A 144179-nucleotide genomic window follows, 5' to 3' on the forward strand; every position below is an offset into this window, starting at 1 on the left:
TTTACATGAAGAATTCTGTATATTTACAAAGTATAAAGCTACCGTACATGTTTTTGTATTTTTTTTATAACTTTTATTATTTCTTAAAAAAAGGACATTATGTCAAGAGTAATAAAATATACATATTGTTGATTAATAAAAAATATCTAACGTTCTATTTATTAAAAAAAAAAAAAAAAAAAATAAGTGTATAAAAAACCCCTCAGAAAGAATGTTTCTCCATTTATTCTCTATTAAAAAAAATGCATATTTTTTTGGTCGTGAAATAATTTAAGACTGAGTGGTATTTAAAAAGTAACAGGTTATAATTAATTAATCCACAACACAGTTGCTGTGCAGCCTATGGCATACTGGCAGTGCCCAGGATAGCTAGCTGTCAAAATTATTTATATATATTTTTCTTTTTCCTACAAATAATTTTGGGATTGTGACTTTTTTCATGGTATGCCTTGGTATCATACAGTGACACCTTATATAATTTTTTCTTTTATTTATGGGCATATTGCATTGGGGAAAAAAAATAAAAAATAAAAAAATAAAAATATTTTGGAAGAGGAACAACTCCACCTCCAGCGTCTAATGGTGCAGGCAGTTATCAGACTGTACTTAATGCATAAAAAATAAAAAACTAGCATATTCGTAAGGCAGTGTAAAAATTACACACAAATCATGATCTAGATATGTGCATATATATATATATGTATTTATACCACAGTATAAATAAAAAGTACAATTTATTTTGTATATTATTATTAATATCCGCGCTTGGCTCAAACGATTCTTTTACTGAGCCTTTATGTCGCATTTCCAAAAATAAAAAAAAAAGGTTAATCTCTTCTATGTATACCCAGTACACAAAAAAAATATATATATTTAAAAATATATATATATAGACATATATATGTGGCTACAGCCTAGCATTATACAATTTAAGTATTACAATCTTGGTAACACCAAAAGGTCTTCCCCCATTAACCACAGGGCATTGTACGCAGAAAAAAACCAAAATAAAATGCTTCAGCGTGAAAATTGGAAGCGATTCTTAAAATTTGATTAAAAGCCGGCCAAAATTGATCCCCACCCTCCCCCAACTTCCTTGTAATTTAATTCTCACATGAGAAATACTACTTACAAATTAGCAAGAGACGCACATAAAAAAGACGAATGTAAAACAGATGGAGAGTCAAAATAATTTGCAGCTTTTACGCCCAAGAAATTGTCAAAGTGTCATATAAAAATTAAAAAAATTATATATTTTTTTTTATAGTGACGAATCGTCACTGACCATTTAATCCCAATAGGAGGTGTAAAAGCTGCAAATTGGTGACTTTACTACAAAGAGATTACACTTCTTGCTAAATTCTGTACCGCTTCCTTCAGACTCAGTCCAAAAGGAGATATATTTATGAAAACTCAAGAGCGAGAGGAATTTAAAAATCTTGTCTATTAAAAGTCCATCTGAAGTCATAATTAACCCCTGAATGTGGAGCAGCACAGGGCAGTGACAATAGCTTTTCTAAAATAAAATAAAAAAGCAGGGAAAGTCCCCGTTAAAATGTAACATTTTTTTTCTTTGCACATAATACATTTTATATCTGCGGATAGAAAATAAAATTGCAGTCTTTTATCCTTTCAACAAAAAAAAGTTACTGTTATGAAAATGTCTTTACAAAAAATACAAATATATATATAATGGTCCCCTTGTAGAGAAGTTTTTTTGTTTTTTTTCTTCATGGTCCCGTCATAAAAACATTCTTACAGAATCATATGAAACTTCATATTATTTTTTTTCACTTGGTAGATTAAGAAAGAGCAAACTGGCAGGAGAGCCACCGTCTAAAGGTGGCAAGTCGAGATTGGAACGTGAAGAGTAGGCAAGAGGTGAAGGCAACTACAAAACACTTAGGAAGTCCTGCGCAGGTCAGGCAAAGACTTGCATATTGGTGGCTTGCTCGGGTAGGTGAGACGTCTGGCCTTGAGTACCACCAACTACCACCGGGCTTGGGGTGGCGTCAGACCACTCCGATACCGAGTGAGGCGATGGGCTGGACCACTGCTCTGGTGACTCTGGAGAGGGTGTCAGATAAGGGTGCTCACTTGGGATGTGTAGGTAGTGTTTAGGGGTTTCTTCTTGAGAAGGGGCGAAGGTCGGTTGAGACGAGACTGGCACAGTCGTTGGCGTCTGTATACTGCCTTCATTAGGAACACTTTGCTGCTTAAAGAAGTTTCCGTCACTGGGGGTGAGTGGCTGAACAGACCGGTCAGCTACATGAGGCATGCTCTGCTGCCTTAGATGAGTTGTGTTGGGCATCTGGCACTGCTCCATAGATATCTTCACTGGACTCTGCATGGCCATCTGGTTATGTAACATCAGAACCTGCTGAGCATGAAGCTGATTCAAGTTAGGAACAGACCCGGCAGGAGCCCCTGCCATTATGTTTCGTGCCTGATGGGGAGGATTCACAGGGCTTTGCCAAGTAAAAGGCAAGTTGCCTGGATTTAGCATGCCAAGGTTTATGCCATTGACAACACAGCTTGGTGCCCGCTGCAATGGTATTCTTCCTTGCAGAGCCAGCATTGCATTCCCTTGAGACTCTCCTATCTCATTTAATCGTGCCAGTGACACCGCAAAAGGCCCTTCCATAAGCCCATTCACAAGAGGAGTAGAAGGCACCGACATGGAGCCAAGGTGAAATGTGCCAGGGGCCTGCATTGCTGGGGATCCAGGATTGGCACTATAAGCACGGGGTGAATCGAGGGAATCTACTGGTGAGAGGGTGACTGAGCTCTCCAGCAAGCCTCCACTCCCAGGAGGGCAGTCGAGGGACAACTTTTTGTTTCTATTTTTTGCTTCCTTGGTATCTCCTCGGTTCAGACTGGCTCCGCCAGATTTGGCACCTGACCGGCGATTCTTTTTCCCTTGTTGTGTCGGCTTGATGTTGCCCATATAGCCATTGGGAGGGCACAGAAGTGGTGACATGGTGTGTCCTCCCATCGTTCCCTGCGACCCTCTGACTGTGTTGTGTTCCTCCAGGAGCTGAACAATGTCATGGTGCAGTCTCTCCTGTGCTATGTCGCGTGGCAGTCTGTCCATGTGGTCAGTAATTTCACGGTTGGCATAGTGGTCGAGGAGAACTTTTGCAGCTTCGTAACTTCCCTCTCTGGCAGCCAGGAATAATGGCGTTTCCTCCTGGAGGGTAAAGCATTTATTTAGAGGAGGGTAGAACACATACAAGCTTTGCCACCCCTTTCATTCTACTTACAAATTGATAGCCTATCCTATGAAAAGTACCCTTTAACTAGATTTAGATGCTCTTGTACCCTACACACTCACCTTGCTATCCTGCATGTCTTTATTGGCCCCATTCTTGAGCAGAGCCATGGCCGCTTCAATATTGTTGACAGCCGCTGCCCAGTGCAGAGCGGACTTGCCTGTTGAGATACACAATAATTATACTGCACTGAAGAAAAAAAAAAGAATACATAAATGGACAACAAAGTCAATACTGACCAAGTTCATCCACGGCATTGACGTCAGCGTGGCAGGCTATCAGCTCTTCCACCATACCCTCCACAGCCAGTCGGGCAGCCAAGATTAGTGCTGTGGAGCCATCGCCCATCCGAGCGTCCAGGTCTGTTGAGCGGTTCCTGATCAGGATCTGCAAAGAGGAGGAAAAGGATATATTGCTATTGGATTGGTAACAGCAGGAGTGCAGAAAACCAAGTGGCAACCTCTACGGAAGCTGTCAACACAAGTTGTCAACCAACTTTTCCTAACACCAGATATAGTTATAGATTTAGCCTTTCTTTTGGACTTGCCTGGAAAACTCCTTGCGCGTCGGCGGCCACTGCTGCATGCAGTGGGGTGCGGCCTGTATGATCTTGTGCGTTAGGATCTGCTCCGGCATCCAACAACCTCTTGGCAGCATCTGCTCGGGCATAACGAGCTGCAAGATGTAACGCAGTCTCTCCGGTCCGATCTGTCTGAGCCCCGAGAGATGCTCCTTGGCAGATGAGGTCAGCGATAGCGGAAACCTCCCCTTCCTCCTCCTCTTCTTGTGATTCAGGCTCCAGGCCACCTCCCAGGAAGGAAGCCAGCATAAGTGGGGTGAATCCATCTAGAACAAGACATGACTAACAGTCAGTATCCTACCATTAGAGCACAGGGCTTTGAGGGTTCACCTCCACCATGGTAACTGTAAAATTACTATGTTTTCTGCAAGGTGTATGGGTGTACTCAGGTCATTTAGCAATCAGCTATTTCTTGTTTGTGTGACCACCACATGTACTCATGTACCGGTCAAAGCTCTATCGTGTACTGCCTTGTAACCATACTGCAGAAGAAATTAATGCAGAATCAGTATGAAAAAAGAACCAAGAAATATATATGTCTTAAAGGGAATCTATCTCCTACATTTTTACTAATTAAAACCATATACTGACTTTTTGTTTTACCAATTGTATTCTTTCATTTTAACTTTTCTTATTCAGTTATCTATACATGACTACAGGGGAGGCCATCTTGCCTGAGCTACTAATACAGCAGCCCCATGGACCATAGGAAGTGGTAGTCTAGAGACTTTCATTGCCGTCTATGAGAAAGTTTTGTGGGCATGCTTTGTGACCTGTACCTAGGTCATTGTGCAGAGAGGGGGAGGAGGTGAGCTGCGGCCCATCACCTATAGTGAACGGTAGACAACGTGTCACCCGTCATTGTAATCCTGACTGTTAACGAGGGAGCTCTACAATAAGTGTCAGACTATTGGGAGACAAGATTTAGATTTTTCCGATATAGAAAATTGCAAGGGAACCCCCCTCCACACAAGTCTAAAATAGTCCACAGACGTTTCTTCAAAATATGTAACATTAAAACTTGATTACATTTTTTTTTTACATTTCCTAGAAATGGTGGAAATTGATTCACTTGAAGTCCAAATCATAAATCTGTGAACTATTACTAGGAAGTCTTATTCTGCATCCTCACCTGGCCCTCTAACATTGACATCCATGCCATCACTCTCATAGTCACCCTGAGGTGGCGTCAATGCTGTAGCTGGAGGGAGTCGAATATCTGCAGCTGCCAAGTGGTGCTGTGTCCAGGGACGGGGGTCAACAGGATCCTGGCGACATGGTGAAAGCTCCTCGGTCTTAGAGGGATAAAAATGACATCACACGGTCAAGGGAATGTTCAGCATAGGATCCAACACATAACAAAATCTGTACCTGGTATTTACTTACCTTGAGTCTCTTTGTCTCTGGGCAGTCTGTCTCTGTCCAGTCTTCAGATGGATCTTCCATAAGACGTTCTGCTTTGGCAATGTTTCTGGAAAGACAGAAAAAATAAAAATATGAGCATGGCATCATAAGTGACCTGGGACATAATCAACAAGAGGTCTTGGTCCATCCTTACTTGAGTCCAAGGGCATCTTGGCCAACAGGCTCCCTGCGGTCTCTGTCCTTCTTCAAGATGAATCCTTCAGGGAACCACAGAGTGCTATGGGCTCTCTTTCTGCGAGACACCAGGACACCTAACACAGCCACCACCAATACCAGCAGTCCAGCTACTGCTACTAGTGGCAGCAGATGGAAAGAAGAAGGTTCTTCTATCTTATCACCTGCGAAGAAATACATACATTTATATGATAAAGTCTATCTCTTGTCTCAATCCCCCACCCCTTTGGTTCCAGAACTTACTGTAAACAGATGTCACAGGGTAAGGAAAATTCAGCAAGTCTACTGCATTGAGTGCCGCCAAGTAGTCTGCCGCACCCTCTGCATCGGGGAAGCATTCAGATATCTTCTTGTTGTCCACTTGTTGCTTACAAAAGCGATTGTCAATTTCCAATGACACCTCAGACCTGAAAATACGAGATAACAAATGATTCTCGGATACTGGTCACGAGTTGTCCAGATCTGGGCAAGATCAGAAATGAATATCAGCATCACCCTTACCCAATGATATCATGATCCATCTCTCTCCGTGCGCGCCGTTCAGACGACTGGCTTTTTCGGTAGGGTTTAATCATGTACTGTCCATTTTTGTCCCGACGGAATCTCAGGCTGGTCCTCAAGATGGCACTGAGCCCCTGCAGGAACGCCTTGCTCTGCTTCATCAGCTGCTCAGGTGGAAGCAGGACCACTATGACCAGCACTCCATCCGCTAGTTGTTCTCCATCCTGGCCTCCGACACAGTCGAGGCCATCCCATCCACATTCCTCAGAGTTGCATCCTTGATCACAGCGGCCATTTCCATAATGGTCCATGCAGTACTTTGCGTAGACTGGGCTAAAAGCAAAAAATTCAAAATTAAAATAAAAAAAAATTTATGATACAAAAAATAAAGTCTTAAAGCGCACATTCTAAAAATTATTATGAGATTATGGGAATCTACACTAGTTGTACAGTTCCCATGGTCCTATATCCATCACACCAGAAGCCAAACCTCCACCATCTCACTGCTCCTCCAACTATAGCCTACCCCCAAATGGATATGGCTTACTTGCAGCTGCGTTCTCCTCCACCTCGACAGTCAAAGTTATCGTAGAGGCAGTCTGCTGTTGCACACTGGGGGTCACATTGCGAGTTGTTGAAATTGGCCCTGCAGTCTTGTCTAAGACAGTTCTTCCATGGGTCTTCCCTTTTGAAGATGCAGTCTCCACCATCGTACTGACACTCCTTGGAACTGCATTCCTTATCACAATGCCCATCGCCAATCTTATTGAGGCACTGAGGCGGGCTACATTCTGGAGCCTGGGGTGGCAAAGTGATTATAGGAGCTCTTGCTTCACACCTTGGTCCTAAAAACCCAGCTGGACAAATGCATGCGAAGTATGGAAATTTGGGCGAATACACGCATTGGGCATTGTTCTGACATGTAGAGGGGGAACAAGATGCTAGGCGGGGTGTCATCACAGTGGTGTTGAGACGACAATCGATGCCAGGTGGGCAAACACAGCGAGGGCCCTGGGGTGATGGGACACACGTGTAGCCAGAGGGACAGGTAAGGTCTCTGCAGGACTTCACTGGGTGCTCGCATGAAGGTCCAGAATAACCCTAATGGGGGCAAACAAAAAAAATAAAAAATGTTGATCAAACTTTAGCTTTAATAGGATAGGAGAGATTAAAAGGGGTGGTCTAGACTGGATAACCCAACAACCTATAGTAGAGGAGGAGAAGAGAGGAACGGCAATTTCAATGGATGCCCAGCTACCACTAGAGGGTGCTTAAAACTTGCTAATGCATTGAACTCAGACAAAGGCTCCCTCTAGTGGTTGCTGAAGGAAGCCAAACTCTCAGAAAACCCCTTTGAAGTGTATATCCGCCATTTATCATATTTTTAAGTCCAAAATTCTATACAGAGTAACTTAATGTGGCAAAGGATGCCTTTTTCTGAAAACAGAAAACCCTTTTAAGTTCCAGGGAGGACTTAGAAGACCAAAATAAGTATAAAAATTATATTATATATATATATATATATATATATATATATATATATATATATATATATATATATATATATATATATATATATATATATATATATATATACACACACACACACACAAAAATAAAAAACACAGGATGTTTTGCCGATTCAGTCATCCTACAATGGTCCAGATCAAGTTCTACAGCGATAATATATATGATAAATTATTGTAATATTGGTACATTGAACACATATAAAAAAGGTATAACAGGAAAATACTTACTGAGGGGCAGCGGCAAGTGTACCCAAGAGGAGTATTTACGGTCACACGACACACTCCGCCATTGTGACAAGGCCGGGACTCGCAAGTGTTCACCACGCTCTGGCATCGGCGACCTGAAAGAGGAGACATAAACGTTAGCTATCCTAATGGATACACCAATATGGCTGCTAGTAAGACACTAGTTTATACCTATGAACACACATGGCATCATAACCTTAGAATTCCTTTAAAAGGGTCGTCCAGCCTTTTTTAAGTGAACTAGCTGATCGGTGGGGGTCCGGCTCTCCGCACGTCTGCTGATCAGCTGTTCTGTGTGGCTCTGTCAACTTTACAGTGGACAGGGCCTGTCGCTGCAGTGCCGCTTCCATTTACTTACTGGGAACTGCGCTGCAGTGTCAAGCACTGTCCACTAAAATGTTGATGGGTGCAGTGTCGTTCCGGTGACGGACCTACACTGGAATAGCTGATCAGAGCCGGTGCTGGACCCTTGCCAATCAGCTAGTGATGGTCTATCCCGAGGATAGATCATCACATAAAAAAGGCTGGACGACGCCTTTAGGGTCCATTCAGACGTCTATAAGTGTTTTGAGGATCCGCATAACACGGATACTGGCAGTGTGCGTTCCGCATTTTGCGGACCGCACATGGCCGGCCCTATGATAGAGCATGTCCTACTCTTGACTAGGCATTTCTATCTTTTTGCGGGGCCGTGGAACGTTACTACGAATTCTGACAGCACAAGGTGTGCTGTCAGAATTTGTAGTTACGTAGTGACGCGTGAATGAGCCCTTAATCTGGCATCAAACCGGACATCAGATAGTTGGAGGGGGAATAAATTGCTATTCTACAAAGTTAAAAGTTGTTACAAGCGGTTCCTCAGTTACATCCTTCCCTAGATAACCGCCATAACCTCTCGCTTGGGTTTCACCACTCAGACAATTCTTACAAGACGCAAGATTTCCGGATCTCGTTCTCTTACCAGTATACCCGTTCTTGCACATGCACTGATAGTCATTGGCCATCTGGACGCAGTCACGGGTGTTATGGGCAACACAGGGTCCGGACAAGCACTCGTTGATGTCACCCTCGCATCTCTCGCCAGTGTAGCCCGGAGGACAATTGCAGCGGTAGCCACCAACTTTATCCACGCAAGTCCCGTTGTTCAGACACTTGGACTGTCCCGTATTTGTGAAGGGTGGAACAGTCGTCCTCATTGATCTCACAAAGCACTCCTGTAAAATTTGGTGAGATTGTGGGTTGTTAGGAGAGTAATCCAGAGCCTGGAAACCTATTCAGGTAGCAGCACATTATATATTGGGCCCCATGAAGATGCAGTGGAAATTTTACACCACTATTCAAAATAGGCAGCCCAATATCCCATAATGCATTCCTATGTTTAAAGGGGTTGTCCCACAAAAAATATTGTACATTTTTCAAACCAGCACCTTGATTTGAATTATTTTATAATTGCAGGTCAAGAAAATTTTGTATAGCCACCGAGTTATTCAATAAAATGTATCTGAACAGCGCCACCTGCTGTTTGCTCTTTTTCCAATTTCTCTGTCCTGCTCACTGAGATGGAAGCACATGCTCAGTGCCATCCTTTAACTGTCACCAGCTGCAGTAGAAAGGACACACTTCCTAAGCTGCCAGCTTGAAATAAATCTAGCAGAGCAAAGCATGTGGAGAACTCTGTATCCATGTGAGGTACAGGGCTGGTTCTAAGTGTGTTACAAAGAGACTGCCGTGTAGTATTTGATATTGGATTTTCATTTTATACATTAATCATGGGTTCAGAGGAAAGCTGGCCTTACCAAGTGTGCCGGGAGGGCAAGAGCAGATATAGCGTCCAATCAAGTCAATGCAGGACCCTCCATTTTGGCAGGGATGGGACTGGCACTCGTCAATGTCCATCTCGCAGTTCTTTCCTTCAAATCCAGCCGGACACTAAATAGGAAACGATGCCACGGTAAGTTATGGCGAGTCGCTGCCAGGAAAAGTTATACGCACACATGAACTCTACTCACCTCACACACATAGCCACCCAGGTAACTATGACAGGAGCCCCTATTCTGACAGGGGTCTGGGTCACACTGATTGATGGGGGTCTCACAGTAGCTGCCAGTGTAGCCCCCTCTGCAGTAACACTTGTGAGAATTGCCAGTAGTGATACAGGTTCCCCCAGAGTGACAGAGCTGATCTACGCGAACACCTAAGACACAAGTACGGAGAGAATTACACGCATGTACTGGATGTATGAACACCAACCATGACCACTGTCATCTCAGTCTTACCTTTCTTACTGGCTGCCACTTCACAAGAGACGCGGGGCACATCGCAGTAGATTCCTGCCCATCCTGGAGGGCAATCGCAGTGTAGAGAGGGGCCCTTCTGTGTACACCGACCTCCATTTTTGCAAGGATAACTCTGGCACAGATCCACCAGACTCTGGAACAAAGAAAATGGACTAAAAGGGTTAAAAACCAGAGCATTTAGTCCCAACAAGAATGACAAGTCTTCAGTTCTATGTCCTTGTCAATAGGGGGCAGTGTTACAGTGTTTCGTGTTGGTAGATTTAAGTGCACATCCAGGAGAGGGAAAATAAAATACGCTTCTCATCACTCCTACACCCTCATGCACAGTGCTTTGTGGAGCCTTCTCCTAAAGATCAGTTACTTGAGCTGCTGACCTCTCCTTCTAATCCACTAACAGGAAGCCACTGTCCCCATCTGCTATGTTCCACAGACACAATCAGGCTGTAACCCACACAAGATAATCATTTCCACAAGTTTGCTGGCTCACATTACACCATTACCGACCCTCACCTACTAATATACAATGCTTGACACTGTGCAGAGGCTGCTGCAATCACAGGACTTTAGTTTATCAATACAGAAAGTGAATTCCGTGTTTGGTTAAGATATTCACGTTATATTAGCCATCTCTTGAAATCTATTCTTTTTTACTCTCTATAGCCTGCACCTGACATAAGCAGAGAGGAAGCAAAACGTCTTTAGTAATTCGCACATCCTCCTACTCTGCCTCTTATTGAAATGGAGTGTGCAGCCTGCCCACAAGTGAAGCTAATAAGCGGCACGCAATGCCCATTTCTAATTCTAAACTGGGCCTTGTGCACACGACTGTGTCCATATTGCGGTACTCAAATCATGGATTTGAAAAATATGCATACCTTCATGGGCACTCTGTACTTTTTCTAAGGCCCATTGCTAGAAATGACTATTCTCGCCCGCAATACCGAAGAGAATAGGATATGATCTCTAATTTGCCGAACAGTGCACGGATGGTAAATACGTTCATGTGCATGACGCCGTAGACATGTGAATGGAAAAGCGTGTTGCAACAGGTTTTATAATGGATTACAGGGGGTATTGTTTCTGAACCAGTTTCTGAATACACCCCCCAACATGGACAACACCCAGGATGGCACCCGCACATACAGTGTATGCCTCACCTGACATTGTGTTCCCGTGTATCCATTAGGGCAGATACACCGATAGGACTCCACCTTGTCCACACACGTGGCTCCGTTCTGGCAGGGATGGGAGGCGCACTCGTTAACTTCATGCTGACAATGAGATCCGGTGAAGCCAGGGTGGCAGATACAAGTGTAGGTGTTGACGCCATCCACACAAGTACCGCCATTGAAGCATGAACTGTGGGCCGAAGACAGAATGGTAAATGAGGTGAACAACAGAAGAATCACAAGAATCACACTTCCAAATTTAGTCATTTAGTGCTCACTGATGAATTTTTATTTATTTTTGGCCACGGATCTGATCTTTTACATCCAAACTATAAACGGATACTCAAAAATAGACACAGAGAGGCAAGAAAAATTAGATGGACTAAGCCGTTTAATATTGTGTGTGTTAGGCTGGATCTTCTCTTGTCTGGCAATGACGCTCTGCCCCTTTTACCAAAATTAGACCCTATAAAAAAAATTGTTTGCCTCGCCTCAACAACACCTTTCCATATACCCTATTAATACAAGAATGGTGTCTCTCGCTGGGGTACTCGGCCCAGTCATGAATTTCACATAGTGTCATTCACCATGAATGGTCACCTGTAATACCTCAGCCAGCAAAATTAGCTGATCATCATGGTGGCTTATCAGAGGGATTGTCTAGGATGAGACACCCACTTAAAAACTGGTTGTACAGGATTAGAAAAACATGAATGCTTTGTTACAAGAACTGCGCCACACCTGTCTGTGGGTTGTGTGTAATTTAGTAGCTCAGTTTTCCTGAAGTGAATGGAGCTGAACTGCAATACCACACACAACCCACAGACAGGTACACAATTCTGTTAAAGTTATATTAGCGCGCTCTCTGTATTTTTCATTCTATATTTCTTGCACCACACATCAGCAGGGAGGAAGTAAAGGTCCACAGTAAATTTAAGTCTCCTGCTATTCTGCCCCTTATTGAAATAACTGGAGTGTGCAGTCTATCAGTGAATGAAGCTTAAAGGGGTTGTCCGCTTTTTTTTTTTTTGCATTGATGACCTATTCCCTGCTGATCAGCTGTTTAAAGAGCCCTCACAGCTGCTGCCTTCTCTTCACGGTTTACCTGCTAGCATTCGCAATGGCAGTGGTGAGCAGGTGTAATAACTACGCCGTCCCCATTAACGTTAATGGGATGGTTCCTTCCTGTTCAAGTGACTAGGACGACAGGAGTTGTGATTAGACCTGCTCACCGCAGCAATTGCGAAAGCAAGCAGGTAAACCGTGAAGAGAAGGCAGTAGTAGCTGCGGTCTCTTCAAACAGCTCACCAGCAGGGAATAGGTCATCAATGTAAAAATAAAAAAAAGCAGACAACCCCTTTAAGCTTCATTCACTGACAGGCTGCACACTCCAGTTATTTCAGGAGGGGCAGAATAGCAGGAGACTTGAATTTACTGTGGACCTTTACTTCCTCACTGCTCGGACGAGCATTGCTTTCTCTTCTAACAGCTGATTGGCAGGTGTTCGGGGTGTTGGACCCCCGCCAATGTGATATTGAGGACCTATCCTGAGATAAAAAGAGGCAAGAGAAAAGGGAAAACGTGCAGGGAACAAGTATCGGAAGGTATGTGCCTGTGAGACGAAGACATGACGAGAAACTACGAAATGCTGTAAAAGTAATGCTATAAAAGACTGGTGACCATTACCTATCTGTGCAGTCCTGTATATTGGTCTCGCAGAACGGGCCTGTGTACCCGGGCGCACAAATACACACATAGCTATTCACATAGTCCAAGCAGCTCGCTCCGTTACGACAGGGGTTACTAAGACATTCGTTAATTTCATTCATGCATCTTGATCCTGTGAATCCAGGCAGACAGGTGCAGGAGAAGGAGTTTATCCCGTCTCTGCAGGCGCCGCCATTAAGGCAGGGATCTAGGAGAAAGACGAAGACAATAGAAAGCTTAATGTCTGGCAGGGACTGAACGCTGAATGTCGAGCCCTTCTGTGGGATGCACGGGGGAGGGTGACGACTTACTGGGGGCGCAGTCATTAACGTCCGCCTCACAGTTGGCTCCGGTGTATCCTGGTCTACAGGCACAGTTGTACGATCCAGGGAGGTTGGTGCACTGGCCGCCATTTTGGCAAGGACTACGGCTACATTCGTTCACATCAGTGTCACATGAATCACCTGTAAGAGGGAAGATAGTGTGATGATTTTTTAATTTATTATTTTATATATGCATTTTAGTTTAACTATATATCTGATTTTTTTTTCAACTAATACAGTATAATGTTATAATTGTGCAGGATAACGAATAAGAAGCGATCATTTAACAGTTCTTTAAGGTGTTGTCCCACGAAAAAATACTTTTGTAATAGTCTGTAATTAAAGATTTTGTATAGCTAGTGAATAATTCAATAAAATCTTTTGGTATGGCGCCACCTTCTGTTTTCCCTTTTCCTTATTTATTTGGCCACCTCAGTAACCTGAAGTGGACGCACATGCTCAGTTCCATCCTTTAACTGTTAATAGTCATATCTTCTGTTGGGACCTCTGACAGTTACAGGAAGAGTGAGTGCTGCAGCAGAGAGGACACAACCCCCCCCCCCCCCCGAGCTATGACAGGGAGAGAGCGGCAGAGGAGGGGACACACCACTGAGCCGTGATAGGAAGAGAGCTGCAGCAGGAAGGACACCCCCTTGATCTGCCAGCTCGAAATAAATCTAATAGTGCAACTGGAGTAATGAATGGGGACAAGTCTGGATCCATGTGAGGTACAGGGCTGGCTTTAGTCATAAGACTGTCACATACTATATGAGATAGAGATAATATATTATATATATATATATATATATATATATATATATATAATGTTGTTTCACGTACTGCTCCATCCTTGTGGGCAATTGCAGGTGTAACTTTCATAGTCTGCGGTAGGCATGCAGACTCCACCATTACGACAAGGCTCATGGCTGCAGGGAGCAAGCAGGGTTTCACAGGTCTGACCTGTAAGGAAAAGAAAAGGTTAAAAAAAGAGAGTGGCAAAAAGTTTTGACAAATAGCAACTTTTTATTTTTATTATTTGACAAAAAAAAAAACCACTACTGCAGATCTTGAAGCCAAAGCCAGAAGTCAATCCAGCAGGACGGCAGAGCAGAAGTCCTTCCTTGCTTTATATTTTCCATTCCCCAATCCACTTCTGGCATTGGCTCAAAAAAACTGCAGTGACGTTTAAAAAAAAAAAAAAAAAAAAGTTAGTGTCTTCAGCTTATTTTCCGGAGACCCTGCTGGAACAGACTAATGGATTTACCAAACCGACATGTGAACCTGGCCTCGTAAGGCAAGATCTATTGTCTGATTGGGATTAACCCTCTAAGTCCCACCCATCCCAGCGCACACCTACCTGTGTATGGCAGCATGCACAAACAGCTGTATCCTGCAATGCCGTCCACACACGTCCCTCCGTTCAGACAAGGTGCCGGGGCGCACTCGTTGATATTTGTGTCACACAAGTTACCTGGAAAGGAAAGATCACCATAACTTACACGTCCTTCTAATCTGCACCGAAAGCTACGGTTCCAGCACGCGCAGCGACATTACCTATGAATCCGTCCCTGCAGCGGCAGACAGGCGCCCCCCTGTGGTCCACCATGCACGTGCCACCATTTTGGCAAAAATAGCCGGAACAGCTGTCGGTGCTTCGTCTGTCACATGATCTGCCATGCCAGCCTGGGTGGCATTCACAAGAGTACCTGCGATTGAAAAGGGCCAAAGACATTAGTTGATGTCCATTGTAGAGAGCACAAAAGGGTTAGGCCCCTTTCACACGGGCGAGTTTTCCGTGCGGGTGCGATGCGTGCGGTGAACGCATTGCACCCGCACTGAATCCTGACCCATTCATTTCTATGGGGCTGTGCACACGAGCGGTGATTTTCACGCATCACTTATGCGTTGCGTGAAAATCGCAGCATGCTCCTCTTTGTGCGTTTTTCACGTAATGCAGGCCCTATAGAAATGAATGGGGATTGCGTGAAAATCGCATGCATCCGCAAGCAAGTGCGGATGCGGTGCGATTTTCACGCATGGGTTCTAGGTGACAGTCTATTCACTGTATTATTTTCCCTTATAACATGGTTATAAGGGAAAATAATAGCATTCTGAATACAGAATGCTTAGTATAATAGTGCTGGAAGGGTTAAAAATAATAAAAAAGTTAACTCACCTTCTCCTCCTGTTAGCGTAGAGTCCCGGTCTGTTCTTTAGCTGTGGCTGAAGGACCTTTGATGACGTCAGATCACATGCTCCATCACCATGGTGATGGACCATGTGATTGGAGCATGTGATCTGACGTCACCTCAGGTCATTCAGTCCACAGCTAAAGAACAGACCGGGATCTACGCTAACAAGAGGAGAAGGTGAGTTAACTTTTTTTATTATTTTTAACCCTTCCAGCACTATTATACTATGCAGTCTGTATTCAGAATGCTATTATTTTCCCTTATAACCATGTTATAAGGGAAAATAATACAATCTTCAGAACATCAATCCCAAGCCCGAACTTCTGTGAAGAAGTTCGGGTCTGGGTACCAAACATGCGCGATTTTTCTCACGCGAGTGCAAAACGCATGACAATGTTTTGCACTCGCGCGGAAAAATCGCGCATTTTCCCGCAACGCACCCGCCTCTTATCCGGGCAAAAAACATGACGCCCGTGTGAAAGGGGCCTTAAAGGTTATACTGAACCACACCGATAGACTATGAAGGTAGTGGGAGAAGTAATTGCTGCCTATGCACTGTATTATGTAATGTTCAGAAACTTTCTAATATACGCTGGCCAGATCACCATTATCAAGAGCACTGCTTGCTGTCAGGGAATGAAAACCCTACAAGACCTAGTTCTGCTAACACACTGCTAAGAGTTTGTTACAACTGCATACAGTTTGGGGTGCAAAAAAAAAAAAATTTTTATTTTTTTTTCAATCTGCAGCCTGCCAACTGTTTGTGCGACTCTGCACCTTCTAGGATTTTCGGCATACATTTTGGCAATGTGAGCAGGTAGCCTAACCAGTTACCAGTGGGTGAGTTATGCATTTTAAAAAAAAATTGTGCATTTTTTTTTTTTTTTGCAAGGATTGTTCAGGACCATCCTTGCAGAGTTAATTGTGGTCCGTCCAGATGTATATAATCAATGGGCACAGTTGGTTAAGGATGTGGCACAGGAGTCAAATGAATGCCAAACCCATGTCCACAATGCTGGGGTCAATTGGCATATTCACCACACCAGGAGTTACAGAAACCTATTGGTGCCCTAACTCTTGGCATAATCCTTCATGGTTTTGGTAGACTGGTGCCATCCTATATAAAGCTTCCTCTCCTGAGAACTTCTCAGCACTTCTTCAGCCAGGACGACTGATCAGTGCTTATATTATAACCCTGGATGACTAATGCCCGACCTCCATTACAGCTGTAAGGTCACAGGACACCGTTCTTGGGAGTCACTATGTCACTTACCCGTCGCCGGACTTGCGGCATGTCCCGTGATTGCACCCGGGTATACAAAGCTGAGTGGGGTTGCACAGGGCATCGCGAAGCACACCATCGTCTAAGCAGGCGCATCGGAAGCCACTGTCAACAACCTGGCAGGTACCCCCGGCTTGGCAAGGGTTAGATGCACACGGGGACACCTTCACATTGCAGAGGGGACCTGGGAGACAAAAACAAATGGCACATCAATAATCAGGTGTGAAAATACACTGACCATAGGCGATAATAATCAATGTGCCAATCATGAGGGCATAGGGTACAGTGGCACACGGTTATACCGGCACTTGTGTCTATGGGCTGTGTCTGGTACTGCACACATTGAGGGGGAATTTATGAAGAGCGGTGTGTCATACCCCAGCTTTGGTCCTGTTTACGCAGGCATGGGATGTGCCCAATTTAGGTAATGAAATTTGGTGACTTTTGAGGTTCCATGCGCCAAGAGCTGGAGTACATTTTAGGCGTAATTTATGCCAGTTTCCGTTGCAATCTTCAAAAATCAGTCAGGGAGCCTATGTCCTGTCCCCTCACACTTTTGAGAAAAGAGGACCTGTGCAAACATTGGCAACTTTTTGGCACCTCTTCTTTGTCTCACTGGCTTCACTACCCCCATATCATTGAACGGGGCCGAGCTGCAATACCAGACACTGCCAAGAACAAGAGTGGCGCTGTTACTTAGGTCAGCCTCTTCGGTTTCTGGTAAAACTAGTATGGCAGAAATTCCAGCCTGCACAACAAGCTCCTCAAAAGACAAATCTGTCTACAAGGCAACCTTTCCCTTTCCCAATGTGCATTTCGTGGCTATGAGAAAGCTGGGGGAGGACCGGTATTGACGGCCATAGCGTTCGCCCAGCTTTTCCAAGAGCAGAATTTGCCTAGACACAAATTAAGAACTTGGACAACTCTCTGGAAGACGATGAGTCAATGACTTCCCATGTCCAACGACATTCCTCAGTGTCTTTGCACTACTGTACCCAGTCACCATCTCCGCTTCCTAAAATGTGCTCTTCCTCCCAAATACCATTGCCATCTGCTCCTCATTAGGACGTCCCGCTTTATTTACTGACCATTTATGGTCCCAAGTCAAGGCTATGGTCATGGGAGTAAAGAAAAAAAGATCCTCCTCAGCTCATCCAAAAATAGATGAGAAAACAAATCAATTTACTAAAGTCCAGAAAAAAAGGACGGAAGCTCTATCCATTACCCAAAAATAGCCCACGTGGGTCATAAGTGCCAGCTGTCTGCATGTGAACCATCCTTACTTGGGCACCTGGTAGCTACATAAAGACGACTCCCCACCCACCCCCAATAAAACCACAGGGGGGGGGGGGGGGGGGGTCGTCAGACATTACAGTCCAGACAATGACTGTAATTAGTCGTGAGGGGCATGCTGCGCGAGAACAGGCTACAGAAAGGACCACACAGAGGAGGCCTGGTTCTTATTAATATACAGGGACACCCCCACCAAGCTGTTTGAAGAAGCCACGGTGCAATGGTGATCGCTCCTCACCGCTTACCAACCACAGCGCCATATGTTATATAGTGGCTGTGCTTGGTATGGCAGCCCAGGCCCATTTAAGTCAATGGGCCGAGCTGCAAATAGGTTACGTGATGTCACTGGCTGATTGGAGCGACACGGCCTCTTCATACAGCTGATCGGAGGGGGGTGTTGGGAGGTGATGAGATTTTAAGGATCTATCCTGAGAATGGGCCATAAATACTGAATCTTACACAGGTTGACGCTTGGCTGGAAAAGTGACTTCTTAAACACCTACTACTACCGGAGGATGCGTTTAAAGGGCATCTGTCAGCAGATTTGTACCTATGACGCTGGCTGACCTGTTACATGTGCGCTTGGCAGCTGAAGGCCTCTGTGTTGGTCCCATGTTCATATGTGCCCGCATTGCTGAGAAAAATGAGGTTTAACAATATTCAAATGAGCCTCTAGGAGCAACGGGGGCGTTACCATTACACTTAGAGGCTCTGATCTCACTGCAATTGCCACATCGTCTGCACTTTAATTGACAGAGCCGGGCAGTATAAACGTGGTCACACCTGGCCCTGACTTTTCCTAAAGTCAATGAAAGTGCAGGAGGACGCAGCAGTTGCAGAGAGAGCATAGCCTCTAGGTGTAATGGCCCCGTTGCTCCTACAAGATCATTTGCATATAGTAAAACAGCATTTTTCTCAGCAATGAGGACACATGAACATGGATCCAACACAGATGACTATAGCTGCCAAAGTCACATGTAACAGGTCAGCCGGTGTCATAGGTACAAAACTGCTGACAGATGCCCTTTAAACGTATCCTCCGGTAGTAATAGGCGTTTAAGAAGTCACAAACCTAACATTATACCTACACCAGCTCCATAGCGTGGACGTGTAAGTACAATCCAGCAATCGAGCCTCCATACCGAGGCAGCAGAAATCCCTGCTGCATGAATGCGCCTGTAGACGACTTTGTCGCCATCTGTTTCCAGCTGGACAGAGATGACCGGGTTCCACCTCTACAAAGGTCTTATTGTATTCCAGAGGCCGTAAAATCACATTAGATTGCGCTGAACATTCCTTACATTTTTCTGCCAAGTCTATTCCTAGGGATCTACAACACCGGCTGACCAGATACAGGCCCCAGAATAACCACAAAACAAACACATCTCTGACCGGTGAGGCAGAGAGATCCGAGAACCAGACCTGAACATAGTAATCGGGGCGTGGTGGTGGTCTGACCGGAGGCTGGACACAATTATTTGGTTGGTACTATATACTTAGTATTATACTGCATCGCTTATTTTTTTACATGTTTTTTACATCCATACCATTAGGCTGTGTGTATAAGGCTACTTTCACACTTGCGTTCGGGGCTCCGCTTGTGAGTTCCGTTTAAAGGCTCTGACAAGCGGCCCCGAACGGATCCGTCCAGCCCTAATGCATTCTGAGTGGATGCGGATCCGCTCAGAATGCATCAGTCTGGCAGCGTTTGTCCTCCGCTCCGCTCAGCAGGCGGACACCTGAACGCTGCTTGCAGCGTTCGGATGTCCGCCTGGCCGTGCGGAGGCAAACGGATCCGTCCAGACTTACAATGTAAGGCTACTTTCACACTTGCGTTCGGAGCGGATCCGTCTGGTGTCTGCACAGACGGATCCGCACCTATAATGCAAACGCTTAGATCCGTTCAGAACGGATCCGTTTGCATTACCATGAACAAAAAAAACAAAATTTTTTTGTTGTTCATGATAGTGCAAACGGATCCGTTTTGACTTTACATTGAAAGTCAATGGGGGACGGATCAGTTTGAAAATTGAGCCATATTGTGTCAACTTCAAACGGATCCGTCCCCATTGACTTACATTGTAAGTCTGGACGGATCAGTTTGCCTCCGCACGGCCAGGCGGACACACGAACGCTGCAAGCAGCGTTCAGGTGTCCGCCTGCTGAGCGGAGCAGAGGACAGACTGTGCCAGACTGATGCAGTCTGAGCAGATCCGCATCCACTCAGAATGCATTAGGGCTGGACGGATCCGTTCGGAGACGCTTGTGAGAGCCTTCAAACGGAACTCACAAGCGGAGCCCCGAACGCAAGTGTGAAAGTAGCCTTAGTCAATGGGGACGGATCCGTTTGAAGTTGACACAGTATGGCTAAATTTTCAAACGGATCCGTCCCCCATTGACTTTAAATGTAAAGTCAAAACATATCCGTTTGCACCATCATGAACAACAACAAAAAAAAAAAAAAAAAATTATTTTTTATTTTTTTGTTCATGGTAATGCAAACGGATCCGTTCTGAACGGATCTAAGCGTTTGCATTATAGGTGCGGATCCGTCTGTGCAGACACCAGACGGATACGCTCCGAACGCAAGTGTGAAAGTAGCCTAATACTGATTTATGTACTCCTGAATCTGCACTTTATAGTACCTAATACTTTTTGCACTTTATTGTGTTTATCCTGCCGTGTGGTCACCACCACTGTGTTGGTGTTTTTACCCTTTTTTTTTTTATATATTTGTGTATGCCAATCATGTCTAATATATGTTTAATAAAATTTGATACTATAATCATGATGGACGTCTGATTAACTTGTTATTTATTATTGAACCACATATACTTCTATTGGTGTTCTATTCTATGGTGTATATGGGTTGAATATAGGTGGGGATATAGGTTTGGCGTTTAGAAAACATGGGTGCTTTCTTCCAAACGCAGCCCCTCGCCTGTACAGGGCTCCGCCTCATTCACTTCGATGGAGTTGAGCTGCAATACCAGACACAACCTACAGTCCGGTGCGACGCTGTTTTTTGAACAAAGTAGAGTATTTATGATCTTGGACAACAAGGGGTGTATAAGGCCTGGAAAAACTGGGTGACGGCCCCACAGGAGCTGTAATGGCAGCTATCACAGAAATATTTTTTTTTAATGATGGGGCTCCCAAGAGGATTAAACGAGTTTTCCAAGATGTCTTAACTGATGACCTATCCTCTGGATAGCTCATCAGTATCTGATCAGACCAGGACCCCAAAGGCAATGGTGCTTGGCCTTCTCGCAGCTAACCAAGCACAGCGCCATACATTGTATAGTGGCTCTGCTTGGTATTGCAGCTCAGACCCATTCACCTGAATGGAGCCGAGCTGCACCTAGGCCGATGAACGTGGTTTCACATGGCCTACGCAAAGCTGGAGAAGGCTGTGGGGCTCACAGGAGTTCTGAGGAGTTCTCAAAGAACTGCATGTTGGACCTCTACCAATCAGAAAATGCTTCATGTCAACAGACCCTTTTAACAAGTAGGGATTGTCCATAGCAAAGAACCCCTTTAAGGTTTGTTTTTTAGCACCTTTTGTATGTGGCACATTGAAATGGGCTGAACTGGAACACCGGACAAAAAGTAGACCGCCTTTTTCTACTCCCGTACAACCTCTTTAAACTCGTCCTCCCCCCTAAACACAACTTCTTACCTGTAAATCCTGGTTTGCACACACAGTCATATCCGTTGATGCCATCTTTGCATTCACCATACTCGCAGGGGTTGCTAGCACACTCATCGTAATTGTATTCGCAGTTAACACCTACAATGCAAGACAAGAGATTGTTTACATGGTGAACTCGTCTTGGCCGACTCCCTGTTGTGACCTGGATAATGTCTTGCCTCATAGTTACTCCAGTATATAATAATGTCTTTTTATAGGAGCCTCTTGTGTCTAAGGATGTCAAACCCTTTAATGACCAGGCCAGCGTCTGTTTAGCTTTTTGTAGATTTTTTAACTTTGGCTAGCAGTGTATTCCATCATGCTCACCTACACTGGACAGTCACATGTGCTGCTTCAGCCAATGACTGCTTCAGCAGTGAAGTGTCCCCAAGTGAAGTGTCCCCAGCCTGTCCTTGCTAGGCCCCACCCTGCCAGCCTGTCCTTGCTAGGCCCCACCCTGCCAGCCTGTCCTTGCTAGGCCCCACCCTGCCAGCCTGTCCTTGCTAGGCCCCACCCTGCCAGCCTGTCCTTGCTAGGCCCCACCCTGCCAGCCTGTCCTTGCTAGGCCCCACCCTGCCAGCCTGTCCTTGCTAGGCCCCACCCTGCCAGCCTGTCCTTGCTAGTGATTCAACTGAAGGTAAAGTCCCCTTTGATCATGCTGCAGTCACAGTCCATGGAGGGGGTTAAACGACCAGGATTAACAGTTCCTCCAATCCTAATCAAAGATACTGATGGGCTGAAAATGGATAATATGCACCCACAAAATACTTGTCACTAGTGGTTTTGGTTAACCCAATAAGCTCTCACCTGAGGTTCCTGGCTGACAGTAACACAAGTACTTATTGACCAGGTCAATGCATTTTCCTCCATGTAGACAAGGGTTACTGTGGCATTCATTGATCTGGTTTTCGCAGCGATAGCCGGTGTACCCAGGATCACATGTGCAGGTGAAGCTGGCAATGCCATCGCGGCACTTTCCATGGTGACATGGGTCAGGAGAGCACTCATTGATGTTACGTTCACAGAGGGGACCTTCAAAGCCTGAAACAGGAAATGATCCAAGTGAAAATGGCATCACAGAGAAATGAGGGGAACAGGCAAGGGGTGGAAGGAAGCAGAGACAAGCAGCATATGCCAATATGGTGGAGCCAACAGCAGAAGATGACTCAAAAGGAGTCAAAAACTGAGCAATGCCATGTTAAAAGCCATACCCAAGCACTGCCACTGGAGAAGCACAAGATGAAAAAGCATGAAGCACAGCAACTCGGGTCCAGCTAGTCCAAAGGGATTGGAAAAGCGATTAGAGCAGGGAGATGAGAAAAGATGGAAATATAGGGACAGGCAGAGACTTACCTCCCTGAATATATAAAGAGACATCCAGAGAGCGTGAGAGAGAACAGGATACTGCATCAGAGACAGACCCCAGGAGTAAGATTACCCTCAGTCAGTTAACCTGGACCGAAGAACTCACCCTCCGCACAACGACATTCATAACCATTGGGTCTATCCACACATTTGGCTCCATTCTTGCAGGGCGTACTGGCGCACTCGTCAATGTCAATCTGACACATGGTGCCTGTGAAACCTGATAGGACAATGCCACCATTACTCCAACGGGTACAAGTTTTTATAAAAGTAAATTCAGATTTTTCTTTCAACTAATCCTCTCCTGGGAGCCTAATAAGTATGCAATGAGAGGTCGTCACAAGCATAGTCACTGTGGCTCTGTTGATTTTGGTGCTCTCCCAACTTCCATAGGACATCTGTTTTGGTTGCAGAGAAAACATTTTGGAACGCAGCATGTGGTTCATTTGTTCATATATGGAAATGCAGAAAAATGGACTGAAACCAATAGATCCTATTCATCCACTTCAACACGTATTTCTTAGATCTTTTACTAGAAGCAGAAAACTATTGCCGAAAACATATGGCCAGGATTTTATGACTGTAGAGCTCAGAGGAGAGATCCACCAAGTTAGGGAGTGGTGGGTCTCATCTACTTTTCTCGCCCTATAAATACATGGGCCTATGTAGACACAAATCTACCATCTTCCACCATCAAGTTACTCTGGATCAGAAGGAGAATAATTTCTGATATGCCAATTAAAGGGGTATTAATACCAGAAGAAGTGATGGTATATGAGTGGACTGTGCCATCCCTTCTTGATCACAGTGGTCCAACTGTTCTCCTGACACACTGTGAAGGGAAATGCAACCTACATGGTAATGTTTTGGTGGATGGTAACAGAAACGTGTTGAATAACTGCCAAGCAGCTTAACCCTTTGCGTTTTGTATCGCCAGGGGATTCGCAGGATGGACCATCACCAAACATGAAGTGATGGCTTTACTTCGCAAAATGCCTTCACTTCCCAAGATTAAATTAAGGGGTCTATTTAACCACTTGCCAACCACTGCACGACTTTATACATACAGAGTGTGTAAACTATATTTACACACATTTATTTTTCCCTTTTTCTTTCATAAAGAAAATAAAAATATAGGTACAGGTATACATAGGTAAAAAAAAAAAAAAAAGCTTAAAATGTCTAAAGTTCCTCAAGTTAGAGGGTCAATATAAAAAAAAAAAATAATCATTTTGAAGGAGTTTCTAATGTTTTGGCTCTGTACAACATCTGTTATGGCATTTTGTTGATTTCAAACCAGCAATAGAAGTCTTTAAAGTCTTGGGGTGGGCCCAGCCAGTAGGTAAATTGCACATATAGCATTCATTTTCACAGTTCAAACATTTGGTAATGTTTTTAGAAATGTTTTTTTCTTGAAATCTTTTATAACAAAAGAAAAATGTATAAGAAAACAAAAAATATACATCTTTTTCATAATTTTCAGTTTTTCCTTCAATATTTAAAAAAAATAAATAAATAAATATATATATATATATATATATATATATATATATATATATATATATCTGTCAACTAATGGCACAAAAGAAAGGTCTAATGTCTCCTGTGAAAAAAATATCAAATACATATAGGTTGGCTTATAAATTAGTTATTTGTAGTTAAACAGGCCCATTGATAAAACTGAAAAAAAAAAAAAAAAAAAAAAAAAAAAAGTGTCCTGGTAAGAAAGGCGAGTAAACGCTCCAGCAATAAAAAGTTTAAGCTATCCTCTACTACAAGTATAGGTTCATCAAAGATCAACCTCAACACTAAAAGGGTTGTCCCAATATTTAAACTTGTCTGATTAGTGGAGTCCAACAGCTTGGAACCCCTCGGATCATGAGATCGGGGGTGTCTACCTGTATGAATGAAGTGAAGGCTGCACATGTGCTTTCACTCCATTCATCTTTAAGGAACTATCGGCAATAGCCACTTATCTCTCCATGGACGGAGCAGCAGCATGCATGCCTGACCACCACTCCATTCTTATAGCAGGAAAGGAGGGGGACACGTGACTCCCCATTCTTTTGATTGGTGGCGTTCCCAACAGTTAGAGCGCCAACGATCAGATGCAATGCTTTGCGACAACCCGTTTAAGCAGCGATATCCAATGTCAGTGTGTACTATACAGACATGACATATAATGCCCACTTATGAATAATACTTACCAGCCGGACAGCTACACGTAAACCCATTCACCACATCTTTACAGACTCCTCCATTGACACAAGGGCTGCTATCACACTCATTGATGTTGAGCTCACAGAATGTACCAGTAAATCCTGACGAGGACAAGATAAAGATTTACACATCCAATAAAACCACAGGGGTAATAAGCAGCATGCCCTGTACAGAAATGTGGTTAGCAATGCCACTGGGCATCTCACCAGCCATGCAGATGCAAGTGAACTCTCCGATTCGGTCCAAGCAGGTGGCGTCGTTCTGGCAGGGGGTGGACAAACACTCATTGACGTCCGTTTCGCAACGAGGTCCAGTGTAACCACGACCGCACTGGCACTGGAAGGATCCCTGAGTGTTAACACAGCGCCCAAAGTGTTCACAGGGGTTGGCACCTAGAGGAAGACACGGATGCTTCAATAATCCCAACAACCTCAATCCCACTGGTTCATCCCCACCACACCCAAGATGCCTTCCCATGGCCAAAATCAAGTCAATTGCCCATTACCTATTGAGCATTCATCCACATCCTGGTCACAGGCTCCCCCTGTAAAACCAGGAGGGCATGTACAGATGGCGCGTCCGTTCACTGGGTTAGTGTCACACATGGCGTCCTTATGGCATGGGTTACTGACACACGCGTCCTCCAAATGACATAGGAGCCCTGGAAAAATCAAGAACAACAAGAAATCCATCAATGGGTTGATCAATGAGGTTTACAAACCTAGATTTGACCCCATCATGGTACAGGTCACTGACTAAAGTGGACTACACCGGTATGAGCGTCCATAATCACAGCACTAACGACCAGTTACTTAATGACTTAGCATGTGCCCCTATCAGCCAATAATGCAGTTCAAGGGTCATCATAGATAGGACGTTACAATCTTCTTACATGGAGAGGATCTGTGCTCTGCACTTACCAGTCTTGCCCATGGGGCATTCACAGTAGAAGGAAGCCACTCGATCATGGCAGGTGGCTCCATGGAAGCAGACGGCAGTGGCACAGTCATCGATGTTCTCGCTGCAGCTTTCTCCTGTCCAGCCATTGACACAAACGCAGGTGTGCCCACCCTGGGTGTTAAAACAGGTGCCTCCATTGTGGCAGGCATTAGGCTGGAGCTGGCACTCATCCACGTCTTCCGTACAGAACTGACCTGTCATGAAAATGTCACAAAAGATATTCAATACAACCATCATACACGATTCTTCACATGGGAGATACTCGCTCTAATACAATTGTGCTTTGGTTTCTTTCCATTTTCAAGATCTTTGCTGGCTGCCAGTGAATGGAAATATTTATAGTTTACCTCCAGCGGCAAACAACGCTGGCACCTGGTCAATATCAGGGAACATAGATAGCAGATGGCTGGTCCGCAGCTGCTGCAAGGAAAATGTGCGGCCAGTCCAAGTGAAACGACAGCATTTTTTAAGGGAAACTACCCATTTAATAGGTACCGCCAACGATGCCAGCTGCATCTCCAACCGCAGAGTGGCACCATCAGGCAACGAGACCGAACACTCTCCTGTCCGCATCTCCCACCACCACCTTTAAATTAGTGTCAGCAGATATGGTCGTCATCATTGATGGTACACAAGGGACACAAGTCAATATTCATAGAATTTTTTATTTTTTGAATTTTTTCACTTCGACATTACCACTGCAAATGAAATATAAAATATTGTCCTTCTGTAGCAGTCAGCAAAGAGATAAACCTCCTACACAGATAGGTATTCCATTGTAAGTTTACTGCTGCTGTAAAGGAAGAAGGTTATCTCGAGGGTAATCCTCGTGATAACTGTAGGTGTAGAACAGAGCCTGGGAAAAGCCTAGAAAAAGGTGCCCACAGAAGAGCAATGCCTTGATAAATGTGATGTTCTAATGGAATCACTACGGGGGGGGGCTCTCTCTGGCCGCAGTGATGGTCTGACAGAGTTAAGTGAGAATATCTGCTGTGCTAAAAGTCCAAACAAAGGACAGGAAGTTAAAGAGCCAGGACAGGAAGTGGAGATAGGTAATCCTATAATAGGATTTAAGGATTGGGTGCTTCTCTTTTGGGATACTATACAGTTGTAATTAGAAAGTGGACATGATGAGGGTCCAGAGAGTATTTACTTCAAAGGCATGTCACCCTCAGGCAACGTTAGGAAAGCCTATGCTTAACCTTTCATTAAGTCTGCATTAAGAATATAAAGAAAGACTCCTCCCTAACTCCAGTTTAAATCCTATCCAGGTGAGAAATAGAACTTTGTTGATCCTGCTCTTCTTGGTTCATGAAGACAATACTAGAACTGCAGTGAAGACTGACAATCCAGCAGTAAGACGGAAGACATTTTTGCATTTGTAAGCAGAGAGTTGGGTGACAACCCAAGTATTTTTGATTTTTTTTGGGGGGAGGGGGCTAGGGATGGTTAAAATGCTAACTAAGGCTACATGCACGACTGTATTTTCAGACTGTGTTTGATCCGCATCTGCAGATCACACGAGGAAACCAACTTTTCTATTGGGCCGCAAAAAATGCAAAAAGCAGACGGATATCATTGCGGCTGTGCTGCAAATGATAGAACATGTCCTTTTGTGGTCTGTTTTGAATGAGAAGAAAAAAAAAAAAAAAGGGGGCATTGTTACAATGGTGCCCACGAAAATGCAGGATGCACATGGACCGCTTCCATTTTTCATGGATTCGCCATTTGTGGACTGCAAGATGGATACAGTCGTGTGAATGTAGCATTACCAAGACGTTGAGCATGTTGACACTCACCTGTCCACTCTGGAGGACACTGGCAGTTATAGGTGTTCACGCCATCCACACACGTGCCGCCATTCATACACCTGTGATCAGGGCAGTCATCAACATTTATCTCGCAGTTCGGACCTTCGAAACCTGCAGGATGGAGAACGACAACGGTGAAGCCTAACGCTGGCCAATGTTCAATGCCCGTGCACAGATCCTGAACCATCTTCTTACCTGGTAGGCAGACACACTGGTACGTGAGGTCACCAGTCGGTCGGCAGGTGCCTCCATTTTGGCATTGTGATGGTGAACATGGAACGTAGGGTACTTCACATAACTGACCGGTAAAGGTGTTCGGGCAGCGGCAGCGGAAGGAACCAGCAGTGTTCATACACTGGCCTCCATTTTGACAAAGACCAGGAGTTCGGCATTCATCAATATCCACTCGGCAGCTTCGTCCTTGGTATCCTGGGGGGCACGTACAGTTGTATCGCCCATTCCAGTTGGTACAACGAGCCCCGTTCTCACATGGGTTGGAAGCACAGGCGTCAATAAGAGAGCAATCCTGCCCTGTGAAGAGCAAAAACATTAAGATTAAAGATGGACCAATGAATGGATTCCCACCAAGAGAAGTCCCAAGTGTTAAGACTCACCTCTGAAACCCTTGGGGCAGCTACACTCATACTGTACAGTTACTCCTTTGATTGAGCTCTGGCAGACGCCACCATTAACACAAGGAGTTGGCACACATGGATCTTTAAACTGGCAATACTCCCCAATCCAACCAGACAGACATCTAGAAAAAAAGAAGATCAAAAATAAGTGAACCCTACTAAAGCAGACTTGGCACAGATACCCCGTGCCAACCTTCCTAAAATGTCCACATTAGACAAGTAATGATAATGACATGATCCATAACCGCAATGTCTCTTTACTGCTCTGGGCGGGCCACGATTTGCAACAGTTTACTTTACCGCAGGCCACAGCTGGCTTTGGAGACGCCCATACAACAAAACTCTAATGGCAGCATGACATCTGAGGTGACGCTTTGACCCACATGAGAAAAGCAGGGATCAGTGACCAGAGGAGCAACCTGGTAAAAGTTTAGTTTGTAGAAGAATTTCTATGCTCAAAGCAAACAAAGTAAGCAAACAGGGAAATACACAGGGGAAAAAAAAATTAAAAATTAAAAAGACAAAAAAAATTGCGGGAAAGTTTATAAAATGCATAAATGAAAAAACGTGTGAAAAAAGACAGATCTGAGTAAACCGGAAAGAAGGAGATTGAGGGGGGGGGGGGGGGGGGGATTCAAGAACCAGACGTGTAACAGCTGGAAGACATTAGAGCACATACTGTAACCCTTTCCAGGTTCGGCTACTTTCACACTTGCAGCAGTGATTTGGCAAGCAGTTCTGTCGCCCGAACTGCCTGCCGGATCAGGCAATCTGCATGCAAATAGACAGCATTTGTAGACGGATCCGGGTGCGGATCAGTCTCACAAATGCATTGCAAGAAAAGAACCGCCTCTCCGTTTGTTAAGCACATGTGGAGACCGAAAGGACGGATCCGGCATTTTTAATGCTGGATGCGGCACTAATACATTTCAATGTAAATTAATGCCGGATCCGGCAACTGATCCGGAATTTTGGACTGAGAGAATACCGCAGCATGCTGCGGTATTTCCTCCGTTCAAAACGCCGTTCAGTGACTGAACTGAAGACATCCTGAACGGATTACTCTCCATTCAGAATGCATGTGGATATGCCTGATCAGTTCTTTTCCGGTATAGAGCCCCTGTGAAGGAACTCTATGCGGGAAAAGAAAAACGCTAGTGTGAAAGTACCCTTAGAAGATGGATGATCCTTTATAGACAAAGCCTAGGAGAAGCATTATCATGTACAAGCGGCAGTGTGTCAACAAGATTAAGGCTGGCAGGAAAATTTTGGGATTATTGAAAACTTAATACTTCCCTATGGAAGAGCTAGTCATGTGACAGTCGAAAAAAGTTCCGACCTTCTTGAAAATGAAGGCTGAGGTTGTGCGCAGCTCATGAGTGACCAAAAGTCTCCATGGAGCCGGAGTTTTTTTTTTTCTTATCACTACTTATAGTCTTCAAATTTTTGCCAAATTTATTAAGACTTAAAAAGGTGACGTTCACTCTTGGGGACCTTTACTACAGACCCTCAGGCTGGACCCAAGGTGGTAATCATACTTAACCAATTTCCGATACTGGATTCTGGCACTACATTTGACACTGGATCACCCATAAAGCATGTCACGTGATGCATGGGTGTCACATGACTGCTGCGGCTAGTTACTTGCTGAAGCGGTTACGTGACCCCGGCATCAAACTTTAGGTTGACGCAAGGAGACCCAGCAAAGGATCCAGAACCTGGCGTCAGGGATCAGGTAAGTATGATGATAACCGCTGGTCCGGCCATACTGGGGCGTCTGTAGAAAAGGCCCTAAGGGGTGGAGAACTGCTTTATGACTGGATATTAGGCAAATCTTGACGCAAACCTAATGTAGATTTCATTTTCTGACTTTCAGATAGTCCTAAATGCACCAAATGTATTCATGTTTTAATGAATTTGAAGGAAATCCACTCCAACTATCTCTTTTTTATTTTATTTTTTTAGGTATAAAGGTCTCCACACACACTATTGTTGACCAAATCTACTGAGAATGATTGGTTCAGCTAACAGGGTATAGGGCTCCCCCAATAGATGATGTCAGGGGAGAAAAGGATGGGGCAAAATGATTATTTTTGCCTGATCATTTTCTTCTTCCAGAAGATAAACCGCCGCCAAAAGTGTCTGACATCAGGTTTCTTCTATTTACCTCTTGTTAACACACTACTGAATAGGTATGGGCACTTTAAGAATCTCAGTGATCGTCTGTAATCTTTGGGGAACCCTGGCAATAAGTGTTCAATTTTCCTGCAGCGCCACCACAGGGCAATGAAAGCATTACATAGCCTAATTATTGTAGGACAGGACAAGTCCTCCAGAGCAAGAGAGGCTCTTTATACCCAAATATGGAACCCCTCTATTAACCTAGAATTCCCTAATTGTTCATGAAAAAGGCTTTGTTAAACTGGACATCCCCCCTTTAAGTACGACATAAGGGCAAGAAAACGGGCAAGAAGAAGTTAACGAATAAAAGACATAATTCAGAAAGAATGCGCTGCAGCCCTCTTATAGCAGAAGAGATGTCTAATTTAAAACTGGAGAAACTGGGTAGAAGAAAGCCAAGAAAATCTGCTGCCAAAACCTCAAAAAAATAAAAAATATAAGAACTCCCAGAATGCACTGCAAGCCTGAATCTACCGAGCCTGGATTTCTTCGCTTCGGGCCAGGGCTGGCAATAAGATCGAAAAAGCTACAGACTGGCAAGGACAGGTGGATATATTAATCCAGATGAAAACCAGATGTCCCAGCTCCGTACCAATTTCCCACGATCCCCCTGCTCGCCCCCCTTCGTGAGACAGCTGGACCTGAACGTAATTGTACAAGAGGGGGATAAATATTTTAGTTTCACCCCGCTCTCTGCTCTTCCTTCTTTCCAGGAGACTATACACATCCGGAAAGAAGAAAAAAAATAAAATAAAAATCTCAATAAATCATAGGATGTCTCAGCTGCCTCGAGACGCTTATGTCAATGCCTAGGGCCAAGCGTGCTAGCTCTACAGCTTAGTGTGGGATGCTGAAACATGACTCGACCAGGACTCCAAAAAACGTCCAAGAAAAAGTCATAGAAAAGCTGAAGGAACGGGACGGCGTCTTGGACTATGCGGGGCACAGGGTCAGTCTTTCCATGGGAGGCCCTGCCGGCCTTACGGGACATAGGTGTCCCAACTCATCTGGCAGAGAAGATGGGTTCATCAGCGCTGGCATGCGTACAGCACTCCACCCCACGCTCTCCCGCACCCCTCAGCGACTAACCAGACCCGTTCGGCAAGTTCTGCCTGATGCTCGTTTCCCACGATAGGCTGTTTTTTTTTTTTTTTTTTCAGGCCGTCTCATGTGGGTCTTTAAACTGTGAGATTTGTGTGTGAGCATTTGCAAACATTGACAGTCTTTTAAGATCACAGGGTCCTTGGCGAACGTAGTCACACAGACAAAAGGAACGTAACTCCTCAACATACAGATAGACATGAATGGGCCCCGCTCCCACGCTCTTTCCCATGTAGTGCGTGGAAAAATCAACAATTGGTCAGATACAAAAAAATTATAATAATAAAAAATAATAAGTAAAAATCTGTCACAAAAATCCAATAACGCCAAGTAATTAACTCTTAAAGGGGCTGTCCGGCCACAAACATTACTCGAAACGGTACCTATGACACTGGCTGACCTGTTACATGTGCACTTGGCAGCTGAAGGCATCGCTGTTGGTCCCATCTTCATATGTGCCCGCATTGCTGGGATAAATTAATATATGCAAATGAGCCTCTAGGAGCAATGAGGGCGTTGCCGTTACACCTAGAGGCTGAGTAACTGTTGTGCCTTCTCCGCTTTGATTGACAAGTATGATGTTTTACTGCCTGGCCAAGCACTCATACAACAGGTCAGCCAGTTGTATAGGTCCCTTTTATAAATGCTTCCCTTCCTGATCCTATCCCGATGCTTCTGTAGTCTCCCTCTCGACACGGATCGGTCACAGCACAGCCAGCCAATCACTAGCTTCAGTGATGACCAGCTACAACCAGTGACTGGCTGCAGCGGTCACCTATCAGGAGAGGACCAAGAAGCATGGGAACAAAAGCAGCAGTAAGGTAAAAATAACTTTTTTTTTTTTTTTTTTTTTTAAAAAGGCTGACAACCTCTTAAGTGGACCCACATTTTTTTTTTTTTCCAGGGTCATTTATGCCCCTTCGGCTGTAGGTAGGGGGAGGTTTATGATATTAGAAAAACATGGCTGCTTTCTTTTGGAAACAGCTCCTCTCTTGTCCATGGGCTGTGTGTGGTATTACACCCAAGGCTGCAATATTGGACACAGCCCTCTGACACGAGAGTTGCCGTTCGGTCCAGTGAGGCAGAGGTCGGAAATTATCAATCGGTTATTAATGTCAAACACCATATGGGCAAACAAAGCATACCCCGGAGGAAAGTCAAGTCACGTGAAGCCAGGAAGCAGCCATCTTACTCTACATTTCATCTGGAGGCTGATAATCCAGCAATTCTGAAACGGGACTGCCCTACAATCCAGAATATATGGAAACGCCAGACTATCAGAACCTCAGGATTCCGCAAAAAAGGTCAGCGGAAGGCTGATTCACTGCAGAGAAGAAGTGGTGAAGAACACATGCCAGACATTGCTTCACGCAGCTTGTGTTACAGAGGTGGAGTCCTATTGTCAGCTCCTGGCTGAATACAGGGCACACGGAGCGCGCTCTCACCGCTGCACATTCAAGCGACCATGGCCGCCACTTTAGTGTCCATACACTATCACTTACTGGACTACGGATGTAGAAGTCCAGTATGGGAATACAAGTGGGAGGCCTGGACGCTGGCATATTGCAGGTGTTAGAGCGTCAGCTCCTATGGTTTCACACAGCTGTATACCCTGGATCTACACAGCTTCTTTCCACCTTTGTTCAGCACACCTGTCGGGCACTCCCTGGTACTTAGCTTTCCTCCCCGCGTGCACACACCCTGAGAATACAACCTGTTCTACTCCTTCTGCAGAGGTCTAGCCTGCGGTGAGCGAGACCCATCACTTCTTCACAGTAAAACAATCGTCATTTGTGCCAGCAACCGAGACTGCCGATACCTTACTCACCGCCTGTAGACATCACATCCATAATACGGGCCGCACACAATGGTATTCTAAATTTACACACCGCATAGCGCTATTATCACGTGTACACACACCGTATACCGCAATGTATACAGGATATACCGCATCCTACTAATACCACCTACACAGTATACAGCCCCTACCATTCTCATGTACATGTGTGCACACAATATACCGCCATCCTCCTAACACCAGCAACACATAATATATAAACTACTTACCTCTACCAGACTTCTCATATATACGTTGATATAGCAAGTACATACAATATACCACTATACTCCTTATGCTAGCAATATATATATATATATATATATATATATATATATATATATATATATATACACACACACACACTACATATATACACACACACACACTATACTTCTGGCACCCCCTCATACTGGTATACATCACGAAAAGATTATATATACAAACACACACACACACACACACACACACACACACACACATATATAGTGACACAGTGAGGGATTGTGTCTGGCAAGGTAGGTATTTTCCTCCCAGCAGGTCTTTTCCCCGGACCGGAGTTTGAGTGCCGGTCTGGGTTTTGGCAGCACCTGGCTGTCCTTAAATAGGCAGCTGGGCTCAGCAGAGATGTCTCTGTGTTTGGGATCTGAAGCTTTGTGCCGTGCTGGAGGCCTGAGAGCTAATACACATACCACCACCCTCCTCATACATAGCATATACACATAGGATACCACCACCAACCTGCTCATATACTGCTATACAACACATACACGCCATATACCGCCATATTTCTCACATACAGCTACACATCATATACAAAGTACACCACCAGCAACACACTAATGTGTATTCCACCCAAATAGTATACAGTACCACCAACATGCTTCTCATGTAATGCTTGTATGGAGTATACTGCCAACATCCTCCTCAAACATGGCTATAGCAGCAGGGAAAAGAGCAAAGTTGAAATCGCGAAGGGGATGAAATCAGTAGGTTTTTTAAAATTTATTATGGCCCATTTTAAAATACATTTTCTCCCAGAAAACCTCTTTTTGGTCCACATCCGAGCGGCAGTTTTGGCGGCTCGGATGCGGACCCATTCACTTCAATGGGGCCGCAAAAGACGCGGACAGCACCACGTGTGCTGTGCGCATCCGTTGCTCCATCCCGTAGTCCACAAAAAAAAAAAAATATTAAAAACTATGCAATTCTTGTCCGCGTTTTGCGGACAAGAATAGGCAGTTATATTAATGGCTGTCCGTGCTGTTCCGCAAATTGCCGAACTCACACGGACGCCATCTGTGGTTTGCAGACCGCAAAGCACACAACGGTCGTGTGCATAAGGTCTTAAAGAGGAGCCGCCGCCATTCCCGATAACTGCTTGCTTTACCCATGTAATAACTATTCTAGAGCGTCTGTTCTTATGGCTATGTTGTGCCATTCCTCTATTATCCCTGCTAGAAGTTTATGAATGACCTGGTAGCAATTTGCCATGAAGGTCCAGATGGTTGTTACCAGTTTGGAGGGGGGGTCCCTGCATAGTCTGCCACTGACAACATTGATTGGATAGCTTTAGACTATGAAGGAACATGCCCCCAACAAGTAACACCCAGAAGGGCATTCACTGCACACTGCTGGCAATGAAATCATAAACCTCTAGTAGGAATAATAGAGTGACAACACAACCTAAAGAGTAGATGCTACTGAGTTGTTATGCAAGTAGTTAATAAAGCACTCTTAGTTTGACAATTTGATAGTATATTCACAGTACTCGGAACCCAAGAAATCAGCACGGAATAATTTGTACAGTTTGAAGCACCCCTTATCGCTCCCATGGTGGGATACAAAAAAAAAAAAAAAAAACACAAAAAAAAAAACACATGCAAAAGGACCTTTATGGTATATAGGATTTACAAAATAGTCGTAAAATGTTAGTACTTACACACAGGAGGCTTCTCCATTAGAATACATTGTACATTTAGCGCCATTGAGACACGGTCTGTAGGTATCAAGACACTGGAAACCTACGGATAACAATATAAAATTAATTTATGATAAATCGTCAAAATTAGGTTTAGCACAAATCAGAAAATGTATCAAGTTTAAAAAAATAAATAAAAAATTTAACAGTAGTTAAAACATTTTTTATTTAGGTTTATATAAGTATTGTATTATTCTGTATAGTATTTTGATGAAAAATGATACATTCAAATAAAAAACTAAAAACAAAAAAATTATTTTTTTAGAAAAAATAAATAAAATGTATTAGTGAGGAATGTTTCATTTGAATAAAATGTGGACGCTGGAGTCTTGGGTCAATTGTTCTGATCGCTGCCTTTTAATGAGGCAATGTGAACTGACAATTGACGGAAACCAATTGGGTACGATAAAAACTGGTTGTCAGACAGGCTCTAATGTGGTGATCACCGTGAGAGGTATTCAGCCATTAGCCTTTATAAAAAAAATTGTTCTGATCCAATAAAAAAATAAATAAAAAAAAATATAATAATAATAATAATAATAATAATAATAATAATAATAATAATAATAATAATAATATATATATATATATATATAATATATATATTTTATGATGCATGTATGCAATATTTCACCATTATTATACCTATAGAAAAGATCCAAAATTCTAAGCAGAATAATCCCTTTATATTTCTATAATGGTTGAAGCGACATTTTGTTATATAGACTTTCATATCTTTTGCATAGCCATAGCACTGACTGCTGACTGTCTGCCTCCACCTCTAGGAGATGCTGAAGAGCTTACTGTAAAAACTCAATGGCAAGCTCCCTCAAGTGGTGGCTGAGCGCAGTCAGGATCTTACCATTTAAAGGGAGTGTTTGACTAGGAAACGGACTGACTGACTGTTTTGTAGGGCTAGCTTAGCTAAATGTCATGATACTTTTCACTTAGTGATCCGTTCGTTCTGGAGAAAACTTTTAATCCAAGTGGAAATGAGGAGTTAAGTGCACCAAAGGCGGAGCCAAGACACCGTGCTGCCTAACTCCTCTTGCTTTCTCTGCCAGCCCCTTCCTCTTGACCGACAGGACTAGGTTCCTGCATAGTCATCTCGCCTGGCCCTATCAATCCACAGGGAGAGGGAGGTGCAGGCAGAGAAAGCAGGAGAAGCAAGGGTGCACAGAGGGGTTTGGAACCACCCTCGGTGCACTTAACTGCTGATTTGAATATGGACAAAAAAAAATTAAAAAAATTATATCTATATATAAATAATGGTGTTAAACAAAAAAGGAGGAAAAAAAAAAAATCACTTTAAGAAGAAATATTCATCCTTGCTTGGATTGAGAAACTTCTGTTGACCACGACAGCAAAGACAGGTTCCCATATTTGAACTTCTGCCTAAACGCCAAATAAAAGTTCATGCATCTATAGAGATTTGAGTCACTATGACCCAGTCTGTCCAATGTCAGAAGGCATGGTAGACAGCCTTCATGTCCACAGATGACATCACACCTGGGAATCTAATCTGGAGAAAATCCATAAATGAAGCGTGTAAACCAAGAGCATCCAAAAAGCACCTTTATCTGTCCAAAAATCTCACATGCGGACTAAAGTTCTCGTTTCACAGCTGAGATGCTGCCCTCTATGAGATGTGCCTGATTGACCATATCCATAATGGGGTTCTATCAAGACCTCTAGGTGACCGCAGCCAATCATTTTATGCTGATGACTAACATCCCCAAAATAAGCCAGAAAAAAATCAAATAAAAAAAAAGTGGCAGTAGGAAAAAAACTAAATAATAAAAACATTAAAAAACCACTACATAAAGTAGCATATAACTTCCAATAGATATCAGACAATGTACCTCCCCAATGTGACCTGCAGATTTTTTGCCTAACCACATAAGATGTAGAGTGGAAACCACTTCCCACTCTAATTAATAATCACCAATATATTTTAAATTAGTTGTCAACCCTAATAAAACTGCAGTAATTCGTGCTGGGACAGGGTTAATGGGACAATACAGTAATAATGTCTGTTTTATTTTCGGGTGGGGAACCGTGGGAATGTTACACCTCCTCGGATTATTTACGGGGATACAAAAATTACGGGTGGGGTTTCGTTTTGTGGTTTGCGTTAACCTGAAATCCTAGACACATACCTACTATTGAGACGGGACAAAGGCTGCGTCAAGCCTATTGTGATCTTATTAGACAGGGGTGGTGTTACTCCATCCGTAGTTTTTTTTTTCTGACATGGGGTTGTGCTTTTAGGACAGGCCTCTAGCACAAGCAAAACAAAAATCTTACAACACGGGACATCCAACACTACCGCCTGCCTAGTGGTAGAACAACCCGCCAGTAATACAAACCCATCAGCACAATAAAACTTTGTGCCACACGACACGGAGGCAAAGTAAATAACTTTCCCACAACATGTTGTAACATTAGGTGTAGATTTTTATGGTATGGTTTTACATTTTGAAAAAAAACGCATGTGTAAAAATCATCCTAAAATTCACAAAACATGCAAAAAATTAATAAAGTAAAAACTAGGGTGTGGTAGGTCGTGAAGCTGTAAAAACAGTAAGCAAGGAAACAAGATAAAAGCAAGAGGTATAGGTGCAAACATGTTTCTGTGCATTGATGTGTGGCAAGAAGCTGTGGAGATAAATATAAGGTAGACAGGTTTTCAAAGTGGTTCTCATGCATCCAAGAATGTTTGTGGGCAGATTTTGTTTTGTTAAAAAGGGACCTTGGAGAATCTCCTCGTTTAGAGGTGTCCACCGGACCATGAGTAGATCATAAAGTGTTCTACTGTTAGTTAACCACTATACAGCTCTTATTATAATTTGGGTTGGATCCTCCAGAGAAAGAGAAGGTCTTTGTAATCTAGGAGGGTCCTACTCCCTTAAATGAAAAGTCCATGGATTGGAGTTGTTTTTCTACCACAGATAAGAAGGCCAAGAAATCTGTAATGTTCCTCAAACCATTTCTGAACAGCTTTTGCAGTGTGGTCAGGTACCATCTCACTGAAAAGGCCACCGACCTTAGGGAATACTGCTGCCATGAAGAGGGGCACTTGTCTGTACAATGGTTATGTTGGTGGTACATATCACATTAACATCAATGGCAGCAGAACATTGTCCAGTGCATCACACTGCCTTCGCTGGATTGTCTTCCTACCATAGTGCATCCTGGAGCCACCACTTCCCGAAGTAAGTGAAGCAAGTGATCAGCCAACTGTCCACAAGATATCATCATATCAGGCCACCTTCTAGGTAGTGGACAGAGCAGCTACGCAGACCCTCACACTAAAAGCTCTGATGCCCTGTGTGATACAACTTTTGACCATAGACATCAGATCAGCAACTTGTGCTACAGACTACAGTAGCTCTTCTAAGGGTTTAGGAGAGCTTCAAGCATCATCGAGCTTTGGCGTTTGTCAAAGTCACTTGGGTTCTGCCCATTTTTCCTGCTTCCAACACATTAAATTTCAAGAACTGTTCACTTGCTGCCAGATAAGGATGTAACACCTGTGAGGCCTGTGGTTCTACGTTTGGTTCTGGCTTAAGTCTAAAAGTTTGTGACTTTTTACATATATTTTACATAGAAACATTCTTCAAAAACTACAGATGACCATCTCCAGCTCCTTGGTAAGTCCAAGACTGTATAGTCATTGTGGTCCGTCATTCTCATTTAAAGAGTCTGTCACCAATGTTTCATGTTTTACACTGCTTATATTGCCTTCTTGCACACACATGGTAATAACGGTACCTTTCTTGTTTTGGTCCAATTCTGTAAAGCTGCAGAATCGAGGTTGTAATGGTATGCAAATGAGGGCTCGTAGGTGCCCAGGGGCGTTGCTCTTGCTGTAAGTGCCCAGGCCCCTAGGCGTTTTGCGCACCCAACTCCTCCCCAGTGTATCGTCTGGTCAGCCCTTTCATGATAGTGTGTGTGTGCGTGCGCAAGAACGTAATATAAGCAGTGTAAAACATGAAAAGTTGGTGACAGACTACCTTTAAAAAAAATGTATAAAAAAAAAATGTATATTTGAAGTTACTCTTTACAGGGACATAAAAGTATATGAAGAAAAAATATAAAGGATGTAAATGTTGGAACACAAAGAACAGAAGGAGGAGGAGGGGAGGAGGGGAGAATCTGAAAACCAGTCTGGTGACTGAGAATACAAAGACACAACTGATCATAGGGGCAAAAGGGACTCAGGCGGAGGATGAAGGACAGAATGCAAAAGTGCAGGTGGAGGAAAGAGCAGGGAGGGGAATGAAATCAAAAAGTCAACATCAAGGGAAAAACTGAAATTGGAGTAGACAACACAATGAAGAAAGGAATGACAAGATAAAAGAGAAAACTGGGAAAATGTTGACCGACTCTCCTTAGAACTATAAATTATATTTTTTAATTTAGGTTTCATATTGGGCACAAAAAAAAAAAAAATTCCCCTGTTGACCCGTTTTGGGGGGACAAGGTGACCAAAAAAAATAAAAAAAAAATAAACTGCAGTTTTATTTTTTTCTGCTACGGTGTTTCACATAGGATATTTATGGTTTATATATTTTATATGTAAAATTGGGGCTTAGGGGCTAGAACCTGGGATTTTTTGATCCCTTGTCTTTCACATGATCGGATGCCGTGCGGGTAACTCGCTGCAAGAAAGAGAGCTAAGCCCCGTTGCGGACAGCAGAGGCACGGAGCATTAACATGATTAATAATGCTCCGTGTCTCTGCACCACCAATTTTTTTTGTCATAGAGGTCGGGTGATGTGATTCTGCCGCCGCGACCCGACTCCTGTATTAAATGTTAATTATCATTGGTGGTGCAGTGGCCACAGGCCCTCCCCTTCTTCACCCCTCTCTCCATATTCTCTGATACTAGGCTGCACTAGTAAAAGGCAAATCCCGTAATCGAATAGATACCGCTACAAAAGTATTGATTGGGTATCGATATTTCGATACCCGGTAAAACCCTAGTCTGGTACACCGCTTCTCTCAATTCAATAAAAAGCAAAAGTGCCTGCATGGCCACTTCGGGACCAAGGATGGAATCATCTCATTCTTTGAGGATCTAGTTGTCCAAGGGTGCCCAGACACACTAATACTAGCCAAACATCTAGTGTGTATGGGGCTCACCAGACTTCCATGACTGCAGATGTCAAGATAAAGAAGGATCTGGCATGGACTTCAGTACAGCCTGGCATCAACTTGTCTCCCTCTACCACTGAAGAAAACATGCGCATTCGGCACATTGAACCAAGATATTTAGGGCTCATGCACACAAATGTATTTTCTTTCCGTGTCATTACGGACAAGGATAGTACTGTTCTATTGGGGGCCAGCTGTTCTGTTTCCGCGAAATACAGAATGCACACGGACAGTTAGGAATAGATCTCAATCATCTTAAATATATGGTGACCTTAAGGCGGGCCATGCATATGAGACGAGTACCAAAGACATTAGATGTCATCTCTGCCCCAATGGCCAAAATGACGTAGCCAGCGGACAAATTGGTAAATCTCCATAAATATATATATTAAAAAAACACAATAACAAGCAATCAAAAAGTTAGGGCTCATTCACACGACAATTTTGCGGGACAGGTACGGACCCATTCACTACAATGGGGCCGCAAAAGATGCGGATGGCACACTGTGTGCTGGTCGCATCCGTAGTTCCGTTCCGCGGATATACGTACATATCAGCAGCGATCTGCTTCCAGATGTCCAATCTTCTAGACTTTTACAAGCCAACAACTCTACTGGGATTTCCACCCTCAACGAGTAACCTTCACACCACTTGAACTTCTCTTAGTCTCAATTTTTTTTTTCCTCTCCTGGATCACGTTACATCCCCCCCCCCATGAAATACACCCTCAGCGCCTCAGAATAATTGTTTTTTAACCGTGAAAGCGATAAAGATGAATGTACAGCATCGAGAAGAGCAGTGGAGGGTGGCGTCTGGAGAGAATGGGAGACGGCGAGCATGCAAAAAAGGAATAAAAAACAAAACACCAAGACGAAAGCTCAAAAAGAAGAGAAAGAAGTAAATGAGGAAAAAAATAAAAAAAAAATAAAAATAGTTAAAATAGGGAAACCTAAAATAAAAACACATTTTGGTATAATTGCATTTCTTCCTGGAATATGACTTCAATTATTATAGATGTTACTATACTATATTTAATCCCTCCGTACACCAGGCAGCCATTTTAGAGGGTGCGACAATTATGCCCTGAAACTCTGAGATGGCCTCAGGAAAAATAAAAAAGAAGAAAAAAAAAAAAAAAAAAAAAAAGCTGAGTTTAGCAGCTTTCTTTGTCTTCTGTTGTAATGGTGCCAGAGCAGAAGGAAAAGAAAAAAAAAAACCTCAACGCCCTCAGTACTTTTTTTTTGTATGTTTCAGTTTCAATTCTGCACCAACTTAAAAAAATCCAAAAAACACAAGATGGTAAAAAATGAAAGTCCCCACTGCCCCCCTTCCCCTTTTCAAGAAGCCCTGTGGTTTCAAGCAACTGTGGTTCCCCCTTCCGATATGATTTTGTGGGTTTCGGGCCAGCCATGTAAGCCATACAAAAAGTTTCTCTTTTACAGAAATAACCACGTAAAAACTTCTTGCACTTCTAGGCTTTTTCCATAAAGAAATTCCCAATTCCACTACGCACGGGGATGGAAAAAAAAATAAAAAATAAAAAATCACACCCTACACCAGTCATGGTCTAAGATTCATTAGTTCAGAAGATTATACTAGTCTCAGCTATAGGATTTAGCCTTAACAGGGTTTTTTTTTTTCTCAACCTTTGCCGCCTCACGTTGTAGATGCAGCTTGCCGCAAAGCTCCTATTCCATCTTGAAGATTTTTTGTGCCCCCTCCTCTCTCTCCCACATCTCTTTCAATAGGTTCTTTTCTTTCCCCCTATACCCATGGTCCTCATTAAAATGCCAGAAGGGGAGAAAAGAAAAAAAAAAAAGTCATATATAAAAACCATCCACTACGCCATGAGAAATCCGAGTCCCGCTCTCCCCTCCTCCTGCTTTCCCAGACAGGCTTTTATAGGGGAGGGAAACATTCCCATAGAAGACGGACGTGTGTATTGTTCCCTATCAGACTATAGAGGGGGGTTGGAATTAATAAGGGAATACAGCTCGGAATTATTTAACTCCATGTCTGCCAGACATATCCCATCAGGAATTTAAAGGAATGTGTTACTGGGAGGGGGAAGTCAAGGCAAATCTAATTTGAGAAGATTTTTTTTTTCCCCTCTGTCATGTTAAATAGAAAGAAAAAAAAAAAAAAAAAAAGGATTTTTCCATGAAGATTTTTCATTTAAAAACTTTACAATAATTTTTTCTTTTTGATACTTCACAATACATTTGATAGTTGATCAGTGACTGATTTCGGATTTGCTTTGGAAACATGATCCCAGTTGTTAGTCGGGCAACGTGAACCATAAGCTTGACTCCACTTCCCCACCCCCCCTACATTTGTGAAGCATTTCTCGCCCTGATGGTCACAAAACTACGCCGTGCCAAACTTGCGGTCAACAATATGGGTAAGTCGATATATATTCCTGTAGAGGGAACTAGCACCAAAAGTGGCCTATAAGATAACAGAAGGTCAAAAACAGTAAGGAAAAGGCTAAAATGGGGAAAACTTTTGGCAAGGAATGCGATAAAAGTACACATCTGTGAGTGAAAGACACACCATTCTGGATGAGATGATAGATTAATAGGGATAATAAAGGAGCAAAAAAGGTCACCAGGGTGCAGAGGTAAGGTGAGGAGTGGCACTGAAAGAAAGGGCTGAGGTGTAAGAGGTCGGAGACAGGATGGAATTTAATTATTGCTCATTAACACAACAATAGGGACAGAGTGACCGAAGGGTAATGACAAACATTTGTAGAACAGAACAGGATAGATAAGATAGAGGTCGATAAAAGAAACAATTTCCCAATTAAGACCGGCCATACACATACCATAGGTCTTGGTTGAAGGCTCATTTGGCTGACAGCCACCACTCCTGATCCTCCCATACACATGCCTGCTTGGCCAACTACCCATTGGTTCTCAGTAGGAAGAGGAGAAAGAAGCCACTGCTGGACACCACTTATCTTCCCCAAGAACAAAAAGATCGGGAAGCTAAAATCCAACTAGTCCGATGGTTATATCCCCCGCATTAGATGGTCCCACTGAAATTGGCAGGTTCGGGTGACCCATCTGAGGGTATGGCCAAAATACAAAAGAGCCAACGTCGGAAAAAATTGAAAGCAACCACTTCGCTTAAAAAGGGGTTGCCCATCTTTTAAATTCCCCCACCTAGCAGGACCTGTCACAGGAAACATACTTACCTCCCCTCAATGCTCGGTTCTGGATCGGGGCGTCCACCACTGTCTTAACTGTGCTTCAGTCCCTGCAAGTAAACGTCCGGCATTGACGGGGGTCACATGAGCAGTAAGCCACTTTGTTGATGTATCCCCCAAGTGGCACATGATCGCAGTGAGTGTAGGGGAGCAGGTTGGGATTATTTTAAAAAGAACTTGGAAGGTGCACAACCCATGTAAGTCAATGGAACAAAAAAATAAAAATTGACCATAATAAAAAGAATAATAATAATATTTGTAAACATTGACTTAAACATACACATAAGATACTGAGCACTACATCTGGTGTGTATGTGCTAGGAAACTAGCAGACATCAAACATATCAATAGGGCTCCATTGACCGACAAAGGACATAAAAAAGTATTCCTTTGGCTTCCATTGGGCTGCTATTGGTCAATACACCTCTTTTCTTCTGTACAGTAGACCACCCCCACCAAAGGAAAAAAAAAAAAAAAAAAAAAAAACAAACAAACCCACAATAGTGAGGTATACGTTTTTAACAGGGGACAATGTAGGAGACTATGACTACACAAAGTCATATTTTGAAGACTGCTGTCAGCAGAGCAACTCCAATTCCCAAAAAGTTGGGATGCCATGTAAAATGAAAATAAAAGTAGAACGCAAGAATTTGAAAATCTCATAGACCCATATTTTATCATTTCCTGATTTATTTATTTTTTTACTTGATGGCAGAAACATCTCAAAAAAGTTGGGACAGGGCCATGTCTATTATTGCATAGCATACCCTCTTAAAACCAGTCTGCAAATGTCTAGTAAGTGAGGAGATCAATTGCTGGCTGTTTTTGGAGAGAAATGTCCCATTCTTGTCTGATGTAGGATTCTAGCTGCTCAACAGTCCTGCCGGATTTTTCATTTCATGATGCGCCAAATGTTTTATATTGGTAAAGGGTCTGGAGTGCAGGTGGCAGTTCAGCACCCGGACGCTTCTTCTGCAAAGCCCTGCTGTTTTGGTGGATGCAGCATGTGGTTTCACCTTGTCTTGCTGAAATATGCAAGGCCTTCCCTGAAATAGGTATTGTCTGGAAGGGAGCATTTGTGTAAGCTGCCTACGCCATAGGCACTAATGCAACCCCATACCACCAGAGAGGCAGGCTTTTGAACTGTGTGCGGATAACAAGCTGGATGGTCCCTCTCCTCTTGAGTCAGCAGACCCGGCGTCGATGGTTTCCAAAAAGAATTTCTAATTTTGATTCATCGGACCACAGAACAGTTTTCCATTTCGTCTCAGTCCATCTTAAATGAGGTTTGGCCCAGAGAACACTGCAACGTTTCTGGATCGTGTTGTCATACGGCTTCTTTACATGATCTAGCTTTAGCTTGCTTTTGTGGATTGCATGGCAAACTGTCCAGAGAATTATTTCTGGAAGTGTTCCTGAAGCAATGCAGTGATTTATAGCACAGAATCATGCCCGTTTTTAATTTTATGCCACCGTTTTTAATTTTATGTCAGCCTAGTCTCTTGGGCACATGAATTTCTCCGGATTCTCTGAAGCTTTCGATGGTACTATGTACTGCACCTGGTGGTATATTCAAAGTCTTCACAATTTTACGTTGAGGAACATTTTTCTGAAATTGATTGACAATTTTGTTTTTTTGTCATATTGCTGAACTTCTGCAGATCTTGGCTTCTGAGAGACTCTGCCCCTCTAATATGCTCTTTTTATACCCAGTGATTGCTCCTCCAGTTTTTTATTAGTACCACTTAGGCTACTTTCACACTCGCGTTTTAGGTGGATCCGTCATGGATCTGCAAAAACTGATCCGTTACAATAATACAACCGCATGCATCCGTCATGAACGGATCCGTTTGTATCATCTGTAACATAGTCGAGACGGATCCGTCATGAACTCCATTGAAAGTCGATGGGAGACCGATCCGTTTTCTATTGTGCCGGATTGCATCAGAGAAAACGGATTTGTTCCCATTGACTTACATTGTGTGTCAGAACAGATCCATTTGCCTCAGTTTTGTTAGACGGACACCAAAACGCTGTAGGCAGCGTTTTGGTGTCCACCTCCAGAGCGAAATGGAGACTGAACAGATGCAAACCGATTCATTCTGAGCGGATCATTTTCCATTCAGAATGCGTTAGGGCAAAACTGATCTGCTTTGGACCGCTTGTGAGAGCCCATGACGAATCTCACAAATGGAAAGCCTAAACGCCAGTGTGAAAGTAGCCTTACTTTTTCAGCCTTTTGTTGCCCTATCCTAACCTTTTGAGATGCGTTGCTGCCATCCAGTTCTAAATGAGTTTAGTTTTTTCATGAACTGGTAAAGTGTCTCACTTTCTGCATCCGATATGTGTTCTGTAGTCTATTGTGAATAAAATCTTGGTCTATGAGATTTGCAAGTCATTGAATTCTGGTTTTACTAACATTTATCATTTTAAACAGAGTCCCTAATTTTGGGGAATCGGGGTTGTGTAAGGCTACTTTCACACTGGCAGCAGCAGGGTCCGGCAGGCTGTTCTGGCGGGGGAACAGCCTGCCGGATACATGCTAAAGCTTGCCCACTGGCGGCAAAAGTGGGCTAGTGTTAACACTGATCCGGCCCCTGCTGCCGCCAGTGTGAAAGTAGCCCAAGTCGTAAGATCAATCAATGACCATATTTTATGTTGGTCTTTGAAATCTCCCGTTCTTCTGGAGGATGCGCTGAATTTATGAAAAGGAACAGGCCTGCACTTGTCACATATTAGGGGTAGGACTACATGGCAACACTGGTCGCTGCCAGGATTGCAGGATTTTGATGGATTTTTTTGCGAATTCAGGGGACCACGCTATGACCCCCATTAGTTTCTATGAGATCACCGGTACAACAAATGCCCCTGCGATCCTGACTACGGCCAATGTCGCCGTACCCTTTAGGTGCATCACCAGTCCATCAGTACACCTGAATGAAAACAGGTGCGAATAATGAAATGTGTCAGGCCACTGGCCCAATCCCTTTTCAGAAAGTGGAAAGGATGGTGCAGAAACGCCATAAAAAGTGACGAAGGGAGATGATAAATCTCCCAAAGAAGAGGACATCTACTAAAGCTTTTATGCCACTCTCGTGGCATTAAAAAAAAAAAAAACTGGCAGAAGATGCATCTAATTTATGGAGAGGTCTGCGCCTCATGATAAATTAGGCACATCCTTCGACAGCACAGGGGATATCAAAAACCAGTGTGAAACACCGGTCTTTGATAAATGACCCCCAATGTGCAGTGTGCACAGAGACGTACGCTATTCATGGCTGACAAGTTTGATCATACATATTCATATTATGCCCCATTCTAAATTCTGCATGTTAGGCGTAAAAAGTACTTGCCGAGTACAGTCACATGTAGGTGACAGATGGCAGGAAGTCGGCATCAGAATAACCACAATCTGCCAATTTTTATTTCTTAAAGAAGCGGTCTAGGTTTAACTCCTACAACAACTGTCTCTATGGAAAAGTGTCACCGCAGTATAGATGATCTTTTTTCATGCCATCGGATGGACTTGGTAAAATACAACAGCAGTAAAAAAAAAGGAACAATAAAATAGTTAAGTGTGAACAAACCCCTAACAGAACAATACGACTATCTGGCAGTGCACATTGGACTATTACAGATACTTTTTATTACCCTCCCTTCACAACCCTCACTGTCAAATACCCTTTAGGCCCGATGTACACAGCACTGCACAGCCGCCACGTGCTGCTATACAGGTTCTGTCATGTGCCATATAGCCAGAGAATTTCATCCCTAGTATCAATGCTTCACAAAATGGAGCCATAATACGACCAAATGCATGAGGCCTCAACTGAAATGTATGTTTTTGTTCATTCACGTTAACAAATTTATGATTTAATAAAACACAGGGCTGTGACCGCTCTAATAAGCTTCTACCAGCGACGAGTCAGCGGTTGAGTCATGGCTCTGCCGAGACACAAACGGAGAAGCTTGGAGTAGATACCAAAAAGCAGACCTGTCACCTACACAAGATGAGACAATCCTACCAACCATTTTAGTGGGTTCCTCCTCCACAATGATTACAAAAATCTGATTAATATGGCACAATGGGATAAAGAAAAGCGTGGTATGCAGAGAGATCCGCCACAATGCACCTTTTCCTTATTTAGCCAACCTGAGATGGACTGGCTGATAGGGATGTGTTGCTTGACAAGCCTGTACAAATAGTAGGTGTTGTTGGGTTACACAGGACTGGCACTATGGAGACATCAGAGAAGGACAGAGTAGAGAGGCAGTAGTCATGCCCATATTATCGCCAGCTCAGCTTGCAGTATTAGGCTACATGCACACGACCGTTATTTTGGTCCGCATCCGAGCAGCAGTTTTTGCGGCTTGGATGCGGACCCACTCACATCAATGGGGCCGCAAAAGATGCGACAGTATGCTGTCCGCATCCGTTTTTCCTTTCCGTGGTCCGCAAAAAATAAAAAAAACAACCTGTCCTATTCTTGTCCGTTTTTGCGGACAAGAATAGACAGTTATATCAATGGCTGTCCATGCAGTTCTGCAAATTTGTCCAATTCTTTTTTTTTTTTGGACAAATTGGAAAACCAAAGTTGGCCTCCGTGATTTTGGGATAAGTTGTCCAGAAAAAAGAAAAATTCTGGTAGGCAGACCTGGTCCTATGTACCACAGTGATTTAAACTCACTACCAATACATTTTAACTCTCATTCTTTCACATACTGTACAGAGTAGAGAGGCAGTAGTCATGCCCATAGTATTGCCAGCTCAGTTTGCAGTATTAATCAGATTTTTCTAAAATGAGGTGAAACTTGGTATTACTCACGCCTATATCCAGTCCTATGTACCACAGTGATTTATACTCACTACCAATACATTTTTATCTCCCACTCCTTAACATACTGGGTCAGCTTGCAACATGGCTGCCCAACAGGAGTGTAGCTGACAAACATTCTTTAAAAGTGAACCACCCAGATTAACTCATGGAGATGAATCATCTGCAAAGATGCTCTTATACATAACACTAATGGTGATAGAATCTTAAAAGAACAAAGCACGGTGATAATCCAGGGCAATTTCTGGGGAAACATCTGTGGCCGTTACCATACTCTCCATATGAAAGGTACACATTTTGCATTCTTGTAGTGTGCATGGCTTCACAAAAAATAGGCCTGTGTCTCTAACTCAATGCGAATTGTTCTTTTCTGCTCAGCTGTAAAACACCAGTCTGGCATCACCCTCGCCCCCGGACCCGCCCTCCATCTCCAGGCTCCCTGACTGACTAAGAGGACCGTAGCTGCACGGACCACAGAGACTAGCCTTCCACGCAATGCAATAAATTAATAAGTACAATTTCATGTAATCAACTGCATGCATGGCAATTACACAAGGACACACTGTAACAGGAAGGCAGCTGTTACTCAATTTACAGAAGGTCCTCCCCCTCTTGGTGACAATCGCTGTCATGTACTGATGGGGAGCGTTTACAATTAAATATGATGACTGGATTTCCTGAAACGCCGGCTCAGAGCTATTAGCACTTACGGACGGCCTATTTCCTCTAAAGGCAGCAAGCAGGGTGGCTAGGTATATATATAGGAAGTGGTGATAAAAAGCAGAGGCCCCAGTCAACTCACATGTCTGATCTAGGATGAGATTTTTAGCTAAAGGACATAAGTTATGTGATCTACAGTAAAATCTCTGAGACGACCACCCAATTTTTTTTTTTAAAAGGATATAGATCCCCTAGACAGCTGTGGCAATGTACTAACAATAAGTATATACTGAAATCCCAAAAAAACATAACCTGATGGGTTACAAAGAAGGTGATGGCAGAAGGACAATGTACATAGGGAACTGAAAAAAAAAAAACAAGACAAGAGAACCTGGTCTAGATCAGGGGTCTTCTCAAGGAAGTGATCTTGTGGAGGTATCCTTGGACATGGAGTTCCCATATACTTGCTTACCACGATGAAGCATAAACCAACAAGTATTATTTTCCTGAACGTCCCCTAATAAACCATAAAATGTAAAATCTCTCCAACAGGTCATCTCATCGAGAAGACCACATCTAATCCTAAAGGGATTTTCCAACATTTGACAACTGATGACCTATCTTATCTGATTGGTGCAGGTCCAACAGCCAGGACACGCACTGATCAGCAATTTGAGAAGGCAGAGGTGCTCGCAGTAGCACTGTGGCCTTCTCTCCGATTTGCCTAGGCCTAGTGACGAAACGTTCATCTGTCACATGGCCTAGGCGCAGCTCAGTCCCATTGAAGTGAATGGGGATGAGCTACAGCACCAAGCACAGCTGCTATACAGCGCATGATGCTGTGCTTGGTGAGCATGGAGAAGGAAGCAGTGAACGTGTCGTCACTCGGCCTAGGGAAAGCGGAGTGTGCCGCTCCCTTCTCAAACAGCTGATCGGTGGTGTCCTGGGTGTTAGACCCCCCCCCCCCCCCCCCGATCAGATACTGGTAAAATCCCTTTTAACTGGGTTCTTCTTTGATGCATCTTGGAGATCAAGACTATCTTTTACTGCAATGTTCCTCGGTCCTCAATATAGCTAGAAGGGGGAAACGGATCAGGACACGAATGAGGGTATCTGTACATACCTACACATCTTTTTACTATATTTTACAGGACTTCCAGGGCTTTCCCAGTATTGCTGAGAACGGCACTGCCTTAGGGACAGGGTCACTGACTGCTAAGTGTTCTCAACCCTTGTGTCAATGAACTTTACTGGATGACTGTAGACATATTAACCACATTTGGTAGTGGACATCCATATGTACAACATCATTGGTACTCAGACCTTTCCTATTTAACTTAATGGATAATTCATCAAGATTGTATTCAATTTAATTACTGCAAAGGGGGACATAAACACCAGATTGGTCAGCCAAATCCCAATAAACACAAAGGTGGTCATTTACGAACCGATATGAGCCACTTTTGTGACGGTTATCTGGCCAGATTCTGTTTAACGCCATGCTGTTCTTTCCCGCTCACGCCAGATCTAAAAAAAAGGGGCATGGCATTGGGCGGAAAGGGGACGTGTCGGGAGACCAGTCTCATTCATTGCAACTCAGCTTTATCAAAGTTTCAACACACTTTTTTGACTCTGTAGAGCAAGACACTATTACTGTTACAAAAAGAAATCCACCTGTGACCATCTGGTTGTCTCCATGTCCAAGGACAACTAGAGCAGCCGTACTTTGTAAAGACCCCACCAAACAACTTCTTATATCTCAGTTTCCTAAACTCCCGTGATTGAGACACAGGAGGAGAGAGATGTTGGTAGTCAATACTAAACTTTTAGATGTTTAGTGAAGTTGGTCGGTAGAAAAAACAAAAACAAAAAAAAAAAAAACAGGAGAAATAGGTCTCCAAGAAGAAGTCAGTCAATTAATACGTTTATTCATGCATGTTATTGGTGTTTTTAGAATGACTAGCGGGAAGTAAGATTGAGTCGCCCCCTAGCCAAGGCCAAGAAGAGTAGTCATGGCAACTAATGCTTAACGGAGCGCTCAGTGAACAAAACGAAAACGTGGGGCGCCCATGCTCCATCAGATGAGCTGGCACCGGGCAACAATATGGATCCTTGCCAAGATGGTCGAATACATTACTTTTATTCTTTGAAATGAAAGGTTGGGGGGGGGGGGGGGGGATGTTGCACAAAACAACCTTTCCTCTGGCACATTCTGATCAATGACTAAGGCGACAGCCCATAGGGCGCTTTTCTGGGGGCCCCGCCATTAGCCTACAGAAATTAGTAGCCGGAACATTGAGAGCAATCCTCTCAGTAAAGAAGCCAGCTGCTCCTTGGCATGAAAGATCTGCTTTACTAAAAATTCTGCTCATGAAACACTGAAAATGCCAACAAAGGCAGGGGGAAGGTACCAGTAGGGCTAGTAAATGTGGCCTTAAAGCGGTATTGCTAAAAAGAGATGGCATACTGTCCAACCTTTGGCACCCCAGCAACTGGCCACCCACTGTGCAAGGGAACTGCAGATCAGCTCCAAAGGATGGTGCCAGTTGCAGTTTCCGACACAGCGTTGTGGCCAGGAGAAGACTTGTTCAGACAAAAAAAATATATATAATAATGAAGGGGCTGCGGGGCTGATTTAGATATCAGTATTGATGGGGATCCTATGTGATGGTGTATCATAGCACCATTGGTAATATGCCACCAATGTCTGCTTGGCAAGGGTCTGACTGCTGAAACCCCCAAGGATTCTACTTCATCTTTGGTTGGTTCCTCATAGCTTACTCCAGGTGATCACATGGTCAGCAGTTGACAACGGATCAACAATGCTAATTCTAACCAGAAGACAACATGGTGCAGACATCTACCACCATTGTTCTTACATTCTGGTGGGGTAACAATGGTCTAACCCCTGCCCCATGCCACTAATGTCTATCCCCTTTAAGTTGGCTTCTATTCAGCCATTTCAAGTTGCATGATAACACATTAGGTCAACACTTCAGCTCCCAAAGGTAGTCGACAGTACTGTAAAAGCAAGCCCGTCTAGATATTTAGGAACGTATAATCGGGTTAGGCTTTACGGTTTAATTCATCATTCAGGAGTCTGGAAAATCTAGGTGCCTGGCTCTGTGGAAAAAATTTGTTGCAATTTTATAGGATACTGGTTGTTATTAAACTTTAATAGAAGCCTAAACTCTTTTAAAATTTGTTTAAAGTCTAAAAATTAACAAAGAATTTCCAGAAACACGTTCAATGTCCAAATCCTTATTAGATATTAAACCACCACAGCATGCGAAATCCAGCAGCAGCTTTATTAGCTCGGGTTAATTTAAGGTAGTTCCTTTTTTTTTTATGTCCCTGTCATATACCCGTCAGTCAGGAAATGGCATAACAAATGTATAAAAAAATAAAAAATAAAAAAAAAAATATTACCCCTTTATTGTATTTACCAACCAAAAGGGGAAGTACCATTGCTCAACAGTTTTTTCCCTAAGCACTATTACCAATATCAGTATATGCATGGTTATTTTTAGAAACCTAACTCAACTTTATATAGATCAAATATTCTGGATTATTGGACAGCGGGAGAAAATCTGACCAGAAAGACAATCAGGGTAACCAGAACTTCAATACTGAGGCACAAAAAGCTCGGAGAAGAATACCAGGGTCCTACAGCAGACCATTAGTATTCTGTGCCAGTCAACACGAAAGTAGGGTAGCATCTGGCAGCTGCCATTGTGTCGCTACGAGGCATAAAACAGTGCGTAAACTTGAAATTCACAAGTGATCGGACATAGGATAGATGGGGGAATTTACGTTTCGAAAGTTTTCATCAGAACACTAATCAGGAAAGGGATAAACAGTCACGTAGACTTTTCTAGTGCCATGGACATATTGTTAAAGGGTTTGTCCACCCAGGGCAAACCCTGTCCGTAACCTCTATCAGGGCATATGGACACCGCAGAAAGTGTTCAAGCAAGGAGCAGTCTACTAAAAGCCAAAGCAGAGAGTCAGAGCAAAGAGTATCTCTCGTGGACTAGGCGTAACCATGTAAAACCACATTACAGTGGTCAAGTTTGCTCATACTAGCCAAACCAAAGAACTCCATCTGTAGACAGCTGTTTTGGTGTTCTCGCCCCCTCATCAGTACACAACAGGGTCCTGGTTGGTTGGACGAGAGGTACAGGTTCTTATTTAAGAGACATAGGTAGCTAATTTGCACACTTTTTTCCCCCATGGAGAACTGACTGAAAAATAGGTTTTCAGATAGCTGTATCTCTTTAAAGGGATAGACATCATAAATGTCAGATAGATGCAGTTTCCACCTATGGAACCCACATCTATTTCTAGAAAGATATATTTCAATAGTATAATGGTGGTCAAGCTCTTTAAAACAATTTTTTATTTTTTTTATAGTTAACGTTGATCTTTACATCTATGGTCACAAATGGAGATCTCTTATGACTGTAAGGGTGGGCTCCAAAGAGACAATCACAACTACCATAACCTAAATGCTCCTCTCTGGGATACAAAGTCGCTGGCGATCATATGACTAACAAAGTATGCAACACAACTGGTTGCAAGCCCACAGCCTTGAGGTTGGGAAAACCCTTGTATATTGCTGCAACCCATATCCCCAAAGAGCTTTGCAGGATTTAAAAACATGGCCGTTTTTTTTTTTCCAGGATCAGCGCCATGCCAGGTCATGGATTGTGTCAGGTATAGCAGCTCAGCTCCACTGTAGGGAATGGGACTAAGCTACAATATCACACACACACAACCCGTGGACAAGTTTGACGCAAGTTTTTTTTAATCCTGGGGCTCTGACACCAAAATGGTTATAGTGCCTCCTCCAAAAATGGTACACTCAATTACCGGTAGTGGTGGAGACTTCAACAAATACTAGCAGAGGACTCAGTCATTATGCATCTTCTATTTGTATGGTCCTATGAAGCACGTGAACGCTATAAATTAATTTACATGTGGTTTGCAAAATATTGCAAGTCACTAACATAAAAAAACAAAAAACTACATGTTAAAAAAAAAGGAGAACGTTTTACACCATCAAGAAAATTCCCTTTTTTTTCCCCTCATCCTGTTTCAAGGTTCTTCGTCTTTTACAGCAAAGCCTGCCCATAAAGATAAAACAACGCTAGTACTACTTCACTCTAGTTCCAACATAGAACAAAAGGATAGGCAAACACAACTGTTTAACACCATTCCATTGTAAAATATTATATACAATACTGCAGTAATGCTGTAAAGCAATTATATGAAAACGTTTTCTTCTGCATTTACCACTAAAGGCAAATCAAGAAGAGATAGTAGTGAATGGCCGGACTCTATGAGAAGGTTCCACAGCTAGGGCTCATCTATGTGCCAGATTATTTCAAAATCTGAGATTTCTGCCACGTATTTAGAGCTTGTCCTGCCACTGCTTCGCCATATTCAATAAGGCTAATTCGCTGCAGGTTCCGCGTGGATCCCACAAAAGTGATGTGGCATTTTTCCCACAAAAATGGAATCTTGAATCCACAAGGAAAAATCCAGACATAAGTTCACGAGAGATGAAATAACAAAAGGTTTGACGCAGATTTTGAATTTTCTCCACGTGAACTTGCCCTTAGCGCTAAACTATTGTGTTATATGTCAGCTGGGTGGAGCAGTTTCCAGGGGACCAGCAGTAAAATTCTAAAAGTCATGATAAGAGATGAGCAAAATCGATTCTAAACATTTGGATTCGGCTCAAATTTTCACAAAATTTCTGATCCTACCCAATTAAAATTTTGTCTCAATTCTGGAGAATCAAGGAGAGGAGATACAGACCCCTTCTGATATTGAAAAAAGGTGTTGTCCAACCTCACAAAACGTTTTCAAAACCACATATGATGACATAAGAGAACAATAGTAGTAGTATTTTACCAATCCCATGCCAATGCTTCCCCAATCAACCACCAGTCTTTGTTCTTTCCGCTTCCATGATGACGTGTCGACTCAACATGTGACCACTAGTGGCCAATCAATGGCCGCAGCAGTGATTGGCTTCAGAGGTCACATGTGTCGACAGTATCTCTGCATCAAGTACAACAGAGATCGGTGGGTACCGTCCAACTGGCACGGATGATATACATGTATTGTCCATTTAAAAGAGCCAGAAGAACTTAGTTGAGTTTAATATGGCTCATCTGAAAAAGAGTGGTAAAGCTACACCGAGACTGCTGCTGTCAAAGAGAATACGAGTCCTATGCAATGTTGTGGACTTCTAGTGTAGCCTTAGTGGAAGCCATGTGTGGACAGTTAAGACCTTTAATATAAGTTATAATTTTGCTGGTGTGTTGTACACTAGGACCTCGGCTACTGTACTAGTGTAAGATGAGACATTCCATACAGGAGGTGCAGCTCTGGAGAACTTTTTGACATTAGATTAGGAAGAGGTCACTCTTGGAATGTAGGCTAGATACCGAAGCATATCAGCCTTTAGGTCAGATGTAAGAGAGGGGTGAAATAATAAGAGGATCTGCATGCCATGGAGGGAGAATACGTGAAATAATCCTTTTATTACAGGATTTGGCCAGGCTTTGAAAAACATGGCCACTTTCTTCCCAAAACAGCCCTTTGGGTTAAGTCTCGCATTTCAGTTTAATGCGCTTCAGAGGGGTTGAGCTGCAAAACCAGACACATTCTGTTGACAAGAGTGGCACTCTTTTTGGAAGCAGACCTGTTCTGGTAATCCTGGACAGTGCCTGTCCCCAAGCATGCCAATCTATTTTCTTACCAATTAGAATAAAGTTATTATAATCTAGCAGCGTGTAACTGGAGGCCATGCCAATCACTTCCTATCCAGGCAGTGCAATAATACAATGGAAATTTTTTTTCTTGTGAAAGAAAAATGAAATAAAAAATCTTGCAATCTGAAATGTCTAAATGGAAATGATTTGTGGCTTTGATTATGTAAAGTAGAATAGATTATGTTTGACTGATTTCTATGATAACGTTATACTGACTACCAGGGAAAATCTACTATCTAGGTTCTCAAATGCTGGTTCATGTACCCAAAGAGGTACACCATATTTCAGATGGTTCTCACACTTTTCTTAAGCTGCTCATTTAAGAGGAGACATGGTGTATGATAAGGTCATGGGGGTACTTTAATGTAAATTTGAGTAAGAGATGAGGGTACACTGGCTAAGAACCTTTGAGGAACATTGGTCTATTTTATTCACAGCTCTTGAAAAAGCCAACCGTAAAACACACATTGGGGTTTCCTTCTACAGGTTCCATGCTAGGAACTGTAATATTCTTTGTCTACTATTAGGTCTTTAATAGTTTGGTTTTCGATTATATGAAGCTCTGATGTTTTCATAGTATATTTAATGTTCAGAATGATGCCCCTTCGAGAACTGTACTCATTGGTTTGGAGGCATATTTAATAGGCTACGGGCCAACTGTAGTCACGAGATACTTATGCACATTGCAAGCCAAGAACGGCAACACAAAGCACTCACAGGCCCATATTGTGTGCCAACACTGACAAATCAAGACCGTCTCGTATTTATAGGTTGCACACTAGTATTTTCTTCTTCTGGGTGGTCAAACAGAAATGTGACTGCCTTAACACCTTAAATTAGATTAGAGATTTTATTACTGATTGCTTACCCTCAGGATAGGTTATCAATATCTGATTGATGGGAGTCTGGCTCCAGGTACCCCTACCTATCCGCTGCATGAAGAGGCTGTGGCACTCTGTGAGCGCTTAGGCCTCTCCCTTGGCCATGTGAGGACAGGCCATCAATATGAAAATGAAAAAAAAACTTGAAATCAAGTCACTGATGTACTCCTATGGAACTGAACATTGCTTGTCCATTGTTAGCCAACCCTAGCCCAATTACTAATCTCTTCAGATCTTATCAGTAGTAGAGAAGAGTTTCCATAAAGAAAAAGGAAGCATGGTTGAATAGTTAAGCAAACGATCGTTTAGGAAGCAATAGTTGTGCCAATGCTGCCATACATATTTTGGTCCATACATGTTCAACAACACCAATCGAAGGAGGAAAGGTCATTCTAGGAACAGATCTATTGGCTAAAAATTTCAAACACAGCCAACTTCTTCCAAACCGTGCCTTTCTTATTGGGTGGCAAAAACGTTACTGCATTGTTAAACTCTATCGATGAACGATTGTAATGGCTGAAAATCTGACATTTTCATCAACTTTAGTCTAATGTGTATGGGAATCTTTAGTGAACGTGTCGACTCAGACTTATGTTAAGGTCTAGTTCATTCAACTCTTTTTTATCCAGATGAGCACCTCCAAAACCTAATATCATAGGGGACAGAGTATAATTTTTTGTCAGGTCCAAGGAGCAAATCACTGGGTGCTCAGATTAAAAGGTTGAAGGCCACATTACCACATACATAATATGGCCGAATCCCAAAGAGCGTAAAAGAGTGTAGTAAAATGCCCATAGTATTGCCAACTTCATACAATTCACAATCAGGTTAGCGGGCTATCAAAAGCACACAGTATATGGGCATCTGCAGAACCGAGAAAGATTTCTACAGAGTAGAAGATCAAACAGGCTTTTTTTTCCAGGATTACAAATGACCATTTCAGCCTTGTCTGCCTATGCAAACCCATGAGTGATAAGTCTAATGTATGCCGTCATTTAAGTAAACAGACAAATACGAGATAAGAACCTCTGGGAAAAGGAAAACGCAGGCGAAAGAGAGTCACAAGGAGTATCTGCTCCGTGATTTATCAGTCCCTTAATATACTTATGAAAATCACTAATGGCTGCACAAACAGCGACCTGGGAGCAACACACAGAGGACTGTGCAAAAGCTGAAATCGGCATAGGAATCAATGGTCTAATTGTTTGATCCTGGTCAATTAAGAATTAAAGTCTGTGGAATGTTAAAAGAGTCAACCACGAAGGAAATGACGGAAAAGTATAATTTTGCATTTCACACATCAACAAGCAGAAACTGTCTCATGCAGAAGGACAAGTGGATGATTGATAAAACCCAAGGCAACTTGAAACGGTGGTGTCTCCCATCAAGACCAGGTTACACCGAGGATTGTTAAAGCTGCAAGCTAAAGGCCCACTTATATGGGGCAATAATTGCTCGAAAGAGCATTCACAATCTTTGACCAGTGTAAACATGTCCAGCGAACAAACAAACTATGACCTGGTATTGATCACATATTTTATGAGGACATATCACCTTGTGAAGTCAGCATATCCCCCTGTGTAAATCAATCGTGGCCCTCAGGACTGTTGCACCCTAAAAAGATGAGCTAACACTTGGACATTTTTGCTATTAAGAACCTGGCCCTTATTTTTTCTCCAAGACAAGGAGGAATCAGATCAATATGAGGTGGGAAAATAAGGGTTGGGGGAAGATGTTCCTTGGTTGAAGAAACATCTACCTTCGAGATGCCAACTGACTAAGTCCATGACCTTCTTGAGCTCCTATATAAAAATCATCTAATGTTTGCCTCAATTTTTTTTCAAAGAGAGGATGACCAATTGAAACGAGAAGTGAGAATCTAGGAGGGATGGACAAATATCAAGCTATGGGTCTCAAGACAAAAACAAAGTCGAAAAGGAGAAGTCCAATCAAGCCCAGTGTCGGTGGATTTCTTAAGATAAGCACACATATGAGAACGGCTGAAGAGTGCAAGAATAAAACAGCAACAGCCTAAGAGTATAATGATGGAGGGAGTTTGGGAAAGCAAAAAGAGACCGAGAGGGTACGGAATAATGAGGAACCCAAAGAAGAGACAAGAAAGACACAGAGTCAGAATAAAGGGGGAGGAGAAAAAGGGAAAGTGTGAGAAGAGAGAGAATAGACAAGAGGAGGCCAGTGAGGGTGAGACAAGAGGGGACCTGGGGGGGTGCATATTGATAGATGCAGACAGTGGTAGAAGGAAGGGGGGGGGGGGGTAATGAAGATAAGAAGACAGTCTCAGTATTAGAGGGTAACTTTAAGAGGTCAAAGGGCAAGAAGACAGACAGCTGGCCGCAGGCAACAAAATGGTTAAAGGCAGCAAAAGAAGACTGGCTGGTGGAATGGGGGAGGGAGATGGAGATGGAAACGGCACTAAGGAGAGGGAAAAAGTAGACAGATTGATGTGAAGCATTAAGTGCCTGGTGACAATACAAAGTAGGTGTAGATAAGGATGGAGGGGTGATCTGTTCAAGACAGACCCAATGATGAGACCAAGGCACCAGATAACTAATCGACCCTTGTCTAAGTATGGTGGAAACTTCTTAGAACGTTCTAAAGTTCACTATAAGGATCAGGAACCTACACATTTTTTTTACATTGCCAATGGTCAAGAAAACAACTAGGACCAGCCTAAGACTTAAAGTTGGCACAGGAGAAAAGGGCCACGACAACGGCATAAGAGAGCAGCTGGGTAGTGAGGAAAGTGGGGGTACGGTAAAAAAATAAAAACGCCAAGGGAGGGTGGTGGTGGGGGGAACCAGAGAGGAAAATTCTACAAAGAAAAATGGGGTCAGAGAGGAGGCAAAGACACAGAAGATAGACAGGCGGGCAGACAAGGAGCAGCTGAGAGAGAACAAATAGGTGAGAGATGTGGAGGAGAAAGGGGGGAGAAGAGAGCGGCAGGAGGTAGCAGACAGATTTGTGGGGGCAGTTTGGGAAGCGTCTACCCCCCTCCCCCTTATCCCAATTGTTATCACACAAGAAAAGTCCCTTCTCTCCCTGACTACGCTCTGCCCTCCTCCCCCACTCCTTCCCTCTGCCCTGAGGGAGAAAGAGAGGAGGGAGAGAGAGGGCGAGAGAAGGGGGATGGGTGGGAAAATTTGGAAACTGGGATTGAAGAGGGAAAGGGAAAAAAAAAAAAAAAAAAAAAAAGTCAGTACCGACTGTGGAGCAGCCTCATGTACAGAGCACAAAGGATCACACACATCCAGCTGCATCCAACCTGGGACTGAAGTCCAAAAATAAAAAATACTTGGAAAAACAGGAACCAAATTTTCCGCCTGTGAACGTAAAGACTTTAATCTGCGGATTGCAGCCCTTTATCCTAAAAACTGCCCCCATTAGGGATTCTCAACCACAGCCTTACACATCAGCGATGTAGCAGAGCTGACATAGGACTGCAGCTAAACGACAGGGTTGGCAAACGATATCGCTTCAGCTCTGCTACATCTGTACATGGACTGGCAGAATCGTCCAGAATTCCTCTACATCGAGGCTGAGACGTGGCCACTGATGGGTGAACGATTCCAGACCCCCACCCCCCCCCCCAAAAAAAAAAAAACACAACTAAAAACTGAAAACCACAGACACCTGGCGCCAAAGAAGAGCTGCCCACGAAATACACCATCTAGCCAGCCAGCCGGTCTATGCCCAACGCAACTTTTTGGGTACCAGAGTGGATAACCTATAGGATCAAAACCCCAAAATTCAATAAATTAACAAATAAAACACCAAAAAGAGTCACATAAAAAATTAAAAAACAACAAACTTTATGAAGAATTCGGACGGGCAGGAAGAAGCGGCAAGTACCACCCCCAAAGGGTTAAAATTGAAGCCATGATAAAAAAAAAAAGTTAATAAATACAATATATATATATATATATATATATATATATATATATATATAAAAAATTACAAGATCCATCAATGGGATCACAGGAGGGGGGGGGGGGGATCAGCGGCATCTCCTCCCCAGCTGTTGGGCAACTACAACTCCCAGCATGTCCTGACAGCCAAAGTGCACACTGGGAGTTGTAGTTTCACAACTGAGAGCCAAAGGTTGTCGACGGCTCCTTCAAGTCAATATTTTACGCCTTCAAGGGCGTCCGTCCGTAGGATCCGGCACGAGATGGCGGAGACTGGGACGGATCAGCCCTGGGAGACAGGGTCCTGCCAAATCTCTGCGCCCTGTCATGTGTGGGAAACGTAAAAAACCCATCATACTCTGGGGAAGGGGGGGGGACACACCCCACTGGGTGCAAAACTTTTTTTTTTTGGGGAGGGGGGCACCTCTTGCACTTTTCAGGGATCTAATCCACACAACTGATGTCAATTTAGAAAATTTGCAAAAAAATGTTTTAAAGAGTTTCAAAAGTTTTTGCAGCACAGCAGTGACGTCTATGACACAAATGACAACTACTACTACCTCCATCATTGCACGTCATACTCCTCACTGCCGCACAGCACAATGAGCCGGTAAGCCCGGCATACCTACACATGACGGGGCTGACTACGTGGATGCTGCCGCACACTTCCCCACCCCCCACAACACGCAGGACGCTGCACTCACCATAGACGTCTCCGCCTCGGCTCAGCAACACCGCAGTGACCCACACGAATCCGTAAATCCCCGGCCGCCCCATGCTGCAATCCTCCCCCGGGGAGCCCTCCAAACCGGGAGCTCTTCTATCGTCCGGTGACTGAGCCACACTAATGTGTGGGAGTGCTAGAGTCAGCCGAGCGCAGACACAACCACGCCCCGCACCGAACTCGACACCAATCAGCGAACGGTAAGGGAAGACGTTTACCCAATCACCACGTTGGAGGCCGTTTAGGCCACGCCCCTTTGGCTTTCTTTCACAGCGGAGGAGGCTCCGCCTTCATTGTTTATAACCTTTCTATCATTTTACGCATATTTTCCCAGTAACTACAGTCCGGGAGGGGGCGGGGTTACGAATCAGTGTTTAGCCACGCCCCCTTCTGGATTGGATGGCCCAATGAAAGCGTAGATGCTACTTCGGAATGCGTTCGAGAAGCGGGAGGGGATAGCGTCTCCTAGCAACGCGGGAGGAGGGAGCTGAGATTCCAGCACAGCACCAAGTGGGGTGGCTAGTCTGTGCTATGGATCAGTCTGGGCTCCATTGTCCGCTGCTGCGCTGGCCTCTGCTGGGACAGAAGGCTTTCCCGCCATGACTAATGTCAGCAGGAGCTTTGTTTCAGTGTAGTGCAGCCGCAGGGTTCTAGTCTGATGTGGAGGTGTCAGTGCGGGTTAAATCCTAATCTCCCCCAGATTCCATTCTGATATTGATCTGCTGGCCATCTATGCCATCACCATTATCACTAAATCCAAGCTGCGAGGTAAGAGATTACACAAAGCTTAACCACTTAGGGAGTTACTGGCCTTAAAGGGATTGTCTTTCTTTTTTGCCTCCCGTCAGCAGTAATTGTGGAAAAATACCATACGCACCTGCTCCTCGCCGCTCCGTTCTGGCTCCCTGACTCCATACACTGGACTTCTGGTCTCCAAAGTTCACCATGTGTCCCCCAAATGGTGCATGACCCATCAGTGACATGCCGCTTGGAGGACGCGTCACCAATGAGATCCGCCATTGGCTGCAGTGGTGCATGTGACCCTGTCCTGGACATACGGGGATCGGAAGACCAGTGAAGAGAGCCAACGGAGCGGCGGGAAGAGGTTTCCACAGGTACAGCTGGCTGAGGTGCAAATGTTAACTAGACAACCCGTTTAAAGGGGATTTTCTCCCAGTGTGTTATTAGGTTGATTCCCAAGCGAAAGGTCACTGGTTCGAATCGAAGACCAGCCATGAAGAAGTTTTCCCAAGAAAAGAAAAACTGCATCATTCAGCTCATCGATAGCCAAACTGCATCATGTGAGCGCCAGGACAGTTGGAAGAATACAAAATAAAGTCCATCCATCCATTCCAAAGCCAAGAGGTGGACGTCCAGGCAAAATAACGGAGTCAACAAGTTGGCTCATCACAGTTCTGGCGACAAACATGGCAGGTAGAGGTGGCTCGTATGCTTCATAATAGTGAGATCACAGACATCCATGCAAGCACCGTGCAACGCGCATTACACAAGTCTGAAATGGTGGCCCGAAAAAAAGGTGAAGAAGCTTCAACTTCAATATAGTCATAAGAAGCATCGGCTCGAGTTTGCAAAAAAGTACGAACAGTGGAAGGTAGAAAACTGGAAAAGGGTCATTTGGAGCGATGAGGTGGAAGTCAAAGAACTGGGCTCTGATGGGTGAAAATGGGTCTGGAAGAAACAAGGGAAAAGAGGGCTTATGGATCAAGAAATTGAAGGAACTGTCAAGTTTGGTGGAGGAAGCCTGATGATATGGGGTTGTTTCACAGCCAAAGGTGTTGGATACTTGACAAGGATCGATGGTGAAGTATCCTACAAGACAAGTTCCTTCGTACACTCAAGTATGATGGGTATGAAAAGGACGACTTTGTATAAGGAGGGTAGAAGAGGAAGCAGCTAGGCCTGGATACCAGGAATGGGAAGCAGGTCACCTCCTAATGCCACCCTAATCCTGGCCCTGACTACTAACCGTATGAGCAGACCCAGATGGTAGGTGGGCTCATACTCCGGAACCTCGGACCCTGAATCGCCCTGATGATCCCTAAAAAAACAGGTAAGGAGCTAAAGACGACCTGTTCCTCCACAACACGGACGAACAGGAGTCTCCAGGGGCCTAGCAGCAGGGAAAATAAAAGGCAGAAAACAGCAACTATATAGGCAGGTAAGAGCCCACAACAACAAGCACTCACCTGCCGAGGCAACAGGGACTGGAACCCAATCACCTACCAGGACACAGCACAAAGACAACAAACACGGAGTCCAGTGAACCAGAAACTGCCTGGACCCCCATGCGGACAGGATGCATGGCGGCCCCTGGTAGAGCTGCTAACTGACTGGTAGTTCCCCCTCAGGGGAACCCATGGACCCCCTTCCGGAGGAGAGAGACAAACAGAGGAAATGTCGAGCAAGCATGCTGGACGAGAGACATCAGACAGCCCAGACATGGTACACAAAACTAGACATACAACTCTCCTAGAACATAACCCATACCAAACAAGGGAAAGAAAATGACATTGATGTCAAACTAGGTGAACCTCTCACTCAGCAGATGGTATAATGCTGGAAAAAAGCAGAGCTCCAGCACACACCATGGCCCCTTTCACACGGGTGAGTATTCAACGCGGGTGCAATGCGTGAGGTGAACGCACTGCACCTGCACTGAATCCTCACCCATTCATTTCAATGGGGCTGTATACATGAGCAATGTTTTGCACGCATCACTTGTGCGTTGCGTGAAAATCGCAGCATGTTTTATATTCCGCGTTTTTCACGCAACACAGGCCCCATAGAAATTAATGGGGCTGCTTGAAAATCGCATAGCCTCCACAAGCAAGTGCGGATGCGATGCGATTTTCACGGATGGTTGATGAGTGACCCGGGACCCTATTTACTTTATTTTTTTCCATTATAACATGGTTATAATGGAAAATAATAGCAATCTTTAAAACAGAATGCTAAGTATAATGTCAATTGAGTGTTAAAAAATAATAAAAAACAAAACTCACCTCATGCACTTGATCGCATAGCCGGGATCTTCTTCTTTGTTCTTCTGAAGGACCTGCTAAAGGACCTTCGCTGACGTCATTGCGCTCACCACGTAGTGACATCAGCGCAGGTCCTGCTGAATGAAGATAGAAGGACCTTCTATCTTCATTCAGCAGGACCTGCGCTCACCACATGGTGAGTGCAATGACGTCGGCGAAGGTCCTTTAGCAGGTCCTTCAAGAAGAACAAAGAAAAGGATCCTGGCTATGCGATCAAGTGCATGAGGTGAGTTATGTTTTTATTATTTTTTAACACTCAATTGACATTATACTTAGCATTCTGTTTTAAAGAATGCTATTATTTTCCATTATAACCATGTTATAATGGAAAATAATAAAATCTACAGAACACCAAACCCAAACTTCAAGTTCGGGTCTGGGTACCACATTCAGTTTTTTCTCACGCGCGTGCAAAACGCTTTGCACTCGCGTGGAAAAAACTGAACAACGGAACGCAATCGCAGTCAAAACTGGAACGCACATGCATCACATCCGGCCCTCACCCACGACGCCCGTGTGAAGGGGGCCCAAGGCTGGAGGACAACTGAAAACAAGCCACAGGCAATATACAACTAGTGGCCACACCCAGCCAGGTAATTAACCCCTCCAGCACCAGACAGAGAGGAACCAAGGCATGAGGGGCAGAGCACATACATGCTGAATAACAACACGTTGCCCCTGGCAACCAGCATGCACGGCAAGATGTCACGGCGCACAACACCGAGGCCGTGACACTTTGTGTTCCAGCAGGACAACGACCCGAAGCATACGTCGAGATTGGAAAATAAATGGTTCAATGACAATGAAGTAGAGGTGCTGGATTGGCCCCCACAGACCTCAATCAAACACTTGTGGGTAGAGTTGAAGAAAAAGCCATATTCGTACCCAAGTGAGTCGACCAGTATTCACCAACATTGGGAACGTGTAGAAGAGACCTGGGAACAGATTTCAGTCAAGACATGCTTGAATCTGATTGAGAGCATGCCCAGAAGGATTCAGGCGGTGTGCCAAAGGTGGATTTACAAAATAATAAAAATTTAAGTTTAGAATTTTAGGAAAACAACAGTAACAATGCAGTTACATGACAAGAATCTGCAGAACTAATCATATGCTGAATAGTTGCAAGCCCAATTTATGTATGAGATAGCCAAGATGATTGTCTATAAAATGATGGTAGCCTAACATTCAAAGCTGTAATGGATGGTGAGATATGGAGCCTGAAACTCAAAAGTTCAAAACATTTTTACCCTTTTGCTCGTCAGTGTAATTTACACATTTGGACAAAACATTCCCGGTGAAGAGGGTCCGGACAAGAGATAGGTGACATAGGTTCCTGCCTAGGGTGGCATTAAGCTTGGACTGCGATGCACAGTCTAATCAGAATAAAAATACACTGTACATACATTTCAGGCATGGGGTATATTTTAAAATGTTCAGCACCAAGCAAGCATGAATGAAGAGGCGTTTTTTACTTATTGAAGTGTATGGCCAACTGTACATGGGTCCTCCATTACCACCACTTCTCCCATTCTTCTGTATGGCAATGCTATGCTCATTATTCTCCACATCCCACTATTCTTTGCTTCTTAGGTCATGGCTTTCCTCCATGCATCCTGGCCTAATCCAACTATTCTGCATTTCCTACTCTTACATTAGTTGCCTTTAGATGTCCTTACCCAGTATCACTGCACCTCCTGTCCTCCTTCTCCATTCGCTATATCACTGTACCTCCTATACTCCTTCATTCACCATTATCACTGTTCCTCCTGTCCTCCTCTAGAATCACTGCACCTCCTGTCCTTCTCCAGTATCCCTGTCGTCCTCCTCCATTCTCCAGTATCATTGCACCTCCTGTTCTCCACCTCCATTCTCCAGTATCACTGCACCTCCTGTTCTCCACCTCTATTCTCCAGTATCACTGCACCTTCTGTACTCCGCCTCCATTCTCCAGTATCACTGCATCTTCTGTCCTCCTCTTCCATTCTCCAGCATTAATGCTCCTCCTCTCCTCCTCCTCCATTTTACAGTATCACTGCACCTCCTGTCCTCCTCCTTCATTCTCCAGCATTACTGCCCCTCCTATCCTCCTCTTCCATTCTCCAGATCACAGCACTTTCTATCATCATTCTCCATTCTCCAGTATCACTGAACCCCCTGTCCTTTACCATTCTTCAGCATCACCGCACCTCCAGTCCTCCTCCTCCTCCATTCTCAAGTATCACTACTCCTCCTGTCCTCCTTCTCCATTCTCCAGTATCACTGCACCCCCTGTCCTTCTCCATTCTTCAGTATCACCGCACCTCCAGTCCTCCTCCTCCATTCTTTAGTATCACTACTCCTCCTGTCCTCCTTCTCCTTTCTCCAGTATCACTGCACCTCCTGTCCTCCTCCTCCAGTGTCCATTATCACTGCACCTCCTGTCCTCCTCCTCCAGTATCACTGCACCTGATGTCCTCCTCCTCCATTCTCCAGTATCACTGTCCTCCTCTCCATTCTCCAGCATTACTGCCCCTCCTATCCTCCTCCTCCATCCTCCAGTATCACTGTACCTCCTGTCCTCCTCCATCCTCCAGTATCACTGTACCTCCTGTCCTCCTCCATCCTCCAGTATCACTGCACCTCCAGTCCTCCATTCTCCAGTATCACTGCACCGCCTGTCCTCCTTCTCCATTCTCCTGAATTACTGTGCCACCTGTCCTCATTCTCCAGTTTCACTGCACCTACTGTCCTCATTCTCCAGTATCACTGCACCTTCTGTCCTCCTCCTCCAGTATAACTTCTCCTCCTGTCCTCCTCCAGTTTCACTGCGACTCCTGTCCTCTGCCTCCATTTTCTAGTATCACTGCATCTCCTGTCCTATGCCTCAATTCTCCAATATCACTGCATCTTCTGCCCTCCTTCTCCATTCTCCAGTATCACTGCACCTTCTGTCCTCCTCCTCCATTCTCCAAGATCACTGCACCTCCTGTCGTCCTCCATTCTCCAGTATCACTGCACCTCCTGTCCTCTATTCGCCAGTATCACTCCACCTCCTATCCTCTGTCTCCATTCTCCAGTATCCCTGCCCCTCCTGTCGTCCTCCTCCATTCTCCAGTATCACTGCACCTCCTGTCCTCCTCCTCCATTCTCCAGCATTACTGCCCCTCCTATCCTCCTCTTCCATTCTCCAGATCACAGCACTTTCTATTATCCTTCTCCATTCTCCAGTATCACTGCACCCCCTGTCCTTCTCCATTCTTCAGTATCACCGCACCTCCAGTCCTCCTACTCCATTCTCCAGTATCACTGTACATCCTGTCCTCCTCCATTCTCAAGTATCACTACTCCTCCTGTACTCCTTCTCCATTCTCCAATATCACTGCTCCTCCTGCCCTACTTCTTCATTCTCTAGTATCACTGCACCTCCTGTCCTCCTCCTCCTGTGTCCATTATCACTGCACCTCCTGTCCTCCTCCTCCAGTCTCCAGTATCACTGCACCTCCTGTCCTCCTCCTCCATTTTCCAGGTTCACTGCATCTTCTGTCCTCTTCCATTCTCCTGCATGACTGCACTTCATGTCCTCCTCCTCCATTCTTCAGCATTACTGCTCCTCCTATACTACGTTTACTGCACCTCCTGTCCTCCTCCTACATTCTCCAGCATTACTGCCCCTCCTATCCTCCTCCTTCATCCTCCAGTATCACTGCACCTCCAGTCCTCCATCCTCCAGTATCACTGCACTTCCAGTCCTCCATCCTCCAGTATCAATGCTTCTCACGATATCTTCTGTCCTCCTCCTCCATTCTCCAGTATCACTACACCTCCTATGCTACTCCTGTCCTCCTCCTACATTCTCCAACATTACTGCCCCTCCTATCCTCCTCCTCCATCCTCCAGTATCACTGCACCTCCAGTCCTCCATCCTCCAGTATCACTGCACTTCCAGTCCTCCATCCTCCAGTATCAATGCTTATCACGACACCTTCTGTCCTCCTCCTCCATTCTCCAGTATCGCTACACCTCCTATGTTACTCTTCCATTCTCCAGTATTATTGTACCTCCTGTCCTTCTCTAGTATTACTGCACCTCCTGTCCTGCTCCTCCATTCTCCAGTATCACTGCTCCCCCTGTCCTCCTCCTCCATTCTCCAGTATCACTGCTCCTCCTGTCCTCCTTCTCCATTCTCCAGTGACTCGATCATAGGTTTATGGGATCGGCGGTAGTCGGACCCTGGAGAGTTCTGGATATTATTTAGGCGTCTGCTCTCAGAAGAAGAGCACCTAGTAACAGATTCTTCTTAGAGCAGAAACGCTCATGGAAGCCAAAAGACAACGGGCTGTTGTTAAGCAGTTAATTATCCAGTATCCCTGCTCTATGTCCATGTTCACACGTTGCAGATATGTTGTGCTGATTCTGCATTTTCCAGTAAAATGCCTGTGGATGGAGTTTTTTCAAGCCCCAACTGCATACAGTGGAAACAGTCCACATGACAATCTGAACATTCGTTTCAAATTTTACACATAGCGAGAAACAAAAAATCACCAAAAAGTTTGTACATATGGTGTACATACATAAAAGTGAGTCACTGTACTGATAAAGGCAGTTGGACGCCCTTCTTAAAAAGTGTGAATGGATTTGACTGTTATCGGCAGGAAGCCCCTTCTAATAACAGTACTACATCTGTCCACAGGTGGTGTGTCGTATTGCAGCTATGCTCCAACAGATGATCGGACCAGAGTCGGGCACCGTCTGCCAATATGATGTTGACAAGCTATCCTAAAGATAGGTCGAGGGTGTTTTAAGCGCCACTGAGCTTTCAGCAAACTTTGCATTAACTAATAGTACAGTTTGTACTACTCTGTGCATGCTGAATATCTGGTTTGCAGTTCTCTCAGACATGGTGGGTGGAGACTAGCTGCCATCCACTACACACACAGAAAGTAGAGGAGAATCTCCTTCCTAATTTTCTCTTACTCACTCACAAGCAGCCCCAGGATAATAAAGGACATTATAAAGAAGTACTGATCTGTAGTTTTGTGAGTAAAGCACTTGAGCTGAGCTAGAAGCAGCAGAAAAAAGTTCCAGCACTATTGAAGATTCTGTTGCTTTGTCTTTATTTTCAGTAACAAAGTACATCATGTGGACACCATCTCACACCCCCGCACATTGACGCGTTTCAAACTATACCATTCTTAGTCGTAACTGTGTGCACTGCCTGACCCTCGGGTTTAAATTTAAACTTTTTTCTGCTGTTTATATCTTGAGAACTTACCTGGTTCGTTCCGTGCACAGAGGATAAGGGATACATGGTGAGCTGGACATTTTGTTTATTTTATTTTATCACATATAATTTGAAGAGAGTACAAATACAGCATTTGCAAAGAGTACAGTTCTGAAAATACAGCATTTAGAAAGAGTACAATTCTTCATGATATCAATCATGTACTCCATGTAGAAGTGCTATTGTCACAATATTTTAACAGAATTATATAACATTAAATGCAAATACAGAAAAAAATGAAAATTAGAGCAACATAATACATTTCTAGTACAAATAAACTCCCCCCCCCCTCCCCCCAACCCTAACCATACGGAGAGACCACCGTACCACCCCCTCACGGATGACAAGAGACAGAATGTTATGATAGGCCTTTCGAAAGGGTAATTCTGCAAACGAGTGCCTATATCGGAAAACGCAATGTGCTATGTCAGCTGCCCCGTCAGGAACAATTGCCCCCTCAGACGATCCCTCATTAGAGCCACAGTGTCACTGCCAGATATCTGAGAAGCTCTGACAGACGTTCTTCAGAACCTCCTGCTTGAGGTTCTTTTGTTTTGTTTTGTCATCTCCTTTCCCTCTTTCAGCTGTCATCTAGTTGCACTGATTGCATCCCTTTAAATCCCATCCCATACTGCATCACTTTGCGGTTTATACAACTTCCTGGAGTGTGCCCATGCTGGATGCTGCAACTGATGCTTCTACAGATAAATCTGTTCCTTTGTTTGTGTTTTCCTGTTGGCTTGATCCTAGGTGACCCTGACTCCCTCCGTATTAAGTGTAGGGAGCCAATGGTCGTGTCCCCTCACTATTATAGGGTGTTCAGGTGTCATACAGTCGAGGCACGAGGGCATGGAATTATCTATCATAGAGATCTTTGCATGGGCTGAGAAGTCAGGGAGAGCTCTAGGGCTTTTACAGGGCTCACCTTTATGTTCCTTAGTTTGGGATCAAGTCAGTCGGATCTTAATTTGTTGCCTTCTAGTTTTCTGCAACACCATCTGTGACACACAGATGCCATACTGGGAACTACAAACCAACCCTGCCATATTGACATAAATTTACCTGGGCATCTCCTCTTCATGTACACCCCTTTTTCAAATCGTAAAACTGTATTTAATCTATTTATATACTCCTGCTTAGTAGGAGCCTTCTCCTGTATCTAGTGTTTGGCAATTAACACTCTAGCCTGGAAAAGCATTCTTTGTATACTCAGAGATTTCTTATCATCCACTCCCTGTGAGTCTAAAATGCCCAGTACACAGAGTTTGGGATCTCTAGGTATCTGTATTTGAGATGCCCTTGTTATGATCTTTATCACCTCCTCCCAAAACTCCCCCAATTTCATGCAGTCCCAGAACATGTGTATTAATGATGCCTCTGTTCCTCCACAGCAGGCACAGGTTGAATCTAAGCGCCATCCTATCTTAAATAGGAATTGGGGGGTTCTATATACTCTGTGAATCAGATATAACTGAGACAATCTTTGGGATTTACTAAGCGTTAGACTAGGGGTCAGGGCCAGAACATCGTCCCACTGCTCCTGGAAGATCTCACCAATGTCTTGCTCCCACTTTCTCTTAACAGGCAGAGGTCCGATGTAGTACATTTCTGAAATAGATGTTTATATACAGTCATGGCCGTAAATGTTGGCACCACTCAAATGTTTCAAGAAAATGAAGTATTTGTCACAGAAAAGCATTGCAGTAACATGTTTTGCTATACACATGTTTATTCCCTTTGTGTGTATTGGAAGAAAACCAAAAAAGGGAGAAAAAAAAAGCTAATTGGACATAATGTCACGCCAAACTCCAAAAATGGGCTGGACAAAATTATTGGCACCCTTAACTTAATATTTGGTTGCACACCCTTTGGAAAATATAACTGAAATCAGTCGCTTCCTATAACCATCAATAAGCTTCTGACACCTCTCACCCGGAATTTTGGACAACTCTTCCTTAGCAAACAGCTCCAGGTCTCTCTTATTGGAAGGGCCTTTTCCCAACAGCAATTTTAAGATCTCTCCATAGGTGTTCAATGGGATTTAGATCTGGACTCATTGCTGGCCACTTCAGAACTCTCCAGCGCTTTCTGACACTAGGCTCTACAGTGCGACCCAAAATCCATTGGTAATCCTCAGATTTCATGATGCCTTGCACACATTCAAGGCACCCAGTGCCAGAAGGAGCAAAACAACCCCAAAACATCAATGAACCGCCACCATATTCCACTGTAGGTACTAGGCCTCATTCCGTTTTCGGTAAACAGTAGAATGATGTGCTTTACCAAAAAGCTCTATCTTGGTCTCATCTGTCCACAAGACGTTTTCCCAGAAGGATTTTGGCTTACTCAAGTTCACTTTTGCAAAATGTGAGGCTCCTTTCACACTAGCATTCGCTGGTCCGCTCGTGAGCTCCGTTTGAAGGAGCTCACGAGCGGACCCGAACGCCTCCGTCCAGCCCTGATGCAGTCTGAATGGAGCGGATCCACTCAGACTGCATCAGTCTGGCGGCGTTCAGCCTCCGCTCCGCTCGCCTCCGCACGGACAGGCGGACAGCTGAACGCTGCTTGCAGCGTTCGGGTGTCCGCCTGGCCGTGCGGAGGCGAGCGGATCCGTTCAGACTTACAATGTAAGTCAATGGGAACGGATCCGCTTGAAGATGTCACCCTGTGGCTCAATCTTCAAGCGGATCCGTCCCCCATTGACTTTACATTGAAAGTCTGGACGGATCCGTACGAGGCTATTTTCACACTTATAGCTGTTATATGCTAAAATAATGCAGACGGATCCGTTCTGAACGGAGCCTCCGTCTGCATTATTATGATCGGATCCGTTCAGAACGGATCCGATCGAACGCTAGTGTGAAAGTAGCCTAATCTTGCTTTTTTATGTCTCTGTGTCAGCAGTGGGGTCCTCCTGCGTCTCCTGCCATAGCGTTTCATTTCATTTAAATGTCGACGGATAGTTCGCGCTAACACTGATGCTACCTGAGCCTGCAGGACTGCTTGAATATCTTTAGAACTTGTTTGGGGCTGCTTATCCACCATCCGGACTATCCTACGTTGACACCTTTCATCAATTTTCCTCTTCCGTCCACACCCAGGGTGATTAGCTACAGTGCCACTGGTAGCAAACTTCTTGATAATGTTGTGCACTGTAAACAAAGGCAAATCTAGATCTCTGGAGATGGACTTGTAACCTTTAGATTGTTGATATTTTTCCACAATTTTGGTTCTCAAGTCCTCAGACAGTTCTCTTCTCCTCTTTCTGTTGTCCATGCTTAGTGTAGTGCACACAGACACACAATGCAAAGACTAAGTGAACCAGAATTGTGGAAGCATATCAACAATCTCAATGTTACAAGTCCATCTCCAGATATCTAGATTTGCCTTTGTCCACAGTGCACAACATTATCAAGAAGTTTGCTACCCATGGCACTGTAGCTAATCTCCCTGGGCCTGGACGGAATAGAAATATTGATGAAAGGTGTCAACGCACGATAGTCCAGATGGTGGATAAACAAGTTCCAAAGATATTCAAGCTGTCCTGCAGGCTCAGGTAGCATCAGTGTCAGCGCGAACTATCCGTCGACATTTAAATGAAATGAAACGCTATGGCAGGAGACCCAGGAGGACCCCACTGCTGACACAGAGACATAAAAAAGCAAGACTACATTTTGCAAAAATGAACTTTAGTAAGCCAAAATCCTTCTGGGAAAACTTCTTGTGGACAGATGAGACCAAGATAGAGCTTTTTGGTAAAACACATCATTCTACTGTTTACCGAAAACGGAATGAGGCCTACAAAGAAAAGAACACAGTACCTACAGTGAAATATGGTGGAGGTTCATTGATGTTTTGGGGTTGTTTTGCTGCCTCTGGCACTGGGTGCCTTGAATGTGTGCAAGGCATCATGAAATCTAAAGGTTTACCAATGGATTTTGGGTCGCACTGTAGAGCCTAGTGTCAGAAAGCTGGGTTTGCGTCCGAGATCTTGGGTCTTCCAGCAGGACAATGACCCTAAACATACGTCAAAAAGCATCCAGAAATGGATGGCAACAAAGCGCTGGAGAGTTCTGAAGTGGCCAGCAATGAGTCCGGATCTAAATCCCATTGAACACCTATGGAGAGATCTTAAAATTGCTGTTGGGAAAAGGCCCTTCCAATAAGAGAGACCTGGAGCAGTTTGCTAACGAAGAGTAGTCCAAAATTCCGGGTGAGAGTTGTCAGAAGCTTATTGATGGTTATAGGAAGCGACTGATTTCAGTTATTTTTTCCAAAGGGTGTGCAACCAAATATTAAGTTAAGGGTGCCAATAATTTTGTCCAGCCCATTTTTTGGAGTTTGGCGTGACATTATGTCCAATTAGCTTTTTTTCCTCCCTTTTTTTGTTTTGTTCCAATACACACAAAGGGAATGAACATGTGTATAGCAAAACATGTGTAACTGCAATACTTTTCTGTGATAAATACTTCATTTTCTTGAAAAAATGTCAGGGGTGCCAACATTTACAGCCATGACTGTAGCAGTGATATCAGACCCCTAGCGGTGCTACCACCTAATAGCTGTTTCACAATTGAGGGGGAGGCGGACAGTTGCAAGCCACCCTTAAATTCCTCCTGAAAAGCATGTCTTAACTGCAGATATAGGAAGAACGTGGTTCTAAGTAGTCCAAATTCCTCCTGTAGCTGCGTGAAGGATTTCATCACCCCTTATGATTGTACTTGATATTAAAAAAAATACCTTTGTCTTCCCATGGGGAAAAGCCCTTCAATTTAAACGTTTCTAGAAGTTGAGGGTTACACCATAACGGTGTGTAATCGTTAAACCTCACCAGGCCTATTAATTCTTTAAATTTCGACCAGACCTTTGTGTTTAATGTAATTGTAGGGCAGTTCCCAGCGTAAGACTGCGGTCTTCCCAGTTCCACTAATGTAATAGGTGTTTTCTGTTTCATGACTATGGAGGAATTCTGGCAGAGGGGTCTAGCTCTACATGTCGTCCCCATCCTCTAAAGTGTTGTAACTGTGCAGCCATGAAGTATAGCCATGGATTTGGGATTCAAAGGCCACCATCCTCTTTGCCTTTCTGAAGCGTTTCCATTCGGATTCTAGGTTGTTGTTTTTTCCAGATCAAGGAATGAAAGATACTTTGTATCTTGTAAAATATACGCTGGGGAATCCATATAGGGGAAATATGTATCACATAGAGAAATTGGGGCATCAGTATAATTTTGATTAAGTTGCTACGGCCAATGACAGAGAGAGGCAATTTGCACCTGGTATTCGTTTTCTCAATGAATCTAGAAATCAGGGGGTCTACATTCCTTTTGACATATTCTGATGACCTTGGTGTTATCATAACTCCTAAATATTTAAAGCTACTGGTCATCTGTAATTGGGTATTGGTAAGATTGAACTGTGGCGAGGGAGGATCAAGTGGGAGAATCACAGATTTGTCCCAATTTATCGTTAAGCCTGAATATTTCCCAAACTCAGTGATATCTTTCATAATAGGAGTAATGGAGCGTTGCAGATCACCCACATAAAGGAGCATCATCTGCATATATAGAGACTCTCTCTTCTTAGGATCCCAGTGGGAAACCTTTCAATTCAGGGGAGGTACACAAAAGGCAGGTCAGAGGCTCTATAGCTACCGCGAACAGCAGAGGGGACAAGGGGCAGCCCTACCTCATACCCCTATGTAATGGAAATTGGGCAGAGAGTATGCCATTTGCTTTAATTTTTGCTACCGGTGAGTTGTACAGTAATTTGACCCAGGACATAAAACATGATCCAAATCCCATAACCTCCATTATTGTCCATAAATACTCCCATTCCACGCTGTCAAAAGCTTTGGCAGTGTCTAGGGATATTACAGCCCTACAACCATCAGTGTCCATCGATCGCTAAAGATTTAGAAATAATTTTTGGAGGAGGATTAAAGTGCTTCTCTCTGGCATAAACCCTGATTCATCTACGTGTATAAGGGACAGGATGACCTTATTGAGTCTGTTGGCCAAGACCTTCGCTAAAACCTTCACATTAGTGGACATTTTGTTTATTAACTTGTGCTGAGCTGTAACATTCCTATGAAACTGTGCAGTCTCTCTTTGTCTGTGCCTGTCCCCTCAGCTCCTGCTCACTCATCCCTCCTTCCCTCTCCATAGAGTTGCATTGGCATGCATAATGTGATCCTACTGCAGAGATGATCTGTCATGGATAGAAAAAAGGCAGTTTCCAAAGGGTAAAGCAATTAGCGGTGGATGGGGAGGAATAACTTGTAAACAGCTGATGATAGGAGAACTAGACAGTTGTCACTGATAAAACATATTACAAACTTTATTGTGGTCGACTGTTCTATTAACTTGCAAATTTGTGTGAAAAGTTAGAGGTAATTTACATCCCAGAAAACCCAAACTGAATCTCAAAACAAATAAAATCAGCATGAAACACAAGACCAAGGTAAGAAGCAGAAGCCAGACTGGAATGTAGTTCACATAGCAAAATACATGAGGTACCAAAAATGTCCTGCATAACATGGAATGGACTTGACTGTGGTTGGAAACAATCACATTTGCCTCCCTAGTGTTGTACAACCAAAACAGATAGGTCACCAGTAATTAAAGTAATAAAACAACAGCCACAAACCTTCTAGAGTAGTCAAGAAACGCCAAGGTGGTGCCTACGTGCTTGGCCTGAAGTGTAGTTAGAGAGTCGAATCAAATGAATCATAAAACCAGGATGCAAGAACCTGGCATATGAGAACCTAAGCAAGAACTCGGCATAAAGCAGCAAGTGGTAACCAGAACCGGCACGGTGATGAGCAAACAAATGTCAAGAGACAAATACTGTTGCTCAGAGCATAGCTTGAGGGCACCCGCAGAATTCACTCAACTTTCCTGTGGAAAATTCAGCTGGTGCTAACCATGCCAGTTGAGAGGTAAGTGTGGTTATTAAAGATATACAGTGGATATAAAAAGTCTACACACCCCTGTTAAAATGTCAGGTTTCCGTGATGTACACAAAACGAGACAAAGATAAATAATTTCAGAACTTTTTCCACCTTTAATGTGACCTATAAACTGTACAACTCAATTCAACAACAAACTGAAATCTTTTAGGTGGAGGGAAGAAAACAAAAAAAAACTAAAATAATGTGGTTGCATAAGTGTGCACACCCTTATAACTGGAGATGTAGCTGTGTTCAGAATTAAGCAATCACATTCAAAATCCTGTTAAATAGGAGTCAGCATACACCGGCCATCATGTAAAGTGCCTCTGATTAATCCCAAATAAAGTTCAGCTGCTCTAGTTGGTCTTTCCTGAAATCTTCTGTGTAGACTTTTTATATCCACTGTACTTAGAACAGTGGTTGCCAACTTGTGGCTCCCCAAATGTTTCAAAACCAGAACTCCCAGCATGCCCTGATAGCGGTAGACCATCATTGTTCTTGGAATGGAACAGCAAAAGTGCCCCCTAGATAATAGCAAATTACAAGGCTCTAGGAACAAATGTGGTTGTTTTTTGATTATCAATCATGATGACATGGGTCAAATAAACTGGACTGGAGAATTTCTTTCTCAGGCCTTTGGAGTATAGAATTCTTGTTTGCACACAGACACTCCTAGGGCGTGTTCACACGGCAGATTTTTCCATGGAATCGCAACAGAGATCCAAGGCTGTTGCATAATCAGTAACATGGATTCCCACTGGAAACAATGGGGAGCTGATTTTGCATGGTTTGCAGTGTGGAATGTGTGTTAAAACCCACATGAAATTTCCACCTTGTGAGCATACCCTTATGGGTCAAGTGAAGGAAAGGCTTGGTTTAGAAATACAGTTTCAAGCACCCTATTATGGGATACTGACCCATGTCTATCAGCCACAGTGCAGATCCCTTATAAAGAATGTATCTGTAAAATCTGTAGAACTCAATACATTGATTTTAATGGAAACTGTGTAATGCCTTATTTTTCCTATGGTGCTGCTGCAGGGAAATTGGACATTTAGTGCCAGATTTCCCCACAGATTATGACCAGTTTATTGTAGGTCAGCCCTTCTGACAATAACTAGACAACCCATGCATAATGAAGGTCAGTTTGTTCCCAAAGTTAAAGGGGTTGTCCATGATTTTGATACGGATGGCCTATCCTCAGGATAGCCCAGGCCAACAATATATGAATGCCGGGGGCCTTATCAGTTGTTTAGTTGTAGCTCAGACGCCGGAACTATACAGCTCTATCCATTGTGGGGAATTATGCATTACGAGGTTAAAACGGTTGTCCCGATTTTTTCTACTGATAGCTGATCCTCAGGATAGACCATCAGTGATTCCAGTGATAACTTCCAGCACCAGAGCTACAAGGTGACAGCTGATCGGAGAGGGGTGCTGGGTGTCAGACCCCTGACGATCAGATACTGATGGTCTATCCTGAGGATCAGCTATCAGTGAAAAGATTCTGGAAAACCCTTTTAACCTCGTAATGCTTAATTCCCCACATGTAAATATAAAAATAAGTAAATAAGAAAAAAATTAAACATAACAGGTATCACTGCATAGAAAAATGTCGGATAAATAAAAATTCTAAATATTTTTGCTGCACAGTGCCAACTGTAATTAAAAAAAATCTATTTTTTGGTCACCTTGTCCCCACTCCCAAAAAAAAAATATTGAACAAGAAGTGATTAAAAAGTCATAAATAACCCAAAATGGTACCTCTAAAAGCTACAGTTCACCCTGCAAAAAAAGCAAGCCTTCATACAGCTCTGTAGACAGAAATATAAAAAAAAGGTTATGGGTGTAAGAAAATGGCGATGCACAGAAATATTTTTAAAGGTTTTTAATTGTTTTAAAAGAAGTAAAAACTATAAAAAATTTGGTATCACTGGTTTTTAGCACATAGTGAGCTCAGGGATATAAAAATCTCCCCCAAACTTTGGCAGAATTGGTTTTTTTTTTCATTGTCACCTCACAAAGATTTTTTTTCCTATTTTCCAATACAAGATAGGGTAAATTAAATGCTGCAATTAAAAATGCATCTTGTTCCGCCAAAAATAAGTCAGTGTAAACTAAAATTGTGGCTTTTGGAAGGCAGAGGACAAAACAACAACGCAAAAACAAAAATTGGCCCAGTCTTTAGAGGCTAAAATATATCCTTGCCTCAAGGTCTAAATATACAATGAATTTATTGTCAAGATGGCCAGCACCATGATCTTGAAGTCAAATCCAACCAGGGCTGGTGGTTCTCCAGCTTCTACCCACTCGCTAAAGACATATTAATAGACTAAGTTGTATTTTATGAAACTGACCCTAAAATTTTGAGAGACTGATAGGTGCATTGTATATGTTCTTCGCTGTCATCCATTATTTGGTGTTATTCTCAATATCATATCTATGTTTTTATAGCGCCGTTTATTCTTCACATTTTGTCCTATGTCCATTTTCATACTCTTGAGTGTAAATGCAAAATTTTGGAAAGGGCAAGAGTAAAGAAGGCACTATTTTTGAGGACTCAAGAAATCAACGTTTGATGATCAGAGGCTTCTAAAAAGGATCCTGACCACGCATGATGGGGCCGGTGGCCTGTTTTCCAGTTTTAGAACAGAGTTGACGTCACATGAACACATACTTGTCCAAAATAAGCAGCAGATGATGGGGATTTACCATGCTGGCTGGACAGGTGATGACTGCCATTCCTTTTGCTGTCCTTATTGTAGAAGGCCAAGCCCTGAAAAACTGGACACCAATGCAATCATAGGGCAGTAATAAACTGACTCCATGTATGCTTTTGGCTTTGGAATGTTTTACATTCTTGCATATATTATGCAGCGTAAATGCTCAATCCTTACTGCTTTACGGTGTGGCCACTACTGAGAAGATGTTTACAGAGTATTTGCCAAAATGTGGCATATTATAAAGTACTATGAATATGTCTTAAAATGAATGTCCACCGTTTTGCTTTATTCATATAAAAAGGTTCAAAGATTTGTGTAGATTCATTTTTTTTATTTATCTTTATAGCAATTTAATGGGTACCTGAGTTTTCAAAAAAAGTTTGCAAAAAGGCTGTGCTTTTTGGTGCAATCATAACTCTGAAGGAACTGGTGCTTTTTGGTTTCCCTAAAATCTCTTTCAGCCATACGATTCCCTGTTTCAGCTGCACAGCTAGATTAATTTCTCTCAGAAGCAGGGGGTGGCGTCTTTTGCCAGTACTGTATGCAGTAACCTCACTTCCCTTACTTCCTATTATGTTTATTTTCTTCTAGGGAGCTCAGAAAGCTAAAAAAGGAAGGCTAGATCCACTTACAGAAAGACCTGAGGCTCCTGAGATGTTCACAAGCAGTGTAGAAGCAGTTATTTTATCAGGGTAACATTCAGGCTAGCTCTGACATGCCACCACTTCCTGTCAGTCATCTTCCGAATTACCAGGGATGGATCTTGCCTGACAACAGACAGTGGACCTCAACTTAGGTGGAATTGAGACCCTCTAGTGTCTATGACTTTAAAGCTTTTTTTCAGGTGGATGCGGGCATATTTTGTAAATGAAGTGGTTTAGAAATTTGCTGGTTACACTATCTCTATTTAATGAAATAAAATTTGGTGAAAGTACAGGGACTCTTTATGCTCAGTTTTTATGATATAGAGTTCCAAATTTACTGCATAAAGAGGAAAAAAAGTCTAGCTGCCTGCAGTTACCACTAGAGGGAGCTTAGGAGCTTTCTGCATACTGTTTCTAAACTGAACTAAATAACACAGTATGCAGTAATCATCAAGTGAATGGGAGCTGAAATTCAGTATGTCGGTGCCAGAAGCTACACAGTGGACAGTGCCCTGCGCTCTGCTTCTGTTGTACAAGACTCAGTGGGCAATTATTTTTGGTTTACTTCATAAATATGGCTAAAATGAGATGCCCCAAACTGGGCCGCATATGCTCCAAACTCTGGCACAAATTACACAGAATACAGGCCAGGCGCAGCCACAATAGTATATGAGGGCCATTGTCTAATTTTTTGCATTTGGAATGTACAATGCCAAAATGGAACCTGCGAAAAGCCTTCCCTCTGATTGAGTCCTCTGCACTAAAAGGATGTTACCTGCCGATGGCCGCCACTCATCCTCTCTCACATTTGCATTGCAAGTTGCAGGGCAGCATCCGGCATGAGAATCATCCTCCTCCTTGCTACAGGTTTTGGGACAGACAACAGTCGCACTGCTGGAAGCCGGTTTTGGCCGTTGAGCCCTTATATGCAGCACTGCAGCCGTCACTGTTTATTGGGGTCACTAAGGTTATCTTTCCCTACTCGAGTACCATGGCTGTCACTGTTTTTAGGGGCACTGTGACCGTCTCTAGTACTCACTATCTATTTTTGGGCTCTGTGGATGTCATTTTTTATTGGGGGCACTGTGGCTGTAACAGTTTATTTGGGGGCACTATGACTGTCACTGTTCATTTTGGGGCACTGTGACTGCCACTGTTCATTTTGGGGCACTGTGACTGTCACTGTCTATTTGGGGGCACTGTGACTGTCACTGTCTATTTGGGGGCACTGTCACTGCCTATTTGGGGGCACTGTGACTATCACTTTCTATTTGGGGTACTGTGACTGTCACTTTATTTGGGGGCACTGTGACTGTCACTGTCTATTTGCGGGCTCCGTAGCTGTCACTGTTTATTTGGGGGCACTGTGACTGTCACTGTCTATTTGCGGGCTCCGTAGCTGTCACTGTTTATTTGGGGGCACTGTGGCTATTATTTACTATTTGTGAGCACTGTGACTGTCACTGTATTCGGGGGCACTGTGGCTGTCACTGTCTATTTGGGGGGACTTGACTATCGCTGCTTATTTAGCGACACTTACGATAATGTTCTTCTGGAGACATAACTGTACAATTAGTACTGATATTGGACAGAAAATTCCGGGTTAGCAGTTTTTTTGTGCTACTGCAGTGCTATAATATGCAAATGAAACATCATCTAGTTTTTTATATATATGTATAATAAATTATGTTGTGTCTGTTCATGATCTGTGTCAGTGTCAGTGTAAAAAATAAAACTAAGGCTGCAATCCCTACGAAGAACATGAAGTGGTGGCCAATAGTGTTGGGCGTAAATATTCAAATTTTAATCTCGAATATCGCCACTTCTAGAATTGGCAAAGATTTAGAATATAGTGCTATATATTCGTATTCGCGAACATTCTAGATTTTTTTTTAAATCAGTAACTTCCCTTCTTGCTTGTGGGCCAATGAGAAGGCTGCAATGTCTTTGTCTGAGCTTAGCAACATCCCTAGCAACCAATAGGAAAGTTGTCTACCCCTTACTATATAAGAAACTCCCCAGCAGCCATTTCCTGCAGTTTTTGCAGTTCTGAGAGAGACAGCAGTGACATTACTGTGCTCTGTGCTTTACTGTGTCATTACATTAGTTAGCTCATATATATAATACAGATAGTGGGAGATAGTCAGTGTAGGTTATACACTCACCTAAAGAATTATTAGGAACACCATACTAATACGGTGTTGGACCCCCTTTTGCCTTCAGAACTGCCTTAATTCTACGTGACATTGATTCAACAAGGTGCTGATAGTATTCTTTAGAAATGTTGGCCCCTATTGATAGGATAGCATCTTGCAGTTGATGGAGATTTGAGGGATGCACATCCAGGGCACGAAGCTCCCGTTCCACCACATCCCAAAGATGCTCTATTGGGTTGAGATCTGGTGACTGTGGGGCCATTTTAGTACAGTGAACTCATTGTCATGTTCTAGAAACCAATTTGAAATGATTCAAGCTTTATGACATGGTGCATTATCCTGCTGGAAGTAGCCATCAGAGGATGGGTACATGATGGTCATGAGGGATTGCCAAATTCGGACTCTACCATTTGAATGTCTCAACAGAAATCGAGACTCATCAGACCAGGCAAAATTTTTCCAGTCTTTAACAGTCCAATTTTGGTGAGCTTGTGCAAACTGTAGCCTCTTTTTCCTATTTGTAGTGGAGATGAGTGGTACCCGGTGGGGTCTTCTGCTGTTGTAGCCCATCCGCCTCAAGGTTGTGCGTGTTGTGGCTTCACAAATGCTTTGCTGCATACCTCGGTTGTAACGAGTGGTTATTTCAGTCAACGTTGCTCTTCTATCAGCTTGAATTAGTCGTCCCATTCTCCTTTGTTTTTCCCTTTTCACACCATTCTTTGTAAACCCTAGAAATGGTTGTGCATGAAAATCCCAGTAACTGAGCAGATTGTGAAATACTCAGACCAGCCCGTCTGGCACCAACAACCATGCCACGCTCAAAATTGCTTAAATCACCTTTCCTTCCCATTCTGACATTCAGTTTGGAGTTCAGGAGATTGTCTTGACCAGGACCACAACCCTACATGCATTGAAGCAACTGCCATGTGATTGGTTGACTAGATAATCGCATTAATGACAAATAGAACAGGTGTTCCTAATAATTCTTTAGGCGAGTGTAGGTTCTATAACCTATGATATAGTGTAGCTGATATGTATGGACAGCAGAACCTACATGCTACAGACATAGGGCCAGATTTATCATAGGCTTAAGTAAAAAAAAATGGAGTGAAAAAGTTGAAAATTTGAAGTAGAAAAATATGCTCGCCAGTTTTCTGAAAGTGGGCGTGTTTTCTGATGTAAATGAATCTCTAGACAGATTTACTAGTGGAGTAAGATGTAAGTGTAATGATAAATCTGGCCCATAGTGCTGTGATGTCACAAGTTCACAACAATACTTAGTGCACCAATCAGTAATATGTAGTCAGACCTGCTAAAATGTGAAGTTGCACTTATTGCGCCACAATATGCGCATCATTAATTGCCGATTTGCGCAATCGCGAATATATTGGAGCACTCTATCTGCATATAAAGCTATTGTAATGTTCTGCCGTGCCAACCATTTTCTCCAGTTTCAGGAAACTTCTAGCAGCTTGAAAAATGTAGCAAAATGTGCATATTACATTGCCGATTTTCGCAATCAAGAAAATAATAGCGAATTTACAAATTTATGACGAATATTCGTGAAATATCACAAATTCAAATATTGCCCCTGCCGCTCATCACTAGTGGCCAATGGTGGACCCCCATAAGGTGCTGATCTCGCCACTGCATATCAGACTGAGCTTTATGAAACATTTTGACACAGCTCTAGATAAGGATTCAGCTAAGGTCAAATCACTTGGCTTCAACAGACCACCGATAAAGAAGTTCTGCCAGTGCAAGAAATCCCCTGAGAAGCTCACTAGTAGACTGTAGAGGTGGTGAGAAGAACCAGGGCACAATGGACTGCAAGATGTTTCTCAAAGTTCATATCCTAGATATCTATAATTTCAAGAAGAACATAGGAGCATACTCAGAGGAGCTAGAAGAACACTTCTTCCAGAATATGATGAACCATTGAACTCAAAGGGCAATGTAATGAGAACACGATGGGAGGCTACATTTGTGAAAGTTTGAAAAACTACCCATTTCTAAATCTTTAGTGGTGGCTGCCTTTAAAGGGGTTGTTTGGCATTTAAAATGTTTTCAAAGTGGTTCTCCATGGTGTAAAATAAATGAAGTCATACCTTGCCGATCCCCTGACGATCTGGTCCCTTGTTGGTCTCTTCTTCACACAGGAAGTAATGGGTTATCACTGTGGCCAATGATTGGCTGAGGAGTCTTTTCCTGTGTGTGAAGAGGAAGCAGGAAGTACAAACTGTCAGGGGACCAGAGCAGAGGGGTATCTGTAAGGTGAGTATGACTTGATATATGTAACAGCAGCTGCTGTGCGCCACTGTTCCCCTGCTTACCACCGCGGGCCCAGGCGCCGTGTTCAGTGGTGATCTGCGGCCGGTGCTTCCCATTCACCTCTGCAGTCCTGGGCTCTGTCTATGTGGGTGCTGTTGTTCTGAGATCCGGTCCACAGTTTGCTCACAGCCCTGGCCACAGCATGCTTGCTGCTTGTTTCCTGCAGCACTTCCTTAAGGGCCAGCGCGCGTAACTTCCTGGGCTTTATGAGTTAGGTCATGTGACCTCGCTGACCTATCCTAGCCCTCCTGCACATATATAAGTGGCTCAGTCCCCTTCCCAGATGCCTCAGTGTCAAGGTCCTTGTGCCCTGCTAAGGTTCCTGGTTTCAGCTTGTGTTCTTGTGTTCCTGACTCGTATCTGTATTCCTGGACTGTGCTACCTGTTATATCCCTACCTGCTTGCCTTGATTCTCCTGTTGCTGACCCGGATTTCCTGGCCTGTACCTGTGCCGCCTGCCCTGATCTTTTGCCTGTCTGACTACGCCTCTGCCTCATCCTTCGGACCTGCACCTCTGGCATCTTTCTCAGGTACCTCGTGTTTCGCCTGGACCAGCTGCCTCATGTACCTATCCCTCCTCAAGAGGTAGCGCCCTGGTGGGAAAGTCTATCCCCACCATCAGGGGTACTGTGAAGATCCAGGTGTTCACTTAGACAATGCTCTTAGAGGAGGTAGGACACATGGCACAGTGGGTTAACACCTGCTGGTTCGTGACAATATATTACACCATGTGGAGCCATTTTATAAAACAACCCTTTTATAGCAATATTTTAGAGTTCTGAGGCCTAAGCCAAAAACAGAAACTGTGTCATACAGAGTAATGGTTTTGTCTATTTGGTTGAGCATTATGTCCCGCTTCTTTGTGATTTCTCCCTTGGGGCATTAATCTTTTCTGAGACTTTCTTTATTTTTCCCAGAATTACACAATATTCGTTTTATCTCACTGTCTACATATTGCTCTACATTCCATGTTGGATTGTATTTTCCGTTACCCCTTGAGTCCTGAGTGCTAACGAAACAGGGTTTCTCAATCCTGAGTATGTGTGACCTCAGGGCTCTTTTTGTTATTTTGCTATTCTCGTTCCAAACAGTCATGGTATTATATTCAACAATCAAAAGAAGATTGACAGACGTGGAAGCAGATCAACAAACTGGATATATGTGGGAGATAGATAATAAATAGATAGATATCTGAAAAACAAATAATGAGGCAGCAGTGTCAGTGAAGGGTGTTAGACCTGTTTATATCCCCATTCGCAACGTTTCAGGCTAGAACAATGAGGCCTTTGTCAAGCAAATGAAATGATGTCAGGTGGAGACATATATTCCCATAGACTAATCAAAATCCATAATTATACAATTCATGTCAATTACAGTGATTATGTACATAGAACATATAAGCAATCCATCATTGCATGTATAATACATGATTGTTACACCATAAATTCAGTATGTCATGATTCAATAAAAAATAGTGAAAAAATAAAGTGACTAGTGCATAAAGGTGCTAATGATATCACCAACACGAAGGGATTGGGTCGTTATCACTGTCTGAGTTGCTTTAATTGCTTATTTTTCCTAACCTGTGACAGCACATATCTGATTTATCTTCTTCAGTGCCCTTGTAACCTACTATATGTTTGAGAGACCACTTGGGACCTGAAGACAAGATTAAATCAACACAGGTACGCAATACATCAGAAAAGAAAGGATCTACCAGTCCCTAAGCATTTTGTTGAGTTTGGACATAAGGAGAAGGCCCTCAAATTTAGAATTTTTGATCATGCTCCACCCCTAAAGAGAGTTGGGGATAGAGAGTTGGTGCTCCAATGAATTTACCGGCTACAGACCCTTAGACCTAATGATCTTAATACAGAAGTCAAATGGGGTCTTTTTGGTTAGAATCATTTGGTGCTCTATGGTCTCTTGCGGTGGAACCTCCTTATCGAGATATGCTGTGGGATATTATGAATGATATTATGTTTTTTGTGTTACTATATTATTTTTACTGATTTGTTTTTATCTTACTTTGTAGAAAATAATTTCCTTTGTCTACTTGTTATCACCACCACCATTTTTTCACTATTTTTTATTGAATCATGACATATTTAATTTATGGTGTAACAATCATGTATTATACATGCAATGATGGATTGCTTAAATGTTCATAATCACTGTAATTGACATGAATTATATAATTATGGATTTTGATTAGTCTATGGGTATATACACTCACCTAAAGAATTATTATGAACACCATACTAATACGGTGTTGGACCCCCTTTTGCCTTCAGAACTGCCTTAATTCTATGTGGCATTGATTCAACAAGGTGCTGATAGCATTCTTTAGAAATGTTGGCCCATATTGATAGGATAGCATCTTGTAGTTGATGGAGATTTGAAGGATGCACATCCAGGGCACGAAGCTCCCGTTCCACCACATCCCAAAGATGCTCTATTGGGTTGAGATCTGGTGACTGGGGGGCCATTTTAGTACAGTGAACTCATTGTCATGTTCAAGAAACCAGTTTGAAATTATTCGAGCTTTTTGACATGGTGCATTATCCTGCTGGAAGTAGCCATCAAAGGATGGGTACATGGTGGTCATGAAGGGATGGACATGGTCAGAAACAATGCTCAGGTAGCCCGTGGCATTTAAACGATGGCCAATTGGCACTAAGGGGCCTAAAGTGTGCCCAGAAAACATCCCCCACACCATTACACCACCACCACCACCACCAGCCTGCACAGTGGTAACAAGGCATGATGGCTACATGTTCTCATTCTGTTTACACCAAATTCGGACTCTACCATTTGACTGTCTCAACAGAAATCGAGACTCATCAGACCAGGCAACATTTTTCCAGTCTTCAACAGTCCAATTTTGGTGAGCTCGTGCAAATTGTACCCTCTTTTTCCTATTTGTAGTGGAGATGAGTGGTACCCGGTGGGGTCTTCTGCTGTTGTAGCCCACCTTTCTTTCCCATTCTGACATTCAGTTTGGAGTTCAGGAGATTGTCTTGACCAGGACCACAACCCTACATGCATTGAAGCAACTGCCATGTGATTGGTTGACTAGATAATTGCATTAATGAGAAATAGAACAGGTGTTCCTAATAATTCTTTAGGTGAGTGTATGTCTCCACTCATTGTTCTGGGCTGAAACGTTGGGGAAATAAACGGGTCTGACACCCTTCACTGACACTGGAGTGCTGCCTCATCATTTGTTTTTCTGATATTATCTATGGATTTATGCCTTAAGTCCAGGAGGGATTTCACCCAATTTCGCTACTGACTGTGCTGCTGCTACTGTTTGTTTATTAGATAGATAGATGTAAGATAGATGTAGGATAGATAGAAGATAGATAGCAGATATAAAAATGTGAGATTGATAGATAGATAGATAGATAATTGCTAGATAAAAACCATACATATAAGCAAATTAGCTAAACAGACAGATAGATAAAAAGGTAGATATGAGATAGCTATATAGATAATGGATAGATAGAAAGATAAATATACATAACTTCAGCACATCCACTGCCGGTCTAAATGTAAGCTTCCCTTGCTGGCTTAACCCCTTCCATATGACGTAATAGTACGTCATGGTGGCAAGTCACTTGCCGCATTTTGACATACTATTACGTCATGATGATCAGGCAGGCACCGTAGCGGTGCGTGCCCGATCACTGCAGGGGCCTGGCACTCCCTGATAGCCAGGCCCCTGCTGTATCCGCCAGCATCGATGTAAAAGCCGATGCCGGCGGATTAACTCCTTCTATGCTGCAGTCAGTGCTGACCGCGGCATAGAAGGTACATGCGGCAGGTGAGGGCCATGTGTGACAAGGCTGCCCAATGCCTTGCATGGCATCGGGACCTGCCTTCTACAGGCACCGAGGAGATCCAGCCTCAGGCTTGATCTCCTAGGCAGCCTATTAGTGTATTACTCAGTGTAATACACTAACAGGCATTGCATTACAATACAGATGTATTGTATTGCATTGCAGAGCGGATCAGACCCAGAGTGGGACAGAAATAAAAAAAAAAGTGTTTTTCATTTAAAAAAAAAGTAAAAAAGAAAAAAACGCCCCTTTCCCTGATTTTATAATAAAAAATATAAAAAAAAGGAAAAAAAAAACCACATATTAGGTATCACCGCGTCCTTAACGACCGACTCAATAAAAATATTACATAATACACCCTGTCTGATAAAGACCATTTAAAAAAATCAAAACGGTGTCACAAAAAGCCATTCTTGTCACCTTACATCACAAAAAGAGCAACACCAAGAGATCAAAAAGGCGTATGTCCAACAAAATGGTGCCAATAAAACTGTCACCTCATCCCGCAGAAAATTAGACCCTACACAAGAAAATCGCTCAAAAAAACTATAGCTCTCAGAACATGGAGACACTAAAACATACATTTTTTTGTTTCAAATATGCTATTATTGTGTTAAAGTGAAATAAATAAAAAAAGTATAAATATTAGGTATCGCCTCGTCCGTAACAATCATCTCTATAAACTCTAAAAAATTTCACATTACCTAACCCCTCAGATAAACACCGTGAAAAAATAAAATAATTTAAACAGTGCCAAAAAAGCCATTTTTTTGTCACCTAATGTCACATAAAGTGCAACACCAAGCGATCAATAAGTATATGCCCCCCAAGATAGTGCCAATCAAACCGTCATCTCATCCCTCAAAAAATCCTACCTAAGACAATCGGTCAAAAAATAAAAAAGTTATGACTCTCAGACTATGGAGACACTAAAACTTTTTTTGTTTCAAAAGTGCAATTATTGTGTAAAACTTAAATAAATAAGAAAAAGTATACATATTAGTTATTGCCCCGTCTGTAACGATCTGGTCTATAAAAATGTCACATGACCTAACCCCTCACGTGAACTCTGTAAAAACAACCGATTTTTTGGTCACCTTGCCATATAAAGTGTAATAATGACTGATCAAAAAAATCATATGTACCCAAAAATGGTACCAATAAAAACTCTTCCTGCAAAAAAAACAAGCCCCTGCATAAGACAATCATCACAAAAATAAAAAAAATAAGACGTTCAGAAAATGTTTAATATACAAAACTGAAACAAACAAACAAAGAAAGTAGACATATTTGATATCACTGCGTCCGTAACAACCTGCTCTATAAACATAGTGCATGATCTAACCTGTCAGACTAATGTTTTAAAAAAGAAAAAAGGTGCCAAAACAGCAATTTTTTGGTTACCTTGCCTTACAAAAAATGTATTGTAGAGCAATTAAAAACATATGTACCCCAAAATGGTACCAATAAAACTGGCACCTTATCCCCTAGTTTCCAAAATGGGGTCACTTTTTGGGAGTTTCTACATTAATGGTGCATCAGGGGGCTTCAATTGGGACATGGCAACTAAAAACCAGTCCAGCAAAATCTGCCTTCCAAAAACCATACGGCGCTCCTTTTCTTCTGCGCCCTGCCGTCTGCCCTTACATCAGTTTACGACCACATGTGGGGTGTTTCTGTAAACCAGAAGAGGGGTGTAGTTTCTACAGTGGGGTCATTTATGGGGGGTTTCCACTATGTAAGCCCCACAAAGTGACTTCGGAACTGAACTGGTCCTTAAAAAGTGGGTTTTGGAAATATTCTTAAAAATGTTAAGAATTGCTTCTAAAATTGTAAGCCTTCTAACTTCCTAAAAAAATAAAATGACATTTACAGAATGATGCCAACATAAAGTAGACATATGGGGAATGTTAAGTAATAAATATTTTATGAGGTATCACTTTCTGTTTTAAAAGCAGAGAAATTAAAATTTTGAAAATTGCAAATTTTTCTAAATTTTCTGTAAATTTGGGATTTTTTCATAAATAAAGGTATAATATATTGACTCAAATTTATCACTGTCATGAAGTACAATGTGTCACGAGAAAACAGTCTCAGAATGGCTTGGATAAATAAAAGTGTTCCAAAGCTATTACCACATAAAGTGACACAGGTCAGATTTGCAAAAAACTGGCCTGTGCAGACGGGTGAAAACTGGCCCGGGGTAGAAGGGGTTAAATTTAGACCATTTTCTGCGCCTAAAACAGGCGTTGAAAATTATGAATGAGATGGGTCTGCTAGCCCGCTCCCTTCCCGGCTCATTCCACACCCACTTTTTTTAGACCTGGCATGAGCTGGGATAAGTCGCAGATAACCTTTGTTCCGCAATCTGCACCAGAAATATGCCTAATATTTCTGATAGTAAATGACCCTCAATTTGCAAAGTTACTCAGCTTTGTATATAGAATAGTTCTATATGTAAACTGTAGCATAATGAACATCCCCTTTAAAGGGGTTATCCAATACAAAAAAAATGCCCCCCATATGCCTGGCCCCTCACAATGAATATACTTTCACCACTCCCTGTGCCACTCCTGGTCCCTGCACCGCCACTGCTGCTTCTCCCTGTGCGCAGATGAAAACATCCGGTGTCGGGTGAGCAGCGAATGGCAGGTGGGGATGGGGGCGAGCCTCTCTAGCATCACCATTGACGCTAGGGAGGCTCGTCCCCGTCCCCGCCTGCCATTGGCTACTCCCCCCTTCCCGACACCGGATGTTTTCATCCGTGCACAGGGAGAAGCAGCAGTGGCGGTGCGGGGACCAGGAGCCAGGCAGAGAATGGGGAGCCAGGTAAGTATATTCACTGTGAGGGGCCCTGCTTATGGGGGACATTTTTATAGTATTAGATAACCCCTTTAACTCTTAGTTCTATTATGGCCACCCAACTACATGCACATACAATCAATGTGATTCTTATCATCGCCATTATACTGTAAATATTGATGACCAGCACCTATGTAAATAGCTGACTCTGTAAACTATATATATATATATATATATATATATATATACACTCACCTAAAGAATTATTAGGAACACCTGTTCTATTTCTCATTAATGCGATTATCTAGTCAACCAATCACATGGCAGATGCTTCGATGCATGAAGGGTTGTGGTCCTGGTCAAGACAATCTCCTGAACTCCAAACTGAATGTCAGAATGGAAAGAAAGGTGATTTAAGCAATTTTGAGCGTGGCATGGTTGTTGGTGCCAGACGGACCGGTCTGAGTATTTCACAATCTGCTCAGTTACTGGGATTTTCACGCACAACCATTTCTAGGGTTTACAAAGAATGGTGTGAAAAGGGAAAAACATCCAGTATGCGGCAGTCCTGTGGGCGAAAATGCCTTGTTGATGCTAGAGGTCAGAGGAGAATGGGCCGACTGACTCAAGCTGATAGAAGAGCAACGTTGACTGAAATAACCACTCGTTACAACCGAGGTATGCAGCAAAGCATTTGTGAAGCCACAACACGCACAACCTTGAGGCGGATGGGCTACAACAACAGAAGACCCCACCGGGTACCACTCATCTCCACTATAAATAGGAAAAAGAGGCTACAATTTGCACGAGCTCACCAAAACTGGACTGTTCAAGACTGGAAAAATGCTGCCCGGTCTAATGAGTCTCGATTTCTGTTGAGACATTCAAATGGTAGAGTCCGAATTTGGCGTAAACAGAATAAGAACATGTATCCAACATGCCTTGTTACCACTGTGCAGGCTGGTGGTGGTGGTGTAATGGTGTGGGGGATGTTTTCTGGGCACACTTTAGGCCCCTTAGTGCCAATTGGCCATCGTTTAAATGCCACGGGCTACCTGAGCATTGTTTCTGACCATGTCCATCCCTTCATGACCACCATGTACCCATCCTCTGATGGCTACTTCCAGCAGGATAATGCACCATGTCACAAAGCTCGAATCATTTCAAATTGGTTTCTTGAACATGACAATGAGTTCACTGTACTAAAATGGCCCCCACAGTCACCAGATCTCAACCCAATAGAGCATCTTTGGGATGTGGTGGAACGGGAGCTTCGTGCCCTGGATGTGCATCCCTCAAATCTCCATCAACTGCAAGATGCTATCCTATGAATATGGGCCGACATTTCTAAAGAATGCTATCAGCACCTTGTTGAATCAATGCCACGTAGAATTAAGGCAGTTCTGAATGGAAAAGGGGGTCCAACACCGTATTAGTATGGTGTTCCTAATAATTCTTTAGGTGAGTGTATATCACCTGTCATTGTAATTCTGATGTGATGATGATGAGATGATTACTGTACAGAACAGGAAATATCAGCTGACACTGCAGGCTGTTAGGATTTTTTTAAATATAGATATTGACATGTAACATTTTAAAAACTTCACCAATTCTAAAAATGTATGCTAACAAAAATTTGATTTATACAATAGGTCATTTACTGATGACGCAAGCCAAGGCATGTGGCTTGTTGGTGGTTGAAATTAGCAAAAAGTTGCACATTTTTGTGCAAAACAGCATTTACACTAAAATTTGCAGATCTTGTACATAAGAAAACTGACCAACAAGAATGATACTTCCTTCCCCCCCAGATAGTGACTTGCAATATCCTATAGAAGCGCAGTAATGCAGTGGACAAATCCCTTGAAGCCATACCCTGAAGAGTAGAAAAAAAATCCTAATGCCCTCAGTTCCTCGCTCACACGACCCAGTTCCCCTGTAAGCTTTTACATCAGTGTGCCAGTGCCTTATTGCTCTCTGCCTGGTTCACAATGTTCTCAGAATCCGTTCCCAGACATCTGATAATCATTTTCCCAAAACAGAATTTTTCCATTCCCAAAACATCCTCTGAATGCATTGCTATGGTTTCCTGCTCTTCTTTGTGCAAGAAGTTCCCACTACAATTCTGATGTAGTTCTTGAAAAAGTATTTTCCCCCTCCTTATTGTTCCTTATTATGTATTTGGAAAGTCATCAATCCCTTTCCCTTTTTTTCACATTTTGTTATGTTTTGAAAACATTTTTAAAAAAATCTAGTTTCCCCCCCATTATTCTGCACTCAGTACCCCATAATGAGAAAGTGAAAACAAAATTTTAGAAATTTTAACAAATTTATTAAAAGGGAAAAAAACTAAAATTTTGCATTGACATAAGTATTTAGACCCTTTGCTATGACACTGACATTTAGCTCTATGGCCTCCTATTTCTCTTTGAGAAGTTTCTGCACCATGATTGGAGTCTACCTGTGATAAATTCAGGTGACTGGACATGATTTGGAAAGACACAGCCCTATCTATATAATGTCTCAAAGCTGACAATGTATAGCAAAGCAAAGACCAAGCCATGAGGAGGAAAGAACTGCCTGTAGAACTCAGAGACAGGATTGTGTAGAGGCACAGATCTGGAGAAGATAACATTTCTGCCTCACTAAAAGTTCCCAAAAGCACAGTGACCTCCATAATTCTTAAATGGTAGAAGTTTGGAACAACCAGGTCCTCCTAGAGCTGGAGCCCCCACCCAACTAAGTAATCAAGGGAGAACAGCCTTGGTAAGAGAGGTGACCAAGAACTGTGCCACCTGTGTCAATGGTCACTCTGGCTGAGCTGCAAAGGTCCCGTGAGCAACCATCACTGCAGAACTCCACCAATCTGGGCTTTATTGCAGAATTGTCAGAAAGTAGACTTTCCGCAGTAGAAGACACAAGAAAAAAAGCACCTAAAAGACTCTCAAACTTTGAGAAACAAGATTCTATGGTCTGATCAAGACAACTTTTTGGCCTCAATTCTAAGTGTCATGTCTGAAGGAAACCAGCTACTGGCTATCACCTGCCCAATACCATCCCTACAATAAAGCATGGTGGTGGTACCCACTGTTTTAGACAGGGAGACTAGTCAGGGTTGAGGAAAGCTGAATGGAGCAAAATACGTAGATATTCTTAATGAAAATCTGATCCAGAGTCCTCTGGACCTCAGATTGGGCCAAAGGTTTTTAAGGCAAGACAGGAGTGACTTAGGGACAACTTTGTGAATGTTCTTGAGTGGCCCAGACAGAGCCCTGACATGAACCCAATAAAACATCTCTCGAGAGACCTGAAAATGGCTGCCCACCGATGGTCCCCATGCATCGTAATTACTCCCAATGAAGAGGGGAAGTAAATTCATGCACACCAACATCCGCGCTAAAAGACCCCGGCTGCCAGGTAAAATACGACAATGATGGGACTGATGGATTTTAAGTGATGTCATTTTATTTCCATTAATTATGAATTAACATAATTCTCTCATTGTATTAGAGGAGACGGTGCTAAAATGTGTGAAAAAAACAAAAACAGGGGGAAATCTGAAAGGGGACACATTTCACAGCACTGTGCATAGAAGCACATCCAGCTCTGTGTAATTTGTCACACCTTTATTACAGGTTCCTGGTCCTTGGAGAACTTCCAGGATGTTTGAGGTTACTTGTATTTAAAGACATTGACAAGGAAATTAATACCGGGGTGTACATTGCATTGTTTACTCTTCTGGAGACTTGTATGAGGATTTCGGTAAAGGTAGCGAGGCTTGGCACATAGTCACCTACTAAATCTTACATACTATAAAAATATTTCAGCATTTTTTGTGTTTGTTTTATTTAATATCTCTTCCTGGGAAAGCTATTTCTTCCGACTCTCTCGCCATGCACATGCACACTTGGCTGGGCTGAGTATTCATGTGTTTAAGTCGTTGCTAAACACCTCGAGAGGCGGCTTATCTTCCTTTAGAAAGAAGGTATTAAGCATGTTAAAATCATCTGCCAATAGGGGAGAATTGGAAAGCCCTCATACACATTTGATTGTCAGTGGGACAAGCTAACGATTATCTAATGCAGTGGTCCACAACGACCAGGCCACGGACCAGTACTAGTCGGATATTGGGAGAATGCCCACTGAGCAGAGATGTAGTCTCCTTCTCTCTGTACCTGGTAGGAAACCTCTGTGTAGGCGTCCCTTACAGTGCAGTTCAGCCTCCTTACAACCTGGTATGATTGCATTGACAACCATTGTCAGTAGTAGTACATGGCTTCATAAGAAGATCTGAGCAAATATCTGCCCATTTTGCTTAGATGCGATATAACTGCCTACTCCAAGCTATTCCCACCCCACCCCAAGATCCCTGTAAAAACTGCCTTGCATGAAAGTGGTCCATGGTGCAAAAAACTTTGGGGATCGCTGATCTAATGTGTATGGCCAACTAAAGAAAGCTGATTGCGGGAACTGTTATGGTAGATAGATAGATATGGAAATTTTGGACTAGCGGTCTGTCATCAGCTCCTTGTACGGCATCAAGATTCCCACCAAGCCACCTACAATTGTTTCACCAGCAATTAACGCTTGTTGGAGACATTCTTTTGGGTCACCACCATTACAAAAATATGGCCTGCACCAAGTTTGCATGTTTTCCACATGTTTGTTTCCTTACTTTCTGCCCCATCTTCAGATTTTGCTACCTGAGAAGAATCCAGAGACGCTAATATCAGGTATTAGGTGGTAATTATAATACCTGACTGTTTAGGTAAAGAGACGACAAACACAACAGCCCGCACTAGGAAATGCATAGACTACGTCTGGCTGAGACTGGAATAAGGCCCTGGGCCTATCACATGCTTTATCAGACGTGTGTCTTTCATTTTCCTGAAGTGAATGGAAGCGCGCCAGCTCATTAGTCAATGCCTCTAACGACTTTTCACCTAGAAAATACCATGCCATATAAAATATTCCAGTAAAAACTGTGAAATTAAATGAACATTTCAATTCCAGTTCATTTGTAACTGAAGGAATATTCCCTATTTTCTGTTTTTCCAAACCTTTGTTCTTCTGGGAGATAACCTACTTCCAGTGGTTTCCCGGGACCTACATATTGATGAGCTGTCCTCAGGATAGATCATCAATATTAGATTGTGGGGGTTCTACACCCAGAACCCCTTCCGATCAGCTGTTTTGGGCAGCCATTAGTGCAGGGTTTCTCAACTCTGTTCCTCGGGACCCACCTACCGGTCAGGATTTGAGAATATCCCACAGAATGAATACCTGTGGTAAGTCCTGATGCATGGACACCAGGGCCGGTGCTACCATAAGGCAGACCAAGCGGCCGCCTTAGGGCGCACCCTGGGGGAGGGCGGAAAAATGTGACATGGAGGGCTGATGGCTGGGGGATGATGTCTGACATGGGGTTCTGATCTGAGGTCTGATTAACATTGGGGGTCTGACCTGAGGTGTAATGGAAAATATTTTTTTCTTATTATCCTCCTCTAAAACCTAGGTGTGTCTTAGAGGGCGAAAAATATGGTCCTTAAACCAGCCATTGTCTGAAGCAGAATGTAGCTTTGCTTGTGTTGGCAAAAATCCTTGCACCGGCCCTGATGGACACTAATTATATCACCTGCTCAATACTAAGGAAATCCTGAAAACATGACCAGTAGGTGGGTCCCGAGGACCGGAGTTGAGAAACCCTGCACTAGTGGAAGGAGCCAGAAGCAGAAGACTCCCCACTGAACATACACACCTAATCATACATGCATGTGTATAGGGGGCCAGGAGGGATAGCCTTTGACCAACAGCTATCGAAGGTATATGGCCACCTTTAGAACCTTGTCCAAATGATAACACTGAGGTGCTAGATAATAGGAGCAGTTAGTCTTATCATAGGGGCACAATAGCAGACATGTGCTGCTCACAGACTCTAAAGGCACATTTACACGCTCCGAACGAGCAGAAAATTGTTGGGAAGATCCTGTTCCTTCCCGATAAAATGCCTCCTCGTCAGTGGTGCAAAAGCTACAATACCAAGCACGGCTGCTATCCAATGTGCTTGGTAAGCTTGAGGAGGTCGTGGTGCTCACCAGAGGGCCAGAGCCTCTTTAACCAGCTGATCAACTGGGATCCTGGGTGTCAGACCCCACAGATCACATACTGATGACCTACCCTGAGGATAGGTCACCAGTATTAAATACTCGGACAACCCCTTTAAGCACCATTGTATTTTTCAAAGAATTTGAAAGAACATAATGTGATTCTTTCAGAACTTCTATCCTACCAGTAACATTATACTTACGTAAAATACAGTGTAAAACCTGCCCCTACAATCCAGGCAGTGCAAACTGTTTTCCTATAATTTATGTCATCCAATTACTTTTGTTTTTGGTCGCTCGGCTTTATGGTGCTGTCATTAGTGGGGAATACGGATAATTAAGGGCCTATTGTATTTAGGCTGAGAGGTTTAGATTTACATTTTCATCTTGTTGCTTCCCTCCCCCCTGTTGCCTTTGTTCTGTTTTCAACATACAAAGTGAGTCAAGCCACTTGTAAATGAGGGGTGGTCTTCTCTGGGCCGAATAAAGACTTCTATGGGTTCACAGTGGCCGACTGATGGTGATTTCCAGTGACAGCGCCAGGTTTTGAAGATTTCTCTATTGACGGCTTTACTCTCGACAAGGTCACCATTGTTGTATTGACAACATCCATACTAATGTCTTACTGAGGTCGCAGGATGCTTTTCTCAGTATTTCTGTTTGTTTTCATGCTACACGGTCAATGGGATTTTCCCACCATAAAAGCCATCAATGTCTAATATGGGTCTGACTGCTGTGACCCCCAACCCATGGCCAAAATCAAAAAAAGCCTTGTTGGCTTTTTTTTCCCTCTCTGAAACAGTACCACCTCCAACCCAGAGCTATGTTGGGAATTGAAATGTAGGCTCACTGAATACAGATCATTTAAAGGACACCTGTCAGCAGGATCAATCATATTAAACCAGGCATACTGCCTCGTAGAGTTAATCCTGTTGATTAAAACGATACCTGTCTTGTAAAAATCGGTTACAGTATTCCAGAGAAAAAAATACTTTAAATCTTTATGCCGTTGAGGGCCCCAGTGCAGCCAGAGGCGGGTCTGGCCCCTCAGTGCACCTCAGTGTTGGCCACGCCCCTCAATGCACTGTAGCCCTCTGTTGCATAAAGAATAAAAGTATTTTATTCTCTGGAATGCTGCAACTGATTTTCACAAGACAGGTATCGTTTTAATCGGCAGGATCAACTTTATGAGGCAGTATACCTGGTTTAATATGGTTGATCCTGCTGACAAGTGCCCTTTAAATTATCTACATATTAATTCCCAACAAAGCTCTGGGTCAGAGGTGGAGCTGTTTCAAAGCCAACTGTGGTTTTACTGACCTTGACCATGGGGTAGGGGGTCACAGCAGTCATACCCATATTAGACCCTGGTGGCTTTTATAGGCATAACTTGAAGCTCCTGGTTATAGAAGCAAGACCTGTAGCCTTTCGGCCTACTGAGGCACCAGGATCTGGAGAACATCCCTCTTACAAGCAATTCTTTAGAGGTAAATACCTACATAATATGGTGTCCAAGGGAACAATTTTTCTGTTAGACTCTTTTTGGAGACAACCACATCCCTTACCAACAAGCTACGTCAATTTCTGTCAGTCACACCCCTTTGCACGGCCTAAGACATGAAGAGAGCCTCTGGACGCCAGGGCTGATGATGCAGCATCTTCACGCATTTCACTAGAAACCTTCATTAAAAAAACTGCTTTCCTGCACCACCTAACTGACTTGACTTGAAAGAAGGAAGACCTCCTAGACTTTATAGGAGAATTGGCATGTATGAGGTACATTAGAGTCCCATAAAGGTCATGTATTATATATAGCTCATGTATTATCTACAAACCGGATTCCCAAAAAGTTGGGACACTAAACAAATTGTGAATAAAAACTGAATGCAATGATGTGGAGATGGCAAATGTCAATATTTTATTTGTAATAGAACGTAGGTGACAGATCAAACGTTTAATCCGAGTAAATGTATCATTTTAAAAGGAAAAATACGTTGATTCAAATTTTCACGGTGTCAACAAATCCCCAAAAAGTTGGGACAAGTAGCAATAAGAGGCTGGAAAAAGTAAATTTGAGCATAACGAAGAGCTGGAAGACCAATTAACACTAATTAGGTCAATTGGCAACATGATTGGGTATAAAAAGAGCTTCTCAGAGTGGCAGTGTCTCTCAGAAGCCAAGATGGGTAGAGGATCACCAGATCCAACAATGTTGCGCAGAAAGATAGTGAAGCAATATCAGAAAGGTGTTACCCAGCGAAAAATTGCAAAGACTTTGCATCTATCATCATCAACTGTGCATAACATCATCCGAAGATTCAGAGAATCTGGAACAATCTCTGTGCGTAAGGGTCAAGGCCGTAAAACCATACTGGATGCCCGTGATCTCCGGGCCCTTAAACGACACTGCACCACAAACAGGAATGCTACTGTAAAGGAAATCACAGAATGGGCTCAGGAATACTTCCAGAAACCATTGTCAGTGCACACAATCCACCGTGCCATCCGCCGTTGCCAGCTGAAACTCTACAGTGCAAAGAAGAAGCCATTTCTAAGCAAGATCCACAAGCTCAGGCGTTTTCACTGGGCCAGGGATCATTTAAAATGGAGTGTGGCAAAATGGAAGACTGTTCTGTGGTCAGACGAGTCACGATTTGAAGTTCTTTTTGGAAATCTGGGACGCCATGTCATCCGGACCAAAGAGGACAAGGACAACCCAAGTTGTTATCAACGCTCAGTTCAGAAGCCTGCATCTCTGATGGTATGGGGTTGCATGAGTGCGTGTGGAATGGGCAGCTTGCATGTCTGGAAAGGCACCATCAATGCAGAAAAATATATTCAGGTTCTAGAACAACATATGCTCCCATCCAGACGTCATCTCTTTCAGGGAAGACCCTGCATTTTTCAACAAGATAATGCCAGACCACATTCTGCATCAATCACAACATCGTGGCTGCGTAGGAGAAGGATCCGGGTACTGAAATGGCCAGTCTGCAGTCCAGATCTTTCACCTATAGAGAACATTTGGCGCATCATAAAGAGGAAGGTGCAACAAAGAAGGCCAAGACGATTGAACAGTTAGAGGCCTGTATTAGACAAGAATGGGAGAGCATTCCTATTTCTAAACTTGAGAAACTGGTCTCCTCGGTCCCCAGACGTCTGAGTGTTGTAAGAAGAAGGGGAGATGCCACACAGTGGTGAAAATGGCCTTGTCCCAACTTTTTGGGGATTTGTTGACACCATGAAATTCTGATTCAACATATTTTTCCCTTAAAATGGTACATTTTCTCAGTTTAAACTTTTGTTCCGTGATTTATGTTCTATTCTGAATAAAATATTAGAAGTTGGCATCTCCGCATCATTGCATTCAGTTTTTATTCACGATTTGTATAGTGTCCCAACTTTTTTGGAATCCGGTTTGTATATTTATAGAATGGAAGGTTGCTGTAATATAGTCATGAGGGCTTTCTTCTTTCAAGCATGAAGCAAGGCCTTGTGCACATGATCATGTCCAATTTTCATTGTGGAAAAAACGGATTCTTGAAAAATTGATAAATTACATGTGGCATTTTGTTTTTTTCTGTCACTTCTATCCATGGAAAGGGCTATTCTCAGCCCCCAAAACAGATACGAATAGGCGCTGTGGTGAGTTCTTGAATCGGGCACATGGTTCTGAGAAGAAAAAAAAACGGATGTGTAAATAGTGTTATTGACTTGTATGGGTCGTATAGCATACGTCAGAAAAATATGGTCATGTGCATGAGGACTGAGTCTATATCGTGTTTCTCCAACACCAGTACTTGGTAATTGTTAAAGGGAATCTGTCAGCAGTTTTTTGCTGTTTGCTGTGATCTTCACTAGTTATGCTGCTCTTAATTAGGACAGTTCAAAACTGATGACAGATTATTTTTAATATAACTAGTTGGAGGTTTTGGTCATTTGTTCTTTTTGCCCGTTTACACCCTGAATATGCCTACATTTGATTTATCAGCGCTGCCTGCCTTCCAATTATTCTGCTTCCCAGAGAGGATATGACAAATTATAACCATTTTCTTTTTATTGTTTTATTATTCACATGTTAATATCTCGTTTGCTTCAAGTGACTGTCTGGTTTAGAGTTAAAGGGGTTGTCCGGGTTCAGAGCTGAACCCGGACATACCTCTATTTTTCCCCCGGCAGCCCCCCTGACAGGAGCATCGGAGCAGTTCATGCTCCGATGCTCTCCTTTGCCCTGCGCTAAATCGCGCAGGGCAAAGGCATTTTTTGGAGATCCGGTGACGTACCGGGGCTCTCCATGGGGCTGACAGGAACCCCGGTGACGTCACCGGCACTGATGGGCTGGATTTAGCGCTGCCCTAGCCAATAAAACGTCTAGGGCAGTGCTAAAGCCCGCCATTCAGAGCCAGTGACGTCACCAAACACATTGCCGGGCGGAGTGTGTTATTGAAAACAAAAGAGACCTTGCCCTGCGTGATTTTTAGCGCAGGGCAAGGGAACGCATCGGAGCATGAGATGCTAGCCTCAGGGAGGCTGCCTGGGTGAAAAGAAGGGTATGTCCGGGTTCAGCTCTGAACCTGGACAACCCCATTAAAGGGATTGTCCCTTTAAATGCCTAAGATAGGCTATTGCTACCTGAAGTGTGGGGGCCTGACACCCCCACCATTGCTGGAAGTTGGCGCCAGAAGTACAAAGCTGCAATAACATTGTAGCGCTGCTCATACTGCACTTTAGGTTTTTTTTTTGTTTAAATTTCCATTCACGTAGCCATATGAGGGCTTATTTTTTTTATTTTTTTAATGGTACAATTTATTTTACCATAGCTTGTATTGGAAAATGGGGGAAATTTTTTTTAAAAAAAATTAAATTTCACCATAATTTCTTTGTTTTTGTTCTATTACAGTGTTTACTGTGCGCTAAAAATAAAAAATAAACTTTATTCTGCGATTCAGTAGCATTACAGCGATACCAAATTTACAGTATATATATGGGGTAATTTATTATACTGAAATACACCTTTATTAGGCATATTTTAGGCACAGATGACGGTTCTTCTCCCCGCTCACGTCAGGTCTAAAAAAGTAAGCGTGGCATGGCCTAGGAAGGGGATGGACCGGGAGGCCCATCTTATTCATCATTTTCAACGCCTATTTTAGGTGTTGAAAATTGTCTAAATGTAAGACAGCTCGGAAGCCAGCGCTTCTTCATAACTCCGGCGGATCCACTGCCAGGTATAGAGGTTATTAACACCGGCGTCTAAAACGCAGGTCTTAATAAATGACCCCCATTTATTTTATTTTTTTATCTGCAATCTGCTGTCACTGTAATGCCTTTATTTTGAAGTTTTTGTATTCTCTGTGCTGCTGTACCACTGTGAATTTCCTCATGTGGGACTATTAAAGGATTATCATATACCGTATTTTTCGCCCCTTAAGACGCACCTAGATTTTAGAGTAAGACAATAAGAAAAAAATATTTTTAATTAGACCCCCAATCAGACCCCCAATGTTAATTAGACCTCAGCTAACAGCCCCAATCAGACCCCCAATGTTAATAAGACCCCAACAAGACATCAGATCAGACCCCCAATCAGACCTCAGCTCAGACCCCAATGTGAATGACCCCCAATCAGACCTCAAAAAAGAGCCCCATGCCTCTCATTAACCCCCAGCAATCTCTTATCAGCACCCATTGCCTCATATCAGCCCCCAGCAGTTCCCATTGCCTCATATCAGCCCCCAGCAGCCCCATATTCCCTTAAATCATCCCCCAGCAGCCCCATATTGCCCCAGCTCATCCTCCAGCAGCCCCATATTGCCCCAGATCATCACCCAGCAGCTCCATATTGCCTCAGATTACCCCCCAACAGCTCCATATTGCCTCAGATCACCCCCCCCCCCCCAGCAGACCCATATTGCCTCATGTTTTATAAAATAAAAAACCCACTTACCTCTCCTGCTCCTGGACGCCGCCGCTCCTCACCGCTTGCGATCTTCTTCCTCTTGCTGTCGGCTGTGCTGTGAACAGCCGACAGCCGAGGACCAAGAAGCGGTGAGTACAGAGTCTTCACTGCTTCCTGGTCCTTCGGTACTAATGAGCGCTTCCATAATAGAAGCGCTCATTAGTAGAGTTGAGCGAACACCTGGATGTTCGGGTTCGAGAAGTTCGGCCGAACATCCCGGAAATGTTCGGGTTCGGGATCCGAACCCGATCCGAACTTCGTCCCGAACCCGAACCCCATTGAAGTCAATGGGGACCCGAACTTTTCGGCACTAAAACGGCTGTAAAACAGCCCAGGAAAGGGCTAGAGGGCTGCAAAAGGCAGCAACATGTAGGTAAATCCCCTGCAAACAAATGTGGATAGGGAAATTAATTAAAATAAAAATTAAATAAATAAAAATTAACCAAAATCAATTGGAGAGAGGTTCCATAGCAGAGAATCTGGCTTCCCGTCACCCACCACTGGAACAGTCCATTCTCAGATATTTAGGCCCCGGCACCCAGGCAGAGGAGAGAGGTCCCGTAACAGACAATCTGGCTTCATGTCAGCAGAGAATCAGTCTTCATGTCATAGCAGAGAATCAGGCTTCACGTCACCCACCACTGTAAGAGTCCATTTTCATAAATTTAGGCCCAGCACCCAGGCAGAGGAGAGAGGTCCCGTAACAGACAATCTGGCTTCATGTCAGCAGAGAATCAGTCTTCATATCATAGCAGAGAATCTGGCTTCCCGTTACCCACCACTGGAACAGTCCATTCTCAGATATTTAGGCCCCGGCACCCAGGCAGAGGAGAGAGGTCCCGTAACAGACAATCTGGCTTCATGTCAGCAGAGAATCAGTCTTCATATCATAGCAGAGAATCAGGCTTCACGTCAGCCACCACTGCAACAGTCCATTGTCATAAATTCAGGCCCAGCACCCAGGCAGAGGAGAGAGGTCCCGTAACAGACAATCTGGCTTCATGTCAGCAGAGAATCAGTCTGCATGTCATAGCAGAGAATGAGGCTTCACGTCACCCACCACTGCAACAGTCCATTTTCATAAATTTAGGCCCAGCACCCAGGCAGAGGAGAGAGGTCCCGTAACAGAGGATCTGGCTTCATGTCACCAGAGAATCAGTCTGCATGTCATAGCAGAGAATCAGGCTTCACGTCACCCACCACTGCAACAGTCCATTTTCATAAATTTAGGCCCAGCACCCAGGCAGAGGAGAGAGGTCCCGTAACAGAGGATCTGGCTTCATGTCACCAGAGAATCAGTCTGCATGTCATAGCAGAGAATCAGGCTTCACGTCAGCCACCACTGCAACAATCCATTGGCATATATTTAGGCCTAGCACACAGGCAGAGGAGAGAGGTCCCGTAACAGACAATCTGGCTTCATGTCAGCAGAGAATCAGTCTTCATATCATAGCAGAGAATCAGGCTTCACGTCAGCCACCAATGCAACAGTCCATTGTCAGATATTTAGGCCCAGCACCCAGGCAGAGGAGAGAGGTCCCGTAACAGAGGATCTGGCTTCATGTCAGCAGAGAATCAGTCTTCATGTCATAGCAGAGAATCAGGCTTCACGTCACCCACCACTGTAAGAGTCCATTTTCATAAATTTAGGCCCAGCACCCAGGCAGAGGAGAGAGGTCCCGTAACAGACGATCTGGCTTCATGTCAGCAGAGAATCAGTCTGCATGTCATAGCAGAGAATGAGGCTTCACGTCACCCACCACTGCAACAGTCCATTTTCATAAATTTAGGCCCAGCACCCAGGCAGAGGAGAGAGGTCCCGTAACAGAGGATCTGGCTTCATGTCACCAGAGAATCAGTCTGCATGTCATAGCAGAGAATCAGGCTTCACGTCACCCACCACTGCAACAGTCCATTTTCATAAATTTAGGCCCAGCACCCAGGCAGAGGAGAGAGGTCCCGTAACAGAGGATCTGGCTTCATGTCACCAGAGAATCAGTCTGCATGTCATAGCAGAGAATCAGGCTTCACGTCAGCCACCACTGCAACAATCCATTGGCATATATTTAGGCCTAGCACACAGGCAGAGGAGAGAGGTCCCGTAACAGACAATCTGGCTTCATGTCAGCAGAGAATCAGTCTTCATATCATAGCAGAGAATCAGGCTTCACGTCAGCCACCAATGCAACAGTCCATTGTCAGATATTTAGGCCCAGCACCCAGGCAGAGGAGAGAGGTCCCGTAACAGACAATCTGGCTTCATGTCAGCAGAGAATCAGTCTGCATGTCATAGCAGAGAATGAGGCTTCACGTCACCCACCACTGCAACAGTCCATTTTCATAAATTTAGGCCCAGCACCCAGGCAGAGGAGAGAGGTCCCGTAACAGAGGATCTGGCTTCATGTCAGCAGAGAATCAGTCTGCATGTCATAGCAGAGAATCAGGCTTCACGTCAGCCACCACTGCAACAGTCCATTGTCATAAATTCAGGCCCAGCACCCAGGCAGAGGAGAGAGGTCCCGTAACAGACAATCTGGCTTCATGTCACCAGAGAATCAGTCTGCATGTCATAGCAGAGAATGAGGCTTCACGTCAGCCACCACTGCAACAATCCATTGGCATATATTTAGGCCTAGCACACAGGCAGAGGAGAGGTTCATTCAACTTTGGGTAGCCTTGCAATATAATGGTAAAATGAAAATAAAAATAGGATTGAATGAGGAAGTGCCCTGGAGTCCAATAATATATGGTTATGGGGAGGTAGTTAATGTCTAATCTGGACAAGGGACGGACAGGTCCTGTGGGATCCATGCCTGGTTCATTTTTATGAACGTCAGCTTGTCCACATTGGCTGTAGACAGGCGGCTGCGTTTGTCTGTAATGACGCCCCCTGCCGTGCTGAATACACGTTCAGACAAAACGCTGGCTGCCGGGCAGGCCAGCACCTCCAAGGCATAAAAGGCTAGCTCTGGCCACGTGGACAATTTAGAGACCCAGAAGTTGAATGGGGCCGAACCATCAGTCAGTACGTGGAGGGGTGTGCACACGTACTGTTCCACCATGTTAGTGAAATGTTGCCTCCTGCTAACACGTTGCGTATCAGGTGGTGGTGCAGTTAGCTGTGGCGTGTTGACAAAAGTTTTCCACATCTCTGCCATGCTAACCCTGCCCTCAGAGGAGCTGGCCGTGACACAGCTGCCTTGGCGACCTCTTGCTCCTCCTCTGCCTTGGCCTTGGGCTTCCACTTGTTCCCCTGTGACATTTGGGAATGCTCTCAGTAGCGCGTCTACCAACGTGCGCTTGTACTCGCGCATCTTCCTATCACGCTCCAGTGCAGGAAGTAAGGTGGGCACATTGTCTTTGTAGCGTGGATCCAGCAGGGTGGCAACCCAGTAGTCCGCACAGGTTAAAATGTGGGCAACTCTGCTGTCGTTGCGCAGGCACTGCAGCATGTAGTCGCTCATGTGTGCCAGGCTGCCCAGGGGTAAGGACAAGCTGTCCTCTGTGGGAGGCGTATCGTCATCGTCCTGCCTTTCCCCCCAGCCACGCACCAGTGATGGACCCGAGCTGCGTTGGGTGCCACCCCGCTGTGACCATGCTTCATCCTCATCCTCCTCCACCTCCTCCTCATCCTCGTCCTCCTCGTCCTCCAGTAGTGGGCCCTGGCTGGCCACATTTGTACCTGGCCTCTGCTGTTGCCAAAAACCTCCCTCTGAGTCACTTCGAAGAGACTGGCCTGAAAGTGCTAAAAATGACCCCTCTTCCTCCTCCTCCTCCTCCTCCTCCTGGGCCACCTCCTCTTCCATCATCGCCCTAAGTGTTTTCTCAAGGAGACATAGAAGTGGTATTGTAACGCTGATAACGGTGTCATCGCCACTGGCCATGTTGGTGGAGTACTCGAAACAGCGCAACAGGGCACACAGGTCTCGCATGGAGGCCCAGTCATTGGTGGTGAAGTGGTGCTGTTCTGTAGTGCGACTGACCCGTGCGTGCTGCAGCTGAAACTCCACTATGGCCTGCTGCTGCTCGCACAGTCTGTCCAGCATGTGCAAGGTGGAGTTCCACCTGGTGGGCACGTCGCATATGAGGCGGTGAGCGGGAAGGCCGAAGTTACGCTGTAGCGCAGACAGGCGAGCAGCGGCAGGATGTGAACGCCGGAAGCGCGAACAGACGGCCCGCACTTTATGCAGCAGCTCTGACATGTCGGGGTAGTTGTGAATGAACTTCTGCACCACCAAATTCAGCACATGCGCCAAGCAAGGGATGTGCGTCAAATTGGCTAGTCCCAGAGCTGCAACGAGATTTCGCCCATTATCACACACCACCAGGCCGGGCTTGAGGCTCACCGGCAGCAACCACTCGTCGGTCTGTTGTTCAATACCCCGCCACAACTCCTGTGCGGTGTGGGGCCTGTCCCCCAAACATATGAGTTTCAGAATGGCCTGCTGACGTTTACCCCGGGCTGTGCTGAAGTTGGTGGTGAAGGTGTGTGGCTGACTGGATGAGCAGGTGGAAGAAGAGGAGGAGGAAGCCGAGAAGGAGGAGGTGGCAACAGGAGGCAAAGAATGTTGCCCTGCGATCCTTGGCGGCGGAAGGACGTGCGCCAAACAGCTCTCCGCCTGGGGCCCAGCTGCCACTACATTTACCCAGTGTGCAGTTAGGGAGATATAGCGTCCCTGGCCGTGCTTACTGGTCCACGTATCTGTGGTTAGGTGGACCTTGCTACAGATGGCGTTGCGCAGTGCACACTTGATTTTATCGGATACTTGGTTGTGCAGGGAAGGCACGGCTCTCTTGGAGAAGTAGTGCCGGCTGGGAACAACATACTGTGGGACAGCAAGCGACATGAGCTGTTTGAAGCTGTCTGTGTCCACCAGCCTAAATGACAGCATTTCATAGGCCAGTAGTTTAGAAATGCTGGCATTCAGGGCCAGGGATCGAGGGTGGCTAGGTGGGAATTTACGCTTTCTATCAAATGTTTGTGAGATGGAGAGCTGAACGCTGGCGTGTGACATGGTTGAGACGCTTGGTGACGGAGGTGGTGGTGGTGGTGTTGGTGGTACATCCCCTGTTTGCTGGGCGGCAGGTGCCAACGTTCCTCCAGAGGCGGAGGAAGAGGCCGAGGCGGCAGCAGCAGAATAGGCCGAGGCGGCAGCAGCAGAAGAGGTAGCAGGGGGAGCCTGAGTGACTTCCTTGGTTTTAAGGTGTTTACTCCACTGCAGTTCATGCTTTGCATGCAGGTGCCTGGTCATGCAGGTTGTGCTCAGGTTCAGAACGTTAATGCCTCGCTTCAGGCTCTGATGGCACAGCGTGCAAACCACTCGGGTCTTGTCGTCAGCACATTGTTTGAAGAAGTGCCATGCCAGGGAACTCCTTGAAGCTGCCTTTGGGGTGCTCGGTCCCAGATGGCGGCGGGCAGTAGCAGGCGGAGTCTCTTGGCGGCGGGTGTTCTGCTTTTGCCCACTGCTCCCTCTTTTGCTACGCTGTTGGCTCGGTCTCACCACTGCCTCTTCCTCCGAACTGTGAAAGTCAGTGGCACGACCTTCATTCCATGTGGGGTCTAGGACCTCATCGTCCCCTGCATCGTCTTCCACCCAGTCTTGATCCCTGACCTCCTGTTCAGTCTGCACACTGCAGAAAGACGCAGCAGTTGGCACCTGTGTTTCGTCATCATCAGAGACATGCTGAGGTGGTATTCCCATGTCCTCATCATCAGGAAACATAAGTGGTTGTGCGTCAGTGCATTCTATGTCTTTCACCGCTGGGGAAGGGCTAGGTGGATGCCCTTGGGAAACCCTGCCAGCGGAGTCTTCAAACAGCATAAGAGACTGCTGCATAACTTGAGGCTGAGACAGTTTCCCTGGTATGCATGGGGGTGATGTGACAGACTGATGGGGTTGGTTTTCAGGCGCCATCTGTGCGCTTTCTGCAGAAGACTGGGTGGGAGATAATGTGAACGTGCTGGATCCACTGTCGGCCACCCAATTGACTAATGCCTGTACCTGCTCAGGCCTTACCATCCTTAGAACGGCATTGGGCCCCACCATATATCGCTGTAAATTCTGGCGGCTACTGGGACCTGAGGTAGTTGGTACACTAGGACGTGTGGATGTGGCAGAACGGCCACGTCCTCTCCCAGCACCAGAGGGTCCACTAACACCACCACGACCATGTCCACGTCCGCGTCCCTTACTAGATGTTTTTCTCATTGTTATGGTTCACCACAACAACAAATATATTATTTGGCCCAATGTATTGTATTCAAATTCAGCGGGATATAAATTTGAGGCCTAGTATTTAGGCGCTGGGTGACCGGTATGGATTTAGTGACAGAATTAGACTTGGAAATGCACAGAAGCGTGTGTGTGAAGTTATTCTGAATGACCCTATGTGCACCTTGAATATTATATACCCTTTTTGGGATAGATTTCAAATAGCTCTGATATAGCAGGAACCACTAAATTATGAAATTGCTAAATTGGGAATTGTATTTCAACCCAGAACAAAAAATGTGCTTTGACGGACACTAAATATCTTGCCCAGCAACAACAGTACAGCGGTAACGAGAGATTTAGCAGGATATAAATTTGAGGCCTAGTATTTAGGCGCTGGGTGACAGGTATGGGTTTAGTGACAGAATTAGACTTGGAAATACACAGTAGAGGGTGTGTGTGAAGTTATTCTGAATGACCCTATGTGCACCATGAATATTATATACCCTTTTTGGGATAGATTTCAAATAGCTCTGATATAGCAGGAACCACTAAATTATGAAATTGCTAAATTGGGAATTGTATTTCAACCCAGAACAAAAAATGTGCTTTGACGGACACTAAATATCTTTCCAAGCAACAACAGTACAGCGGTAACGAGAGATTTAGCAGGATATAAATTTGAGGCCTAGTATTTAGGCGCTGGGTGACAGGTATGGGTTTAGTGACAGAATTAGACTTGGAAATACACAGTAGCGGGTGTGTGTGAAGTTATTCTGAATGACCCAATGTGCACCTTGAATATTATATACCCTTTTAGGGATAGATTTCAAATAGCTCTGATATAGCAGAAACCACTAAATTATGAAATTGCTAAATTGGGAATTGTATTTCAACCCAGAACAAAAAATGTGCTTTGACGGACACTAAATAACTTTCCCAGCTACAACAGGACAGCGGTAACGAGAGATTTAGCAGGATATAAATTTGAGGCCTAGTATTTAGGCGCTGGGTGACAGGTATGGGTTTAGTGACAGAATTAGACTTGGAAATACACAGTAGCGGGTGTGTGTGAAGTTATTCTGAATGACCCAATGTGCACCTTGAATATTATATACCCTTTTAGGGATAGATTTCAAATAGCTCTGATATAGCAGAAACCACTAAATTATGAAATTGCTAAATTGGGAATTGTACTTCAACCCAGAACAAAAAATGTGCTTTGACGGACACTAAATAACTTTCCCAGCTACAACAGGACAGCGGTAACGAGAGATTTAGCGGGATATAAATTTGAGGCCTAGTATTTAGGCGCTGGGTGACAGGTATGGGTTTAGTGACAGAATTAGACTTGGAAATACACAGTAGCGGGTGTGTGTGAAGTTATTCTGAATGACCCTATGTGCACCTTCAATATGATCTACCCTTTTAGGGATAGATTTCAAATAGCTCTGATATAGCAGAAACCACTAAATTATGAAATTGCTAAATTGGGAATTGTATTTCAACCCAGAACAAAAAATGTGCTTTGACGGACACTAAATAACTTTCCCAGCTACAACAGGACAGCGGTAACGAGAGATTTAGCAGGATATAAATTTGAGGCCTAGTATTTAGGCGCTGGGTGACAGGTATGGGTTTAGTGACAGAATTAGACTTGGAAATACACAGTAGCGGGTGTGTGTGAAGTTATTCTGAATGACCCAATGTGCACCTTGAATATTATATACCCTTTTAGGGATAGATTTCAAATAGCTCTGATATAGCAGAAACCACTAAATTATGAAATTGCTAAATTGGGAATTGTACTTCAACCCAGAACAAAAAATGTGCTTTGACGGACACTAAATAACTTTCCCAGCTACAACAGGACAGCGGTAACGAGAGATTTAGCAGGATATAAATTTGAGGCCTAGTATTTAGGCGCTGGGTGACAGGTATGGGTTTAGTGACAGAATTAGACTTGGAAATACACAGTAGCGGGTGTGTGTGAAGTTATTCTGAATGACCCAATGTGCACCTTGAATATTATATACCCTTTTAGGGATAGATTTCAAATAGCTCTGATATAGCAGAAACCACTAAATTATGAAATTGCTAAATTGGGAATTGTACTTCAACCCAGAACAAAAAATGTGCTTTGACGGACACTAAATAACTTTCCCAGCTACAACAGGACAGCGGTAACGAGAGATTTAGCGGGATATAAATTTGAGGCCTAGTATTTAGGCGCTGGGTGACAGGTATGGGTTTAGTGACAGAATTAGACTTGGAAATACACAGTAGCGGGTGTGTGTGAAGTTATTCTGAATGACCCTATGTGCACCTTCAATATGATCTACCCTTTTAGGGATAGATTTCAAATAGCTCTGATATAGCAGAAACCACTAAATTATGAAATTGCTAAATTGGGAATTGTATTTCAACCCAGAACAAAAAATGTGCTTTGACGGACACTAAATAACTTTCCCAGCTACAACAGGACAGCGGTAACGAGAGATTTAGCAGGATATAAATTTGAGGCCTAGTATTTAGGCGCTGGGTGACAGGTATGGGTTTAGTGACAGAATTAGACTTGGAAATACACAGTAGCGGGTGTGTGTGAAGTTATTCTGAATGACCCAATGTGCACCTTGAATATTATATACCCTTTTAGGGATAGATTTCAAATAGCTCTGATATAGCAGAAACCACTAAATTATGAAATTGCTAAATTGGGAATTGTATTTCAACCCAGAACAAAAAATGTGCTTTGACGGACACTAAATAACTTTCCCAGCTACAACAGGACAGCGGTAACGAGAGATTTAGCAGGATATAAATTTGAGGCCTAGTATTTAGGCGCTGGGTGACAGGTATGGGTTTAGTGACAGAATTAGACTTGGAAATACACAGTAGCGGGTGTGTGTGAAGTTATTCTGAATGACCCAATGTGCACCTTGAATATTATATACCCTTTTAGGGATAGATTTCAAATAGCTCTGATATAGCAGAAACCACTAAATTATGAAATTGCTAAATTGGGAATTGTATTTCAACCCAGAACAAAAAATGTGCTTTGACGGACACTAAATAACTTTCCCAGCTACAACAGGACAGCGGTAACGAGAGATTTAGCAGGATATAAATTTGAGGCCTAGTATTTAGGCGCTGGGTGACAGGTATGGGTTTAGTGACAGAATTAGACTTGGAAATACACAGTAGCGGGTGTGTGTGAAGTTATTCTGAATGACCCAATGTGCACCTTGAATATTATATACCCTTTTAGGGATAGATTTCAAATAGCTCTGATATAGCAGAAACCACTAAATTATGAAATTGCTAAATTGGGAATTGTACTTCAACCCAGAACAAAAAATGTGCTTTGACGGACACTAAATAACTTTCCCAGCTACAACAGGACAGCGGTAACGAGAGATTTAGCAGGATATAAATTTGAGGCCTAGTATTTAGGCGCTGGGTGACAGGTATGGGTTTAGTGACAGAATTAGACTTGGAAATACACAGTAGCGGGTGTGTGTGAAGTTATTCTGAATGACCCAATGTGCACCTTGAATATTATATACCCTTTTAGGGATAGATTTCAAATAGCTCTGATATAGCAGAAACCACTAAATTATGAAATTGCTAAATTGGGAATTGTACTTCAACCCAGAACAAAAAATGTGCTTTGACGGACACTAAATAACTTTCCCAGCTACAACAGGACAGCGGTAACGAGAGATTTAGCAGGATATAAATTTGAGGCCTAGTATTTAGGCGCTGGGTGACAGGTATGGGTTTAGTGACAGAATTAGACTTGAAAATACACAGTAGCGGGTGTGTGTGAAGTTATTCTGAATGACCCAATGTGCACCTTGAATATTATATACCCTTTTAGGGATAGATTTCAAATAGCTCTGATATAGCAGAAACCACTAAATTATGAAATTGCTAAATTGGGAATTGTACTTCAACCCAGAACAAAAAATGTGCTTTGACGGACACTAAATAACTTTCCCAGCTACAACAGGACAGCGGTAACGAGAGATTTAGCGGGATATAAATTTGAGGCCTAGTATTTAGGCGCTGGGTGACAGGTATGGATTTAGTGACAGAATTAGACTGGGATATGGCCAAAAAATAACCACACTATTGCTGGTTAAATGCACTTGGTGACGGGCGCAGCTTGCCCCTGATGTAGTATATGGCCAAAAAATGAACAGACTATTGCTGGTTAAATGCACTTGGTGTCACAGCTTGACCAACCACACTACTGAGGGTTAAATGCACTTGGTGACGGGCGCAGCTTGCCCCTGATGTAGTATATGGCCAAAAAATAAACAGACTATTGCTGGTTAAATGCACTTGGTGTGACAGCTTCACCCTGATGTAGGCTTTAGCCAGAAAACAACCACACCATTGAGGGTTAAATGCACTTGGTGACAGGCGCAGCTTGCCCCTGATTTTGTATATGGCCAAAAAATGAACAGACTATTGCTGGTTAAATGCACTTGGTGTGACAGCTTCACCCTGATGTAGGCTTTAGCCAAAAAACAACCACACCATTGAGGGTTAAATGCACTTGGTGACAGGCGCAGCTTGCCCCTGATTTTGTATATGGCCAAAAAATGAACAGACTATTGCTGGTTAAATGCACTTGGTGTGACAGCTTCACCCTGATGTAGGCTTTAGCCAAAAAACAACCACACCATTGAGGGTTAAATGCACTTGGTGACAGGCGCAGCTTGCCCCTGATTTTGTATATGGCCAAAAAATGAACAGACTATTGCTGGTTAAATGCACTTGGTGTGACAGCTTCACCCTGATGTAGGCTTTAGCCAAAAAACAACCACACCATTGAGGGTTAAATGCACTTGGTGACAGGCGCAGCTTGCCCCTGATTTTGTATATGGCCAAAAAATGAACAGACTATTGCTGGTTAAATGCACTTGGTGTGACAGCTTCACCCTGATGTAGGCTTTAGCCAAAAAACAACCACACCATTGAGGGTTAAATGCACTTGGTCGCAGCTTGTGCTGGCGCACCACAAGACACAAAATGGCCGCCGATCACCCCAGAAAAATGTGACTGACAAACGGTCTGGGCAGCCTAAAAACAGTGAGCAATTGAGGATCAGCAGCTCAATGATCCACAGCTGCAGATCGATCAGTTAATCAAGTCCTTTGGAGGAGTTAATCTGCCTAATCTCGCCCTACTGTCGCAGCCGCAACCTCTCCCTACGCTAATCAGAGCAGAGTGACGGGCGGCGCTATGTGACTCCAGCTTAAATAGAGGCTGGGTCACATGGTGCTCTGGCCAATCACAGCCATGCCAATAGTAGGCATGGCTGTGATGGCCTCTTGGGGCAAGTAGTATGACGCTTGTTGATTGGCTGCTTTGCAGCCTTTCAAAAAGCGCCAAGAAAGCGTCACAAAAGCGCCAAGAAAGCGACGAACACCGAACCCGAACCCGGACTTTTACGAAAATGTCCGGGTTCGGGTCCGTGTCACGGACACCCCAAAATTCGGTACGAACCCGAACTATACAGTTCGAGTTCGCTCATCCCTACTCATTAGTATTCACCCCTTTTTTTGGGGGGGGGGGGGGAATGTGTCTTATGGGTTGAAAAATACAGTAGTTTCTATTAATAAATGTTGCACCTGAGGTATTAAATGACCAGGATCAGAGTCATCTCCGATCCCACTCACTGCCAGCTGTATTTTATATCCAGCACCCCACCCCCGTGTATGGAGCGAGATCACCTTGTAACGCAAATGACATACATGTACATGAGTTTGCATTAAGGGGTTACACCAATCAGTTTTTAACCCAAAAATCTGATCATTTTAGTTGATATACAGACTTCTTTGAAAAATAAATGGCAAACATGAATCTGTTTCTCTATTTTGCAATCCTGTCAGTTTTTACTACTGGATGGGAAATGCTCTTTTCTATCCTGCAATAAAAAAAACTAAAAAAAAACTGATGCAGCGCTTTAATTTAAAGAGGACCTGTCACCACAAAACGCAATGTGAAAGCACCATGTTATAGAGCAGGAGGAGCTGAGCAGATTGATATATATTTTATGGAAAAGATTCAATAAAACCTGTAATTTATACATTTATATCTTTGCTTTTTCCACCTCCTGTGAACTGCTATCGGTGCAGGAGGGAAGTGATATCAGTGACTGACAGCTATCTCTGTAGACACACTTACACACACAATGCTACAACAAGTTCTATTTTTTTTTGCGGTGCGGAGGCACGGACAAAAAATCCATGGAAGCACTCTTTAGTTCTTCCATGCCTCCGTTCCACACCAAAGCTCCGGATTGGGGACCCTTTCAAGTGATGCGGGGAGCACATGGCCGGTGCCCGCATATTGCAGACCCGCTGTTTGCCTTTGGCATCCGTATTGCATCCGTTTTTTTTTTTGCGGATGCATTGTAACAATGCCTATTCTTGTCCGCAAAATGGACAAGAATAGGACATGCTCTATATTTTTTACAGGGCTACGGAATGGACATATGGATGCAGACAGCACATGGTGTGCTGTCTGCATTTTTTGCGGACCCATTGAAATGAATGGGTCCTCATCCAATCCACAAAAAAAAAAAACGGAATGAATGCGAAAACAAAACACGTTTGTGTGCATGTAGCCTAAAGTATAGGTTTTATTAAATCTTTTCACAACATATATTGTGGGAATTCGCTCTGGTAGACAGGGTATGCGGATGCACTACAGAGGCAAATTACCAGTTCTTAAATTAAACTTCCATGTTTATTCACACATAAGGCAAAAACAAAACGTCACTTTGCATTCTTGGTGTTCGTTCACACACAATGGAAAGTCCACATAGCAAAAATCACCTTGTTGGCAGTTCTGCCTCCAGCAGTCCATAGCAGGCTTTTAGGGGGCCTGTTTCCCCTAAACACGGGTCTCAGCCTCCAGCACGGCACAACCTCAGATCCCAGCACACACACACCTTGTCTTTTAAGGACAGCTAGGTGCTGTCAAAACCCGGACCGGCACTTAAAATCCAGTCCGATGTTTGACCCCACCTGGCTGCAAATCAGCCCAGCAGCACACGCTGGGAGGAAAATACCTGTTTTCCCAGACCATACCCTTCACTGTGTCACTATATATATATATATCTCAGACTGCTCAGCTCCTCCTGCTCTATAACATGCTGCTTTCAGATTGATTTGCATTTTAAGCTCATTGCATATAAGACCATCATCAGTCAATTGAAAAAAAAAAAGAAAGAAAGAAACATGACTGTCCTCCCGCTGACACAGTCCTTGTCCAAAAATTCAACCAATCGCAAGCCACTTTCCATCCTTGTTACCAGGTGAAAATGGTAAAACTAGATACATTTTACAACAAAAAATTGTCATTAAAAAATGGTTGTGAGTCTGAAACACCAAAAACATAATGTGAAAAAGGCTTGAAGAAATAACTGATACTGGCTGTAAGGACGGATCTATTTGTTTATGAATATGCATGTAACACGTTGTCACACATCTATGGACTGTAACGGAAACTGTTTATTTATTGATACATGGAAATGCCAGTTTTTCATGGCCATTTTGTATCCATTTCCTGGCCGTGTATCTGTTTTTACCGACTGTTTTACATCCGTTTTATCTGCTGGATGTATCATACTTTTATTTTTAAACCCCCAATTCCTGCAGTGCCCACAGTATCTATAATGCCCCCCTTAGTGACCTCATTATATTTTACAACCCCCTTTGTGCCCCCAGTATATAATACAGCCCCCTTTGTACCCCCAGTATATTTTACAGTCCCATTTTTGCCCCCAGTATATATTACAGCCCCTTTTGTGCCCCCAGTATATAATACAGCCCCCTTTGTGCCCCCAGTATATAATACATCCCCTTTGTGCCCCCAGTATATATTACAGCCCCCTTTGTACCCCCAGTATATACTACAGCCCCCTTTGTGCCCCCCAGTATATATTATAGCTCCTTTTGTGCCCTGCAGTATATAATACAAGGGAGCACATATCTTGGCATATCTACTGTGAGGGGGGAGCATATCCAGGCAAATCTACTGTGAAGGGGGCACATATCTTGGTATATATACTATAAAGGGGGCACACATCTTGGCATATCAACTTTGAGGGGGCACATATCTTGGCATATCTACTGTGAGGGGGGGCACATATCTTGGCATATCTACTGTGAGGGGGCACATATCTTGGCATATCTACTGTGAGGGGGGGCACATATCTTGGCATATCTACTGTGAGGGGGCACATATCTTGGCATATCTACTGTGAAGGGGACACATATCTTGGCATATCTTCTGTGAGAGGGCACATACCTGGGCATAACTACTTTAAGGGGCACACATCTGGGCATAGCTACTGTGAGAGGGCATATCTGGGCATAGCAACTGTGAAGGGGGCACATGGGGGCATTACTACTGTGAGCGGCACAATGTGGGAATTACTACTGTGAAAGGGCATATCCGGGCATTACTACGGGAAGCAAAGGAGCCGTTACCTAGCGTTAGGAAGCAGGTAAGTATGCTTCGCAGGTCTGCCCAGGAGGTTTTAATGTTAGGTATCATACTGGTTGTTATGCTATAAGGAAGGGCTACGGCAGCCTGAAACGCGTGAGAGGGGTAAGTTGTGTATTTAAAAAACTCAATAAAGTCCTGCTTTCATATTTTAGCGTCTTTTTGTTTTGTCACTAGCTTATTACCCCCACATCACCTTTATCCCCATATCTTCCTCCCCTCATTATTCCTGGTTATTTAGGCCGCCCTGTTTTTGTACCTCAGTGTCAGGCTGTCACCGGTGAGGAGTTGATGAGGGAGGGGTACAAGCACACAGCGACAAAACTTCGAGAGCAGCTGCCAGCAATGTCTGGGGCGAGTGGAAAAAGCACTCATGTGAAAAGCTATTTCAACTGCTCCTGCCCCATAAACAAACAAGTAAAGTGTCTCTGCAGAATAATGCCAAGACCTCTAACCCCGGACCCCACAATGCATCTCGGCCGCAGACTCATAACTCCTAGTTGGCTTACATCTCAAAACTATGTTTCCCAATTATGGATGACCATACAACACTTTCCCACCCATCCATGTACATCGTCCTCGGCCCATGCCTCAGTAACAAAGTGGATCATCGATGACGGCATATGTCATCCAAACTTTTTAAAGGGGCTTTCCATGAATTCAATACTCATGGCCTATCCTCAGATTCGGTAATCAATATCTGGTGGGGGTTCAATTCCCGGTACCCCCGCTGTTTAACGAGCAGGCGGTGCTCCGTTAGCGCTGCGGCCTCTTTATAAGGCAGTGACGTCCCGTTCATAGGTCACGTGGTCTAGTTGGAACTCATTCCCATTCAAGTGAATGGACCTGGCCTGCAATACCAAACACAGCCACTATCCAATGTACGGCGCTGTGCTTTGTATATTGAGATGGGGCAGCAGAGCTCAGATGAGTGCCATGGCCTCTTTAAACAGCTCATCTGATCGGCGGGGCTGCCAGTTGTCGGACCCCCACCCATCAGATATTGATGACATATCCTGAGGATAATCCATCAATGTTAATCTCCCAGAAAACCCCTGTAAAATGTACAATTAATGAAAACTTGCGATCATGTACTGCTAGTATTGTGAGCATTCCCTATATACATTGACACACAAGAAACATCCATTGGAAGCACGGCATGACATAATGTCAGATAGGCCACGATTGGCCCATCATACTGCCAAAGTATACATATTAGCAAGATGGTGGACATCACAAGGCTGACCAATTGTATTGTTAATAATGGCAGGCACAATCATAGCTGCCAACATTTGAACTTTTTTTTTCCTACGGACATTATGGCTTTGACATGTGGGGTGGTGTGTCAAGGCTTGGAAGGGCTTTGGGTGGGATTTGTCAGAATATACGTTACTGGAGGGTATTGCTCACAATGGTGATCTCAGATGCCATTTGTAGTGTTTTTATAAAGCCAGGATTACCCCTTAAATCCAGACCAAAGCCTAAATTATGAAAGCACAAAATTCAGGCCCCAACAGTCATACCCCAGATTACACCCCAACAATCAGACCATAAATCAGACCCCAACAATTAGCACCCAGATCAGACCACAACAATCAGACCCAACAGTCAGATGCCAGATCAGACCCCAACAATTAGCCCACCAGATCAGACCCCAACAATTAGACCCAACAGTCAGATGCCAGATCAGACCCCAACAATTAGCCCCCCAGATCAGACCCCAACAATTAGACCCAACAGTCAGATGCCAGATCAGACCCCAACAGTTGGACCCTAGATTAGTCCCCAACAGTCAGATCCTAGATCATACTCCAGCAGTCATACCCCAGATTAGACCCCAATAATTAGACCCCAGATCGGACCCCAACAATCATACCCCAGATCACACTCCAACAGTCAGACACCAGATCAGACCCCCAGCAATCAGATACCAACAGTGAAATCCCAGATAAGACCCCAACAATTAGACCCCATCTCAGACCCCAACAGTTAAACCCCAGATCAGATCCCAACAGTGAGGTTCCAGATCAGACCCCAACAGTCAGACCCCAACAATGGTAGCCCAGATCAGACCCTAACAGTCATAACCCAGATCAGACCCCAAGAGTCATAACCCAGATCAGACCCCAGCAGTCAGACCCCTGATTAGACCCCAACAGTCGCACCTCAGATCAGACCTCAACAGTCAGACCCTAGATCAGACCCCAACAGTTAGACCCCAGATCAGACTCCACCCCAGATTAAACCCAACAGTCAAACTCCAGATAAGACCCCAGCAGTCAGACACTAGATAATTTCATGTCCATTGGTCAGGTCCTGTTGGGGGTTGTAGTCTTCTATGTATAGTGTATAATATAATTCTATTGCTGCCATGTCCTGTGGCCAGGACATGTTTAGAGTTGCAGTGTTATACGATCATGTTCAATGGTCTTGCAGTGTCCTTTATCTAAGTGTGTTCCTTAAGTAAGTATTTACAAGGCATAAGAGGAAATTGCCGTTTTTGAACTGACTTTACTTACTGTTATAGAGATTGGTATCAGTATGGCCTGTCAGGATTCTTCAGGCCTAGGGGAGCAAATTCCAAAGGAAACAGCAAGTGAAATGGTTCTCTGCCGAAGTAGCTACACTTTTTGTTGTCAGTACAAGTGTCGCTGTATACTTTTATGGCCAAGGGCCAAGAGGTGTGTTTTTTTAAGTACTGAGCAATATGGACACAAAGCTGCTGTCAGGTCTTGCTGGGAATTGTAGTTTTGCATTAGCTGGAGTGCATGGATCTAGATGAATGCATCTGTAAGCAGAACACGCTCCAACACTACCATTCATAAAATGGACCTGTCAGCGGCGCTCCCTTCCCTATAGGCACTACCTTCGTCTGGGATGAAGTGCATTGTGGGTACATGTGGCCCCACTTTACAAATACGCTTAGGGGCACAGTGTCAGAAGCCGTCTCTGGCTGTTCCATGGCCTCCAGGATTTCACGTGAGCTACTCACAAATCCAAGTCAGTGTCTTCTGCATGGAAGAGCAATAATAAGCAGGTAAAGCTTCTAAGGCAGAGCCTGGAGCCACCAAACAGAGAGGTCAACGTGAGGGAGCAAAGAAGAGAATCAGCCATAAGAGAAAAATCCTGGTAATGAAGGGGACAGGTGAGGGGTAACACTAGAGGAACAACTGAGGACTCACAGAAATAACCTTTGTTATAAACTATAAAAAATATAAACTATACAATAGAATAACAATAATAATAATATTTATGATCAATGCAGATGTAGGCCTGGCACCTTAGACCACCATATCAAGACCAGGCTAGTGCTGACCAGGCTAGTGCTGATCAAAGTGAGGCCATCTTTCATGACTTGTCTGATTGAAGATCTGGATTAAAGAGGACCTCTCGCCTCTCCTGACATGTCTGGTATATTGACTACTTGCATTCCCCATGCAATAACAATTCTGGAGCATCTATTCTTGTATGCTGTGTCATTCCTGCTAAATCACAACACAGTTAGGGTCTGAGAGGACCACCACTGATCATAACATGATGGCCTATTCTAGTAACCCTTTAATGGCTGATTCCATTTCAGCAATTGCATACACATAATATAATAAGCACTGCATACATTGGAACAATCTATGTTTAGATCCTAGCTCCCCCCCCCCCCCCCCCATTAGTGTAATGCACAGGGTATGTGAGTGTCAGTTGCCCAGCAATCACTTGAGTTTCTGTCTGAGTGACCATTATTTGAGTACACGTGCAACAAGCTGAGGAGGAGCCGGAGCAGAGGATGGGAGAGGTAGTGGCTCTGGCTGTAACAGTTAATCACAGTGGCTTTCCTCACACTGTTGCTACCTAGGGTCATGCAGTGAAAGGAGGGCTCACCCTTTCTTCCCCTGGGACACACCCTGATGTTGGGGCTCTTGCCTGATGGTAGTCAGATACCCATGATGTATTTGGGTGCAAGACAGGGGGTGTAGAGTGCAATGGCCGGCGTATGGTGCAGGAGTCTAGATTTAACAGGCTAGATTTAACAGAATAAGTGCAAAATAGGAGTTGTAGTACTTCCAACAATAGCAGACATAGTTCCAACTGCAATTCTCTCTCAGAGGTTATGGCCCTCTTCCCTGTCTATTTGTCTCAAGTCTCTTCCTGCAGACTTGATGGTGGGCAATAGTACTCCTTTAATGGTGGCTGTAATGTCCACTGAGGGATACAGGGTTTTAGAAATACGATTGTCCAAATCATGTCCAGGTGTGAAGAGGGTCTCAACAGTGTCCCTCACTGCAGTAAAGTCGCAACAGCTTTTGGTAGCAGGTAACCTTACTGCAGTGGCGTTCCTAGGGTGTTTGGCACCCGCGACGGGTCCTTTCCGATAAAAAAAAGTATTGCCCTCATTGTACAACCTTCACAGTAGTTTTGTCCAGATATGTGCCCCCTCACGGTCGTTATGCCCACACTGAGCTGCCTCACAGTATTTATGCCCTCACTGGACAACTTTCACAGTAGTTATGCCCACATTGTGCCCTCCTCATAGTAGTTATGCCCTCTCTGAGCCCCTTTCACAGTAGTAATGTGCTATCTGCGCTCCCTTCACAGTTGTAATGCCCTGTCTCTCCCCCTTTACAGTAGTAATGCCCTCTGTGTCCCCTTCACAGTAATAATGCCCTCTGTGTCCCCTTCACAGTAATAATGCCCATTGTGCCCCTACGTAGTAATAATGCCTATTGTGCCCCATTAATAGTAATAATGCCCTCTGTGCCCCCTTTATAGTAGTAATGCCCTCTGTGCCCCCTTTACAGTAATAATGCCCTTTGTGCCCCCTTCATGGTAATAATGCCCATTGTGCCCCCTCCATAGTAATAATGCTCATTGTGCCCCCTAAATAGTAGTAATTTAGGGGGCACTGGATCGAGCAAGCGAAAGTTTTTTCCTGCCTGGAGGAGGGTGAGCGGCGGTCAGCGGCAATCATACAAGTGAGTGAGATAGGTGCGTGTACACTTCCTGACTCAGAGCACGCACACTACTTCATAGGCTGATCCCCTGCTGCGGCGCTGCCCACGTGACCTCCCCTCCTCTGTCTCTGTCACTGCTGGCTGCGCTCATCCCGCCTGAGCCATTGAGTTAATGATTCACTGAATGGCAATGGCCGGCTGAGATGCGCTCTCACTCACAGTTCGCTGCCTGATGTCAGCGGCACTGCACCCCCTGTATAGCTGACACCCGGGTCGGACCGCCTACCCCCTTAGCACGCCACTGCCTTACTGACTTCAATGGTCTGCCATGCAGATTCTAGGTTCTCTAGTTTTCTCCTTTTGTAAACCATGCAGAGATCGGCTAGTCTCTGTAGGTTTTTGAGCCTAAGAAGAAGGAGCACACGTCCCAGCTTCCTCTCCCTTCCAAACTCTCCCTATCGGCTGACTAACTGAGCTGGAAGAGGGTCCTGGATCCCTACCCAACCTGCTGCGAGGGCTGAGCCAGGATTTTAACCCTGGCTGTGCCATCTATACCTGGTTATACTGGGAGCAATACATAGCTTGACATAACATTACATTACATAACATAAAGAAATGAACAATTTGTAGATACCCCCATGCTCTGGGGTACTACACATGTAGCACAATGAGCAGCCGCAGGATGTTTTATCTGCTATGTAGCTCAGTCTCTTGGGTCCCTACCACTCATGTAATAGAAGACACAATGCATCACTTGCTTTAGAACAGGAAAGACTGTAATGTACCGGTATTTGCCATTTACTATTTGGAGCCACAAGTGCAAATAGATGCTAAAAGGAGGTTGTCCTGTTTACACAGTCACGGCCTCTACATAATTTAGAAGCTGGCTGTGCGACGTGCTTACATCTACGCCGGCTCCCTTGCTGGCTTAGATTTAAGTCATTTTCTATATCAAAAATAGTCATAGAAAATGATAAATGAGACGGGCCGGCACCTAGCCTTTCTGCTGCCTGAGGCGAAAACTGAAACGGTGCCCCCCCCATGGCAATTTCTTAACCTAACCCCTTTACTACAATGAAAGCGCTCATTGCCCATGGCCCTGACCCCCTCTTGCCCCTACCTGGTGCTGTCTGAGGCGATCACCTCACCTGGCCTCATTGGTAGTGCACCTCTGCCTTCCCCGCCTACGCGACACCTCCCCACCTCAAAAAAGTGGCGCGAGCAGGAAAAAGTCGCAGATTTGGCCGCAAATCCCCTTTGCAACCAAATCGGCGCCAAAAGTACACCAAAAAGTGGCGTACTTCTCATCATAAATTACCCCCTTTGTTTTTGTACTATGAACATCCCTGGCAAAAAAAAAACATCCCTGGCAAAAAAACAAACAAAAAAAAAACATCTTATCCCCTACTGTTTCTGCATAATTACAAGGATTCAACCTGGAAAGAAACTTCATCTGCATTCATACATGTCTCATCAGATAGCAAGACAACCACAGCCATATGGTCACATGGGCCTCACACTACAGCAGAGGTGTGGAGTCAGTACAAGATCCAAAATGGCCCGTGAAGACTAGTGCTACAAAATATTTTCATGTTTTCATGTTCCACTGCATTGGTTATATGGTTATGTTTACCCTTAGCAACAGTGAGATGAGACCAGTGTCGAACTGGGGTGCCTAGGGCCCACCAGTAAAATGTATTTTGGGGGCCACCGTACAGATACATTAATATGTTACCTGCTCACACAGCTGCAGGTTACTACCAGATGATTGAATATGGGGGTCCCTGCAGCACCTCTGAGAAGGTAGGTCCTGGGGAGAAGAGGACACTGGCAGCTTTCCTCTATACCTAGAAGACATCTCAGCTCTGATTGTGTCTATAATAATAAACTGGGGAGTTTCTTTAATAATCTATAAGGTTTTTATATGAACATCGGCTGGTTGAGGGTCTGTACATTGTATATATGTATGTAGTGCAGTAAGTCTACTGTGTTCTGTGCCACTTGTGCAGGGGGTGGAAGACTAGGGGTCCACCATGCTCAGGGGCCCACCGGGGATTCACCTGTACCCCTGTGGGCCAGTCCAAGCCTGGATGAGACAAAGCCCCAGGTGGCTAAGAAACAGAGTAGGGGGCCGGAGGCTGAAACAGCAGAGCGCTGGCCCACCTTGGTGTTTCCGGGCCACCTAGTGGTAGGGGCTTTGTCTCATCTGAGTAACAGCCACTTTTACATCAAAATTGACAACTTTTGAAAAGTGGCAGATTTATCATAGTAAGGGCTCATGTACACGACCATATGTATTTTGCGTTGCGTAAAAAACGAATCCGCAAAAAGTACGGATGACGTCCGTGTGCATTCCGTATTTTGCGGAACGTAACAACTGGCCCCTAGTAGAATGCTCCTGTCCTTCTCCGTAATGCGACAAGGACAAGTAGGACAAGTACTATTTTTTTGCAGAACGGACATACGGAAACAAAATGCACACGGAGTAACTTCTGTTTTTTTCTTTTACGGACCCATTAAAATGAATGGTTCCGCATACGGTCTGCCCCAAAAAAATGGGGCAGACAGAAAAAAAATAGGTTTGTGTAACATTTTAAAAAGTAGCAAATAACTGCAAAAATAACTTCAGTGGAGGGAGGCAGGGGGTGGAGTGGAATAGGAAAACCAGAGTAGCATTTCCAGACAAAAGTGTTAGATTTAAAGATGTGCCAAATTGATTAAAGAAGTGGCTTCGGTAAATCTGGCGCGCCTTTCGTCAGCGCAAACTCAAGGTAAGGGCTCATGCATGCAGCCGTAGTTCTGGTCTGCATCCGTTCTGCGTCAGATGCGGACCCATTCATCAGTGGGGCCGGAAAAGATGCCACCCGTGTGATGTCTGCCTCTGTAAGTCTGTTCCATGGCCCCCTTTTGCGGACAAGGATAGGACATTTCTGCAAGAGTTAAAAAAAACATGGTGCTGTGAATTCGGCCGAGATCATTTTTTTCTGCAAAACACTTGAGGCCGTGTGTATGAGCCCTAAAACTGACTTAAAAAATTTCCCATCATGAATCAGTCCTCCCGTAGTTTTCTGTGGGGGTTTTGGTAGTTTTTTAATGGCTTTTCATTTTGTACTGGCAATACTTTAAACAAGTGTTTTTTTCTTACAATAGACAGCAGAAAAATACACATACCCGGTCGATACCAAAAGTTGATAGTAATCTTAATGGGCAGCAGCACAATGGAAAGTAGCCGATGTTACAAAGAAGTGCACCAAGGGTTTTTCTTAAGGGATAATCGAAGTGCGTTGGTGCCCATGATATAGATGTGACGTGATTGTTCCACATGCACTGTTAAGGTGGATTTACACGAGCCAATTATTGGGCAGATTATCAGGAACGACCATTCCTGCGAACGCTCATTCCCGTGTTAATGTGCTGCCGATCACCCGATGGACGAGCAAAATGCTCGTTCATCGGGTGATCCTGTTGTTTGTGTAGGCACCACCAATCATCATTCCTGGGCAGCAGATCATGCTGTCTAAACAGTAATCTGCTGCCCAGGAACAATAATTCTGTATGGGGACGAGGGATCGGAATGGCCATCAACAGCAGCCAACTGTCGGGAAGGAACGCTGCTACATCGCGCAGTGTAAACCCACCTTTACACTTTATTTAAGACTTTGGGATTAGTGCACTTTTTCGTAATGTAGGTTGGTAAATACTATGCTATGCTTAAACCCCATTAGTGGTAATCTGTGGCCAATAAAAAAAAAAAAAAAAAAAAAACACTGTGGCCAATAAAAAAAAAACACACTCCTCCGCAGTCCTTCTCTTCCAATGCCACTGCCCTGTTCCCAGAAGGTTCCGGTTCTCGCCAACCAGAAGTAGCTTGGCCACTGCCATTAATCACTGGCCACAAAGCTCATATCTGCTAGAACGGCATGTCACTGCTAGTGATGTGCCCCTCTAGAACATGTGACCACAGCAGCCATGGGACCAACATTTTTTGGGACCACCAGGGCCTGGAAGCTGGAAATGCTGCAATGGGAAGGGAATGGTGGAGCCATATACAGATGAGTTGTTTTCATTGATTGGGCCCAGGTTACCCCCATTGAGGTTGTCGACTCCTAGACAGGACAACTATTTCAAAATGACATCTGTCTGCACAACAAAAGCTAAAAAATAGACGCAAAACCACAATGAAAACTGCCAAAAGGGGCATATCTGTGGGTGAAACTATCCTAATAAAAAGGCAACAAAGGAGTACCATCATCTTATCCAGAGGCGATGAAGCTCATTACACCCTTCTCATGGGAATGATAAGAACATTAGTCATCATCATTGTTGCCCAGGGCATCTGTATGTTCTCCTCCATCGCTACTAATATTGAGATATTTAGATATCTGAGTAATTTGCGTTGGCTCTGCGTAGAAGAGGAGTTGGTAGTTTGCTGCCAGTTTTGTTGCAAGGCAGCACTGAATGTAAACCAGTATATTGTTATGCTTTCTGAAAGACATCCCTGTTCCCCGTGACCAGGGACGTCAGTCAGTAGCAGGCTATGGGCAAAGATCAAGTCAGTGGGCCTCAATTGTTGTAGAAAAACAAGTGGGTTGACCTTCAGTGGTCAAGGTTTTCCCAGAGAATAGAGAAAGAGAAAAAAACTAGTTTGCGTAGTCACTGGTTCATGTATTCCAGGGACTAGCTCCAGTAAATGCAAGGACTGGAGTCCTCATGACATATGTTCCTACAAAAATATAAATGACAACCAGCATGGGTGGCTTTGCAGCTTTCGATTTCCTAAATGGCCGATCTACATTATTGGGAAGAGATACATTTATTTTATCTATAAGAGCTTATAACATATTTTCCAACTCTCCTGAATTATGCAGGAGGCTGCCGTATAAAGGGGAGCCACCTAGACTGCAGAAAGAGCCCCGCAGAAGCCTCCTGGAAAGCAGTAACTGGTGTAGGTTTGCAGTGCATTGTGCTGGGATGTTGCCTAATCAGACCCAGCCTTTATGTCCCAATACATGTTCGGGTGAGGGGCACCATGGCTGTACAAAGGGGTGAGACCTGTGAAAAAATTTTGCACTAGTCATTCTCTAGGATTCTGTTTTCGAAAAGTTGCCATGTATGTCTAAGGCTACTTTCACACTTGCGGCAGAGTGATCTGGCAAGCAGTTCCGTCCTGCCAGATCCGGCAAAACATATGCCAACTGATGTCATTAGTAAGACTGATCAGACTCCTGATCAGTCTTAAAAATGCCTGATCAGTCAAAAAAAGGCATTGAAATGCCGGATCCGTCTTTCCGGTATCATCCGGCAAAACAGATCCAGCATTTTTTTTTTCACCTTTTTTTCAGTCTGCGCATGTGCAGACCGGAAGGACGGATCCGGCATTCCGGTATTTTGAATGCCGGATCCGGCACTAATACATTCCTATAGAAAAAATCCCGGATCCGGCATTCAGGCAAGTCTTCCGTTTTTTTTTTTCACCGGGGATAAAACCGTAGCATGCTACGGTTTTCTCTTTTGCCTGATCAGTCAAAATGACTGAACTGAAGACATCCTGATGCAAACTGAACAAATTACTCTCCATTCAGAATGCATGGGGATAAACAGATCAGTTCTTTTCCGGCATTGAGCCCCTTTGACGGAACTCAGTGGTGGAAAAGAAAAACACTAGTGTGAAAGTACCCTTAGGCCCCTTTCACACGGGTGAGTTTTCCGCGCGGGTGCAATGCGTGAGTTGAACGCATTGCACCCGCACTGAATCCGGACCCATTCATTTCTATGGGGCTGTGCACATGAGCGGTGATTTTCACTCATCACTTGTGCGTTGCGTGAAAATCGCAGCAAGCTCTATATTGTGCGTTTTTTACGTAACGCAGGCCCTATAGAAATGAATGGGGTCGCGTGAAAATCGCAAGCATCTGCAAGCAACTGCGGATGCGGAGCGATTTTCACGCACGGTTGCTAGGAGACGATCGGGATAGGGACCCGATCATTATTATTTTTCCTTATAACATGGTTATAAGGGAAAATAATAGCATTCTAACTACAGAATGCATAGTACAATAGGGCTGGAGGGGTTAAAAAAAATATATAATAATTTAACTCACCTTAAATTCTGGTGTCTGCACAGACGGATCCGCTCCTATAATGCAGACAATGGGATCTGTTCAGAACGGATCCGTCTGCATTATATTTCAGAAAAATTTCTAAGTGTGAAAGTTAGTCAGACGGATCCGTCCAGACTTTACATTGAAAGTCAATGGGGGGCGGATCCGTTTGAAATTGCACCATATTGTGTCAACTTCAAACGGATCCGTCCCCATTGACTTACATTGTAAGTCTGGACGGATCCGTTTGCCTCCGCACGGCCAGGCGGACATCCGAACGCTGCAAGCAGCGTTCGGGTGTCCCCCTGCTGAGCGGAACGGAGTCCAAACGCTGCCAGACTGAGGCATTCTGAGCGGATCCGCATCCACTCAGAAAGCATTAGGGCTGGACGGATCCGTTCGGGGCCGCTTGTGAGAGCCTTTAAACGGAACTCACAAGCGGAGCCCCGAACGCTAGTGTGAAAGTAGCCTTAGCTGTGTGGAGGAACAGGACCTGTGGTGACGTCACTCCGGTCATCACATGATCCATCACCATGGTAAAAGATCATGTGATGGATCATGTGATGACCGGAGTGACGTCACCACAGGTCCTGTTCCTCCACACAGCTAAGATGAAGACAGAAGGAGATGTCGGCTGCGCGAGCAAGTGGATTAAGGTGAGTTAAATTATTTATTTATTTTTTTAACCCCTCCAGCACTATTGTACTATGCATTCTGTATTAAGAATGCTATTATTTTCCCCTATAACCAAGTTATAAGGGAAAATAATACAATCTACAGAACACCGATCCCAAGCCCGAACAAGAAGAGAAGACATGTCCTGGGTGCTACTACCCATGCAGGAATTTGATCTTCTTTGAAGTTCTACCTGTGGTTCCTCCACAGCAGTGCATAGTAAAAGACTAATGCATGGTTGATCCATGGTTGTATTTCTAAATATTAGATTTTTTTCTTTGTTAGTCAGGACCAGGGAGATCTTCGCAAAGATTTTGAGAAGAAATTGAAGATTACATCATGTGGAGACCACGGGAAATCTTTGGTAAACAGGGAACTGTGGAACTTGGCATGGCAATGTGATATTTACAGGTAAACAGGCTCAATAAGCAAACATCTGTATGGCCTTGAAGTGATCTAGCCATGGGTCTCCTACACATACCAATTAACTAGCCAGTCAATAGTACAGCCTGGGGGAGATTTACTCCATGAACCCTTAGGGGATCCAAACAACTACTATCAACCCATACACACAAGTTTATTCTAATCTATTATGTTCTGCCCAGATTTTCTCTTGATTGTAGGTATTGACCTTGGTTTGTTCTTATTTTCTGCCTCTGCACCTGATTGAGTTGTTTCTAATCGTGGAACCTGTGCCGGAGTCCCTCAGTTTGGCCTTGTGACCTATCTATGGGGGCAAACACAGTTTTTTTTTAAAGGGGGTTTCCAGTGCATTGGTGCACATGATAGAGATGGAAAATCCACTTCTTAGATCCTTCATCCCAGATTAAGCTCACTTTGACAACTTTCAACATGCACTACATCACCTATATTCTCATTGCGTGGTTTCAGGGGTAATGACAATATACAGGCGAAACTCGAAAATTTAGAATATCATGCAAAGTTAATTTATTTCAGTAATGCAGCTTAAAAGGTGAAACTAATATATGAGATAGACTCATTACATGCAAAGCGGGATATTTCAAGCCTTTAGTTGTTATAATTTGGATGATTATGGCTTATAGCTTATAAAACCCCAATGTCACAATCTAATATCTCTGGAGGTTTAGGATGATTTAGTACTTAATACATAATATAATTGTACTGTTTTCCCATCAACTGCTCAGAGGGGTTTCCGGTATTAAGCTGGCCCATGTGCCATGTGAGTATGACGTTGACTTGCCCTTGACTAAAACTTAACAAATCTGGAATTTACTGTTTATTCTGTCACCTCCACCATGTTGAAGGCCACAGCCTGTGGGAACCGCAGCACAGTATATTTTTCTTCCAAAGAACTCTGCGACAACGAACCAACCCACCAACCCACCAACCCAAAAGACAACTTTCGTCTGGAGTTCACCAGTCCATGACAAGGCCCCTGGATATATTAATGTTGGTGTGGAACCACATTATTAGAACGAATTACAAGGATTTTGTTAGATCTAAACTTTAAACAAGGACTTTCTGAGAATGTTCTATCATGATGCAGCACATAAAATATAGAAAATGTACTACACTTCCATCGGAAAATGATGAATGGATCATCAGCCAATGTTTTTTTTTTAAGCTGCCCATAGACAAAAGTTAAACAAAATGGCCCCATTGTGGCAAATCATCATCTTGTAGGGTTGTTTTAAGCTTGTCCCTTGCCACCCCCTCCGCATAGCATCTATTTATAATTTCGAGTTATGACATTCTTTAATAGATCTCATTGTTGAAATTGACAGAAGGAGATTGCCCTCAAAGGACTCCTTGAGTCATCTACTGGCTGAGCCAACAAACAGGATCTGAGTCAGCATCTTGGACTGCGTATTGATATGGTGGTTGGTACATGACTTACATCACCTTACTTGGTTGTATTGGAGAATGATGTCACACTGACTCTTCTAGTTTTCAAACCAGCAAACTGACCCAATGAAGATAGTGATTGCATTTGTCAAACAGTAAAGCTCTATCACCATAGACCGGTCAAATGAAATGAGATGTCTATGTATGTTATGACATAATTCAAGCCTAAGCTTAGTTTTATTTTTTGGTTGGTTATTGTGGGTTTTCAGATCATAATCAACCTAAATACAATTGATCAAATTCAACGTTTGCATTAACCGCTTGTGAAAAATTCTTGCAGGGTTTGGTAAATTTTTTGAAAATAACATTAAGAATGGAGAAAATAATAAAGGCTGTCCAAGATGTAATATATTACAAACTACAGGACACATTGGAATGAAAGAAGTGCAGCAAGCTCATGAGGAGCTGCAGCAGAAGATGGGAGTGGTAGTGGTTCTTGCTATCACAATCTATCATAGTGGCTTCCTTCAGACCATTGCTCCCTAGGACCTATGTAACTTAAGGAGGCGGAACACTTTCTTCCCCATTGGCACACTCTGACTCTGGGGCTTCTGTCTGATAGTAGCTGGGATGCCCTTGATGTTAGGTGTTTGGGTGGGTGCAAGGCAGGACGTGTAGTGTCAAATGGACGGCGTATGGTAGAAGAATAAATGTATCTCTTTACTGAAGTGCAAAATAGGAGTTGTAATACATCCAACAATAGCAAAGCACAGTTCCTACACAGTGCAGTTCTTCCCAGATAATGGTGTATGGCTTTAGGATGCAAGTTATGGCCCTCTTTCCTCTCTAAGTGTCTGAAGACTCTTCCAGTAGAATCTATAGAGGGGAATAGTACTCTTTTGATGGTAAATGTAATGTCCACTGAGGGATACAATGTTTAAGAGATATGACTGGCCAAGTCCTTTTCAGATGTGAAGGGTTTCTTAAAAGTGTGTCTCACTGCAGTAAAGTCTTAGCAGCTTTTGGTAGCAGGTTACCTTACTGACACCAATGATTGACCATGCAGATTCTAGGTTCTCTACTTCTCTTCTTCGTCATTCTCTCTTTAGACCGTACAGAGATTGGTGAGTCTCTGTAGCTTTCTGGGTCTAAGAGGAGGGAGCATAAGTCACAGTTTCCTCTCTCTCTGAACTCCAGTCTATATTGACCTAAGGTCACAACATAAAAAGACAATAAATAACAAACCATTTGCAGATACCCCCAGTACATATACTTGCTCAAGAATTCTTGTTTCCTCAAGATGGGAAGGGAAATAAGCTATATTCTATATTCTTTCCCTGTATAAGGGAGGTTTGAGCTGAACCGCCTGCAACCTTGGGCTACACCCCATCACAAAATATGCATCTGAACTGAACTTTATTGTGTGTATTGGACTGTGAGCATCAACTGTATTTGCTAACCAAAGATGGGCCTTACCTTTGTTGACATGTTTACATTGCTTGTGCTGTAAGTGGTGGGCACGTGGGCAAGATGAGTCTCTGACAATGTGAGTGAATGCCAAAGCATACAAGGGTGGAACATTACTATATATATATATATATATATATATATATGAGGCTCCTCTTGTGGTCATTTTTGCTGATGCATAGCAAGCAGTAGATGCAGGGGCGAACTGAACCATCAGAAAAACTTCCTGGTGGGCCGATGACCAGGGGGATGCCTGAGCCCTCCTCATGGCCACCAACCAAAGAAGTAATGGTCTGGATCTCCCAGAGTTAATTACTTCTGAGAGCATCAAGCACTCATGTACTTGGCCAGTGGTCATAGGGTGCCCTTCTGACTTCAAGTAAATTATCCTGAGGCAACTGGAATAGGTGGACAGAACGTGGCAGCTGGCACTGGCTACCACAGTGGAGAAGATTCTTGGAGGTATTTTGTGCTGCTGAGGCGTTATTTTGTGCTGCACTGTGTTATTTAGCTCTGCTGGCGCAGTATTTTTACTGCAGTATGGTATTGCCGGCCCCGTCGACTTGTTTTGGCCCTGCCTTCTGTCAATTTGGACTCGTCTACAACACGTTTATTTTTTCCAGGGCCAATTAAGGTTCCCAGTCCACTGATGAGTAGATGTGTAAAAAGTATCAGGTGCAGCTGCAAAAAGCTTCACAAAACCGATGAGAGCTAGTGCAGAAATAGGTCTGGTAGTGGGCTGGATTTGGGTCCAGTCAGAGAGCCATGCATGAGCCAGAGATCCTTTCCGAGCAGTAAACAGCTGCCCTGTTCTTCTTGACCAGCACCCAGCTGCAGCTCCACTTCCTGGAGAGGGCCTTCACCTTGTGCTTAGGGAAGTCCTGGAGATTCTGATGTTTGTGACTACATATTGCTGTTGTGCTATGCAGCAATTTTCGAGGACTCGAGGAGTGCATAGTGGAGAATGGGAGTGGTAGTGATGGCACGGAAGGTAGGTTTGCTTCTCACAGTTCACACTGGTAGCTTCCCTCTCTGGCTTTCAATGGGGCTGGGCAATGACAGGAGGGTGCATCCTTTCTTCACTTTGGGCCCTCTCTGGAGTTGTGGCTCATGACTGATGGTAACTGAGGTGCTACTGATATTAGGTATTTGTCTGTGTGCCAGGCAGGAGAGCAAGTGCAAGGGCCAGTGGATGCTGGAGTCAGCAACCAAGCCAGTTGGTATAAATAAGTGTCTGTCTTTACTACAGTGCAGAGTGGGAGTAGTAGTACATCTAGCAGTAACATGGCAGAGTTCCAAAGCATATAACATAAACAATCGTTCCCCAATAGCAGCCTTCTTTCTGTCTCTCTCCAAAGTCTCTGAGCAGAACCAGAGCCATGCAGTGATGTTCTTCTTGAATATTCTGCAATTCCAGGACTGAGGGGTACAGACATAGGATACCACGGGCTCAATTGTCTCAAAGTAAGGAAGGGTACATTAGCAATGTTCCCTCTCACTACAGCAAAGTCTCTTGGCCATACACTTGCACAATACTTTACTGTCTGACTCCAATGCGCTGCCTTTAGGGTCCTAGATGTTCGAATACCCTTCTCCCTGACTCTAACTAGCCAAAGGGTGGATACATGTCCATCTGCCAGCAACCTAACACAGTGTTAATCATTTATTGTACATACAATGTGTAATGACCGGTGTCACGCACAGGGAGGAAAACAGGGAAAGCCCTGCCTAAGGGAGAGGGAAAGGTGGTGCCCCCTAACTCACCTTGCGGCTGGCACCTGACTGCCCTGACGTCCCTAGACGGGTTCCTCACCCGTGCGGCGATCACGTGCCTAAACCCTGGCTTTCCCTGAAATGAGCCCTAGATAGTGAACAGGGCGGTGGGATCGCTAGTCCTCACCACTGCACTAAGAGGGAAACACCAGGGAGAGGACAGACAAACACAAACACCCAGGTGGACGACAACAACTGTCCACAAAGGTCCAACAGGGATCCGGAGGGTAGCGTTCTGAATCAACAGTCAGAGAACGCAGCAACACAGCTCCAGTGGGTCAGGATAGATGTCCAGGCAGGAAGCTCTATCTCTGGCAACCAGAGAAGTGTGAGAGAGGAATATAAGGAGGTTTGGGAGTGCTGGACAAGGAACAGCTGAGGAGAAGGAGCTACGGATCCCTGAGTGAGCCAAAAGGGTTTGCAAAGCAAACCCAGAAAGCTACCATAAGGAAAACAGCCCTATCTTAAATAGAGCGTGCAGCCAACCGCTGCGACTTCCTGACCCCGGGTATAACGGAGTCAGGCGTGGTTCTCGATACCCTCGTGACACAATGCTATTAGATTCACAAGAACAACAAATCACAACATTTACCTCCATTATAATATATTACAGCAATTAACTCTTTGCAGTAACCCAACTGGGGTACTGCACCTACCCAGTGCGGCCTGCTCTGTTATTGTGAGCTCCTGAGAGCTTGTTGGAAACCCTTAGTCATCAATAGCTGCCACTTTCTGTCCTCATCCTCCTTCAATTGTCTCTAAGATATGGAGCAGGGGCTTAGGGGGGGAGATGCGGACCATAGCACCAAGCCAGCCCTACCCCTGGGCATTGTCCCAACAGGAAATTTCCCTGTAGGGTCTATGGCCAGTCTGCCCCCATTGCTCTCTATTAAAGATTAATTCAAGTTCACACTATGTTTCTGCCTCGGTTCAAGCGACAGACTATTCTGTCTGGCAAAATGAAAAAAAAAAAAAAGAATTGAATGGAAAGATAAAGATAAATCTTTTGAACTCCATTTGCACCACTGAAGTGAAGGTACCCATCGCAGTATACATTGGAATACCATTTTTTATAATGTACGCATATACCACTGGCCTCAACCTCCCCTTTGTATCTCAAGGGGAGAAATGCAGCAAATCATAAGTGCTGGTAATATTTTAAGGAAACTCTTCTATAAAGATTATGGTGGTGTTTTACCCGTCTGTAGGATTTTACCTTCTAAAACTACGACCAATGTAGTAGCTGTATTCACACAGTAGAGTAAGTATTAGAGACCACTTGATTTCCTAGGGGTGTGGGCCATTTAACAACCCAGCATTTTGGGTTAAGTTAAGGCATAGGATCTTCTATGGTCTATCACTCCAGACAGGTAAAGAGTCTCTGGTGGAGCCCATTTCCCTTATACACTCCGGCATGGACCATTTCACGTCTTCAACACCAGCTTTGTCATCGTTTGGTGTGAAGTGGTTTGCCGGGTGGTATGGAATGGGGCTTGGAATCATCCTGCCATTGAACAAGCAAGAAGGCTCCTTTATATGAGGTTTTCTAGCCATGTGAAGGTAAAAGCTGGTATGTGAGTTCCCAGGTTACATCTGCAGAATAGTCGCTGAGTGGCAAAGCAAACAGGTGAGGAGCGAAGCACCGGAGAAAGTTAATGTTAAGGCCAGGTGAGATCTAAAATCAAAGTCAGAGTCAAAACTTAGAGAGAACTAAAATTGACAGAGCAGCAGGCAAATCAATTCAGATGAGGAAGATTTCGTTCAAGAGAGTCAAGTGAGAGCCAGGCCAGAACAAACAGGAATACAATATCACAATCAAGTAGCACCTGGATGTAGGACACCAGAACTGGCACAAGTGGCAGGAGCTTGGATCGCTCACCAGAGCAGCCCTCAATTGGTCAACTGACCAAGCCTTCTGATAGGCTGCTCAGCCAAGTCTTCTAACTGGTGGAAAGGCCAAATCCTGTGATTTTATGGACAGCCATGTCCTTTGCAAATGTGCCATATAGGCATTTTCTCTTATGAGAGCATGAAGTTGAAGGTTTCAAGCTAAAGCTGCCATTGAAAGATAACGTTCTCCTCATAGGTGAGGCAAAGTAGTTTGGTGTATGGGTGACCATTAGTGTTGGGTGAGCATGCTCGGCCAAACACAAATTTTACTCGAGCATCGCGATGCGGCCGAACATCGCGTGTGCTCGAGCGCGATGCTCAAGTCTCCTCACCACACGTTTGTAGGCTGCTATGCAGCCAATAAACATGCAGGTAAGTACTGCCATTCACTGTAATGCCGTAGCCATGTTGGTTACTAGTACCTGATGACAATTGTTCGGCTCAGTCTTAGTCAGGGAGAGCTGGAGAGCAGAAGGGAGAGATAGTGTAGGGAGTGAAATAGCAATATTTTAGCTTTTATACTTGTTATAGACCCAAAAGTCTTTTTAAGGACTATTGTTGTGTGTGGCAGCAATATATATTTTTAGCGCAACCTGCGCTAAATAGCTTGCAATTGTTTGGCCGCTGCAGATAGCGACATTATCTGCTCTACATCTCCTGTGTAACGTGTGCGCAGCCTAAAAATATCTGTGACATCCAGTGTACTTTTTCCATAGACGGTGTCCACTGCGTACAGTTACATTACCTGCGCTACATCTCCTGTATAACGTTTGCCCATCCTAAATATCAGTGACATTAGTTCAGTGTAATTTTTATTAGCCACTGGTGACAGCGACATTACTTGCGCTATACCTACTGTATAACGTGTGCGCATCCTAAATATCAGTGACATTCATTCAGTGTAATTTTTTATTAGGCGGTGGTGACAGCGACATTACTTGCGCTATACCTAGCTTCATGTCCCAGTTTGCAGGGCAGAGCAGGACACCACTCTCGAAATCAGACCAGTGCGACCAGGTGGTCGGTTGGATTGCAGCAGATAATGCTTCCAGTCGGTTAAGCACCACCCTGTCTGCCCGCTTGAAGAGGGACATGAGAAGATCTTCTGCCCTGAATCCCAAACTCTTACGCATCCACAGTCAGAAGAAGATGACGTGGGGAATGGCAATTGGTGTTTCACGAAGTGGATGATGATGATAAGACACAGTTGCCAATAAGTCAACGGCAATTAGTGTCTCAAGAGGTTCATGATGAGGATGAGACACAGTTGTCAATAACTGAGGTTGTTGCTAAGTGCTAAGTTAACAATGAGCAGAGTGAGGAAGTGCTGGACGATGAAGTCACTGACCCAACCTGGGAAGGTGGCAAGCTGAGCGAGGACAAGAGTACAGAGGGGGGGGGGGGGATCCGCAGCACCGCAACAGGCTGGAAGAGGCAGTGGGGTGGCAAAAGGGAGAAGGCGGAAACACCAAACAGGCCCGCAACTGTTCCCCAGAGCACCCTCTTGCGGCAATCTCCCTTGCCAAGGGGTAGGTGTTTCGCAGTCTGGCACTTTTTTGAGTAAAGTGCGGACAATAAAATAATTGTCATTTGCAACCTGAGCAAGGGTGTGAACACTAGCAACACTAGCCTTCCGTTTCGAATTCCATCTTACAATTCTGTTATTTTCCGTTATAACGGAAAGCAATAACAGAATTGCTAACGCTGATGTGAACTTGCCCTAAGCTGGCCAGAAGTAGACAGGATAGGAACTGGATGATCACTAGAAGCCAGGGCACTGGAACTGAGCAGTTGGGCCATAATCCTGGAAAAAGGGTTTGTCCCACACACACACAAACCACCACCTGGATCTGAATACTTTGCATGTAATTAAAAATACAATATAGCCAATTAGTTTTTCAATACAAAGTATCTGTATGCAGTTTGTTCTTTCCTTATTTCTCTGTCCATCTGGCTGAGGTGGTTGCACCTGCTCAGTTCCAGCCTTTAACAATGACCAGTTCTATCTTCTAATTGTAACAGGGAGAAAGCTGCAGCAGAAAGGATACACCCCCAGAGCTGTGCTAGGAAAATAGCTGCATCTTTTTACATTAATTATGGATAACCCCTTTAATGAACTTGTAGCCTATCCCCACGTTTTGATCAGTATAATTGGTCTCAATTTTATCACCATCCTGTTCTTGGGTGCTGGTAGTCTCTTAAAATCTGTGTGGGTTTCTTTTCCACAATGCTCCAAAGGGGTTGTCCAGTTTCTGCTAGAACTCAAACAAAAGAGGGGATTTGCCGATAGCCTCTGATTCTCCCAGCCCAGTACCTGGCTGAAGGGGTAATATCATGTCGACAACATGTGATGTCACTGCTGCAGCCAATCAATGATACAAGGCTGATGCCAGTGATTGGCTGCAGCGGTCAGATTTTTTTTCGACATGACATCACCTCTCTAGCCAGGTAAACAGAGTCCAGCCAGGAGAAGGCTAATCCTCAGTGTTGTCTGGTTTCATACCAGACAGTTTATGTCTTCTGTTTCATTCACAGGTGCATTATGTAATGCATTCACGCATCTGCCAAATACTGCATAAAGGGTTAACAGCCACCTGCTGTATGTTGATTTCTGGAGCCGCGCCTGTCTAACCAGATAAGAATACATAAAAAACTTAATAGTAAGTAAATAATCCTGAAGGTATGAACTGGCTGAGATTCCGGCAATGGGGGGAGGTATTGTAAACTGTACTATGTACTAATGCCAAGTATCACAATACACAGGTGAAAGATATACTGCACTGTGCAATCACACTGAGAATCAGTATACACTGATAATGTACACGGTATATAATGAGAGGTATCTGTATATACACTGATAATGTACATGGTATATAATGATGAGAGGTATCTGTATATACACTGATAATGTACATGGTATATAATGATGAGAGATATCTGTATATACACTGATAATGTACGCGGTATATAATGATGAGAGATATCTGTATATACACTGATAATGTACACGGTATATAATGATGAGAGGTGTCTGTATATACACTGATAATGTACACGGTATATAATGAGAGGTATCTGTATATACACTGATAATGTACATGGTATATAATGATGAGAGATATCTGTATATACACTGATAATGTACACGGTATATAATGATGAGAGGTATCTGTATATACACTGATAATGTACACGGTATATAATGATGAGAGGTATCTGTATATACACTGATAATGTACACGGTATATAATGATGAGAGGTATCTGTATATACACTGATAATGTACACAGTATATAATGATGAGCAGTATCTGTATATACACTGATAATGTACACGGTATATAATGATGAGCGGTATCTGTATATACACTGATAATGTACACAGTATATAATGAGAGGTATCTGTATATACACTGATAATGTACACTGTATATAATGATGAGAGGTATCTGTATATACACTGGTAATGTACACGGTATATAATGATGAGAGGTATCTGTATATACACTGATAATGTACACGGTATATAATGATGAGAGGTATCTGTATATACACTGATAATGTACACGGTATATAATGATGAGAGGTATCTGTATATACACTGATAATGCACACGGTATATAATGATGAGAGGTATCTGTATATACACTGATAATGTACACGGTATATAATGATGAGAGGTATCTGTATATACACTGATAATGTACACGGTATATAATGATGAGAGGTATCTGTATATACACTGATAATGTACACGGTATATAATGATGAGCGGTATCTGTATATACACTGATAATGTACACGGTATATAATGATGAGAGGTATCTGTATATACACTGGTAATGTACACGGTATATAATGATGAGAGGTATCTGTATATACACTGATAATGTACACGGTATATAATGATTAGCGGTATCTGTATATACACTGATAATGTACACGGTATATAATGATGAGCGGTATCTGTATATACACTGATAATGTACACGGTATATAATGATTAGCGGTATCTGTATATACACTGATAATGTACACGGTATATAATGATGAGAGGTATCTGTATATACACTGATAATGTACACGGTATATAATGATAAGAGGTATCTGTATATACACTGATAATGTACGCGGTATATAATGATGAGTGGTATCTGTATATACACTGATAATGTACACGGTATATAATGATGAGCGGTATCTGTATATACACTGATAATGTACACGGTATATAATGATGAGCGGTATCTGTATATACACTGATAATGTACACGGTATATAATGATGAGCGGTATCTGTATATACACTGATAATGTACATGGTATATAATGATGAGAGATATCTGTATATACACTGATAATGTACGCGCTATATAATGATGAGAGGTATCTGTATATACACTGATAATGTACACGGTATATAATGATGAGAGGTGTCTGTATATACACTGATAATGTACACGGTATATAATGATGAGAGGTGTCTGTATATACACTGATAATGTACACGGTATATAATGATAAGAGGTATCTGTATATACACTGATAATGTACGCGGTATATAATGATGAGAGGTATCTGTATATACACTGATAATGTACACGGTATATAATGATGAGAGGTATCTGTATATACACTGATAATGTACACGGTATATAATGATGAGAGATATCTGTATATACACTGATAATGTACACGGTATATAATGATGAGAGGTATCTGTATATACACTGATAATGTACACGGTATATAATGATGAGAGGTATCTGTATATACACTGATAATGTACACGGTATATAATGATGAGAGGTATCTGTATATACACTGATAATGTACACGGTATATAATGATGAGCGGTATCTGTATATACACTGATAATGTACGCGGTATATAATGATGAGAGGTATCTGTATATACACTGATAATGTACACGGTATATAATGATAAGAGGTATCTGTATATACACTGATAATGTACGCGCTATATAATGATGAGAGGTATCTGTATATACACTGATAATGTACACGGTATATAATGATGAGAGGTGTCTGTATATACACTGATAATGTACACGGTATATAATGATGAGAGGTATCTGTATATACACTGATAATGTACACGGTATATAATGATGAGAGGTATCTGTATATACACTGATAATGTACACGGTATATAATGATGAGAGGTATCTGTATATACACTGATAATGTACACGGTATATAATGATGAGAGGTATCTGTATATACACTGATAATGTACACGGTATATAATGATGAGAGGTATCTGTATATACACTGATAATGTACACGGTATATAATGATGAGAGGTATCTGTATATACACTGATAATGTACACGGTATATAATGATGAGAGGTATCTGTATATACACTGATAATGTACACGGTATATAATGATGAGAGGTATCTGTATATACACTGATAATGTACACGGTATATAATGATGAGAGGTATCTGTATATACACTGATAATGTACACGGTATATAATGATGAGAGGTATCTGTATATACACTGATAATGTACACGGTATATAATGATAGAGGTATCTGTATATACACTGATAATGTACACGGTATATAATGATGAGAGGTATCTGTATATACACTGATAATGTACACGGTATATAATGATGAGAGGTATCTGTATATACACTGATAATGTACACGGTATATAATGATGAGAGGTATCTGTATATACACTGATAATGTACACGGTATATAATGATGAGAGGTATCTGTATATACACTGATAATGTACGCGATATATAATGATGAGAGGTATCTGTATATACACTGATAATGTACGCGGTATATAATGATGAGAGGTATCTGTATATACACTGATAATGTACACGGTATATAATGATGAGAGGTATCTGTATATACACTGATAATGTACACGGTATATAATGATGAGAGGTATCTGTATATACACTGATAATGTACACGGTATATAATGATGAGAGGTATCTGTATATACACTGATAATGTACACGGTATATAATGATGAGAGGTATCTGTATATACACTGATAATGTACACGGTATATAATGATGAGAGGTATCTGTATATACACTGATAATGTACACGGTATATAATGATGAGAGGTATCTGTATATACACTGATAATGTACGCGGTATATAATGATGAGAGGTATCTGTATATACACTGATAATGTACACGGTATATAATGATAAGAGGTATCTGTATATAGACTGATAATGTACACGGTATATAATGATGAGAGGTATCTGTATATACACTGATAATGTACACGGTATATAATGATGAGAGGTATCTGTATATACACTGATAATGTACACGGTATATAATGATGAGAGGTATCTGTATATTCACTGATAATGTACACGGTATATAATGATGAGAGGTATCTGTATATACACTGATAATGTACACGGTATATAATGATGAGAGGTATCTGTATATACACTGATAATGTACACGGTATATAATGATGAGAGGTATCTGTATATACACTGATAATGTACACGGTATATAATGATGAGAGGTATCTGTATATACACTGATAATGTACACGGTATATAATGAGAGGTATCTCTATATACACTGATAATGTACACTGTATATAATGATGAGCGGTATCTGTATATACACTGATAATGTACACAGTATATATAATGATGAGGTATCTGTATATACACTGATAATGTACACTGTATATAATGATGAGCGGTATCTGTATATACACTGATAATGTACACGGTATATAATGATGAGAGGTATCTGTATATACACTGATAATGTACACGGTATATAATGATGAGAGGTGTCTGTATATACACTGATAATGTACACGGTATATAATGATGAGAGGTATCTGTATATACACTGATAATGTACACGGTATATAATGATGAGAGGTATCTGTATATACACTGATAATGTACACAGTATATAATGAGAGGTATCTGTATATACA

At 43.6% G+C, this 144179-nt stretch overlaps 1 protein-coding gene across 1 annotated transcript; it reads right to left on the reverse strand.

Moving 5' to 3' along the window:
* Positions 1-513: 513 nt before the first annotated feature.
* LOC122927328 (neurogenic locus notch homolog protein 3-like) lies at positions 514-62064 on the reverse strand. The gene is given in 35 exon segments (XM_044279057.1): positions 514-3190; positions 3335-3432; positions 3512-3659; positions 3820-4118; positions 4985-5147; positions 5239-5323; positions 5411-5615; positions 5695-5858; positions 5953-6285; positions 6500-7053; positions 7710-7822; positions 8689-8909; positions 8911-8941; positions 9524-9656; positions 9737-9921; positions 10004-10157; positions 11182-11383; positions 12880-13108; positions 13212-13364; positions 14064-14183; positions 14581-14694; positions 14778-14929; positions 16689-16881; positions 21670-21780; positions 22489-22722; positions 23153-23266; positions 25254-25367; positions 25473-25658; positions 25772-25927; positions 26187-26420; positions 28026-28148; positions 28233-28568; positions 28652-28794; positions 35734-35815; positions 61932-62064. Coding segments are annotated over 35 exon segments (7224 nt in total). The 5' UTR covers positions 62005-62064; the 3' UTR covers positions 514-1921.
* Between the last annotated feature and the right edge of the window lie 82115 nt (positions 62065-144179).

Source organism: Bufo gargarizans, chromosome 2, assembly GCF_014858855.1.
Source record: "Bufo gargarizans isolate SCDJY-AF-19 chromosome 2, ASM1485885v1, whole genome shotgun sequence".
NCBI lineage: Eukaryota > Metazoa > Chordata > Amphibia > Anura > Bufonidae > Bufo > Bufo gargarizans.